At 43.6% G+C, this 141,666-nt stretch overlaps 5 protein-coding genes across 11 annotated transcripts in view; 2 read left to right on the top strand and 3 right to left on the bottom strand.

Moving 5' to 3' along the window:
* Positions 1-17,794, bottom strand: part of NARF (nuclear prelamin A recognition factor) — a 19,372-nt gene extending 1,578 nt beyond the window's left edge. For both annotated transcript variants that reach the window (XR_011338806.1, XM_069872872.1), the window contains exons 1-12: positions 17,689-17,794; positions 16,990-17,053; positions 16,494-16,574; positions 15,411-15,554; positions 13,656-13,788; positions 12,246-12,380; positions 7,922-8,040; positions 7,132-7,261; positions 6,266-6,338; positions 3,407-3,544; positions 2,708-2,865; positions 1-2,027 (exon numbers count right to left, since the gene is read on the bottom strand). The exon at positions 1-2,027 is cut by the window's left edge. Coding sequence is in view for 1 of the 2 variants with exons in the window: in XM_069872872.1 (XP_069728973.1) it covers positions 1,786-2,027; positions 2,708-2,865; positions 3,407-3,544; positions 6,266-6,338; positions 7,132-7,261; positions 7,922-8,040; positions 12,246-12,380; positions 13,656-13,788; positions 15,411-15,554; positions 16,494-16,574; positions 16,990-17,016 (1,380 nt within the window). In the remaining variant the exon portion in view is untranslated. The remainder of the gene's footprint in view (positions 2,028-2,707; positions 2,866-3,406; positions 3,545-6,265; positions 6,339-7,131; positions 7,262-7,921; positions 8,041-12,245; positions 12,381-13,655; positions 13,789-15,410; positions 15,555-16,493; positions 16,575-16,989; positions 17,054-17,688) is intronic.
* Positions 17,795-27,017: 9,223 nt separating this feature from the next.
* CYBC1 (cytochrome b-245 chaperone 1) lies at positions 27,018-36,350 on the top strand. Its single transcript, XM_069872487.1, has 6 exons — positions 27,018-27,154; positions 28,307-28,348; positions 29,673-29,746; positions 30,761-30,857; positions 32,086-32,230; positions 32,804-36,350. Exons 1-6 carry the CDS (start codon positions 27,070-27,072, stop codon positions 32,934-32,936), a joined length of 576 nt encoding a protein of 191 aa, XP_069728588.1. The 5' UTR covers positions 27,018-27,069; the 3' UTR covers positions 32,937-36,350.
* Positions 36,351-37,776: 1,426 nt separating this feature from the next.
* Positions 37,777-46,051, bottom strand: HEXD (hexosaminidase D). 2 transcript variants are annotated; one of them, XM_069872499.1, is made up of 12 exons: positions 45,892-46,006; positions 45,705-45,814; positions 44,143-44,230; positions 43,675-43,839; positions 42,164-42,347; positions 41,780-41,851; positions 40,820-41,015; positions 40,065-40,147; positions 39,702-39,780; positions 39,523-39,624; positions 38,921-39,010; positions 37,777-38,087 (listed from the first exon to the last, which is right to left on the bottom strand). In XM_069872499.1, exons 1-12 carry the CDS (start codon positions 45,967-45,969, stop codon positions 37,919-37,921), a joined length of 1,416 nt encoding a protein of 471 aa, XP_069728600.1. In that variant the 5' UTR covers positions 45,970-46,006; the 3' UTR covers positions 37,777-37,918. The 2 variants fall into 2 exon arrangements, with proteins under 2 accessions (XP_069728600.1, XP_069728601.1); XM_069872500.1 differs by lacking the exons at positions 37,777-38,087; positions 39,523-39,624 and having other exon boundaries at positions 38,929-39,010; positions 39,660-39,780; positions 45,705-46,051.
* Positions 46,052-46,303: 252 nt separating this feature from the next.
* OGFOD3 (2-oxoglutarate and iron dependent oxygenase domain containing 3) lies at positions 46,304-88,774 on the top strand. The gene is made up of 10 exons (XM_069872914.1): positions 46,304-46,428; positions 47,737-47,957; positions 54,285-54,360; positions 55,298-55,340; positions 61,605-61,669; positions 62,232-62,288; positions 68,581-68,734; positions 73,682-73,805; positions 86,668-87,822; positions 87,913-88,774. The coding sequence occupies exons 1-9, from the start codon at positions 46,304-46,306 to the stop codon at positions 86,802-86,804; spliced, it is 1,002 nt and encodes a 333-aa protein (XP_069729015.1). The 3' UTR covers positions 86,805-87,822; positions 87,913-88,774.
* Positions 88,775-93,453: 4,679 nt separating this feature from the next.
* LOC138728911 (urotensin-2 receptor-like) lies at positions 93,454-109,327 on the bottom strand. Of its 5 annotated transcripts, none has more exons than XM_069872621.1 (3): positions 108,187-109,327; positions 107,644-107,730; positions 106,490-107,524 (listed from the first exon to the last, which is right to left on the bottom strand). In XM_069872621.1, the coding sequence occupies exon 1, from the start codon at positions 109,315-109,317 to the stop codon at positions 108,238-108,240; it is 1,080 nt and encodes a 359-aa protein (XP_069728722.1). In that variant the 5' UTR covers positions 109,318-109,327; the 3' UTR covers positions 106,490-107,524; positions 107,644-107,730; positions 108,187-108,237. The 5 variants fall into 5 exon arrangements, with proteins under 5 accessions (XP_069728724.1, XP_069728722.1, XP_069728721.1 ...); XM_069872620.1 differs by having other exon boundaries at positions 107,644-107,679; XM_069872623.1 differs by lacking the exons at positions 106,490-107,524; positions 107,644-107,730 and adding an exon at positions 93,454-93,689.
* Between the last annotated feature and the right edge of the window lie 32,339 nt (positions 109,328-141,666).

The following is a 141,666-nucleotide window of genomic DNA, read 5'->3' as shown; positions in this document are numbered from 1 at the left end:
CACAATTTCCAGACTCCCTTCCTGTACAGAGGTAGATTTCTGTAGATGTTCTGATATTGCACCACTTAAGGATAATGTTTTTATTACAACAAGGTACAACTTAAAGGCTAATTTATGGGTATAATCTCATTGTGTGCATTTAGGTAGCACAGTAATCAAATTCATTTGCACTTGAAAGAAAACACCCCTACAAGTGAAATGTTTTGTAATTTAAGAGGAGGTCAAATTGAAAGCTGCAATTCTATTAACAGCTTCACATTAGAACAATCTCTTGGCATTAGGGTAACACAATTCAGTTTGTCCCTCTCCTCCGAAGGCTCCGTTGTTTGGCCAGCAAGAACTTGCATTGAGTTCTCTGATGCCTTTATCCCATCTACTGTGTTCAAGTTAAATGTGGATTTCAAATAGACACCTTTGCTGTACTGCCTCTTACTCCTATGAGTGGTTGGAATATTTAAAGAAGATTCATTCAAATTGCTTGAAACTATTATGAGTGCTCATCCACAGTTTCAGACTGGAAAAGGTGAAGCTAGCAAGGTTTCAGCTTTAACAGCCATTAATCATCAACAAATCTGATGCTACTAGGAACAATCTGAAATCTGGCAGCAGTTTGGGTTTTTTTGCCCATCACTTTCTTGAACGACCCTCTGGTAACTCATGAAGTTGCAGAACAGCTGGCATAAAAGCACTGCTGTAAGGTGTCTGTCAAATGAAGCCTCTACAGCACATTTAAATAAATAAAAAAAAGAGTACACCAAAATTGGTGATGCCCATGCATAGTAACTTTGAGGAGCTCAAAAGTACGATTCAGTATTTTTTCCAGAGGCACTCCACGAAGTTGTTTTTACAAGTGTCTGTCAACACGGACATAATGAAAGAACGATCTAGATTGTGTCCCAAAATGTGAGAGAATAGAAGTGCTGCAAGTCTGGGTCAGTCGAGCAAAGCTGTGGCGTGCAGGGGCTCACCTGACAGTGCGTGTGCACGTTCCACTGCCATGAAGAAGCCAGAGTAAGCAGCACGGCTCTTCCCACCTGCAAGTTTCTAAGAACGCTTAAAAGTTCTCTTTGTACCAACCAACCTACGTGGAACTACTTTTAATGAAGGATTGCATTATAACCATTTAGCAGGAGGGTCCCAAGTCCAGTTTATACGAAGCATTCTGTTCCTTAGGAACAGTAAGGAATGGTGACTAGTTTGGAACTGGATGATTGTTAAAATATGGGTAGAAGGCATATATGAATTCATTACACCTCTCCATCTACACGCTTGCCCCTGTAAAGGGCTTGTTTGTTAACAAGGGGAGTAAACCCCAACTTACCTCACAACAACTGCAAATATACCGAAATTCATGACTGTTCTCCCACAGCGAAAGGGATTGCACACATAGGAACAGGAGCAAAATTTCCTTGGTTTCCTGGGGAGCCCACTGTGTAACGTGAAAGGAACCCTTCACTTCAGGGAGCAGCTTCAGGAATTATGCTCCCTGCACCTGGCAGAAAGTGCTTACGTACCTTCCAAGATCACGTTTTTGAACAATGAAATCCATTATACACTGGAGATTACACACAGTAAAAGCGAAATGACAATGGCAAGAACTACGGCTTTCAGAATCTTCTCTTTCTGTTTTTGAAGAAGCAATAGTTCTTCACAGATAATAATAATCCACGTTGGGAAGCGTCTCGTTCACACTCTCGGCTAGTGCATAGCGTCTGCGATTGCATAGAGTATTGCCAGTGCTGGAACTGTAACTAACCTACGCAAATCTTCTGCGAGAATCATGGGTTACCATTTGATATCGAGGTTGCTTGCTGTTTGATTTACTGCACTGTATTTGGTGTGCAAAGTGTCCTGGACCTTCTTAGAGTCCACGCCTTCCAGCCAGTCCTGGTACATCCTCTGTACGCGCACGTTGGTTTCTGGAAGCCTGACGGGTATTGCAGCATAAACCTCTTCCATCTGGTTCAGCAGGGCTCTATCTGGTTTGCCATCTTCAGTCTGGGCCTGACCTTTTCCGTTTAGGCACCCTTAGGGGAAAAAGAACAAAGAAAAGAAAAAAAGCCACAAGAGTGATGAAGATCTGATGCAAAAAGAAAGTTTATATTAAATTGGAAGGTTTTTTTTTTTTACTTCTCTAAAGAAAACACATCATCTCTTTAAATAAATTAACCCCCATGCTGCTAGAATTTCTATTTACTTGAAATTTTGATTCCAATATCAACATCTTCACATAAATGAAGTTTCCGTAACTATCCTTCTCTGCCTCCTCCATGGTTTTATGATCCTAATTATCATCCTTCTCTTTTCTTGCCCTTAACAATCACCATCTCAGAGCGCTTACTCTTAGGTTTGCAATAATCCTAAGAGCCAGGCTGTCACTTCTTTATAGGTTAGAAGAGAACAAATGCATGGTTTAATGTTTGATAGGAATGGTTGGCCTCGATGATCCGGTGGGTCTCTTCCAACCTGGTTATTCTATGATTCTATGATAAACAACATTGTGGCTAATTTTAGAAAAATCAATCAATTTCTGAGCCAAACCGCACATGGAATTAGTGTTCCAGACCACGCACTACATAGTCAGCACTTCAGATTACTACGAAGAGAATAAAGAGGGAATGAAATTAAGTGCCTGCCCATCAGACGGCTTTCCTATGAGATTCAAGGTTTGTTCATGTAACAGCTGTGGTTCTGCAGTTATTCTTACCTCCTGGGCAGGCAAGGACTTCTACAAAATGGTATAAAAATTTTCCTTTTTTCAACTTCAGAACCATGTTTTGAATGTTTCTAAAGCCATAAGCTGCTGCAAAACGTAGCACTGTCTCACCATCCTTTTCAAGGGTGACTTCTTGAAAGTCCTTGTTCCTACAAAGATACACAGAAAACATTTCAAATCCCTGTGTTACCAACAGGATGATCCAATCATGCCAGCTTGGATTTAGATGTTCTGAAGAGAACAGAATGAGGGTAACCGTGAGCTTAAGATGAACTCTTCCAGTTTCTAAACCAAATTAAGCAGAATATTTTCAGAGTAGAATTATATTTCTGCTTAGGGATATGATCTAGTAGTAGACAGGTATGGCTGGACTTGATGATCTCAAAGGTCTTTTCCAACCTAGGGATTCTATGATATTTAATTTTTAAGGGGAGGTAAGTCATTGATAGGAATGGTTGGACTTCGATAGGAATGGTTGGACTCGATGATCCGGTGGGTCTCTTCCAACCTGGTTATTCTATGATTCTATGATTAATAAAATTAAAGCTAGCAGGAGGTACTTTGATAACATATTTCCAGGTTTATAGCATGCAATTGCCTATCAGCAAACAAGCCAGGCTACTGCATGAGGGTTCAGTGTAGTATCAACAAGCCCTCCCTACATCACCAGGACACAAAACGCCAGCTTACTTCAATGCTTTGTAGGTTATTTCTTTGACATCCATGCCAAAAAGCTCCTTTGCAGCATGTTTAAAAATGTGCTCCAGGTAACCATCGGATCTCTTCCCATCGTGCCTTACAACCTCTCCCTCCTTTGTTTCATCAAATCTTGGAAAACAACAGAAAGAAACATCAACCCCAAAATTTCATTCTTCCTCTTCAATAACACAGTATGTTTTGCTTCTTTTCCATCTCCCCTCCCCGCCCCCAAAGAGTTTTACAGCAGGGAGTGAGAAAATATTAACATTTATGATAACTTTAAAAATTGAAACTGTTTAGGGACAGTGGAAAACAATATGAGAGGATGCAAGGCATGTTCAGAAAACTTAAGCACAGGAATTTATAAAAATCCACGTTCAGCACAGCCTAACGACTTGGTTAATGGCCATTCACTGCTCAGGAGACATTACTGAGGAAAAAAAAAAAAACCAAAATATTTTTAGCCTGTGAGAATGTAAAAGAAGCTCGGACGTTACAAGCCTTTGCTCACAAATGCTTCTCCCGCTCCAAGAACTGTTTGTCACAGTCTATAACACTGTGCCACTAAAATAACATTGAATCAGTACAACTGCAACCTGGCTAGAGCACCGTCTCTTCAAGAGAAGCGCGACTCTATAGCTCGGGAAAGGGGTCACATCCAGTGGCCACAGCATTCACCTGGAGATGGACCTGTGCCTCACAGTTAAGAGCCGAGCTCTGATGAGCACGAGTGGCTGTAAACTGTACTGGGACACAGGCTGGTGGCCACCAAGGTGCTGCCTGCAGGCTTGTGCTCCTTTCTGACAAAGAAGCAACCAACAGCGGCAGGCAGCAATGCCAGTTTCAGGGCAAAATACTCATCTTCAGATCAACCAACAGACAGGTTACGTCTTTGGCTTTTTACACGTAAAAGCTTCTCTAGATACAGTCCAGTTACCTCTTCCCAAAACACCCAGATGTGACCTTTCCTGGCCTACGCTTCCAGCTCCTGCCTGAGCAGCAGTCCCAGCCCAGCCCAGCCCAGCCATGAAAACAGAATGACAATTATCACAGCAAACACCTTACCAGGAGAAAAAAACATGCTGAACTTGTAATGATGACAGAGAAATATTTTTGCCCAGAGCAATTGTGGCTTCCCAGTCCCTGGAGGTGTTCAAGGCCAAGGTGGATGGGGCTTGGAGCAACCTGACCCAGTGGGAGGTGTCCCTGCCCATGGCAGATGCCGTCAACTGGATGGGCTTTAAGATCCCTTTCAATTCAAACTATTCTATGATTCTATTAGATGAAGCTCACCAGTTTAGCATCTGCCCGCCCTAGGCCATCACACTTACTTAATAGCATAGCGACTTCCCCCTCTTTTAACCTTAGGTGATTTTGCTTCACGTTGTGTCCCCTATATTTATCCCATTGCCATCTGTTGGTGTTCTCTAGCTACAAAAGCAAGCAGAGAGCTCAAACACCAGTTATTGTTCACGCTACTTTTTTAATGCTGAGTACTTTATAAAAAATGCCTTCTGTGCTGGAACTTGCTTTAAGAAGAGGAGTTCAAGCTACATAGATTTCTCTGCAAAATCTACTTTTAAGACTCCAGAAGAGAAAAAACTAGGTCATTTGGTCTCACAGCTTGAACCAGCATTATTGCATCAGTCTGCAGAGAAATAAAAATGGATGCAATAAAATACGGATGCTGAGTAGCAGCTTGTTCTTTCACAGAACAGGCTGATTTCAAAATAAATGACCATGTCTATGTGATTATGCCTTTAAGAAATTTATGTAATTCTCATTCTGTGTAGCAGTCACTAGTGGAAGCAATTGTAGGAGCTATACCACAAAATCAGCTCTGACACTGCTGCTCTGTATCGCTTAAATTTCTCCAGCCAAGGCAAGGTCCAAGCAGGATCTAACCCACAGTGAGTTTTTAAACATTTCCAAAGCATTCCATTTTGTGCAAGAAAGCATGTTTATTGCTCCACTATCACCGTGTTGGAAAGACACCAAGGAACATCTGTCACACTTGAACAGAGATCAGCAAGCAGCACCAGCCTTTGTGACTAAGCCTGAGAATTAAAACAACACGTGTGCTGCTTTCTCAGCCAGCCGTACAGCGAGTAAACAAAATCTCCCTGATGCTTTGTGTGATCGTCACCTAAAGCACGTTTTCAATTTTATCTCATCTTGAAAAAACTAACTGTTGCCTTCAGGATAAAAAATTAATTACCATTCCTGAAAGGGTGATGCTCCTATCGATTCTACACAAAAACATCAGGGCAAAGGGAAATACACTACCAAGATGCTGCTCTGAGAGAGGGAAGCACAGAACAGATGGGCAGCTGCGTGACTGTATCCCAGCATCACTGTGTGAGGCTGGACAGCTTGGGGCAGGCAGGGAGACAGCTTTATGCAAGCTCAAGCACGGCAGAGCTCTAAACAGGGTAAACATCCTGAGACCATCACAATTACTAGCAAGTCATGAACTTGATATAGTCAAATCTAATACAAATGAATTAAAATATAAATGAGGAGCTACACAGATCTTCAAAAATCATAAATTTTAACCAAGTCACTAGATAGGGGTCATTACCTTGATTACCTGCTTTGTACTTAGACAGCATATGCAATTTTAGGTTATCTGCTTCCCATTACCTTTATACATAGCAATGGACACCTAAACCAATACTTTAGGGTTTCTTGGCCACTATTACAAGGGGCGAGGCTCAGGTTTTGATGCAGGCTTTTTTCTTTAAAGAGAAGAAACATTCTTTTAAGTAGTTTTATCTTTATATTGACTGTGCTCAAGGATTTTGTTATTTGTCATCAAAACAAGGAAGCAATTGAAACAAAACTACTTACAAGGTATCTACAGCTACTTCAGCCACATCTTTCAGCGACACATTTTTCTGTTCCATTATTTGGACGATTTCACCTGCAGGAAAACATATGACATTTTACTTTGAACCCAAAGCACATGCTGTGCCTCTGAGATCAAACTCCAAAGTGCACAATGCCATCCTCAGCTTCTCTCAGATAAAATTTCAAAGACATTTCTACACTGCAGGGGAAAAAGGAGGATACGTAGCTTGGACATTACGCCTAAAGACAAGAACCACACCAAAAAGCCACTGGTGCTGATAATGCATTTGGAATGTTCCAACTAATCCCAGTGGAGATTAAGTAGTGATCACAGACAAGCAAGACAATGATTTGCATAATTCTTACCCTTCACAAGGCTGACAAGAACAAACACCTGAATCTTGTTTTCAGACAAGTACCAACTTCCAAGGACAGTATTTTTCACTTTCCCTTCCCCACACAACACCTACACTACCAGAAGCACAAACACCTCTCCAAAAACCTGCCAAAAATTGTGCCAGGGCAGGTTCAGATTACACAGCAGGAAGAATATTTTCACTGAAGGGTTCTCAGGGATTAGAAGTGGCCGCCCAGGGAAATAGCTGAATCCCCTTCCCTGGAGCTGTGTAGAAGATGGGCAGACGAGGTGTTCAGGGATGTGGTTTAGTAGTGAGCAGGCACAGTTGGATTTAATGATCTCCAAGGTCTTTTCCAACCAAGCGATTCTATTATTTTTAAAGCAGAAAAAAGGCACCCCTACAACTGAAGCAGACTCAAAAACAAGCTAGCCCTGGCACAAAGGCTATCCTAACAACAGTGATTCACTTAGATCCTGATAAACAGTAAAAGTTGAAAGAAGATTTAACCTGATGTCAGAACACAATCAACTTCTTGTGAATTATACAAGGCAGTGTAGAAATCTTCCCGCAAGGCTTCCAGCTTCTTGTCATAACAAGGCGCCACAATTACATGGAAAATTTTGTCAGGAGACAAGTTCTGTGGAAGATGGAAAAGAACACATGTGAACTGCATGAAGAGCAAAAGACAGCTTCAAGGATGACAAAGACAAAACCTCTCATCATAAATTCTGTGCATGCTAATACCAGTCATCAACCCCAAGCAATTACTTTCCAAGACTGCTATGTGGATGCAGCAATACATCCTCATATAAAGTGGATGCAGTTAGATTGAAGTGTGCTACAGAAAAAGAGCAGCAATTTTTTCAACATACAAAACTACGAAAAAAAGCTTTGTTTCTAGCATATAATGCTTTTATTGACCCCCAGATACCAAAGAAATTTTTACATTAGCCTCCACCACTCCTGTTTTGGCTGTGCTACACAACTAGACAGACAGAATTTAACAAGAATCTCTTTAGCTACCCTGGACTTAATTTTCATCCCTAAATATCAAAATTCATGTTGCACTGGGAGTGTGAGGACTGCTGCCAGGTCACCTTGCTACTCATGAAACAAGGTTCTTTGTACATTCTTATTACAGGCACTCGTATAGCAGCAGAGCACCATTTATTCTTCAAGTAAAAGACAATTCAGGAAGATTCTTTACCACTTTATAAGACGTTAAGATCAGTATTAAAAACCACTAGCCCATCTTTTGAGATGAGTGTAATGGTTAAAATAAATCAGATTTACTGGCCTGCTGCCTGGCAAAGTAGCCCTTCACCAGGGAGCCCATGATCTGCTGTGGAGACTTTGCAGTGCAAATGTGAGGGGTCACCAGATTGGTAAGCACCCTCTCAGCGTACCGGATCCAACCTGGAACAACAGAAAACTACAGTTTAGAGAACGGGCACAGAAGTGTGAGAAAGTGGCAGCAGTTGCAGATCAGCTCTTAAAAATGAAGACACCTTCATAGCAGGTAGGGCATTTCTGCATATGCTGGAAGCCCAACCTTAGGAATTGCAGGAAACCTCAAGGCTCCGTTAGCAATGCTTTACAGTTGGCTATCAATAATTCACGGTGTCATAAATTCTAAACCTAGAAGCCACCGTGAACTTCATGGCCTACGACATCATTTCTAATGCAGAGATTTAACAAGCAGAAAGTGCAGGACCCCAGCTAACAAGAAGTAAGTTGACTTCCTAGACCTCAGCCCTTGGTCACCAGATACTACAACAAATGTGCTGTTCAACAGCTTAACTGTAACCTCCTGTTTCCCGAGATTTCATATCCATGCACCCAGCTCGCCTCCTTTAGAACAGAAGTCACATGAAAGCATTATCACAAGATGAACGTGGATTAAGCCTCGAAAAAAATGGCTTCTTTTACTATTGTTAGAGCAGCCACACCTTCTTTTGAAAAAACCCACACACAGTAACAGACTGAAATCTCTCTGTAGTCAACACTAGGCCTTAGTTCCTCAAGTTCCTCTCCCTTTCACCAGCCTCCTTCAGCATTCCAGTAGGATTAGTTGCGTACTTTCACAGCACCTCGATACCCAAACCAGTTCCATTATTCCCTTCCTCCCTGAACACGACAAATGAGCAGATTAAGATATTCAGAGTGTGCAATTCTTTCTTAGACACTGTAACTTTAACTGAAAACAGCCTAGAATCTTTCACAGCAAGGATTCAGAATCCTAAACGGTGCAGAAGCACTCGGCCCAGACTTCTGGGGATGTGGGTTGCCTCCGGTGCTAAGAAACAGTGAAAAATATCACACTTAAGTCTTTTACCTTCAAATGGATCAGTGCTTACATAAAAGTGAAAAACTGCTGTGAAGTACGTGCTGCAGGGAAGGTAGAACCTGTAGGTTAATTCTTAAGCTTGAAAATAACAGCTCTGAGTAAACCTGGCAATGTTTAGAACACTGCCATAAAGGCCAACAGCAGCACACCACGGCGATCCAAGCAGTGTTCAGAGCACTTGTCTCTATGGCAGAGAAGTGGTTTTCCCAGTGCAATAGAATTTTTCTGCTGAAAATGAGAAAGTAACGATTTGGGGAACATGAGGATCCTCCAGCTGTTTAAATATTCTCAGTTCCTGTTAAAATACAGTCTTCAAGATTCATAGATAACAGTCTCCATGGAAAATCTCAAAGAATCATAGAATCATCTCCCATAAGCATTCCTTTCTGTTGTAGAAGGAGCAAGGGACTACACATTTACATGTCACAACTGTGCCAAATTGCTGGACTCTAAATAGGAAGTTTGCTTGATGTCCAACTTCAACTGGGACTTTAAGTTCATTATATTACCTGCACCAAAGGACTTCACTCCTTGGTGCTTGGTACAAAGGCTGCATTACCATATTCTGCATGATACAATATCCTGTTTCTTAAACTGCTTTAGTCTCAACTGCTGTCAAAACAGAACAAACACTGTCTCAAACAAAAGGAGGACAGTTTTTAAAACCTTTCTGCCTTGGACCTCAGCAGCATTTCTGCAAAGTATTTCCTTTATGCTGCCATCAGCCACCAAAGCACTCCTGCTGCAAGGCTAAGGTTCAGAATTGCAATGTTTTATGTATTGTAGTCACGAACTACAAGGAAACTTTCCTAAACTCCCAGAGACTTCTGGCAGGTCTTGCCCAGAGCAATGCCTTAAACTGTTTCTTTCCTTGCAGTGGACGGAACAAGTGCCTTGCAGTCCCAGCTCCACAGTGACCACGAGTCACTGTTTAATTATACAAGGAGCCGCGGTGAATAAGCAACATGAGACGTTTATCTGCACTTCATACACACGAGCTGTTTCATCCTGTGCATCAACAGAGCTGAATTGCAGAGCCACAGTTATCGGAAGCCTAGGATACCCCATTCTTGTATCAGTATCATCTGTACCTGTGCAAACCTGTACCCTCCATAAACTCATGCCATTTGTCGGTTTGTGTTAGCATCAAAGAGCAAGAAGTCCTTATAAACCACTCTAAGTTCTTACAGATGTAGTTCATAACGCGCTATTTTTAGTGGTTTATTGTAAGTAGATCATCAAGACGCATGCTGAAAACACCTGCATCAGCATGAAGCACAGAAAGCCTAGAAAAGCTTTTGCTGCTGTAAAATCACATTCCTGTGAAAGGAAATTGGTTTGGTTGACTGGGACAAAAGCATTTGAAAAAATCCTCAGTAATTCTGCTCTCCCCGAGAGGCTGTAAGCCTGTCCTGTTGACCTGTTTTAGGAGTTGAGAGGCTGGCAATGTGTTACAAATGTTGCCTGCTTCCCAGAGCAAGCGCTCCAGCCTGCTTACCCATTCAGCAAATTAAGGAAGAGAAGTGATCACTCTTGAGCTGTTACATATAAACCAGCAGCTACACTGGTGTACTTGCAACAAGAAACAAACCCCAAATAGGTCACCTCTCTTTCTTTTAAGGGAGCAGGAGAAGGAGGTAAAAACAATTAAGATATGGACAAAAAATGGCCTTTTACCGAATTCTGGGACTATGCAGGCCACGATCTTTTGCTCAGGGTAGATTTTACATCACAGACCGCTCCTGCAGAGGGTGATATTGCTGTGGAAAGTTCCACCCAAAGATAAAGGAGAGTACAGCAGTTATACTGGACCACATTGACCTCAATATCTACAGAGCCATATAAAAAAAAAAGTTTGTGATAAACACACCCAGTAAACAACATTTCTGGGAGCAATTTCTGTAACCGGGGGGTAGAGAGAGGAAGGAGAATGGGGAACAGAAAATGCAGCCAGACAATTACAGTTGTGAAACAGGGCACAGCCTTATTTCAAAGATGACTAATGATGATTTTTTTCTATAATTGCTGTCAATGGGTATGAAAAACCTCTACTTTCAAAATGGGTTTACAGCAATATTTTGTTTCAGTTTCCCATAACTGGAAAGCACTCGGGCTCCTGCTAACACTTATCCCACAGCAAATGCTAACACCATAGTGAGCACTGAAAGCAGGAACAACCTTCCACAGGGTAGACGAGGACAAAAAAGTGCCCCATTAACCCTTCTAATGTGTTTCCAATGAAAGCAGCAGGGAATCTGAGCCGTTTTGAGATAAAGAAAATTAAAGTTATCTCAGGAGTAGTACTAAAAGAAATCCTCAAGTGTTGAATTCTAAATGAACCAGGTACAAGACAAAGCTAAGCAACAGGGGCTGCTTCAACTTCACAAGCTTTAGGCGGAAAAAACTTGATATACAATATGTCTGCTCCTGAAGATAAGAGGTAACACCAAAATTGACAGTAACAGAAAAGAGACTTTTCCTCTCACTACATCTATGTTGTTCCTACAGTGTACCACATACTTTCACTGCAGAATACACCAAGCAAACAGAAGTATGATTCAAACAGCAGTATTTGAACTTTAAATCAATGACAACAGCACATTCTGGGGATCATCAAACACAGCTCTAACTCACTCCATTGTCACTATAAAATTTCTTAAAAGAATGCAATCCATTTCAGTTATTTCAAAGCTAGAAAGAATTATTCTTGCATTTTTATTAGAATATGAAAAGCAACACCAAGAATTTTAGGGTGGAGTTTGGCCCCAAAGTCCTTCAAGTTCTCTGTATTATCCAAGGCTGTGAACTTCAAGTAGTCAGGGTTTTCTTTGAACAGCAGCAATACAGTTTACTCTCCTCACCTTTTACAAAGCTCCAATAGAAGAGAATTGTAAGATGTGGATAGGGATTTTATTGCAGCCTTTTTATCTGTCTAAGGCCCTAGACGGAATTAGCCCAGGCCTTACCCAGCATGATCAGACCTCTTCTCTGTCTGCATGGTTCACGTTTATGGCTGTGGCACCTCACTGTATGGGAAAGCTGATGGTGCTTTTTGGAAACAAATTCTGCTCTCCCAACAGACCATAAACACACTAAAGACAAACAGCGTGACTGGTAGCCAGTACTGTGTGATGTACTCTGAATCTCTCAAAAGCAAAGGCAAAATGTTGCAAGTTACGTAAGGTTCCCCAAGGAAACCACTCTTTCCTTAGGTCCTTGGTAGCATCATGAGACTAGGCCCACATGCAGGAAGACTGGAGAAATAGGTTCTCACCAGGACAAGCAGAGGCAAACATTGGTAAGGCATGATCCTCCTGGTTCCTCCGTTGATACCGCTGCACAAATTCCCTCTGGCTCTCCAGGATACTGAAATCAGCAGCTATAGTGGTGTCAAATACATAATGCACCCCTATGAAAGAAAGCAGCAAAAAAAAGTGAATTATTAGAATGCTTTCCATCTCACAGACTTCTTTCCAAGTCCCAGATCTACAGAAAATCATAGAGGATCAACAGGTGTAATCTTTCCCCTCTCCAAATTTTCACTAATAGTGGAGTCAAAAATACAAGTCAGACATTGAAAAGCTATCTTCTAGGTTATGAATTTAAAAGGACCCCAAACTTGCTAACGCTGGCTAGCTACACTCCAAAAAGCTGCCTGCTTCCCAATGAGAAGCCTGCTTTTAGCATGTATTGGCTCTTTGTTTAACCTAATGGGGTTTTGTGATTCCTGGGCTACATGCAGTGACTCTTGTGAAGGAACGCTCCTTTCAAGATGTGCTGAAGTCACATACTGTAATTCACAAAAAAACCCCAAAAACTATCTATGAGGTGCATCTTCTGCTGCTGAAGGTGTCTGCAAAGGCACACGAGCATATCACCAACATCGCAGAGACCTCCTGCCTCCTAACTTAGCAGCACACTCCCTGTGTGCCTACGTAACACAGAGCACATCCCTGCAGCGAGTGAGGCACTGATAATTAATGCATTCTGAGAAAACCGGGGCCCATCAGAACTCAGCACTCCTTTGAGATGAAGGAAATACACTGGGTACAGAGATGCAATAAAAGCAAATGTATATATAGGGAGGAAACAGTATATAGGTTTATTACTGTCCTCTTCCTTCCTTCCTCCCTCCCTCAAGTACATACCCTCCCCCAAACCTACAGGCAAAGCAGTCTACGTTTTTTTAAAACAGAACTTTGTATATATAGCACAAAGACCAAAGCTTTAACATAGAATACGCAGATCCCACAGTTCTTGTATGTTCTGATGACAGAAAACAACAGAATTGAGAGTCTTCTAGAGATCTGTCTCAACAGGACTGGAAGGCATTAAGATAAGAATTCCCTCCTTCTTCAAGTTACAAAATAAGGGGAAATTTTACAGCAGCTCATGACCAAACCCTTCCCCATTTCTTGGCAGTGAAGCTTTTGAAGACAGTTCCAGAACATCTTTCTGTTCCGTGGCCTTTCCTATCAACAGGTAATGCCTCCAGACCATTTCCCAAACTGGTGTCTGCCAGACTGGTGCACGGCTGTTAACATCACCGAGTACATATTTCAGACTCTGAAAGGAGGCTGTGCAGTGGCACTTGATGAATGCATAACAAAGAATCCTGCTGAAGAAGCAAGAATTGAAACAATCTCCCCTTTCTCCTCCACCACCAGAACAGAGCCAAACTTACCAAGACTTTTGAGGAAACCACAGAGTCTCTTGGCTGCATCATTCACAGAGAGACTGAATTTAGCAGCAAAATAAGGCAATGACTGAGGGCATATAGACACTGCCAACACTTTGTGTTTTGAGGTATCACATTTCTGGTAAACAAAACAAAAACAAAAGAAACAAGGAATGTAATTCCAACAGGGTAAGGTTCCATACTTTCCCTCCCTTTTCCACCTCTGGAGTTACTCAGTGTCCTATGCTTCAGTGGGCCATGTGGTTAAAACCCCTATAACACAACTAGCACATTTCCATCTTATCAGATGTTCCTCTGCTTCTGTTTGTGTTCACCTCTCATCTGTAGGTGAAGCTTTTAGAGAACTCAGGAAATCTGTCCCTCCTAGGACAATTCTGTGGCTGATCTCCTAATGGCCTAAGGAAAGTTAAAAGACCTTCAGCACCTATGATGTTCTAGAAATGCAAATATGTATGTTTAAACAGATAAACTGTTACAAATCCAACCCAGCAAATCACAGACTGGATCCTTTGTTAAGGCTCTTATGTCTCTACTATTTCTAACACTGAGGGTATTGGGGGAAAGTGGCAAGATAGGAGCCTCAAAAAAACAGTGCTTGTAGGCACAGAAGAACCCTTTTAGAACACTTAAGACTGTGCAATTCTAAAGCTCTGATGACTGTGACATTTACTTGAAGATGAATCTTTTGTTTTAGCCAGGACATTTTCCACACCAGTGGAACCCTTGGCAGACAAACCACGACCACACCACAAATGAATCTCACCCTAAAAATGTTAGAGACCATAGTTTGTATTTAAGTCACCCTAAATGCTGTACAATGACCCTGAAAGCAGACCTTGTGACTGCCTGGAAAGCATCTCTCTTGCTCACTGTCCTCTTCTGGATCCCTGAAGCTCTGATCAAGGTACCAGGCTGCCTCCCTTTGTGAGCTTCAGGACCCCTGTGATCCGAGAGATCTTTTTCCCCACCTTTTCTTCTCTTCTTCTCAGTACATCATCATCAAACGGCATAGAGAGTTAAACTAGTTCTAAGAAAATTGAATTGCTATGTAACTAATCCTCTTACTGATGACACGTCCAGATCAAGAAAAAGTATCAGTTCTGGTAGGTTTTGCATACCAAGTATGGACACAGAAGCCTGGAGCAGAAATTAAGTAATTCATTCAACATCAAGATCTGAAGATCTGACAACCATACATAGCACCTAGCTTGTAGGAAATGCAGATCTCAGCAGAAATAAAGAAGGCAATAGAACACTTTTGTAAGTTTTGCTAAGAATTTGGACAAAAAAAACCTGTTCCAAACACAGTCAGCTCAAACATATATTAAAATCAATTCTACTTTCAAAACTACGCCTTGATAACTTTGTATTATGTGGACTCATCAGCACCAAAACTATTCAAACAGTCCTAGCAATAAGCACATGACTATTTTATAAACACAAAACCACACAAAAATTTATCACTATAATGAGGTAGTTAAATTTTCCAAGAACTTCACTACTGCAGGTGCAGTAACCCTCCCCCAGCATTTAGGTTAAGTGCCATAGTCTTGCATATCTAGTGCGAAATTATTTTCAGTACTTTAACATTCAGTTTGCCTGCAGTTTTCACTTCCTCTTTGGAAAAGCATATCCTGACAAATCTCCACATTATCTGCCTTGGGAAACCAAGCTGCTTAGTCATACTGTGATTTCCTCCTCCTCATAGAAAACAGCATGTTATTGTTTTTGTCATTTTACCTTATTAAGGTTAAGAACACGAAAAAGCTCCTTCTGATTCTGTTGAAAAACTCTGGCTCCTTCTTCTGATGTCATGCAATTGTCACATGCTAGGCAGTCGCTAAGGAGTATTTTAGCATTAGCCAACGTATGAAACTCATTTTTCTGGGGGGGAGAGAATAAAGGAAACAAACAATGATCAACTGATTCTCAAGACCTCTGCAATGACCCAGCTGAAGAGCAAACCCATTCTTGCTGCTTCATTTAAAACAAGACAATCCATGACACTTGCATAACACCCAAGATTATTTAAAAGTAATCAAAATAGCTTGTTCCATCCTTCTTTGTGGCTCTACTCCTATTATTACTGTGAAATTGCAAACTGTTTAAGCATAAACATCAATCCATGTTTGAGCAACTTGATTTGCATTGCAGATGAGAGCTGATAGTCCCCATCAATTTACCCAGCAACTGAGAGAACTTTTACCTGAGCTATTACACCTCTCTAATAGCTGATGCCTCTGAAATGCCAAAACAGTGGATTCTGACCATGAGGCAAAACAAAGAGAACGCAGCCCTACTGACTAAGAGGTTCACACTCTGGCTACAACACCACTGGCAGCTCAGCTACTGGGAGAAGAAACGCTTGGATGGGAGTGCAGCACAGCCAGACTACTTGCAAAAATCTAAACCAAAATCCTTCCGTTAAGAACCCATTCCCAGGGGAACGGTGATCTTGTCAAGAACAATATGTTTGTCCGATATAAAAAATAAGCTGTGTTGTACACTTGTACTGCCCAAACCCCCCTTTTCTCCTTATGAGCTGTTTCCATTTTGGACATATGATGTAAAATTCCAAAAACATTTCTTTAGAACTTCCATTTCTGTCTTGCATTTGCATCCTGAGGGATTTTTATTTAATTTTTTAAAATATTCTCAATTCTACGTTACGAGATGTCTGAAAGTGCTCATAGTTTCTTACAACTGCTTGACGATTAGTGTTCTATTTAGAGCATGAAAAGTTCTCTGCTTGCAACCTCCTCAGGCAAACACAACAGAAGAAACAAAAATAAGAGTGTAATACAATTTTCAGAGGAACATTACCTCTTCCAAACCATCATTTGAGCTCACTGCATCCACAGATGTACTTTGCGTATCATCATTTTTCTGTTTTTTACTGCACTCCTGAAACAAAACACAAAGCACACGTACTACAAGGAACACGCTCACTGTTCGGTAAGAGCAGGTTTGTACTGTTAACAACTCATCCAGCTCCTTCACGCGTTTTGGCAGTGTTAAACCCTCACGTTCCCATGCAATGCCCTCTTCCCAAGCGCATTTCCCAAGGTGAGGCTGACTCTTTGGACATCCCTTGTCTCCTGGGGCTGCTCTCCAAGCCAAGGAGCAGCGATGTTTGGGATGGTATCACCAGTACCAACGCTGGCAATGGGCATGGGGCTGTGTTCCCACAGCCAAGCAGCTGCTGACCTCGGAGCGGCAGCTGGACACCGCTCTGCACCTCAGGTGAACAGGGATGGGATGGGGGGCGCGGGCACGGCTGAGGGGCTCAAGAAGAACCCACCTGGCTGCCCCCACTCACCTTTTTGGTGCAGTTCTCGCACTTCATTTGCGATCCGGCTGCCGAGTCCTCCTTGTCACTGGGGCTGCGGGACAGAGCAGAGTGGGCAGGCAGGTCAGACCCACTGCCAGCCCTCCTCCTTCTTCCTCCTCCTTCCCTTCTCTCCTTCCTCTTCCTCTCTTCTTCTCCCTTCCCTCTTCCAACTCCTTCTCCCACCTCCTCTTTCTCACATCTCCCTTCTCCTCCTCCTCCTTCTCCCTTCTCCTCCTCCTCCCTTCTCCTCCTCCTCCTTCTCCTCCTCCTCCCTTCACCTTCTCCTCCCTTCTTCTCCTCCTCCTCTTCCTCCCTCCTCCCTATTCCTTCTTCCCCCTCCTCCTCCTCCCTTCACCTTCTCCTCCTTCTCCCTTTTTCTCCTCCTCCTCCCTTCACCTTCTCCTCCTTCTCCCTTCTTCTCCTCCTCCTCTTCCTCCCTCCTCCTTCTCCCTTTTTCTCCTCCTCCTCCCTTCACCTTCTCCTCCTTCTCCCTTCTTCTCCTCCTCCTCTTCCTCCCTCCTCCTCCACCCTTCACCTTCTCCCTCCTCCTTCTCCCTTCTCCCTCCTCTCCTTCTCCCTTCCCTTCTCCGTCCTCCTCTCCTCCTCCTTCCCCCCTTCTCCCCTTCTCCCTCCTTGTCCCATCTCCCCTGCTCCCTCTCGCAGTCCCCGGGCCGCGGTGCCCGTTACCCCGCTGGCTGCGGCGGTGCCGCTGCTCGCCCGGCGGGCGGAGGCGGGCTCGGGGCTCATTGCGGACCTGCGGCTCCGCACGTACCGCGGGGCGGGAGCGGGGCGGCTCCGGCACGGCGGGGACCGCCCTCGGCCCCCCGGTACCTCCCCCGGGTACCTCCCCCCGGTACCGCCCCCGACACCCTCTCCCTCGCTCCTATCACCGCTGGCCTCCCCCCCGGTAACCCGCCCCCGTTACCTCTCACTTTACCCCACATTACACTCCGCGTTACCTCCCTCCCCGTTACACCTCTCATTACTTCCCCCAATTACCCTCCCCGTTATCTGCCCCATTACCTCCATCCCAGTTACCTTCATCCCAGTTATCTCCCTCCCCATTACTGCCCCACCATTACCCTCATTGCTCTCTCCAACTACCTGAAAGGAGGTTGTGGAGAGGAGGGAGCTGGGCTCTTCTCCCAAGTGACAGGGGACAGGACGAGAGGGAATGGCCTCAAGCTCCACCAGGGGAGGTTTAGGCTGGACATTAGGAAAAAAAATTTCACGGAAAGGGTCACTGGGCACTGGCAGAGGCTGCCCAGGGAGGGGGTTGAGCCACCTTCCCTGGAGGGGTTTAAGGGACGGGTGGACAAGGTGGTAAGGGACATGGTTTAGTGTTTGATAGGAATGGTTGGACTCGATGATCCGGTGGGTCTCTTCCAACCTGGTTATTCTATGATTCTATCCCTCCCTGTTATCTCCCCCGCTTACCCTCCCCATTACCTCCCTCCCAGTTACCTCCCTGTTATCTCCCTCCATTGCCCTCCCAGTTATCTCCCCACTACCTCCCTCCTAGTTACCTCCCCATTATCTCCCCCCATTATCTTCCCCGTTTCCTTCCCTGGTTACCTCCCTCCCCATTACTGCCCCCATATTACTCCCCGTTACCTCTCCCTGTTACCCGCCCCATTACCTTCCCTGTAGTTGTACCATATAAAGGTCTTTTTTTTTTCCCCTGCTTTTTGTTTTCTCTCAGCCCCTTTTCAGTTTAAACAGTGTTGAGGAGTTTTTAGATCAAAATGGGCACGTATATTTAGACGTGCACAACCCAGCTTCTGCACCTGAATAAAGTTAGCCTTGTAAAAGAATTAGTCACTGTAGAGGACACGTTGCCTTTAAGGTTTTTCTCTGTATTATTAGAAAGTTGCTCTGCCTTGTACTCCTCTCACTTCTCACGGGAAGCTTTCCTCAGTAGTCCTTGACTTGTTATTTTTCACGGGAAGTTTTCCTCTGTAGTCCTTGACTTGTTATTTTGTAGACCAGAGTGCTCACAGAGCCGTTTCTCATGGGAAAGCATAATACTGTAGGTAAACAATGGTTGTTTACCGCTGAAGGAGAACTGACAAATCAGCTTGTAACACCACGGCTTGCCCCTGCTGAAGAGGGGTATAAATGTAATGTAAAATCTCAATAAAATGACTTCACTTGATCATATTGGTCATGTGTTGTTCCTATCCTCTGCAAAACAGCACCGTGGAAGTCACCACATCCACCACCGTTACCGTTTCATTTAACCAGCGTGCTGTCATCTCCTGTTTCGGTGACAGAATGCAAGTGCCGGTGATGCTGCTCCCATCACAAATCCATCATCCAACAGACACCTCAGCCCCACGGGCCCCCAGGTCCAACTCAGGTACCAACTCAGGTGCTTATGCCACATGTTTGTTGTTGTCTTTCTAAACCTCAGGCTGTAACACTTAAACAGAAAAGTTCAGTCCCCTTTATGCTCCTCTTTTACCCCCATCTGACAGCTACGCAGAGGAGTTCTTCAGGTCTGAAAGGACATTTTAGAAGAGAGACCACAGAACTCCCAATAAATGTGTGATTTCCCAACTGAGCTGCAGCTTCCCTGTGTCAAGAGCCAGGTGAATTCCCACGTGAGGTCTGATGCTTTAATCCTGAGGGGGCTGAGCACACCGCGCATGGCTGTGGGACAACAGGAGACAGTTCTGGCTGCACAACAGTCACCCAAGAGGAGAACTCTAAATAATGTAACTGTTGGTAAAAGACATCTTCGTTCAGGGAAGCAAATGTTTATGGATCTGTGTTAAAGCTCCAACAACCAAATTAATCTGTGTTCTCAAGATCACTCCAGGGCAGGAAGCAAAAATAATGTTCCTCATTTACAAGTTCCTGGTAAGTTATTATTGGGGTCAAGGAAATCAGGAGTTCCTTGCTTTTACCATCATGAAAGCAAACAAACACTTCCTTACTGCCCATTTGAAATAAAACAAGCTGATACTGCTTGACGCTTACCCTGCAAAAGCACCACCAATCCTGGCTGGAGGTAAAAACTGTCATAGCTTCAGTAATCGCTTTCTATGCTTCTGCTATCTTCATTCAAAACGCTTCATAGTAGCATATTAACGGAAATATTTTAAAAGCACTACAATCTCTCTAGAGCAATTCCTCTGTGATTTAGGAACATGCACTTCCTACAGAATAGCTGGAATGCAGCACTAACTGACATCTTGTTTCCTGTTCCTTTGGATGAATATTTTGATACTAAAAAGCTGTGCTAGTCTTGCAGCTTATTCCACAAGGATACAATAGCCAGAGTCACACTGACAGATATAGTGAGAGCACAGATGAGAGCTCTAAATGAAGAACGTGGTGAGATTCACACTTCAAGGCATGGCTAAAATCCTTCTGTTTCACACAGTGATGATTATGCTTACATTTATTATCCAGACTTGATATAGTGATTCTTCAAAAGACATGACAGTTTGGGATATTTCTGTAACTCTGCACAGATCATATTTAAAATATTTTTTTTATTTCTCCCCATATTTCTTTATATCTACACTGCAGAACAGATTACATGAAAATGGAAGTGTGCAGAAACACTGAGAACATCTTAGGACACATCTTAAGTGTACCCACTTCATCCATGGCTTAGGAATAATTAGACTGAATTTCAATTTAAGAATTCAAACAAAAAAAAGAGCAAAAACTAAAGAGCATGCAAAGAGTCAATGTTTCAACGCACAGCGTAAGATTAGACTTGTATAATCATTAAATAAGTGATGTCCCATTTATTTTACTGCCAAGAGCAGCATTTCCCCCCCGAACATCTGATCAGTTACCATCAGCACAAGTCTGAGTGAAAAAAGCACCATCCTGTTTTAATCCCTCTCCAGGGAAGCCACTGTTACTGCCTTTGCCTGGCAACACAAAAGCTTCCCTGTGTCAGCAGCAAGCAGTGCTGGAGGCTGTTCATGGCCTCTCTTGATGTGTTTGGCCTCCATTGCTACACTTAACATTTATACCTGCACCAAAAGCATTTACACCAAGAATGAAATACAAAACTACCTATTTCTCTATGAAAACAGTACACTGCAAACGACCTCAGGAAGCTTTAAAGGCTATCTGTAAGTGCTGCAAGGCGCTGCAAGCTGTAAATGCCTCCTCAAGTTAGCGACACCATATGCCACTCAACGGTTGTCAGAAACAGGCAATAGATCTTGGCTACAGCTGCTAAGCCTGTATTCCATGGAATTGGCACTCCTCAGGCTCTATACGTGCGGTTCCCATAGAGGTCAGTGGGATGATTTCATTTATAACGGGGATTTACAGCCAATTGAGTCCAGCTGCAAAACAACACCGCTTTGGGGTCTGTTTCCAACCAACTGGTTAAAAGCAAGCACACTGGGAATTTTATCCTGGAATGTTAGTAAGATCACATGCTCATTGCATTGCTGGATTTCAAAGTTTAAGACCTCTGGAAGAAAAAAAAAAATCAAGTAGAAAAGAGTATTTAGAAAAGAGTCTGATATTAAGAAAAAGCACCAGAAGTATAGGAAGTGTCAAAATAATGCAAAATAAAGGCCAGTTCTGTTACATCTGCATGTCCTTGTTTTTAGATCCATGACTTACAAGTGAATTTACCACATAAAGCCTTACAAAAATCTGTTTTTATATTGTCAAGCAAGTCTATAGTCAACCACATATTTCTGAATGTTTCTTCTGGCAAATCACTTTTCTTTCCGCAGCAACATGTTTTGGAATTCATGCTATTCTTTAAGTTCAAGACTGGGCTGTTTCTTCTTCCTTTTCCATTGCTAGGCATAATGCCACTTACCTACCTAAAAGTGCTGGTGTAAAATCCCGAGGTGATTGCAGAATATATCTTGTAAGAATCGTTCAGCAACAGCAGAAGCTTACACAGATCCTTGCCATATGCCTGTTTGGACAAGTGCTCGATTGCTGTATGTACGTGGTACTTCTCATAGTAGAAAGAATTTCTACCTTCATAATTAAATTAAGTCATATCAGGCTATTCTACCATGATCTTTGCAGAACTGGAGACTATATAGTTGCTAATATTTTTGTGGAATACTAAGATGGAGCAATACGCTGTGTGGTTTATATTGACTGTAGGGGACAGATGAGTTTCTTACTTATTTCATTCTACTTTATACACAATCAATCTTTAGCCTCATATCACTCAAAATAGGTTAACGTTTGGTTTCTGGAGAAACTGGTTGCTTATAAAAGCTGACTGACAACTGCTTATGCAAAAATTTCTCCTCAGAAGACGCAGCCAGCTGCTTGTTTGGGTTAGGAACACGTGATACTTATTACATCCTATTTTTCCTCCAAATCCAGCAGCTGGTACCTCATGACTTGCAAGCATGCCAGTTCATCTGTGCAGTTCCTCATAGCCTTTTCCCTTTAAGGCAGTTACACAAAACCTGGAGCTCAGTTTGCGTTTTCTACTACTTACAGTTAGTTAAATCTCTTGGCATCTGTCTTGAGGAGACTTTGTGATGCTGACAGATCACTGACAACGTCACCTACTGCAGCCTCTATCTATGCAGCACAGATGTGAGGTACCAGCCCTGAGCGCAGGGTGCCAACGGCTTCCATCGAGAGCTCAGAGGGCACCAGGGCTGGTCAGGAACAGAGGCAGCGGGGAGCAATCCCCGTAACAGAAGGGGCTCCCTGTTACAGAAAGGCTCCCCCTTACAGTGACATAAGAAGTAGTTAAAAAAAGTGGGAAATTTTCATTTAAGCTACAGTATCTTCTAAGTAATGGTAGTTTATTTTTTTTTTAAAGTGAGACAGAATGTCCCTCTGAGAGCATGTTTTGTTTCAGTTCTTCGGAGAGAAGAATTCTTTGTTCATTCTTTGGAGAGGATAACACCTTGTGTTCAGTGTGATCTGTGCCCAGCAGCTGGGTCTTCTTCTCTAATCACCTCTGTTTGCAGCCTTTCCCCATCTCAAAGGCAAGGCCAGACAGGGCAGAAGCCACCTCCAAATTAACAAGAGTTTTAACTGTTGTGAAGCTCACAATAACATGAAAATGAGTCCTTGGAACGTAACAGAATATGCATGACATTTCTTGGAAAAATTATCCACGTGCCTGTAAGCGTGAAACACCTCCCATCCAGCTCCTGCCTGGCTGCACACAGTGGATGGATGGGAATCACTCCTTGTGCTGCCCAGCCCTGATAAAGGCTGCTCGCTTGCTAAAATTCCAAAGCGAGAGTTTATTTGCCGGCATTTTCGGTATGAACAAGGGGCTCCCCCGCCCTCTCAGGCCCTGCTGTGCCGGGCCCACCGCCTCACGCAGAGGGGCTCCAGCACCCAGCCGAGCTCCTCCACGCGCCCAGCCTCGACCTGCAGCCTTTCATCTCCTCCTCTGCCGACACGTGAGGTTTATTTCCTTTTTTTATAATGCAGTTTAAGCCATACGACCTATAGAAACATCGACCCTCTTACTTGAACAGCAAGCACAGCGACAAGCGCCATCTTAACTGCGGGCACGCGCCGCCATCTTTGGCGAGGCTCCCGAAGGCCCGGAGGGGCGGGTTGTTTACCCGCTTCCTTGCCCTCACTCAAAATGGCCGCTTCCGCGCCGTCCTGAGGGCGTGCGGCGCGTCGGCGCTCCCTGGCGGCCGCTCTGCCCGCGCTCTATGGTTCGGGGCGGGGGGCGGGGGCTCCCGGAAGCGGCGGCGCGCGGGAGGGCCGTCCCGTTCAAAGAGAGTCCGTGCGCCGGGAAGGTACCGGGGTGGGGATGGGGCTTTGGGGATATGGGGCTTTGGGGATGGGGATATGGGGCTGGAGGAGAGAGAGAGAGAAGGGATCGAGGATGAGGGAGAGAGAGAAGGGATCGAGGATGAGGGGGAGAAAGAGAGAAGGGATCGAGGATGAGGAGAGAGAGAGAAGGGATAGAGGATGAGGGGGAGAGAGAAGGGATCGGGGATGAGGGAGAGAGAGAGAAGGGATCGAGGATGAGGGGAGAGAGAGAGAAGGGATCGGGGATGAGGGGAGAGAGAGAAGGGATCGGGGATGAGGAGAGAGAGAGAAGGGATAGAGGATGAGGGGAGAGAAAGAAGGGATCGGGGATGAGGGGGAGAGGAAGAAGGGATCGAGAATGAGGGGGAGAGAGAGAAGGGATCGGGGATGAGGGGGAGAGAGAGAGAAGGGATCGGGGATGAGGGGGAGAGAGAGAAGGGATCGGGGATGAGGGGGAGAGAAGGGATCGGGGATGGGGTTGAGAGAGAGAAGGGATTGGGGATGGGAGAGAGGGGATGAGGTTGGGGAGAGGGAAGAGGGGATTGGGGAGAAGGGGAGGACTGGGATGTGGTGAGATCTGGTGTGGTGAGAGAGTGGGTATAGGGGAGTGAGGGGGAGAGGATGGGGGGGTGAGAGGGTGGGGGCCCAAGAGTGAGTTTAGGGGGTGAGGGTGAGAAGGTTGGGGGAGAGAGTGGGGTGAGAGGGAGGATGTGAGAGTGAGGGGGGTGGGAGGGTGGGAGTGAGAGGGTTGGGATGGAGGTTGAGAAGGTGGTTGAGAAGGTGGCGGGGGATGAGTGTGAAGATGGGGGTTAAATGGGAAGGTGAGAGGAGCACCCACCCGCTGCTGGGTCTGGGGGTAAGGAAATAGAGCCAGTGCGTGGTCCTGCCCTGAGAGGTGGGTGTCATGGAGCTGTCACGGTGCCCGTTTGGGTAGCTTTGGTGGCTCACCCCTAGCTGGGAGCTTGGAGGAAGGGCGTAGATGTTTGCCTTGGTGCTGGAGATCAGTTTAGTGTCAAACCCAACAAATTCCAAGTGAAATCAGCAGCCCAGAAATTCCTCCCTGTCTATCTGTAATCGTAAAGTTGTCGTAGTAACACTTCTGTGTGCACTTAAAGGCAGGAGGGGAGACCTTGTCGCTCTCTACAGCTCCCTGAACGGAGGTTGTAGCAAGGCAGGTGTTGGGTCTCGTCTCCCAGGGAACGAGTGATAGGATGGGAGAAAATGGCCTCAAGTTGCCCCAGGGGCGGTCTAGACTGGATATGAAGAAAAATTTCTTCAATGAAAGAGTGGTAAAGCGTTGGAATAGGCTGCCCAGGGAATTGGCGGAGTCCTCATCCCTGGAGGGGTTAATAAAATGTGTAGATGTGGTACTTAAAGATGACATGGTTTAGTAAGCGTGGTGGTGTTGCGCTGATGGTTGGTCTTGATCTTAGAGTTTTGTTTTCAACCTTTATGAGTCTATGTTTTATGACTAATTTTATGTGTAACTTTAAGAAGCTGCTTTGTTGCTCTTTATTCTGAGACACCAATATTTTGAGAAGCTGCCTGTGATGCACTGACTTTGAGTGTCCACCTTTAAGGTGACACTGGGATTTGCATGATTTGACTTCACTGAATGAATATGGGGTGGGAGATATGGGAGTTAGCATTGATGGATTTCAGAGAATCATAGAACGGTTTGGATTGGAAAGGGCCTTAGGGATCATCCAGTTCCAACCCCACTGCCAAGGGCAGGGACATCTCCCACTAGAAGGTTAAATGTACAGTTTGACTGGTACATGTGTGAATTTTGTTTCAAGCAGGGTGTGTTGTTTGTGAAATACAGCTGGATTTCTGCAGTGAGCTTCGTCTTTGATAACTTGTTGGTATTTTTTAGCTTGCAGGCAGGAGGAGGCTTTGTACGTGCAGAAATGTTTTCCGGTATTTGAGAAGAGCTTGCAGGAGGTGTTTGAAAATTAAAATTTGATACTTGACATCGGGAAGAGCCTGAGCGTGCCTTGTGTATAAGTGGTTTTCTCTCTTTCACTTTCAGGTTCACTCAGATGCCGTGCTGAGAGATTAAAATCGAAGTTATATGTGCTTTTTATCTAACTGAAAAGACTTGGCTAGATCTGCTTTATTAAATGGGGGAAAAAAAAATTCCCCTGGGTTTTTTTTTTTTTCTGGTATCTAAACCAGCCAGTTGGTGCAGAATTACAGGGCTGTTGTGTAGTGTCTGAGAACAGCAAGATGCCTAAAGGACTAAAAATTGCATACTTGCTTTCTTTGTCTTCTGTGAGAACCTGGCTGCACTCGGGCCTCCTCTCTGAGTTTTTTTTCCTGGTTATTCTAAAACCTGTTGAATATTGGCATTCTTTGGGAAACCTGTGACCATGGGCAGCTGACAGCAGCTTAGGGGCTGGTTCTGTGGGAGTAGAGTCAGCTATTTAATGATTAAAGAACCAAGTCATTAGAAGGAGTCGATGTTCATTGTCTTCAACAGCAAATTAGCTGTTTTAATGCTTGTACAATTCCCAGAATGCTTCATCACAGCCATTGGAAACATAAATACCCTTTTAAGAGATCCCTTTGGGGAAGTCTGCTCAACCCTCCTATCTTAAGTGGGGTGGAGGTTGTAACACAGAGATGAAGGCTAATGCACACATTGCTAACACGATGACACACTAGCACATTTTTTCATTTCCTTTTTCTGGTCTTCATAATAATAGAAAGCATCTCTCCCGGTTTGTGCAAGAGAAGCCGTTTGTCCAATAGAAGAGGCAAGGAGCCTGTCTGGTCTCTAGGGACAATCCTGAACAGATCAGTTAGATCCTCATGCACCTCTCATGTCTCATGCAAATCCCGTCTTTGCACTTGTGCTGATGTTTGCAGTCAGCTGGAGAAACGCTGTCAAAGAACTTCTCACTGCCCTTGCTGTTCTCTTTGTGTGGAAAGTGCTGCGTGAATTAGCAACAGCATCGTTCTAGGTTCTTGTTTATGACATTTTCTTCTGGAATCTGGTTGTAACAGAAAGGAAGAGACTTTTTCCCCCAAAATGAGAAGTTGTTTGAAGAGTTTGCGTTCCTGTTGTTGTTGTGCAAGTCTCCACATGGCAGTTTTTCCGTGCAGTTTTTTAAGTGTGCATAATTGTTCTCCTATGAGGAAGGGACTTGTTCTTACCCTGGACAGCTTTTATAGTCTGGATTATCACTTAATAAGTCCTGACAAATGCCAGGAAGGAAGAGTGTTGGAATCAGCAATGATGTGAAATTCTTACTTATCTTTTCTGTGTCCAGTGAGGTTTCATGAGTCAGACTGGGCTGTTGGGAGCTTCTCCTGAAGATGTACATGCTGGTGGAAAATCGCACGAGTTCCCACCTTCATCTGAAGAGGTCACCTGGCATCCGATCTTGGTCTCTCTGTGTTGGTAAGAGCACAACACTTGGCTTATTTCAGAGCTGGCTTTATGGAAAGGAGCTCATAGAATGAATTCCTGAAAGAGCCTCTAAGGAGTGATGCCTGTCTTCCAGATTTCTCTTTCAAGGAGAGGAATCATCATGCTTTGAACTTCTCCATTTAGCATGGCCACTAAATTAGCCTGAAGTCTACTGCCCAGTGTGATAATGTCACTGTCAGACTGATGATTTTTCAGTCTGTCATCTGCAGAACCTCATAGGCTCAGGGACAGAATGTTAAGGGATTCCTAAAAGACCAAGAAAAGGAAGTTTATTATATGCCATTTGAAGCTTCTGATGGAGGTGCATACTGACATTGAAAACCTGGGTTTTCAGAAATGGAAAAACCTGCAGCGGAGTGATGTGGGGGTTAGATCTGGCATGTGGTTGACAGTGAGCTCTTAACGGCTCTGGTGTGTGAAATAGGAAGTCATACAGGATATTCTGGAAAGTATCTGTTTGCAAACCCAACTGAATATGCAGGAAAAAAAACCTGAAGTGGTACTTCTTAGGACCACACTGAGAGAGCTGGTGGAGAAAATGTGGCATATCCTGTTTCCCAGCTGAGTAGATCCCATTGCAGTAACACTACAGCATTTTCTTTGCTTTCAGCAGTGTTGTTTTGTCAAACTCGCCGAGATGGGATCTTCTGCAGTTGCAGCACTGTTCTGGGGCAAGAGGCACTTTTCCACTGCTTCCTTCTCAACAGGAGAAAGGAGCTGGCAGCTTCTGACACAGCTTTGTTGCAGGAGTTTTCTTTTGGCTCCACAGACCACTTGGAGGGAAAAGTAACTCTTGTAGTGTTTGTGTTAGCACGCTCCAAGCTGTGCTGCGCTTGGGGACGCGTGGTGTAATGTTTAGATGGGGAGTCCCTCTGGAGATCCATCCCCCATTCTGCAACAATCTCTTGTTTCTGATCTCAGCCATAAGCACTTTCGTGCCTTTGCAGAAAAGGGGTGGTTTATACCAAGTTCAGAGAAAAAGAACCGATTCTTATAGTGATCAACATTGCAATCACATTTGTCCCTTTTTAAAAGTGATGATCTTGTGAATGTTCTGCTGTTTTTCACCTGGGAATGGTTTGTGCTGCTTGTTTGTCCTAATTTTCTCCCTTTTTCTCCTAGGAATAGCCTCCGTAGGTTTGGCTGCTGCTTATTATAGTGCAGGTAACGGCCTATCATTTTTTTTTTTTTTTGAAGAATGGTTTATTTTCTTCTGATCTGGTTTTCATGCTGACTCCTTTCTGCAGCTCTGTCTGGCCTTACGAGGGCAGTGTGAGTGTGGGTACCTTCATGGTGTGGATATTCAAATCCAATAATAATTGGTGCCTGTGTATGACTTACCGTGCTTTAATGCTCCGTTTCTTACTTGGCTTCCCTTTCCATTTGCAAGGGTATTTTTAATAATGATATTTAGTGCTCTGTGGCATTTTGTACTTTTGGTGTGTTTTGTAAATCTGATTAGCTGGTCCTCACAGCTCTCCTGGGAAGGCATAGAATGATTGTTTGCCACCACAATGAAATTATTACTTTGCCTTTGATGGAAGTGCTTTGTTTCTCTGGAAACTGTTAAATCATCACTGGCAGAGATTACTCATAAAACCATCTTTGGAGAACTGACAGCTACTGCTGCTTCCCATCGCCCCTGCAATAGAGCAAAAGGTACCAAATGGCAGGTATCCTTCCGTCGATGGCATTTATCCCACAAGCTTGTCCTGTAATTCTCTTGCTGCATCCTATTAACATCAGATTTTAGAACTTAATATTTGATGGTAGGAATTGATCATCTTAGAGGTCTTTTCCAACCTCAAAAATTCTGTGGTTCTATGAATATACTACCAATGTAATCAATATTTTTATGTTGAGAGCGAGTTCCAGTGAAATATGCTTGAGACACCAGTTTTATCAGCCTTTTTTCTCTTAAGACACAGCAACGGAGCTTTCTGAAATGCTACCAAGTGCAGCTCTACTCTGCTGTCAGTAAAAGTCTGAGTAAGCAAATTGCTTAGGCTGCTGTATGTAAACGTTTCCAGGATGTAAAATGCAAATGTTTGTTTGTCAAGAGGCTGCCTTTTCTGAAGAAACTTATTTGCTTCAGTGAATTTCCATTGTCCCTTACCCTGTCCTCTGCAGCACAACTATTTGGTGGCTGAGAGTTTTGTGGATTTCTTTTAGATGCCTTTGCTTATAGGGAAGAAAAGGGGGTGTAGTGCTGTTACAGCCTTGGCGATAATAAATGTGCTTATAGTTCTATGTGGTTTGGAGCCCAGTGTAGATGGAGTCTTTGAAAAATATGGGAAGTTTCTCTATTTTTATCCTGGGAGAGGGCTGTAAAATAGTTAACATTACAATTAAAGGCTAGATTGTTGCATTGGAGAAACCTTATTTCCTTTTGTTGCCTTTCAAGGGAGCTTGTTGCTTTTAAAACTAACTGAATACCAGAGAAGGTGAAAAAAAACCAAACCCCTAAATTTGTGTTTTTTGTGTTCAGACAGCCTGGCATGGAAGCTCTTCTACGTGGCTGGGTGTTTCTTTGTGGCAGCACAGAATCTGGAGCAGTGGGAGGTAAGATGCTGAACTTGGGAAGTGAGGTCATGCTAATTGAGCAGCAGTTGGCAGATGTGGATTCTAGCAGCACATGCACTTGCTCAGTCTGAACAGCCAAGTTAGGCTCTTGGGTTTGAGGAAGCCCCTTGGGGCTGCTGTACTCGGACTGGAATTAGGGCAGTAATTCTTTCACTACACAAGCATGAAAATGTGAAGCTAAAGATAACAATGTTTTAAAGGGGAGATTTACCCCAAGCTGTTTTGTGGCCTTTTCTTCCTTTTATGTAAAAGAGGGAGAAAGAATAGCATGTTCAGCTGCTGCACGATGATTTCATACTCGCTGTGCCAGCCAATGACAGAACAACCATTAAATAGAGTAGCTCGAACCTTTCAGGCTGTTTTCCACGGGGAAAAGTGGGGTTTGTAAGCTGGTTTGTAACCGTGTGGATGTTGATTTGTTGGGAGTTGGACTGAGAATAGTAAACTGCTATATAGGCTGGTCACTTCATTAACCTGTGCTGTTGTTGGTGAAAACAGCCCACGCATAGGAAACATCCTCTTATCATGGACTGTCTGGGGTGTTTTAAATCCATTGTAAGCCTGGCCCGTGTAGTGCAGGGTTTCAGTTCTGGTGGAGTTGATGACTGCTAGCCAAGAGTATAACTAGAACTGATGTGTGCTGCACAGTTATACTGAGGGTAAAGGCATGCATCAAAAGGGAGAATTACAGGAGCTTCAGGTTGATATTCAAATTTCATTCCAGGCAATGTATTTATTACATAAAGAATGTGGCAAGAGGGGCAGTGAAACCAGCTTTAAGACCCTTCTAGAGTGTGTTGAAGTCTCAGTTAAAGCTGGAAGCAAGATTGGGATATTCACTGTCTAATAATAGAGGGATGTCTCTGAAATAGCTATGTGTTTTTCTGTGTTACCAGGATTATTTTTCCATATAACTATTTTTATTTTACGTTGAAGGTTAGCTACTGATGGTGTTTTTAAGGAAATCTTGATTTCTCTTTTTCCCTTTTACAGGAAGCTGTGTTTGACAAGAACAAGGGAACAGTCTGCTTAAAAACATTCAATCTTTACAAGAAAATGCTGACCTTCTCCAAAGGAGGCAATGAACAGGGTGAGAAAGTATCTGTGGTGGGAAATCCGGTGGGCAGAAAGGAGAACTGCATGCAAGCCCATTTAATCAAAGTCCCTGGAGTTGTGTACTCAAATTGGTCACATCTGCTTCCAGATTTGTTTTATCCCCAGGCAGGAGATGTAATAACCTGCCTCTTGGGACACAAATGCCTCTTCAGGTTAGGGTGCTGAATGCGCCTTGTTAGTTATTTTAATCCAAGGTAACTAGGCTTGCTTGTTGCTTTCTGTAATAGTCCTAGACATTCCTTTGGGACGGTGATGTGCAAGTTTGTGTTTCCTTTGGCTGGCCTGCTTTGCAGGTGGGGCTGGTGGAGAAACTTATGTTTTGGATCCAGGAGTTGAGATTTCCCTAATCTGATCTGCTTCTGGTAGCAGACAGATCTCCAGATATCATATAGAAGCAGGCATGTTACATCTTGCAGATACATCATAGGCTCTTTTAAGTGTTTTCAGTAGACTTGGCTTAATGCAGGATCTCATTTCTTTTGTTAGAGTAATTGAAATTGAAGCACAGTCTGTGACTCCATTGAGTCACTGTGGGGCAGGAGCTCTGTCACACACTACGAATCTCTTTGATGTCAAGATATTTTTATTGTACTTGCTAGTCTAAATTAAACCGACTCTCAATACGCTTGGAATACTGGCAAAATTTGTAATGTTCTTAAGTTTAATTGGCTTTTTTTTAACAGTTCATTTTGGAGATGGAAGATAAGAGATGTAGGGAGAAGGTTGACTAATGTTTCTGAGCTTTTCTGTAGGGTATGTTTATATGTTGGGGAGCTGAGCATATCATATCCCTTCCTGAGAGGTTATTTGGTAATACCCATTTCAAGTACTGGTCATGTGGGGATGCAGAGAGCAGCAGATGCTCTGAACAGTTAAATCTTTCTGTATTTGTTCCATCTCAGTAAACTTGACATCTGATAAGTATTTTTCAGTACAGAGTAATTAAAGTAAGCGGGAAATGTAAGTTAAAACTTAATGGACCCCAGTTCCCAGGAGGGAGGCTGTATCCTAGTCTTTGTTTTGCCTGAAAAGCTCAGCAGTTGTTTGCTGTTGCAGGACTGCTGCAGTTGTGTGGGATCAGTAATGGTACTGGAAAGCAGAGAGTCCCAGTCAGCAAGAGACCAGTCAGCAAGAGACCAGTCGTGTGTGGAACCTTTACTGTAATGCTAACAAACTGCTTTGCTTTCCACCTCTGTTTACAGTAGTGGCTCTGCTGAATGAGATCCGAGATGTAAACGTGGAAGAGGAGACTGTGCGATATTTTGGGAAGGGTTACGTGGTTGTGCTACGATTTGTCACTGGATTTTCCCACCCGCTGACTCAGAGCGCAGTGCTGGGCTGTAGAAGGTGCGGTGGGGGCTTTGGGTAATGGGAACGTGTAAGGTGGGCAATAAAATCTCACGGGTCACTAGTTGTCAGCTGTTGAGACTCAGCTGCATTTTCATACTTGCTGATACGATCTTGTGTTACTCAGTTTACCTTCTTTGAAGCTGTTAATGCTTTCGGTCGCCGACATTTGGCTAACACAGTCTCCCATCATAGGACTGATCATATTTAGATATCTAAGATCCTTTTAAGGCTGCACACCTTTTCTTCCTTCATTGGCTCAGCTGTGCCATGGCAGATGAGATTAATGCTTGTTTGCAAATGTGCAGTGTGTTTATCAGTTAATGAGATTTATTTTAAGCATCAATAATAAGGAATCTTGCAGCAGGAACTGTGGGAAAGGGATTGATTTGTTCTGTTGTGGAAGTAATGGTTTAGCTTAAACACCTTCACGAGTGGGATGCTGTTGGGCACACTCTGTGCTGTGTATTGACTGTCCCTTCAGGAATTCATTCTCAGGAATTAGCATGCCTGTTCTTGTCTTGTCGATACCGCAGTTCCACTGACTCTTACATTGTTTTTTCTTTTTCGCAGTGATGTGGAAGCAATTGCCAGACTCATTACTAGTTTTCTGGAACTGGATAGAGTAGAGACCCAACAAGATCTCTCTCAGAGCAGTGAAACAGAGGCTAGCGATGCAGATGAACCACTGGATAAATATGAATAGTCATTATTATCTGAATAAAGCAGAGGCTTCAAACATCTGGAAAATACACTGATTGTTCTTCAGGAAAAGAAATCCCTTGGTTTTGTCCTGGGGATTTCTCTACATGTGTGAGGAGTCTGTCACAGGGCACCTTTTTAAGCCAAACTGCTTCAGGATCCATGCTCGCAGTATTGCATTGTAGAGTCCAAAGCCAACTCTGGTTTATTTGCTCCTTCAACTTATTTACTGCATGTGGACATTGCTGGCTTTTGAACTTTGTCAGCTCATCAAACTTCTGTAGGAATAGTTATCTGTGAACAAATTGTTTTGAAATTTTTCATCACTTTCCCATTGATGGGGTGGAGATACAGATGTAAACTTCCACCTACTGCAAACATCTGCTGCAGGAACAGTATATGAAACGTTGAAGAGCTCAGTTTGTAACTCATAACCTGATGCTTTGAAGTTTTTCCTGAAATGTTAGAAATGACTGAATATACTGCTAAACTGGTTTTAAGCAGCTTAAGATATGCAATTAGGTGATACAGGTTAGTGGCACTTTTATCTGCTCCACAACTGACTTGCCTACAGATAACCAGTCAAAATTAGAGTTGGAGTGACTGCCCTGGAATCAGAAACCTCAGGCTGACCAACTTGTTCCACTGCCTTACTTCTCTTGGACTTATCAAGGAGCTGCAAACAAAAAGTGATCATGTTGATGATGATTGAGTGTCTTTGGGATGTTCTAGTTTAATCCTGTTCTAACCTCTGTGCAGAGAAGACAGAATAACCTTTTTCTATACCTCAACATTTACTGTTTTAACTGTGTACTTAGGAAGAAAAGCACACCTGTAACTTTAGGTAGGGAGAAGACTGATTTCAAACAGCATGGCAGCCTGGTTTTGTTTAGGAATTCCTCACTTGAAATCATGCCCAAGTGCTAAATAATAACTTAATTTTTTTTTTCAGGTAGCTGGGATTAGATCCCATGTTTGACTTGCACCCGTGTCATACTCTGTGTGTGTGTGTGTATAGTGTCGTCTGTTCTGACCAATGGTTTCACAAATAGTTCAAATATGAATTTTCTGTGATATTTTTTTGAAGTAAAAGCTACCTCTGTTAGCACATTGTCTAGAACTAAAACTTCACCATGCCTATATTGACACTTCAGTACAAGAAAAAAAGCTGTAAAGAGCTGGAAGTTTCTTCAACATGCTAAAACTGCTTGTTCATGGCTTTCTTAGGAATTGTATGGCTGTAAGGCCTGAACTAGGAAATACTTACAGTTATTTCTAGCAGATCCGAATGGGGGACAAGGTAACTGTGTGGGCTGCTTTCATGTTTGGCCAGCACCAGTCATCTTCTGGCTGCAGTTCCTTCAGGACTTAAAAGAACCTGCATTCTTCTTTTAAAGTGTCCACCTCTGCAGAAGAGAAAGCTCTGACAAGATTTCAGAAGAAGCCGTGTCCTGTTGTGCATTCCAGCTCTATCTGAAACGACGCGCACGCCCTCGTGACGAAAAAACAGGTTGTACCAAGATTTCACTTCCAGCTGTTCAGGCTCAGTGTGAACTGTGAGAAAGATGCTCCGACTGTCGGTTTGAGAGGGTGATGAAATCCTGACAGCAAGAGAGCTGCTGGTGCAGCTTGGCTGCAGCTCAGAAGTGGCTCTGTTACTGTTGAACAAGACAAGAAACTTGTAATCACCTCAGGTATCAAAGTGGACCTCTGCCAACAGACATCCTTGTGCAGTTCTCTGGTTTGGTGGGCCAATCACGCAGCTTTTCGTTGCTGCTCCACATCGCTGGAACTAGGAAGCTGCTGCATATGAAGGTGAAAAGTTAGGTTGCAGGAAATGAGCTAAATTTGGCCTTTATTCTGAAGCAGAGCCGTAAGCTAAGAATCATGGCCAAACCAACTTAAAAAATAGTGCAGATGGAGTACTTTGGCTACATCGTCATTTAAATCCACTCTGATCCGTACCCTCTGTGATGCTTATTTTGGAGACTGGAGGATGAGATTGGGAACTGGGAAAACTCTTAACCCTTTCTCCCTGTGTAAAATGAGAACATCAAGTGTTCTCAGGACTTCCAGTAAGGAATACTGAAAAAAACCTGGAGTGTTTAATGATGTGATGTAAGCACAGGGGCTCAGCTTGCAGGTAACAGCTGCTCTGTGGCGAGGACATCCAGAGGAACTGTGTGGTGTGCATGTACATTGTATTTGATATTCTTAGCCCACAGATTTGACCATGGATGAACCAGGCAAAAGCGCCTACATTCCTTCGTGGCTGTTCCGGGTTTCTCTTGTGTTTCCATGAGAGCTAACATTCCCTGGAAGATACAAACCATGCTGTAGTTTTCCAGTTAAAAATCAGCTGTAGAAAGGTACGTCTGTTGATCTGACCCTGCACTGCATCGTGTGCCCTGCTGCTGCATCTGTGGTGCTTCACTGTACATTCCTGATGTAAGTGATGTAGGTACCCATAGACTATGCAGTATTGTTACACAAAGACTGAAACTGCATAAGGAAAATCGATCTCTAGAAAGGGGAATAATCTATAGCAAGACATGTCATAGCTTGAAATATGTCTTGTGGAGTAAATTGCGTTTTCATAGAATCATAGAATCACCAGGTTGGCAGAGACCCACCGGATCATCGAGTTTAACCATTTTGAGTTGATGTCCAATAATCACATCTTTAAAGATATTGCGTAGAGCCCCTCCTTGCCCCTTGGCATCCTGGTGATGACAGGGGAAAAAGAGAGAACTGGTGCCTTGCACTGCAACGTGTAGTAATTGGACTCTTTCAGTTGGTGTGATCTGCTCTGGTATCGTGTCCGGTTTGCATCTCGCAGCTCTGTTGCCACACAACAGTTTCAAATGGGAACCCGAGCTCCATTGGCAGAGCTGATGGGAAGGGAACTGAGTTCTCCAGGTGCTGTGGGTTCTGCCTGCAGGCTGTGTGTCAGGTACAGCCGGGAGCTTATTGTACTCACCTACGGCACAGGTGTTGCAGCGTGGCTGTACCTCAATGTCTGTTGCAGACTGATGTGCATTTCTCTTGATCCAGGTTTTGAGCTTCCTGTATTCAGAAACTTTGCCTTTTGTACTGGGAAGACATATCCACTTTTTCACATTTTACAGTAACTGTGTATGGGAAGTTAACTTGCAGATTGCTGTTAACATGGATTTGGTTATGGCAATGTCTTTGATGTGATGGTGCTTGAAGGAACTGTGTAAAGCAGCAGGTCTTAAGTCAGGACAGAGCCTGGTCTTCCCTCTTCCCACTAGTCTTCTCCCTGATCCTTGTCTCTTGCTGCTTTGCACTGTTTTGCTGAGGGCTTTTTTTGTGTAGTTATCCTCATTTCTCTTGGGCCTTGTGTATAAAAGATGCAGTAGAGCGTAACCTTGTGTGTGCCTGATGTAAAGGGACTTGTACTAAAAAGGAATGATGTGAGAAACTGGTTTTGCTTAGGCAAGCAGATACTCCTGGAAGACTATCGCAGGAGATGGATTTGTTGAAGATTTTGCCTCTTGGGCTATCCAGAACTTGAGACTGGACAGAGCAGCTTGATTTACAAGTGATTTGAGAACCAGGCTAGATCTGAAGCTGGATACAGCCCCACTGCCACCTGGCAGGTGCTTCAGCCACAACTCGAGTGGCACGTTTGGAGTTGGCTTGATGGGATCCCAGCCTCGGCTGTCATCCTGAACAAAAGCATGACCACATGTTGTACGGAGAGAGTTAATGTCACCTAAGCTATAATCTAATATTCCGATTGCTCACAAAATGAGGTATTCCAGTAACGGATCAATTGCGCAAGTCTTGAAGAAAACCTAAATGTTTATACCACGTGGCTGAGATCTGACTCTTCATGCTGGATTTGTGAAGTTACAGATATCAAAAGCTACGCTGGCGTACATAGCAAAGAGCTCTAGGTGTGATGCTGCGGGAGATTGCTGAGAGGCAGAAACACTTCTGGAAAATGTTTATAAATTGCCTTTCTACTTCAAAATTGGAAGTAGAATTTCTGCAAGGGCTTCTATACTGTCTTTTAAGAAAAAAAAAAGATAAAATCAACTTGGACAACTTGTTCTGTGTCACTGTAGTGGTTTTTTTTTATTGGTTTTAATTAAAATATATTAAAATAGTGATGGCAATCTCTGTTACCACTTGGCACAGACCTGCTGATGGAGTGAATAGTGGGGCAGACAGAGCAGAGGAAGCCCAAATACTCAGCCTTAATGCCCGACAGCAGCCACTTCCCTGCAGCTCCCTCCTGGTCTTTCACACACCTGCTGTGACCTAGTGAGTGTTGACAGCAGCACCTCGCTGGGGCTGCTGCAAACAGCTGGGTGTTCATTTCCTGCTCTCAATCAAAGCTTTAAGATCCATGTGCTAATGTATTTTAAAGACGGGTAAAGTCCAGTGCAAAATCTGGAACAAAGCAGCTGCTCTGGGCTGGGAAAGGACTTGTGACGGAAGGGCAGGACACAGCCCTGCATGCAGCTGGCAGAGTCCCAGCACAGAGCAGGAGGACCTGAGGCACATTTAAACTACTCTGAATCCTTTTTATGGGAATTGCTAAGGAAGGATGCGTTTGCTACTAACTAGAGCAGGACCTGCGGAACTTTCCCAGGTCACTGTTGTGCACAGAAATCTGTTACTACACATACTGAATGTGGAAGAAACTGGGATTTTCTCCTGCCTTGTAATACAGCCAAGTTCTGACTCACTCCTGTGTTCTGTTCTGTTACTTAAGGGGAGCAAACCTGACTTACAGGGCAGGTGATTTAAGGCTCAGCAACGTGTTAAGACAGCAAAGTTAAAAGAGAGTTGAAGCCTATTACACTAAACAATTTCCTTATGTCTTCAGGTCACTTTTGTTTAATCACAGCTCTTGCTCCAGCTGTAACATCACAAGCTCTCGCCATGTGACCAGCTGCAGATTTCCACAAACCATGTTTTCCCACAGAATAAGACAGACTAATTGAAATGCCCCTAATTTTGTGCTTTTATTGCTTCATCTAAATCATCCACCACTTGCTGCAGCTTCTGCAGGCTGGGGTGGACGTTCTCCTCCATCCACTCCTCTACAGTACACTCGTGGAAAACTTGCTCCATGGCTGCTTGCAGGTCTTGCACCACAGCATTCCACTTGGAGAGAAGGCTGAGGAGAAACCAGAAGGAAGAAACAATCACATTTGCAGCTGAGCTCTCCTCTGGGCCAGCTTCCTGAGCCCTTGGAAGGGAGCACTGTCCTTAAAATGACTTTACAGGAAAAGCAGCATCTATTACAAGAGCTCAAAGGACTTGATTTTGTGCAGATGGGAAGAGGTTGATGCTGTTTGTGTTTCAGTACCAGTAATCTTGGCACTTTTCTTATGCAACGACTTTTTTAAAGTACAGAAATGTGAGCCCGAGAAACCACTATACTCATTGCGAGTGTAACTGAAACCCGCTGCGAGACTCGCTGGGAATTCAATTCTAGCTTTTATCAGGAAGCGTGGAGGCTGTTGGATATTCACCTTATAACAGAAAAAAAAGCCCCAAAAGTATAACTTGGCCATTTAGCAGGAATCTACCTCAACTCTAAAAGTAGTTTTGAAAAGCACACAGTGATGGAGCAGGGGAAAGGGGTGCACAAGGGTGCAGTTTGCTAGAGGCCAATTTTGTACTTTTAGTCAAAGAATTTGTTCCACGGAAGGCAAAGATAAACACGCTCTTCTGTTTAAAACCATACTATGGTTGGATGGGGCCTTGGGCAGCCTGATCTAGTGGGACGTGGCCCTGCCCAGTGCAGGGGGGTTGGAACTCAATGATCTTTAAGGTCCCTTCCAACCCAACTATTCCATGATTCTATGACTGCTTCATATTGTTTGAGTCCCACTGATACTTGTGAAATAATTACAGAAAGAAGGAAGGACTCAAAACTTGAGTCACCTGAATGCCCCAAATACCACAGACTTTATTTCCCCTATAACACAAAATAGGCAGTGTTACCTTACTGCATCTGGCTGGAAGTGATGCATTATTATAGGATGAATAATCTTCCTTTTCCTGTGGTAGGGGCTGAACCAGCCAGTGACGTATCTGAAAATGAACATTCATAGAGCAGGTTTTGAACTGGCAGTGCCATACGTGTTAGGAACCCAACGGGAAGCTGAGAGGGCTTTACCTGAACTTCTCCTACACAGAGATAATGCTTAAGCTGTAAGTAAATTTAAGTCTACCTATCTCTGAAACTAGCTTGGAAAAGACTGTTCCTGGCAGATGAGAATAACTGATGATCTGTTGCAATCTGAGTTTATTTCAAGCTCCTTATTTGGTAACCGTACCATTGAAAAAAATTCATTTTTACTTTAAATAACAGGAAGATTTAATTCAGGAAAGACTTTGATTCTTGAAATAAGGCAGCACGCAGCATTTAGGAAATCCTGCTGAAATAATATTTAGATGCAAAATGGAAGTAAGTTCTCCTGAAGTGTCAGTATATGGGGATGTGATGCCTGAAGTATGGAGCTTGATGTTTAAATCACTGTTTTGAGATGAGGCAGCTCCTGCATGCCTGCAGACAGCCAGAGAATCAGCAGAAGCCCTATTACCTGTTCCTTTCCAGCAGCTCATCCACTGATGACTTGAGGTAGAAACTAACTTGTGTCACAAGGGCAAGGATGTTGCTCCCAGGAAATGTCCCCAGACTCGTGCTGCCCAAAAAGCATCCGTTAGTTTCTGAACTTACCATGCAATGAGAAGCATCTGAATCTCACAGCTGGAATTGTACCTCATGAAAGTTTCTGTTTCCAGGTTGGACATTCCCAGGAGCTTTTCCACATTTTCTTTAACCTTTTCAGAATAGCCACCTGGCAGAAGACAGTGGAAATAAGTAAAATGAGCCCGAGTAACCAAAATGTTCATAAAGAGGCTTTTTCTGGAGCACTCAGCACTGGCTTAGCAGTTCTGCTTGGGTGTAGATTTTTTAAAAGGTAAAATGGAAACAAAACAAGGAAAAAAGCTTGGGGAGTGGGAAGAGCATGATCCTATATCGCAACCATGAAATATGTGTAATTTACTGTCCATAACTCAGCCCACGATCAGAAATGGTTACAAACAGGCATTAGCTGAGAGAATAAAGCCACCACTGTACCGTTCTTTAGTGCCTGCAGACACACAGCCAGGGAGGGCATCGCCACGGGGAGAAGCTCACACAACACAGAGAAGTGATCATACCTAAATAGAAAAACATTCATGAACTAGACTTTTTACTGTTAGAACCTAGGTAACACGTGAGTATTGTTAATATTTCAATCACTACAATTCAAAGAGCTTTAGAAACATCAGTGTCTGTCTCAGAGAAGGGACCTTCTGTTTCTGAAAGGCTAAGTATTCCTGTTTTGCTAAAAAGAAACAAATCAAATTACATTCTCAAGCCAAAGTGGGGTTAGAAACTGGAATTCAGCTCTCATATTCTCTTAGATCTCCTGACTGTTGCATGAAACCCTTTTACTCCTCCATTCCATTAACAAACTCTTGTCTCTTACTACTTCTCTTCATTCTATTTGAATTCACATCAGCCACTCGGATGCACATCATGCATTAACTACACTGTCTACAGGCAGTTCATGGTGGCACAAAATACATTCAAGCCTTCAAATCCAACCTGCTATCGTTGGTGGCTGCCAAAGCCATTGCTCCTGCTGCTCGGCGCTGTAGCAGTTGACTGGAACTCGAATCCATCCTTCGCAGTCAGCTGGGCAAAGCCGAGCAGCGACCAACAGGAAGGACTGCAGGGTTGCAGAGTTCCCTTCTAAGCCCCCAGCCTGCTCGTACCTCTTAGGGAGCTTTTGGGTGGAATTTTTCTTCCACGTGATCCTTGAAACCATTTAAAAAGATGTTCCTTACCTCTGCCAGCCGGTCAGTGCGATACCTTCAAGGACATCAGCAGGGCTATTCCTTGCCACTTCCAGCCACTGAAGATGGTTTTTCAAGTGGTGTCCAATAAGTGTCAGAGACTGATTTGCTCCTGTAGCGCCTTTAAAAGCACTAGCAAACCACACCTTGGAGAAACCGCATCTACGATACTTCTCTATGAGACGCACTGAAATCAGAAACAGAAGAATGCTTACCTGCTGAGTTTTACTCCATTTTCAGCCTTGACTGTAACGCTCCCATGAGCAGAACCCTGGTGCAGCACAACACAGCTGAGCCACGTCTGTGAAGGTTAGAGCATCAGCAAGAACGGGAGATGAGACACCCTCTCTGAGCAGCCTATTTCAGTGCTTGTCTGGCCTTCCATTTTCATGTGCCCAGTTATTATATTCCATTCCCTTGAACTGCTGAATTGCCTCAGTGCTAAGAACCATGTTACGAGCATGTGCAACCTCTGACAACTGGTTCTTTCAACAAAGAAATACTTGTGTGCATGTCAGATGCCTGACTGGAGCTTTTAGAAGTTTTTCCTTTGAATTCTACAGATGTATGAAACCTTGCAGCATTTTTTGCAGAGTTGTTCAATGCAGAGCTCTCTGTTCCCACAGGTTTTAATGCAAGGAGAGTTAAAGAACAGCGCTTGTGAAAAACCCCTCGCTGACTCCATAGCCTTGTTGAAAAGAATTAAGCAGCAGACAACACAAAGCCTACACAATAGCATAACTAGAAAAAGAAAACAAAGAACAGCAACTATTATGTGAAATCAACAAGGCCTGTGTTTATGATACTAAAGCAATAAAAAGCAATTTAACAAAAATAGAACTTCTTGGTGTCCAGCTAAGGAATGTTTTAATCATGCCATTTCGGTTTGGCTCTTTTACTTAACCAAACCAGTAAGAGCAATTTGCTTCCAAGCAGCTTGGCAGTACAAACCTTTGCTCTCCACATCGAAGTCTGCTGCGTAGTCCCAGATCATCGGCTGCACAAGCTGTGGGACCCCAGACTCTAAAAGGAACAGAATTCTTCTAAGCAACGGAAAACAGACAGTTAAAAGTGAGAACAAGGTACATGTTATTATGTGACTAGAATTAACTATGGCTCCTTACTAGAATTCTACACATATGGTGGAAGCACCCATGTGTATTGTCAGCCTGGCTGGGATGAAGTACCTCCACTCTCTAGTCTAATGGATCATATCTCAACTGTTCTCAGGTTTTTTTTCATTATTTTCATTTGCCAATTAATGTGTTTTAACTGGCTGTGTACACTTCTTTTGTATGCCTCAAACCACAACCCGCTCCATCCTCGGCTGCACACCTGCCAGCGTTTCCTCACTCATCCCTCGGAGCATATCGTCCCACACAATGGGCGTCACGGTGGGGTAAGATGAGACCAGACAGCTTGCAACTGCTTTTATGTGGGATAAGCACAGCTTCTCTGGAGTGTTGCCTTGCTGCTGCAGCCACTGCTTTGACTCCTCTCCTTCGCCAAGGTAGTAGACCTGAACATCAAGCAATAATTAAGCTGAAAGAGGGCAGATTTAGATGAGATATTGGGAAGAAATGTTTTCCTTTGAGGGTGGGGAGGCCCTGGCACAGGTTGTCCAGAGAAGTTGTGGCTGCTGCATCCCTGGAGGTGTTCAAGGCCAGGTTGGATGAGACTTTGAGCAAGCGGACCCAGTGGGAGGTGTCCCTGCCCATGGCAGGGTGTTGGAACTGGATGGGCTTTGAGGTCCCTTCCACCCTAAACCATTTTGTAATTCTATAATCCTGACTTCTCATAGAGGAACAGGAGGAACAAGTTTGATGCAGCTCATGAAATCAGACGGTATTCAAAGCCTATTGCACAAGCGTGACAGGAGTGGACATAGGTAAAAGCACCTCTTGGTGTTCAAGCATTTCTATCAGCCTGCAAGAGACTGTGGCCAGGACTAAATGCATCACGTAAGGGAGTTTTCCTATGGAAACTAAAACATTTATAAAGAATAATTAATGCACGCTGTATTTGTCTTTGGAAAGTTTGCCCTTGGAAGTAGCTCTCATCAGATTTACTGAGTTTGAATCTATTAAGCCATAAGGTTCCTTTCTTGGTGAAGGAGATCGTCTGTACATGGATCTAGAAGTGACTTGAGGCCACGTCCAAGAATGGCCCCAGTACACTTAGTCCCACGCAGAGAGTGGATTTGAGCTGGATATGCATTTAAACTCTTGGCCACTCTACAGCAGGTTTTATCTAAAACACATTTATTCTACATAAACAGTATTTTGTGTTATAAAACCCTGCAGGCCCGTACCTAACCTTAGTCCCTACCTAACCATTAGATCCCACACAACAGGATACAAAACACTAAGCTAATACCAGCACAGGAAAGGTGCAGGGATCTGCATGTGACAGGGACAGTTCTAAGAAACTTAAGGTTCTCCTCCTCAAGGAGACAAACTACCAAGATAAAACCCCCAACACTTCCCACTGCAAAAGGGCTTATTTTGAATAAGCTGGCCAGAACGATGAGCCAACATCTTACACCCAAACTCACACAATTCTCAATCAATGCCTCCATTTGATATCTCACTTTCAATATTCATTTGGCCTAAACCCAAACACTGAGTTAGCTTTAAGAACCTGTATTCAAAACTCAGATCAACAGAAATGACATCTTGTGCTAGTGGAATAATTAATTGTTGAAACCACTTTTCTACACTGGGTTCAGTTGGTGTTTTCTGCCCTGAAATCCTACTCAAACGTGGCATGGGCACCCCCAAATTACAGAAGCCTTGGCCTTTACCATTCCCCACAAAAAAAAATTCCTGGCTCAAGAGAAGTCCCACCTCATCACATCCGATGTGAAACCACTTCAAGTCTTCGTGCAATGCCATGACCTGGTCAATCATGGCTTTGACCAGTGCCCGTGACTCCTCCTTGTGCGGGTTGAGAGCATTGGGGAACTCCTTCACCTCCCGGAGATGAGCGAACTCCTTGTGCTTGAGCACAAACTGCAAGAGAAAGGGAGAGCGTGGGGAGCACCCACAGTGCAGAGGGGACAGCAGTGTCCACTAGCATCATCACGTGTCCTACTGGAGCTGGGATGGGGGTGTGTGTGGGTACAGGACCCTGCATGGGGGGCACAGGCAGGAGGGACTTGGCTGCTGCGGGAGTCCCCGGCCACTGAGCCCCAAACAGGTTGTAGGAACAGTGTGGTGCCAGCCCAGTGCCTGAGCCTAGCTGGAGCTGAATAACGGAGGTGACAGTGGGTCTTCCCCCTGCAGAGCTGCCCAGCTCCAGTCCCTACTGCTCACCTCCATGTGCCCGAAGGTCTGCACCAGTGGCACCACCTCCAGCCCCTGTGCCCTGGCCTGGCTCAGCAGGGCACGCAGCTCAGCGGGGCTGTGGGGACACAGGCAGTCAGGGTGGGTGACCCCATGCCCATCTCCATCCTGATCCTCATCCCTGTCCTTGTTTCTTCCCATTCCCATCCCCATCCCTTCCCATCCCCATGTCCATTCCCATTCCCACGTCCATTCCCATCTCCAACCTTTCTCATCCTGTCCCCATGTCCATCCCCATTTGCATTCCCATCCCTTCCCATCCCATGACTACTGACGTCCCCATCTGTTCTCATCCCCATTCTTTCCAATCTCTTCCTATCCCCATCCCTTCCCATCTCCATTTCTTCCCATCCCCATCTTTTCCCATGCCCATCCCTTCCCTTTCCCATCCCCATCCCTTCTCACCCCCATTCCCACGCCTATTAACATCCCCACATCCATTCCCATCCCCATCCATCCCCTCCCATCCCCATTCCCATGCCTATTGACATCCCCACATCCACCCCCCTCCTTTCCCATCCTCATCTTTTCCCATCCCAAACCTTTTCCATCCCCACTCTCATTCTATCCTATCACAATCATTTTCCATCGCCATCCCCTGTCCCATCTTTTCCCATCCCAATCCTTTTCCATCCCCATTCCCATCCCCTCTCCCATCCTTTCCCATCCCCATTCCAATCCTTTTCCATCCCTTCCCTTTTCCACCGCCATCCCATGTCCCATGTTTTCCCATCCCAAACCTTTTCCATCCCCATTCCCATCCCAATCCTTTTCCATCGCCATCCCCTCTCCCATCCCCTCCATCCTAATCCTTTTCCATCCCCATTCCCATCCCCTCTCTCATCCTTTCCCATCCCAATCCTTTTCCATCCCCTCTCCCATCCCAATCCTTTTCCATCGCCATCCCCTCTCCCATCCCTTCCATCCTAATCCTTTTCCATCCCCATTCCCATCCCCTCTCCCATCCTCTCCCATCCCAATCCTTTTCCATCCCCATTCCCATCCCCTCTCCCATCCTCTCCCATCCCAATCCTTTTCCATCCCCATTCCCATCCCCTCTCCCATCCTTTCCCATCCCAATCCTTTTCCATCCCCATTCCCATCCCCTCTCCCATCCTTTCCCATCCCAATCCTTTTCCATCCCCATTCCCATCCCAATCCTTTTCCATCGCCATCCCCTCTCCCATCCCTTCCATCCTAATCCTTTTCCATCCCCATTCCCATCCCCTCTCCCATCCTCTCCCATCCCAATCCTTTTCCATCCCTTCCCTTTTCCATCGCCATCCCCTGTCCCATCTTTTCCCATCCTAATCCTTTTCCATCCCCATTCCCATCCCCTCTCCCAACCTTTCCCATCCCAATCCTTTTCCATCCCCTCTCCCATTCCAATCCTTTTCCCTCCCTTCCCTTTTCCATCGCCATCCCCTGTCCCATCTTTTCTCATCCCCACTCCTATCTTTTCCCATCCCCATCCCCTCCCTTTCCCATCCCCACCCCCATCCCATTCCCCCCCTCTCCCCCGGGGCCGGTACCCGTACGCAGGCCGCGCCCGCAGCGCCCGCAGGGCCCCCGCGTAGGGGAAGGCATCCTCGTACTCGAGCAGCAGCCCGGTGGCGCCCAGCGCTCCCAGCAGCGGCAGCACCTGCGGGGCGGGACGGGACAGCGGCTGGGGCCGGGCCGGGCCTCGCCGCCGCGGCGCCCGGGCCCTTCCCCCGGTACCTCGGCCAGGAACGGGGCGCGGGGCGGCGCGCCCTTCAGGTCCAGGTGCACCAGGCGCCGCCGCGGCCCCGCCGCCATCACCGCCGCTCCGGCAGCGATTGCTCGCGCCTGGCCGCATCCAGCGCCGCTGAGCCGAGCCCGCGCTCCGCTCGACGCATCGATTGCTTTGGGCTGACACCGCCCGCGGGCACCAGCGGGCCTTGGGGAGGGGGCTTCTCCTCCTCCTCTTCTCCTCCTCCTCTTCTCCTCCTCCTCTTCTCCTCCTCCTCTTCTTTTTCTCCTTCCTCCCCTTCCTCTCCTCTTCTTCCTCCTCTCCCCCGCCCCACCTTCTGAGCTCAGACTCGCCGCTGCTCGGCGCTCCATTGCTTTCCCCTGGCAGGCGGGGGCCGCGCGCCGAGCGCATCGCTCGGTGATGGCGGCGCAGCGGCGGGCGGCGGTGGCGGCTGCGGGCGGCCCCGAGCGCGGCGGGGCGGCGGCTGGGCCGGGGGCCGGGCCCGGAGGGGCTGGGCCGGGCCGCGGGGGCCGCCGCCGCAGCAGGTACCGCCGGGGGCCGCGGGCAGCGCCTGGCCAGGCCGCGAGGCCTACCCGGGGCGGTGGGACCCGGGCCCGCAGCGGTGGGGCCTGCAGGGGGGGTGGGTTTGTAAACAAGGGATGAGGGGTACGAGAGGGCCAGTTGGGGGGGGCGATAAAGTTAAGATAAGGGATACGGGGTACAGTGGGGGGTTGATAAACGATAGGGGTTACGGGGGTGTTAGTGGGGGGTCGATAAAGAAACGATAAGGGTTATGGGGAGGTCATTGAGGGGGTTGATAAACGATAAGGGGCATGAGGGGGGTAGTGGGGGGTCGATAAAGAAACGATAAGGGGTATCGGGAGGTCATTGAGGGGGTTGATAAACGATAAGGGGCATGGGGGGGTAATGGGGGGTCGATAAAGAAACGATAAGGGGTATCGGGAGGTCGTTGGGAGGTTTATAAACGATAGATGGTATGGGGGGGTAGTGGGGGGTCGATAAAGAAACGATAAGGGGTGTGGGGAGGTCATTGGGGGATTGATAACGATAGGGGCTATTGGGGGGTAGTGGGGGGTCGATAAAGAAACGGTAAGGGGTATGGGGAGGTCGTTGTGAGGTTTATAAACGATAGAGGTTATGGGGGAGGTACGGGGAGGTCATTGGGGGGTTAATAAACGATAGGAGGTACGGGGGGGTAGTGGGGGGTCGATAAAGAAACGATAAGGGGTATGGGGAAGTCATTGGGGGGGTTGATAAATGATAAGGGGCACGGGGGGTCAGTGGGGTGTGTCAGTATAAGTAAAGGACAAGGGTACAGGGTGGAATCTGGGGGTGGGTTTATAAACAAAGGGTAAGGGGTATGAGAGGGTCAGTGGGAGTGGGTTGGTAAAGAAAGCTTGAGGTATACGGGGGGTCACTGGGGGTGGGTTTGTAAATAAAGAATAAGGGGTATGTGGGGTCAGCGTCGTGGGTTTTAAACACAGGCTGAGGTGTATGGGGTGGGGTATCAGTGGGGGTGAGTTTGTGAACAAAGGATAAAAGGTAGGGGGAGTTGGTGGGGGTGGGTTTGTAAACCAGAAGTAGGGGGGTGGGGGGTCAGTATGGGTGGGTTTTAAACAAAGGATAAGGGCTACGGGGCTGTCAGTGGGGGTGGGTTGATAAAGAAAGGATAAGGGGTATGGGGGGTCATTAGATTTGTAAACCAAGGGTAAGGTACATGAAGGGGCCGTGTGGGTGACGGCCTTGGGCAGGGCCCCCCAGGTGCTGGGCAAGGTGGCAGGAGTGGTTCCTTACCTGCTGTTTACGAGGCTGTTGCTGTCCTCTCTACTCAGCGCCAAGAGGAGCCGGGGCCAGCAGGAGTCACGGTGGAGGTGTCTGAAGGTGGTGTTCATCCTCTCCTCCGCTGCTGCTGTCAGCGGCCTCCTGGGCTGGAGCTGCCTTAGCAGCGAGGATGGGCACACAGAGGTCCTGGCTTATCGCAGTGAGATCCTGCAGGATAAATTCATCGAGGTCCCCTGCTCCGAGGACTACAACAGCTACAAAAGATTTGAAGGTATTTGGATAGAGTTGTCGGAAGTGGGATGAAGTGGTGAGGCTGCACCTTGAATCCTGTGTTCAGTTTTGTGTGCCTAACTGCAAGCAGAACATTGAGGGGCTGAAGCGCATCCAGGGAAGGGGAGCGGAGTTGGGGAAGGGACTGGAGCCCAGGGGTTATGGAGAGCACCTGAGGGAAGTGGAGTTGTTTAGCCTGGAGAAAAGAAGGGTGAGGGGAGACCTTATTACTGTGTACAGCTCCCTGAAAGGAGGTTGTAGTGAGGTGAGTGTTGGTCTCTGTTCCCAAGGAAAAGGAGATAGGATGGGAGTTGTGCCAGCAGAGGTTTAGATGGGATATCAGGAAAAATTTCTTCACTTGAAAGGATTCTCAGGCATTGGAAGAGGCTGCCCAGGGAGGTGGTGGAGTCACCATCCCTGGAGGCATTTAAAAGGTGTGTAAATGATACGGTTTAGAAGTGGACAGGTAGAGTTAGACTCAATGAACTCCAAGGTCTTTTTCAACCAAATGATTCTATGAAACAGGATAATAACGGGCTTGCTGCTGGCAAAGTCTGTACCGAATGTGTCCTGTATTCCAAGCAAACGCCAGCTTCCTGGGTGTGTTGTCGAAACCCCCAAACATTTGTGGCTCCTAGGCCAGCCCAGAAGCTGTTGTGTCTGAGAGATTTTTCTGTCATTCCTACATAATTCTCTTCTGAACCCGCTTTGCTTAGGTTGTGCAAAATAAACCTGTTGCTAAATCTGTTTCTAGTGTCTTTTGATGCTCTGTTGATTCCTGTAATAGTCTTGTGGGGGGGTTTGTTACTGGTAAGTACCATCCAGGGTAGGGAAGGGAACTGGTTTAGGATGTTGTCTGTGCTGCTAGTACACAGTAACTGCATGAATGCCAGCTTCTGATACACTTGTTTTGAGGTGCCCAAAAGATGTGGAGGTAACTGCCCATCCTCTTCAGGTGGTCAGTCCTGGTGCTGTTGGTCAAAAGGCTTGTAACATAAAACACGTTTTTGTTGTCTGTGATCAGAGAGTTTTTCCTCAGTAGGGTTTTGGAGGGTTAATCCAAAGTGTTATTGAGGCAGAGAAACTATTGGGAAGCCGCTGGCAAGAAAACTTCCTCAGTAGAGTTGTTTTTCTCTTTGACTGAGTGCATAAGAACATATGTTCTGTTTTAACTTTCATAGTTACTATAAGGAGAAACTGCTTCTGGCTTTATTTGTATAGTGCCAAGGCCAGAGAAAACTGCACCTGGTGTTCCCGCAGGTTTGGGAGTTATGACTGAGCTAAGGCTATAAAACTGTGTTCTGCTACAAGGGCTTTTCCTTATCAAAAGAAACCCCCCACACCACCAAAGCTGCCTTTCCGTTCCCTGGTTTGCAAGAGGAATTTTCTGAGCTGTGGACTTGTGGTCTCGGCAGTGCCATCAGTTTTTCTTTCCGAAGGCAGGAACCTGAAGGCAGTGTCTGCCCGGGAAGAAGAATGAATGTGTTCTCTATCCTTGATGTGTGGAGGTGCAAACTCTGCGGATGCTAATGGCAGGGTGAGCTGTGACTTCTCTTGGCTTTAGATTAAAACTGACGTGGTTGGCATCAGCCTGGGAGAACAAGGAGGACTCCTTAGTTTGTATTCTAGCTTTCTAATGAGGTGTTTGCTTGCTGCTGCTTCTTGTGTGATTGATTTTGGTTTTTAGCAGGTGTTTGTAGGTGTGCTCCCCTGTGTGCTTTCAGGAGGAGACCAGTGGCATTAAAAATGTGTGAGCATCTGTGTTGTGAGGTGGTGAACTGAAGCCGAGCTGTGAAAATGAGCTTGGCTCTTGTTTTTTTACCTCGTCTCCTGCTTGGTGCCCACGAGAGGGTGGTGGTGAGCTGCTGAGCCTGCTGTCCCCAAAGCTTCTGTGTCACTGCCGGCTCAGTGAGGCATTTGCTGCAGATTGTGGTTCTCTGCCAAACTGGACTGTGGTCTGGAGCTTTAGTCACTTTGTTGGAAATCGCCTTCAATCACTCAATAGCTTTGCGTTCTCTGTCTCTGCTCTGGCTCAACATCTCCAGCTGCTGGCTGCGTGTCAGATAGAGGCACATTCCTGTCATCACTTAATGTCTGATGCTCAGCTGTGAAGTTTCCACGGCTGAGATGAGCTTTTTGTTTATGCACCTGTCCCCGCTTCAAACTGAACCAAGTGCAACTGAGCTTCTAATTTGCTTATAATGATACAGCAGTTGGTGTCACAGAGTAGTGGTTTTATTTCCTCAGTGCTGCCTGCTTATAGCCCTGCTTCATGCAGAAATAAAATGTTATTTTTCAGAGACTGAGCACTTAACTTATTATATTTGCAGAAGAGAGAGTGTTCTGTGAGCATAGTCTCATCTGTGTTCTAAACCCTGGGGCCAGGTCTTGGCTCTTTGTGCTTTCTTGAGATGTGGTTAAGTGCTTAAAACTGCTGTGGCTACTAGTGTGTCTGATGAAACTCCTGCATAGTCTCTTGTGTGTGTTGCCATATTGTCTCGGACTACAAAGCATCCACGATCTCTGTCCAGGAGACAGCTTTAAGATGCTTTTCCAGAGACTGGATCAGTGGGTGTGGTAAGCAAAAAAGTCTGAGCAGTGGAGGAGAAGGCCTAGCACCTCAGCTCGTGTGGATATGGGGATGGTGTCTAATAACTCTTGGCCTCCTCTTGGCCTGCTTTGAGATGGGTTGTGTTAGGGGAGCATCATGATGGGGGTTTTTTCCTCGTGTGAATCATCCTGGCCTTGGCAGTGTATGGTGCTCAGGCAGTCACCACTTTGTGTAGAAGACAAAGCTGCAGTTTATGCACTCGGAGCGTTGTGTTATGTTCTGTTTTCTGTTCACTGAACAGGAACAGGGGCCGTAGGGTGTACTTGTGTTTTTGCATGCTTTGGAATGCTCCTCCTTTACCTTGATTGAGAAAACTCTTGGATCCAAAGCAGGATCCAAAGCAGGGTGCCTGGTTGGATAAGTGAGTGATTTTGTCTGCCTGGTATGAATTTGAAGAAGCTACTGGGTGCTTTGTAATATTAAACTGAATTTCTCCTGCTTGCAGATTGTCCCAGTGTGCTTTGAAAGCACTTCAGTGCTCCCTTGTACCATGGTCTCTTAGACAAAAATGACACATTTCTTAATGCTAAAATTGTTTCAAACAGACAGACTGTTCTGACTTCTCTTCAGCATTAATCCAGTGTTTGTGCCTTGCTTTTGGTACCTGACTGATTTTTACACTGTGCTATCTTTTTCCTGATTTTCTTCTCAGTTTGGAAAAGCTCTGCTGTTGCCTTCAGGACGCTCCTGCTTCCAGTACTGCCTTTGCCAGCTCTTTATCAGAGACGCTACACATGTAGCAATCATCCCAGGTAACACTGTGGTGTTTGCCAAATCTGGGCTCTCCAGCACCAGCCTTTCCCAAAGGGTAAGGTCTGTGCCTTTTGCAGTGGGAAATGGAGAGCACAAATCTCTTCTGAAATCAGAAGTCTTTGTTAGTGTCCTTTGTGCAGAATGCCTTACAAAGAAAGCTCTTCAGACAGGTTTGTGCTGGAGTATTGAAATTCTCCTTTGAATTTACTCTTTCACACCTCTCCTCTCTTTGAGCATCAGCTTTCCCTCATCTCTAAGGGAATTTTCTTTGCCTTTCAGGTATTAGAGACCTTTTAAGTGGCAGAAGGAAAGTCATTCCCCTCTTCTTGTCCATATTAGCCAAGAAAGCTTCTTTGTCTGTGTTCAGCTTTCTTCTGAACTCCTTAAAATCTCATTTTACTATCAGCGTGTTTTAATCTTGTTTTGTAACAGGACTGTAAAGTGTACTGCCAGCATCCAAACTCGTGCTTTATAAAACTGTTGACATCTTTATACCCAGTGGATAATTGGATACAGCGTGCAGTGTGTTTTATCGGATTTATGATAGATACTGTTCCACAAATCTTTGAGTTGATCTTATGGTTACGAAATAAAGGTTTGCTAAGGTGTTTTCCTGTTCTGGGAACCCGAATTAGTTCCTCTTTGGCTGTTTTTTTACATGCATCTACGTTTAAAACTGGATGCTGGAGGCTGCTAGTGCCTCAGCCATCTGTCTCACTCTTTGGGTGGGTATTTGCTAGCCTGGAGGCAGAAGATGTCTTGTCCCTGTCAATTGGATGCTTTTCAGCCTGGCATACAAAAGTGAGTAAGTATTTGAATCTGCCACTGCTGACAGTGTGATGGGAGTCTTTAAGGCACAGCAACATAAAATGTGTACATTTTTGTTAGGTCAGGTAAGAAATAGTTTGTAGCTTTGCTAGCAGCTACTTGTTGCTTTTCAGAACTGGTAGGTGTGCTCCAGAGGAATATGGCATTTCCAATGCTTGCATTTTTAATGCAAGATCGTTGGTGTTTCACTTGCAAATTGTTGCTTCCTATAACGGAAATGCAAGAATTCCCACAAACACTGTGCCAAGCCATTCTGGTTGCAATGAGGGTATTTACAATGTGACTGAAACACGACACAGAAGCTCACCTCCCTTCATTATCTCCCCTTCAAATCTGTAACTTAAAACAACTTTCCATCTCTAAAGCCCTTGTGGGTTTTTGTTGGTTTGAATCCTGTACCTTTGCAGCTGGTACTGTATTGCAAAGTGTTGCTCTTCCATATGCAAAGCACCTTTGGGTTGCTTCCAGAAGTTTGAGTTGTTCTGGTGTTTTTTTTTATATCAAGACACTATAGATTGTGATGAATGGTATGTTTGGATTCTCCTCATTTAGCTCATAGGATCAAGAGGAGAGAAGTGAGCTGGGGGAGCAGTGGTTTTGATTTGTTTTTGTTGAAGTGCTACAGTGCTGGGTTCTGTGCTGGCATTGATAAAGTGGTTGCTTTAGAACGTAATCTCCAGTGTTATTTTAGTCTGCTCGTTTCCTAGGTCATCTTTGAATAGCTTAGTGTGCGCTCCCCGGAATCTGAATCTTGAGCTGACGTCAGTGAATTCTTGCTGGGTAGTCAGAGAGCACAATGAATTATCTGGGTTGTAATCCAGTTGATTTCCTGACTTTGGTCTGTGTTTATACAGTCTGCTCGTTGTGAGTGCCTTTAACTTCAATTTAAACATACGTCAAACAAGGGACTTCCCTTTTGCCAAGCAAGGGAACAGTGTGTGAGTTGGTATATTGCTCTCAGTGCTCAGCCTGTTCACCTACGCGTCTCTCTCTTATTGCTCCTCTCCCTTGTCAAAACGCTGGTGTCATTGGAGGGCTTTGCAGTGCGCCTGAGACGCAGCCAGAGTGTCTCCAGTAAGATGGAGTGGAAATTCCTGCAAAGCACTCGTGCTAGGGCAGAATTTCTGTCAGTCTCTGTTCAGGGGTATCATTCATTGGTTGCTTTTGATGGCAGAAGACTGCAGCTTTTGACTTGCGTGGGGGAATTGATTGATTTCTTTCCAGGAGCTTCCCTATGACCCCTCTTCTTTTATGATGAGCAAATAATCCTTGAAGAAGCACTCGGGTCAGCAACAGTAAAGTGTACTGGCAAATGCCAGAAAACACGCTCATCCCAGATTTTCTGTGGCTTTACATCTATATATGGATCCTCCCCAGTAAAGTGCCAAGTGTGACATCCCGAGGTCTCTGGTGACTCGGAATTGATCTTATTTCTTCTTGCCTGAGGACTGTTGTTGGCCAGACTTCTAATTTTCTAAGAACTTTCATATATTCTTCACCTGGAACTATTGCTGCTGGCTTTTTTTTCCTAAGCTTTTAAAATTTAATGTTAGATTTCTTAGAAATGCATTCTACTAGACTTCTTTAATCAGATGTCTAAGCTGTGGGCTTCAAGACACTTTTGTGCAAAGTCTCATTTAAATAACTGCCCTTCAAGGTGTATTTGTGCAGACACGTCACACAGAATGTTACTTGCTTCTTTTTGACTCATCTTTGGAGAGAGAGGGAGTTGAGCAAATCTGAAATACGCTGCTGTTATTCTCCTGGCAATATGGCTGGGATGTGCACATCATTGCTTTTTTTCTGTTACTCTTGCTTTTCCAGTGGACAAATGCAGGGGTTCTCGGTGCTTGACTACAGGAATCTGTTAATAAACTGCATGATTAGGGTTGAGTACCAAAATATAAGTTAAGAGGAACTGGCTGACTTGTGTCCTCTCTGATTGCAATGCAAAACACATGAAATTGGAGATGTCACTGTGTTGTAGTTTAAGTGATATAATATATTCTGAGATTGCAGATATCCCTTGTTGTGCGTCTGAAAGAGTAGGAAAATAATAGCAGAGAATAATAAGAGATTTGTTTTGAACCACTTTGAAGGATCATCTTATCTTTTTTCTCTTCCTCTGTCTTCCAGGGTGCACTCCTAGGAAGTGTGGAAGAGGTGTAACTGATGCGGTCATCACAAGGGAAGAAGCTGAAAGAATCCGTAGGTAACTTTTCTTTTAGCTCTTTTAACTTTTCTGAGCACTTTAATGACAGTGTGCCAGTGTTCAAGGCGTAGCACAAAGCTCAGTAGCTGAAGGAGGATGAGTTAAGCTGGTTAACACATTAGCTGGGTTTTTTTAAAAGGTATTTTCCATTTTTGCTGTAGTAGAGGCCATTTTTTCATAGTCTGCCTAGTGCTGTGGGGCATGAGTGTTGTAGAGAAAAAAAGGAGGATGAATTAAGTAAGTTTTAAAGGATTTATTTTCACTTGGCCTTCTGTTCCATTTGGCCTTTAAAACCAGAACAAAACCAACACAAGCCTCCTTTCAGCTGAGCATTTCTGGGTAATTGTGAGCTGTATGTCCCTGTAGTCCTCTATGAACACTAAGTAGAGAGTTTTAATCTAATAGGAGGGGATGCTGTCAAATGATGCAGTTAGAGAAGATATCAGCCTCTTTGAGCATGATTTGCACTTAAAAATCGTGTAAGTGGAGAACGTCACCGTAATGCTCCATGTGCAGCTGGTACGAGTACTTTGTTTACTAGTCAGGCTGGCTGCTCCGTGATTTCACATTCAGCTGGGCTCCCAGTTTTGATGCACTGTCTCTGCATTGTACAGGTTTATTTGTACTGCCTTTAAGAACCAGATCTGTTTATTTTTTTAATGTTTAATCTTGTATTTTTTAGACAGTGGGTTTTTTTGGGGGTGTTTTGGGAATTTATGGAAGGGGGCTACAAGCTCAGAAACGTTCTGCAATGTAGTTTATTTTCATGACAGGCTGAAAGATTTAAATAAATGAAGCTTCTCTTCTCAATTCAATACTATGAGTTTTATTTGGTGCATCACATCGCACCTACTGAAGAGTAAATGTTGTAAATAATGACGTGAAAGGACAAACTAATTGGACCAGTTCTCATTTGAGGTTATTGTTTTGCCTGCAGAATAGCAGAGAGGGGACTGTCCTTGGGAGGATCTGATGGAGGGGTGAGCAGCGTCCTGTTACTTTTTACATTCTTTACCACCAAGGCAATATTATAAATACATTTCTGGGGCTTGAGAAAAGGAGATGGCGATTTTTTCCTTCCATTCAGACTTGGAAAAAAATTTCTTTGGAAAGTTACTTTATCTCCCCTTAATACTTCTGCTAGCGGTAAAATTGGTGACTTCTGCCATACATTTGACATTTCCTGTTAATCAGTTTGATTTTTTCTGTCACCTCTCTTGAACTGATTTTGTCTTCTCCATCTGGAAAGTTACTGTAGCAGAACTCCACAAATTTGACTGCTGAAACTAGATTACAGTTGTTCACAGTATCATGTAGAGGTTGGATTTGTGTAGGGACAAAAAAATACCGTGTAATGTCTTAATAATAATATTCTTTAATAATAAGAATGATATTCTTTAAAAGTGCAAACAGAACCACTTCTCTTTAACAAGCACCTTTATTTTAATTTCTTTCTCTCCTGTATCTGTTGTCAGGATGTTTATGTATGAATGGAGAGTGTTTCTTGAGTGTTTGTAAATACAGCCACTTCTTTAGCCCTTTGTTGAATTAGGGCGTATGTTGGAAGAAGCAGCAAAGGGTTTCAATGAAAAACTAAGACATTATTGTCTTTGTGGTTGCTTAGAAAGACCTGCAAAAAATATATCCTGAGAAACTCAAGCAGTGCTGCCCATCTGAAACAATATATTTACAAGATTTAACAGTCTCTGTTCAGCTCTGTCAGGGTCCCTCGGATTTTTTTTCAGTTGTGTGGTTGCAGAATTTTTCCCAAGCCTGGATTGCTCTGCCTGCTGGGGCCTCTGGCTCAACTCCTGTCCTTGGTGCTGTCAAGTGGAGTGGTTTTCCTGTCCTGTTCTTTTGGGATCTGGATGTGATTTTTCATTAGGCTCTCACAAAGACTGATGAGAAGGACAGGGTGTAACAGAGAACTGCATGGATTTGGGCCTCAGAAAGCTTCTGTCCTGCAGCAGGTCAGGGAACTGGGGAAACTGAGACAAGAAAACTTGAGACATGAGGGGACGTGACCTTGCTGCCGGGTGCACAGAGCTGGACAGGCATCCTGGGCTGGTTTACTTGGTCAGTAAGCCAGAGTGTCAGGCAAATATAAATCCATAATTCACGTAATTTTGGAAGTATCATTGTGTTTGTGGTTTTTTTTTTTTTTTCTTTCAAAATGAGAGGGCAACAGAGGGGAAAAAGAAGATTCTATTGTTGCAATAAGTCTATTAAGAAGTCTGATGTCTGTTGAGAGGTCTGGGCTCTGATCCAAGCCTTCTCGCATTCCTCGTAAGCTGTAAACGTGAGAAAGTTATTGCATGCTGCTCCTCCTTAGGGAAAGGCGCAAGAAGGAAGTTGTGTGGTATTGCATTGAGGCCTTATCCCAAATAACACTGAAAGATGCTAAAAACACAAGCTTAGCAGTGTTTCTGGGAGATCATGTTTAGGAGAAGCCTTTAGATAGTTTCTCTACCAAGTTTCTTTTCTGCCTCTTTCTCCCCGGGCTGCTGTTTTCCTCTCTTTTTCGATTTGCATGCTTGCTATGGAGTGAGCTTTTTCCCAGTAGTGCTATCTTGGCTCCCAAAGATCATCAAATACTGACGTGTGTGTGGTGATGACGCATAGATGAAACTGTTTTCATTTGAGCCTTTTATCCTCTTTTCAAACTTCCCATCTACATAGCATACACAATGTGTCATGTCTTCCTTCATCTAAGGACTTTGCCCACCTGCCTCCCCAGCTTCAAAGCCTGTTGGATTAGATCTGGCTTGTTGCTTTACATTTCTTAAGCTTTAGATGTTTGGATAATTCAGTCCAATTATGTCTGTTGTTCTAGGACCGATTTTTTTTTTCCTTTAAAATGCCTTAAATAACTCCTTGTTTCTGTTTAATCATTTTTAATCCTTTCTTCAGCCACTTTGTGTTCTCCACTATTCCAAATAAAACTTCATATTTCTACTGGAGTGCAGGCAGCATTTTCATGTTCACCAGTTTCCTCTTAACCCCTTTTCAAGCAACGTGTCTGATTGTCTGTCATATGGCTTACATTTTTGAATTCACAGCAGTGGATCTGGGTCTGGGTGTTGTGATATAATTGAAAGACCTAAACTTGCCGTTTGTGACGCTGCCAATTCTCTCCTCCCTTTGTTTGCTGCCCTTTCCTCTTTCTTGGAGGGCTGAAGTACAGCACGAAAACTTGTTTCCCTTTCTGTTCTTCTGTGTTGGGAAAGTGCTGGCAAATGTTTGAATTATTGAACTCTCCCAGGAGTCATGCCCCAGTTGTCGTGCCCCAGTTGTTCTGCTGAGTTTTCTTTATTATCTTCCTTTGTCATTTTTTCCTAGATTTTCTCTGTACAAACACACACGCGCACACACACACACTCTGAAGCCAGAAGAGGCTATTGTAATATTCTAGTCTGACTTTCACCAGTATCCAGAGGAACATCATCTCCTCCCGTATGCTGCTTTCCCTTGTACGCCTCTGTAAAAAGTTTATACTCTGTTCCGCATTCACAGAATGTGAATCACATTAGTTCTCTCGATGTTTGCCTCAGCTTAGTTTTTTTTTCTTCATTATAAAAATAATGACCTTTCTTTTTCTTCCCTACCTTTTGTTTTGTTGCACACTATCTGTGCTTGCAGTACCACTTCAGTCATGACTCATTCATTCATGTCTTTGTAGGTGCTGCTGTCATAACATCTCTCCAGTGTAAATGAAACAACTCATTTCCTATCAGGTCTACTGGCATTTATTAAGAAGCCCCAAAAAAGAAATCCCAGTCAGCTGCAGTCTGTTCTCTGTGTTGCAGGAGTAGCTACCTGGACCTCCTTTTTGCAGGGAAAATTAAATTCTTGTCACTGGGAGAAGCAAACAATTTGGGTAGCTGTGGTGCCAAACGGGTTTCTGATGTGGGCCCACCAGCTTATGCACAGAGCAGTATTTCTGCAGACCATATCCCTCCTTGTTTCTGATTTCAGCCCTCCCAACTAGATTTTCAAGTCCTCAAAGCACTGTCAGCTCTGTGTTTTCTAGAGAGAAGGTAAAGTCTCTGTGTAATACTTGTCCTACCTCATGCCTCTACTACAGCCTGCACATTTCTCTTCTTGATTCTGTGCTGGTAGGACTTAGGAAACTCACATGTGTGAGGACTGAAAGGCTGACCTGGCAGTTTGTCTTTCACTGTAATTATAGCTGTGTGTCCGTGTGATCGGCTGGACTGGACTCCAGGAAGCTGGGGAGGAGCTGGTTGTGTTTAATCTCTATCTGGGGTAAACTTGCACTGGACACCAGAGCCAAATATTGCATTAGAGTCCCACAGCAATAACCTGTCCCTCCAGCAATGGGAATGGTGTGTAAATTAGTTTGGTAACACTCATGTCTCATCCTTAATCAGTGTAACTTTTAAGAGGCGTTACCCAACGAACACAATCCTTGTCTGTCTGCTCTCCAGATTCAAGTATGGGGTGGTATTTAAAGACTCTTGTGTTCTGAGACTCCCTGTAAGCCTGTCTGCAGGGACAGCCAGGGGGATGCTGCCCAGGAATTGACTGTGTAGAACCTCTATTGCTCTTCCCTCTACTCAGCTTGAGTGTGCGAGCATTCCCATAGAGGGAGTGGGGAAGGCTTTTTGAGCTCTACCAGCTTCTCTGTAGACAAGCAGAAATAAATTCTGTTTCTCTTTCTTGGGCAGTGTTTCTCCTGTTTTCTTTAAAATCTCAACTAGAACTTCAAGGGGTGGAGGATGAAGGGAGTTGCTGTATATGTGTCTATTTAATGACTGACTATCCCTTTGAGTGAGGATCAAAGGCAGGGCCTTTGCTTTGCAAGGTGGGGAAATCGTTCCTTTTTACTCTGTGTGAGAAATTATGTTCCCTTATGAATTATGAATCCTTTTAGCAGTGAGAGAGTGGAGAATGTGGGGCTAAAAGTACTGAAGGTCCAGAAGAACATATGTTTGTGCTTTAATTTTTTTTAAAGGAAGTTCTGTTTCCTTTCTAGAGAAGTTCAGTAAACCAGGATATTGGGGTAGTTGTGTTAAACAATCTTTTGGAAATAGGTGTGTGGGTAGGTGTTGACTGTGTTCCTGCCCTCTTTAGGTAAACTTTGAGGAGCATTCAGCCTGGGAACACTGACCTGAATTGCAGGCTGACCCTTGATCAGACAGCTGAACTTGAAGCAGCGGTGTTGACACAGGTTCCCACCGAGGTGTTCTTCTCAGCGTAGGACAGGAGGCTGGAAATGTTTAATATTCTGAAATGGCAGAGGCCAAATGAAATGTGTTTCAGTTTCTTTCCATTAAACGTGAGCTGTGCTCATGTGCAACAAAGCCCCTGCCTACATTTGGTGTTCAGTTGTCTGAAACAATCCTGAATATTCTCTCTTTTTCAGATTCCCTTTTCAGTTGTCTTTGCCTGGCTTTTCTTTATATTGTAGCTATTATCTTTTCAGCTATGAATACCTATGGTTCTTGGGGCTACTTTTTATTGATTCATTCAGTCATTTTGGATCTTCCCATCCGTAATCATCTGGAGTTTAAAGAGTGGGAAGCACGTACCTTTGAAAAGCATATTGAAAGTATTTGAAAAATTAATCTTTTCAGACATGTCCTGCTACTTCTCCTTATAATGTGCTTTAGCGTGATCACAAGCATACATTTGAAGCTACACAGGAGCTGTTTTACTTCTAACTCTAGCTTAGATTATTGTACAGAAGCAAAATCCAATACATGAAAATATTTTGCTTCTGAAACTTGAGTAAAGCTGATTATGAGAACTGCTTTTGCATGAGTGTGAGTGACAGTCTACTGAGGCTTCTGGAGAACTGTGGGAAGGGGAGATCTAAAAACCTCCTGCTATGTCCACTGGAATAGCTCGATACTCTGCATGTTTTTAAAGGGGTAAATAAATTAATCTGGTTTATTAATAATAATTTCAGTTTATTATATAATAGGTTTATTAAAAGAAGGTTGTTACTGTCCCTTTTAAGACAAGGCTTTAGTGGAGTTGCCCTGATTCAGCTCTGAAGCTCATGGCAATTGTCTTGCAGTGATTTTCTTTGGCTGAGAGATTGTCATGGGTATTTTCCTCCAATGTGATGCAGAAGATGGAGAAAAATGGTTTGAAACTAGAGGAGAAAGTTGGCAAATGTATTTCTGGCCGTGTGCTGCAGCTCCCATATATCTGTGCACTGATGCTTTGCTGCTGCTCGTTTACCAGCCTGTCTGCATGTGGATCACCTAGGAGTATTATTATTGTCTGGAATTACTAATGTGCATGGTGTGTGCTGCATCCAGAAATGCCAAATTTGAAGATGAGTTTTTGCCCAAACACTGTGTATTGAAGGTGTCGTTATTTTGATGCTGTTAAGATTAATTATCTGTTGCTACCTGTTATTTCCAGTATATATGTGTGTGTATATGTGTATATAAAGACTGCAATTAAGCAGTCATATTTTTAATCACTATAATTGATGCAAAACAAACATGTATTTTATGGACAGCAAGGGACATACAAGGTGAGCTTTTATTCCATTTAAAGAAATAATTTAGAGTCCTGAGAGGTAGCTTTCTGCCTTGGCAAATCTGAATGTTAATCTTTTTAGCCTGGTCTGGAGCTCAGCAGAAGTGTTTGGCTTGAGTCAGATGAAGAAATGGATTGGATTTTCATATGTAAAGTCTTTCCACTATCTGCTTTTCTTTTACAGTGGCTTAGAGATTGGAGAAAAGAAAGTTTGGCTCTACTAAGCCTCAGAATTATAATTGTTCTTTTAAACAGAGTTTTATGTCCATATTAAATATGAGAAGTATACATGAACTCATGGCGAAGGAGAAGTTTTAATAACAAATGCCGGGCAAGATAAATATTAGTGCTGCTATTTGAGCGCTTCACAAATATTGGAAAATTAGTCATCTGTGTGCAGAAGGGATCCAGGGACGCAGTGTCTTGCTCCTGGCCCATGGAGGAAGACCCCGGCGATGCTGTATGTCAGAATTGAATCTCGGGAACAGCAGTCCTATGCTTTATTTGTTGAACCTGAATATTTTGTGCATTTATACAGCAAACGGAGGGAGGTTTGTAGTTGTAAAGTAAGTGTTAGTATTGTGAACCCAAATGCTAGAAACTAATATTTTTACTTGGAAGGCTGTGGGAAGTGGGAGCCAAACTGGGACAGGTATTAAATATCCTAGCTAAATAATGATAAAACCTTTTCCATGCTTGTTTTTCCTACTTTTTGTTTCGTTTCCCAGGCATCAATTTTGGACTTGCACTCCGGAGCTCTTTCACTGGGGAAGCATTTTGTTAATCTCTACAGGTAAAATGAGGCTATGACTTGCCTCTCTTCTCCTACACTCACGGTGCTCATGGGCATTTCAGAGTTCTCTAGCCTTGTGGGCTGGGGTTAGTACTGACAAACTGTAGAATTTGGATAGATTCTCCACAGTTCCATGACCAGTTAAAAAGCTTTTGTGGCATGGTAACTGATCTTTTGTTGAACTGGGCTCTTTGTAAAGCTACCAGTACTTTTGTTTTCAGAGTTCTTGCACCAATAAATAACAGTATTTTTTCAGAGTATAAGTTTGTCAGCAGTGGAGAAAAATCAAGTGGTCTGAACTCTTTAAGACATGAATCTATGTACTTATTTCATGATACAGGAGGGGACTTTCTCCGTGCCTGGGGAATTCCGTTATTGGTTGCTGCATCTTGATCCCTTAATCTTTTAATCTATATAATCTGTGAGCAGTGCTTTGGGAACATCACACATTTGTAGGATTTTTTTGTATTGTATTTTCATTTATTGGTTGTGGGGATGAGAATGCGTCTCTATGCAAGCTGATTCAGCAACTCCTCGCTTAGACTGTTGTGTATTTTTTCAGGTACTTTGGGGACAAAATTCAAGACATCTTCACAGAAGAGGATTTTGCCTTATATCGGTAAAGACTTTCAATAACTGCTGAATGAACCACAAAACCTAACTTCACAGTTTGTTGTAGCGTGCAGGTTGGGGAGGGGCTGTCCTTTGGAATAGTAATTTCTGGGAGAATTAAGATGCCCTGAGGAAAATAAGTAAAAGGACCTTTTGGTGACTGCCTGATAAAAAACTTCTGCTGCTTTTAACTTGGCTGCATTACTGGTCTCAAGACAGAACTGAGGTGTCAGTGTAATCGAGCTGATGGCAGCACCACACATCTCTCCCTCTGCACGAGGGGTTCTTGCCAGCCCTGTGCATCTGCAAGCAAGGAGAGCTGCTTCATCTGAGTTCCATAGTTATTTGCTGGAACGTGATAGCTGGAATGTAAAATCCTTTAGCATTATCTCCTGTTTCACGCACATTATCCAAGAGGTGTTGCCTTAGATGGTAAAGACAATCCTGTGCTGTTATTACATTAGGAACTTGAGTGTAGCAAAACATTAACAATGGTGAAGCAGGAAGTGGAAGGATTTCAAATTACGAATGTTTTGGCCAGAGAAGCAGAGCATACTTTCCCCCTAAGAAGTCATAATGTGAAGTAGCTCTGCAGTGTAATAGCTTTGGCATCCAATGCTTTTAGCTTTCTTGTTGACCTGCTCATATACTTAGTGAAGACACAACCATAACGAGTTCCATGTGTCTGAAGGTGTGTGGCCAGAGTTTAGGAACAAGCATTCTTTGTTGACTAGACACAATAAATCTGTAGTTATGCGTTTCAGTTGCTTTCTCGTAATTTAAAATCTACCTGGCTTGAACACTTTTAACTCTTTTTATTGTTTTTTTGTTGCCTTTGTGAAGGAATATGACCTCCCTCTAGTGGTCGAAACAGCATTAGGTAGCCAAATAGGTTGTAGTTTTATTAATATAGTAAATCTTTGTCTTAGTATATAAACCACTTAAAGCTTATTTCTACCTGACAACTATTTTTAGATAATGTTGTCTTTATAGAGGAACTTTTAAAAAAATGTGTTTACTTCTGCCCTTGCAATTGCAAAAATGAAGTGCTTCTTTGATTCCTGTTGAACTTTGAATGTATGAAGAAAACATTGTCTTTCCCTCGCCAAGGTAGGGGAGACTATCTTGAAAATAGTCTTTGATCTTCTACAAAATGAAAAGCAAATCAAAGAATCTGTAGAAATAATATGTGTGTGGAGGAGGTGTCTTACTAAAGAAGATTTGTCCCACATGAATAGAAATGAATGAAATTATTGAAAAATCGCACATTTCTGCTCCTTATGCTGAGATGAGGCAGCTGCTAGGAAATATCAATGTTCCGTTGGTATTTGCATGCCAATGTAGGGGGTGTTTCAGTCTGCTGGATGTGAATCTGATAGAATCTATGCTATTGAATGCTTCTGTTCATATTAATGACAGTGCGTTAACGTGGACTATAGTACCCCATGTCCTTAATGAATGATTTTATGCTGTTCTTGGGAGCGTTTATCTTCACTACTTTTGCTTACCTACCAAGGTCAGTTTAAAAATACACTCTTGAGGGAAATAACTAACTGTAATTCATGTGTAAGTATTACTGACTGCGACGATAACAAATCTGAGTAGGTGTTCTGGGCCAGGAGGCTGGTTTCTAAACTATGTCTGTCAAAATTATGTTGCTTCAGAGTCAATTATGGTTTCTAGGCTGATGCTTTAACCACCATCTGCCAAGCATATTGCAGTGATTCCTTTTGTTTCACATAACAGATGTGTCTTATCCAGAGGAGAGACCTTTAAATCTGGATGCTTGGCTTAAGGGTTGTGCTTGGCTTAAGGGTTGTGACTTCAGCAGAAAATGGCATTATCAAAGGTTTATTCCAAAAGTTGTACAGCTTATTAGCGTAGAGGCATAGAGCAGAGGAAAAGCCAATAGCTTGGTTTCTCCCTGTATTCATTCTGCACGTGTGTTTCTGTTAAAACGTTCTGGCTGTGGAAGAGCATCGCTTTGTCTGGTACTGCTGCCTGTGGTGCTTTTCACTGGGAACGGCGCGAGTGGTGCTGACAAGTGGGTGGGAGCTGTGGAGCTCTGCAGACCTTTGAGTGTTCCTGTCACTGTACTGAATCGCACTTTGCAGTGATTCCTAGCGGTGCATCTTTGGCAGAGCTTGTGTCTTACAGAAACTTTTCTGTGGCACTTTTAGTTCTTTTACTCAGTCCTTTATGCTGCTGCTGATACATTTAGCTGGAAACTTTGTGATCTAATGAACATTGTTTCTCTTAAGTTGTGTGTGTATGTTTTCCTTGGACTTGTTTCTACTTCACTGGCTTTTTCTTCCTCACCGCCCCGATTCCAAACCCAATTCCAGTAACTGTTTCTGTAGAAGGTGATCATAGCTTCTTTCAGTGAGTTCTACTCTGCTCCTCCCCTAGTCTGGCCTGTGCGTCGTGATATTAGCCAGGGACTCAGTGCAAATGTACAAGGTCTGCTGCTAACAAATTCTGGGAGAGATTCTTCTGTCACTTCATGTTGTCTGGCTGCTGTACTCGTGCATTTATTGCCTTGGCAGAGCTCTGTGCAGTGCAGATTGTCGGAGCTAGGGTACACCCGGAGCAGTCTGAATGGTGGAATAGTTGCTGTGTTTATGAAAAGGAATGCTTAGATTCTTGAGCATAAAGAAATATTTTCCTTGTAGCTATAGTACATCAGAGTTCTCTCAACAGTTTTTGATGTATGGGGAACATGAAGAAAGAGTGCAAAGAATAAGTGGGCCAGGGTCAAGAAGGGAGGGGAGACTTCTGCATGAGGCTTTTATTGCTTCTGTGTGCATATAAGAAGTGGGTGAGGGAACCACGTGGCTTTTGCTGTATGATACTCAAGGTAACCACAATTAGGCTCACTTGTTTCCTCTTTGATAGCACTTTCTAAGCTAAAATTTGACTTGTCACATGATTTATACGTGAAGTACAATGTGCTTGTCCTTAAGTATTTTACCAGAACCCTAAATAGGCTGCATCTGGAGTAGCAGGGAAGGGAATGGACAGAAAAACTTGTGGTCATGGTATTGATAAATATTGAAATGCCCAGGTCAGTGGAAAGCAGACTGTTTTTATAGGCTAAAATGTGATTTTTATACTGTTTTTGAGGATGGGTACATGCTGTATTTGGCATACACTGGGGACAGTACAAGCTGAAGTACACAGATGCATGTGCTCCCATATGTGCTTTATAGGATTCTAGACAAGTTAACCCCTCTTGCTCATTGAGCTCTGATGCCAATAGTCAGTATTCTTTTGCCTGGTGACCTCTTGAAGGAAGATTTGCAATAGACTTGCTCCTTGGACATGTGACATCATGGTATGTCTATATTATGTGTTAGCACGTTGTAAGGGAGTGGGTAAATACCCATTTTAGGAACCTGATCCAAGATCTGTTACAATCAGTGAGGCTCTTTGATACTTATTGAACAGCAAATTATTCATGTGCATAAAATTCATGTGCAATAACTGTCTCGATCGAGTCTTTGAGTGATGCTGTGATCTGTAGCATGACAGCTCACAGGGGAGCAGCAGCAGCACACAAGTCAACTGAAGAAATGCAAGGCTGGCACCTCTTGTCACCTCGTGTGCTTAAAGAAGCTGTGTGATTAAATGTAGTACTTGAAGCTAGTAGTACACAGGGAAATGAGGCCAGCAGGATGCTTACTCAACCAAAACTCGGCTCCCTGGGTCAGCTGAAGGCAGCTGCTTCCATGAGACCAGGATTGCACCTAATATCACGCTTTTAGACCTGTCACCTCTACCGTTTCGTTGCTCTGTCTTCCTATTCGCCGCTTCTGCTGCCTACTTGATTTATAAACAGGAGAAATCAAAGTTGCTTTTTGAAAAATTATCCTTGTTTTCTCTTTGCAGCAAACTTAAACTATTGAGTTTATTTCCCTTGTCTTTTGATAGCCCACTGGCTGGTCCAAACCAGGTAGATTTTTGATTGCTGTTGTTGTCTGTTGAGGAGAGTTGAGTAGGGCTTCTCTTCCTGCTTGGCTTGTAAAACATGCAGTCTTGCCCAAAGCTATTGGATGTAAGTCTCGAAGAGAAGCTTTAACGGAGCTTTATGAACACCAGACGGCATAACTTAGTAGAAATCTTTAAAAGTGGAAAAGGAATCAGCCTGAAAGAGGAAGCATTACTGCTTAGAGAGCAATACAACTACTGAAGATTTAGAGTTATGTCAAGACTGTGGCCTCACTACTTTGGAGCAGATATATTCCAGCTGGCTGATTCAAGTGGCCACCCGCTGCCAGGGCCAGGGAATATGCTGCTTTAGGATTTGTGGGTTAGGCTATTAATTCTTGGGCTGGGTGGTTCGAAGTGCCAGCTGCCCTCAATTCATGATGAAGTGAAATGAGTAATTACATTTACTGCTTTTTGAGAAACATAAGGCAGCCTCTGCTGAAGTCCTGTTTCTTGGAAACAAAACAGTTGGAAGGATCAGGATCCCACAGCCATAAAATGAAGGACCTGTAGATCCTTTCCTGATACGAGTTTTACGAGCTTTGCCACTCAGCTTGAAACCTCAGTTTATGCAGCCTTGTAAATACCTAGAGATCTTGGTTCTAACTTCATTTAGCGGTTTTGATATTTTACTTGTTGTACAATAGCTTGAATTGACCCCTAAAGCTTAGACCCCTAAAAATGTCAAGTGTGAGAGGTTAAAAATCAAGTCTGTATGTGATATTTTTATTTTTGGTGAGGGACAGGATGTGAACAGCATGAATATTTTGCATTTTTTTAGCACTTCTGCAAACAGTTTTTAAGAGGTGACTTTCACAGCCTAACACTGCAAGTCTGGTTTTAGCTCTGTCACTTCTTTTCAGTCACTGTATAAGTTCCTTAGAGAAATATGTGGGGAAAACTTTCTTGAAAATTGTACTGAAGTTCAGTGCTACAATGCAAAACTACTCACGTGTTCAATGCACGCAAGTGTGTTTGCTCAGTGTGTCTTGTTTGTGTGCTGCTTTTGAAGCAGTTAGGAAGGAAGGAAGAAAAGGAAGACTTAATACAGTAGCTATGAATGTGTTTAAAATTGGGAGAAGACAGTATAAAGATTTTAAGAAGCATAAAAGATTATGTCTTAAAATGAAAACATCGGGGTTTCTGTCCCATTGTGTTATTCTGTTCTTTGCTGTTTTTTATATCTTTGAAGTGAAATACAGGCTGTAGATGTTTACTAAGGGGATTTGCCAGTGTTATTTCTGATTCATCACAAATCTCTTCTCAAGTGGCATTGGCCGAACTAAGGCTGGCACTTCTAGATGGCCTCGTTCTAGCCTTGCATGCAGTGACATCTCTTCTGAAAGACTGATGCTGCTATATATGCAGTTCTGTATAGGAATGGATGCATAATTATTAGTCTTCTAGTTTCAAACTCATAGAACAGTTTGGGTTGGAGGGGACCAGTTCCAACCTCTGCCATGGGCAGGGACACCTCCCACTGGATCAGGTTGCTCCAAGCCCCATCCAACCTGGTCTTGAACATCTCCAGGGATGCTACGATTTCCCTGGGCAACCTGTTCCAGTGCCTCACCGCTCTCATGGTGAAGAAATTCCTCCTTATGTCTAGTCTAAATCTGCCTCTCTCCAGTTTATAGCCACTGCCCCTCATCCTAATAATCTGAAACAACAAAAATCCTGGTCTTTTCTCCCAAAAACCACAGAAATAGCTGAGGTAGAAACAGTTTGACTGAATCTTTGAAAATAGTTGAGAAAGTCATCTTGCATTCGTTTTAGAGAAAAATCTAGTTGTGACACCAATACATAAACTGTCCAGGATACTTGAGTTTCATGTTGCTGGAGACTTCGTGATTTAGTTTAAAATCGTGTAAAAAAATTCGAAGTCTCTTCAGAGGCAACGCTTCATGAAGATGCAACTTTCTAGTTATCTGCCTTGGATTAAAAATTTATATGTGAAAGACTTTAATCTTTTCAGTAGTTAATAGACAGTGAGATACACATGGAATTTTTCAGGAATACATAACTGTTTACACAAAGAAACTTTCAAACCTAGGCCACAGGAGACAAATGGTTTCTTTTTTGTTGCTATGCCGAGAATTAAAAAAACAACAAAGCAACAAGCCCCAACCACAGGGTGTTCTCTTTTCTGATGTAGTTGATCTCTTTTATTTAAGGCAAAATAAGAGAGAAGGTATGGTTTTGTTTTCCCCCCATGATTTCTTAGCACTGAAGAAGCAATAGCAGTGGATGAAGGAGAATCCAGAAGAAGCAGGGGATGTGTCACTTTGCATGTTGTGTTGTGTTCTTTGCAGTGATGTGAGACAGAGAATTCAACAAAGGATTGCTCAGGCTTTTGGCATCAGCTCTGCTTCCATGTACCTGACAAAGCCAACTTTCTTCTCAAGAATAAACAACACAGAAGCCAAGACAACACACGACGAATACTGGCACCCACACGTCGACAAGGTGAGTAGGAGGCGGATGGGATAGAAACGTTTCCTGTTATAATTAGATCGCTTTATAGTCACTTTACATTAAAAAAACCCAGATTTTGAACCAGTCTAATGATGCTTTAAATAGGGCTTGACAGAGCTTGACAGATCCTTGATCCTGTTCAACTGATGTCCATCATGAAAAGTCCAAGTTACGTCATCATGTGTCATTACTACTAGACGCTGGCTGCCTTCGCTCCTGGTACATCATTCGCTTGAATTGGCACCAGAGGATTAATTTGAATCCTTTCCTTCCTGCACAAACAAGCCTCTTAATTCCTCTCTCCTCTATGTTTGCCTGTCAGAAGGTTTGTATCTTCCCCTTACGTGCAGTTTGAGCAGAGCTGTCTGTGGATGTAGTGTTTACATACAGTATGTGCACAGTATATATTTGCATATAATTTTAATGTACTATCAGTGTAGATCATGTATATCTGCATTTATATTATGTGCTTAAAAAGAGGTAAAAAATAAGTTTTTATAGCTGATGAGGCAATGCAGGAGACTGAATTCAAAGAGGAGGTCAGGCAGGTCAGAAAATATTTTGGAGAAGGCTAAACAGGATAGACAGGTCACAGAGCTTCACAGATTGTCTTCAGCGCAATCGGCCTGCCTTGTATTTTAATTTTGCCAACAAAGTAAGTTTTATGTACTGCTTCCAGACTGCAATTGAAAGCAAGAGAAAAAACTGAGTTGCTCTTGATCTGAAGTAGCAAAGACTTCCCAGTTAAGAGCAGAACCATTCTTATGTGGCCTCCAAAACAAGTGTAAATATCAGGGAGTTGCAGAAAGATCAGAGAAACTCAGCACGTTAAATATTTGGCCAGTTTCTTGGATGCTTTGTGTTGTATCATTATTTATGCTTTCCCCTTGGAATTAAACAAACTGCTTTACGTATTTCTGCATAATCATTAAACGCTGAAGGTGGCTCCTAGAAGACTTCAGTTTTTTTTTTTTCCCTGCCCCTCTCCAAAATGAAGCCTTTGAAGAATGAATCTGACGCATTCTTTGTTTCAAAGTCTGACACTGTTCAAAGATGTAGGCTTCTTGGAACGCATTAATACCCCTCTTGCTTTTTACCCTGTATTACTGTCTGTTTCTCAATATGAATATCCTTCCTTTGGAGTACTTTAACTACATAATGGGGTAGCACAGTTCTGTTGTGTCTGTGTGAGGCTTTGGTTTTTCCCTAAAATTTATGTGATTTTTATTTACTTAGGAGTAGAAACCATGAAATTGCCCAAATGACTCATTTAATCTTGTTGAATTTATAAGCATCTAAACCAAATAAAGGGAGTGTTGGCTTAAGATGTGGACTTTCATCTTGGATGGAATTTGTTTGGAACCGAGCCTTTCAAATGTCAAATGTCTCATTTATAATGGAATTGCTGTTGTATGCTTGCTTCTGACAGCAGTATACTCTTATAATATTCTCTAATAGAAACAGTGTGGGACTTAAAGATTTCTGCAGTCCTGTGCCTGGGTGAGGAACTTGTCATCCTTCACAGGATTGCCAGGCTCCACAGTAATACCAGTTTTGGTTTGTTTTCATTGAATTTCTTCTATCAAGGCTATTCCAGGCCTTCAGTGCACATTGTCTTGGGTTTTTTTTTAGCCTAACTTCATGATCAGTTTGTAGCTGGCTTTTTCCCTCCTGCCATCCCCATGTATTTTTAGGGTCTTACTCCTTTTCAGCCTTTCTTTCTCTAAGCTGAGCCAGTCAGACCTTCAAGTCTCTTTACCTGTGATATGATCTCCATCTCCCCGTCCCTCTCTCCTCTGGCTGTTGAGGCTGTTGCTGATAGCAGCTGCTATCTATTCTGGCAGACTTTTCACTCTTGTTTTTCTCCTCCTCATCTTGTTAGACATTCAGGGAAACACATCAAAAGATCTTGCTTCTGCCTTAGGACAGCACTGTCTTTGAAATCTGAGGAAGGTTATTCTTGTTTGCTCAGACTTGGTACCTCAGCTCACCTGCACTCCCTGTGATTCAGAGACGTGCTCTTGGGTGTCTTATGCTGCCTACTAAATAGGCAGAACCATTGGAAGCAGCTGTCAAGGCCATTTTTGTGACTAGCTGCACAAAGACGTAGGTAGAATTTTGACTCTTCTTTCTGCAAGACGTCATGCTAGACTTGTGCTGTTTGGAAACTGCATATGTGTTTGTATTTTCTTCTGCAATGGGAAGCAGAGGGTGCTGTCCTGAGTATCTTTCTTAGTAACTGCAGGCCTGTTGCACATTCCTGTAGATATAGTTGTGTATAAACACGTGTCCCTTAAAAAACCCAAGCATGTCACACTGTAAAATGTGGCTGGCAAATTCATAGAATGATGGAGTTGGTTTGAGTTGGAAGGGACCTTAAAGGCCATCTAAGTTCTAACTCCCTGCCATAGGCAGGGATACTTTCCACTGGATCAGGCTGCTCAAAGCCCCATCCAACCTGGCCTCAAACACCTCCAGGGAGGGGGCAGCCACCACTTCTCTGGGCAGCCTGTGTTGGTGCCTCACCGTCCTCCCAGTAAAACATTTCTTCCTGATATATAATCAAGATCTCCCCTCTTTCAGTTTAAAACCATTCCCTCTTGTCCCATCGCTGCACTCCCTAATCAAGAGCTCCTCCCCATCTTAATTCTAACTATTACTTGTATTTATAGTAACAGCCTTTAAACATGTATGATATAAATACCATTTGGAGCATCTGCCATTTAACATTAGCTGTCTTTGACTTGTTTTGGTAGAGGATGCTCAAAAAGAGCTTACTGCCTGTATGAAGTCTCAGACTGAATGGATACGCCTGCATTTTTTCTGTTCAATCATTCTTAAGGAGCTATAGAAATCTGACTTGTTGCAGTGTGCCTCTATGGCTTTATCACCTTGTTTTAGTGACAGCTTTTCTTACATAGTATGAACCTCTGGTTCAGTTATTAACCTTTCTGGCACTGGAAATCATTACCAGAGTAATAAATACTTTTAATACACATGGGGGACTTTGAGCATTTTGAATAACTGACTATGTTTTAGTGCCTGGTTGCCACAGCATTGTGTTTCTTAGGCCTGACTGCCTTCTTGGGGTTAGTAATGAACAAGAACAGGAGCAGAAAATCCATTTTCTATTGCATGTTTAGTTCCCGATACTAGTCACCTATAGAAATCTGATGTGCTTGGTTAGACTAAAATGGTTTGTAGTGAGCTCTGAGAAGTTCAGAGTTAGTAAAGCCACCTTGGGGAGGATGGAGATCGCACTGATGGGGCAGAGATTGCTGCACCACTGAAGATAAGAACATGTAAGGACAATTTTAATGCATTATATTTGAAAGTATCAGTTGAATGAGCTTCTCCACTTGCCAATGCTTTTGCTAGCTGGAAGACCTCTGAAACTGGCTGGAAGTTTTATCACCAAATCAATGAAGGTGAAAGTAGCTTTACAAAGCTGATTGCCCAAGGAGGGCTGTAGAGTGGCTGCTTTGAGGTGCTGCAGTCCCCTGTGCTCATGGATTCTCATTTATCACCTTGTGTTGCTACTAAGGTTTGGGTAGATATGGAGAAAAAGGGGATCACCAGATCGTTTCTCTCATTCCTGTGATGTGAACACGTAGTGCAGCGTTATCACTGGATTTTTGCTTTTTTCCTTTAATCCCTTAGAGTCAAAATAATAAAACGAGTAAGAATAACTAAGTCTTCCCTGTGCTGCTCTATTCTCTTCAGTCACTGCCCTTACAGAATAATACGTACAGCTGCTGTTGAGCCAAAATCTAACTGGCATTAATGAATGTAACTTAAAACTGAAAATATTTAGAAAACTTCTGAGTTTAGAAGAGCACCTACCTCTAACAGTCACTGGGTCAGGCAAAACACTGCAAATGCTGTGTGCTTATGTGGTATTACTGTACTGCAAATCTCACTGTTTGGCAGGGTTATGCAGAACTTGAGTTGTGATATACTGCAAAGAAACCGGAGAATATAGCCAGTGATTTTAAGTGTATTTTTAATTGTTGATGACATGTAGATACGAAAGGGAAATATTTTCAAAATCGGCTAAACTCAGTGTTAAATGTTTAGATAGCTTCCCTCTGAGCGTTAATATATAGTATTTATTGTCTCCATCTTCAACATACATATCAAGCAAAAATAATCCTTTAAAAGGAAGGAAATTCACCTTGTTATACCTAAAAATGGGATGTTTGGTCTGTAGGCTGGGAAGAAGAAGAGACTTTGAAAGTCATGTTTGAAGGTTTTTAAACAAAACCTCTATGGAGAAGTGTGGAAGTTCCAACAAATGTGTGTTTACTTGGAAGGTCTGACTCACCGCTGCCATGGAGCACCTGCTGGTAGCTGGTGAAAGCGTAAAAGGTGAGGTTTCCTGAAGCCTATAACCACAGTTAGATAATGGGGGGAATAATTAGTCAAAGGCTGCTTTTGGGTCTCATTATGATGAAATTTTATCTTTAAATAGTGTAAATAGATCTAACAGGTCTGAGTACTTCTCTGTTTTCAGTACAAGGCAGAGGTGTGACTTCTGACATGATGATTTTTTTGCTAGCTGTTTAGTAAACTGAGGATGATTAATATATAGAAGCACTTCTTAAATTATGGAAACTGTAATAATATACATAACATGCTAGTCTTGTATTTAGTGTGTGTTTAAACAGAATAGAATAGAGTAATAAAAATAATTTCTAGGAAAGAATGCTCTTAGCTTTCAGAGGCCACTGTATTAAATACACGAAAACTGGGAAATTGGAAAAACTCATCATAGAATCATAGAATCACCAGGTTGGAAGAGACCCACCGGATCATCGAGTCCAACCATTCCTATCAGACACTAAACCATGCCCCTCAGCGCCTCATTATCTGTGCTCTGCAGAGATGAAAACAGAGTTTGGCACTTTTTGGTAATGTTGTTCTAATGTTGTCTCCTAGGTGACCTATGGCTCTTTTGACTACACTTCCCTGCTCTACCTCTCTGACTACACTGAAGACTTCGGAGGTGGACGGTTCATCTTCATGGATGCAGGTTCCAACAAGACAATAGAGCCTCGAGCAGGTAAGAGGCTTGGTTTGCTGCATTGAGGCAGACCAGGCTGTGTTGTTTGTTCATCGGGTAGGCTGGCAAAAGTCCTGGGAGTGTTTTGTGTCAGCAGTAACCGTGGAATAATGTAGTGTTTTCTCTTCAGGTTGATGACATAAGAATTAAAGATTAAAAAAAGTTAAACTGTGGCTGCAGTTTGAGATACCTGGAGTTACACCACACCAAGTGACTTCCTTGGAAACTGCAGGGCTTAGAAATGCAATCCAGTTACCATAGCTTAGAGGGTTACTGCATCAAGAGCAAAGCTGACTGTGTGCTACAGCAAATCCAAAGTAAAGCAATTTATTTTGAACTGTCTGGCCTGAAATTCCATTGCTGTTCAAAGTGGGGCTTAATACCCTACAGCTGCTGTGGTTGGGTGTGGAGTTGAACACAATGAACCACAGTCACTTAGTTGTAAATCTGTACCTGCTGTCAGTAGACCTGACAGGGAGGAGCATTCTGATGGCTGTTACATTATAAAGAAGCACCTTTGTTGGTTTAAGATTTTTCTAATAAGTGGATCACTTGAAATGAGAATTCCTTTGGGACACTATGCCTGGGAAGAAAGAGTGTGGCCTCAACTCCTGTACCTGGCAGGTGAGTACTGAGCTTACAGCAGAGTAGGTTTTTATGATGCAAGACCAGGTGTACTTTTGCAGGAAAAAAAAAAAATCAAGGACATCTTCATATTCCTACTGTGTTCCATCCGTTTTTTTCCCCCAAGAGAGAATAGATGGAAATTTACTCATTTACAGACAGCTTCAGGAATTGTCTGCTGGTAGTTATTACCCCAAGCAGAACTGACTTCTGAGTATTGCTGCCTGCAAATGGGGATAGATGTGGGTTTTTTTAACTTACAAATCTTAGTGATCCACTCGCCAGCAGTAATGCTGGCTTAAATAAACCCTGAGATTGTTTGCATTCTGGGTTTGGTATCAAGAATTGTACATTTGATTATTTTGGCTTTAGTGGTTGGAAATAAACCTTAAACTGGAAGTATCATCTTTTGCAAAATGCTGCCACTGGTATTTTAAAAGGGAACACATTAAACTATTTCATTTCCAGATGCAGTTCTAAGATTAATGTGTTTTTATAGCTGTAGAAATGATGATCGAAGCCTAGGTGGCTGGGAGAATGGCTGCCTCCTGGCCCAGTACAGGGGCCCTCAGTCCAGTTGCTGCATGCAATTTGCCCTGCCTTAACTTCAGAAAGTCTGCAACTGGGAAATTGCTTCCGTTCAGCCCCTTGCGGTTAATTTTCAGGCTTTGCTGCAAGGTGTTTGCTTTCTGTCTCGTTTTTGGAGGGGAAGGGAGAGCAGATGAAGCACAGGAAGGTTTTTAATGGACCTGGTTTTGGTCATACCCTTTCACAGGTGGTTGTGTTGACAGCGTGGGTGCCACAGAGCTGGTCCAGTCCACCTCTTGAACAACACAATGCAGAGCTTGTAGGGAACGGCCTTCTTTGAAGGATCAAATGTGCTATGTGTGTACAACAGAGAGTTCACTTTAATGCCACTTACATCTTTCTGACAAACTCCTCTTTCTAACACGGGTGTCGGGTCACTACCTATGCTGCAATCTAAATCACTACGAACACCCTGTGAACCAAGGAGAAGAGCTTTAAAGGTGAAGCACAATGTGAAGGCAATTGCACTTAGTTTTCCTCTTGCTGATAAAATGTGGCTTGTGAGAGAATGTGAACAAGGGAATGACCCCAGGGTGTTTGTGCTGCTGGTACAAGTTGATGTGTTTTTCATGTTCAGAATGTTCCTTAGCGGTGTTTTTCCCTCTCGATCTCTCTTTGTGATTTTTTTTGTTGGTGTTGTTTTATGCTTCTTTTGATCCTTTGTACTTGTCACTCAAACCCAACTTTTAAAACCATGTGTTGATAAGCTTTTATCCTTCTCATTGTAGAGATTCAGGGTTTTTTAGGGATGACTGTTGGAATGGCTGGTGTGGTTTTAGTGCTTGACAGCTCATTTACTTTCTCCATATTGCTAATGCCATTTCAGTTCTGAAACCTGGCACTTCTTGTTCTCTCAAAGCTATTCTGCAGTTTGGGAACCTGGTGCCTTCTGCCAAAATGAGCACATTCCTTTTTCCGTGAGCAGTAATTTGTTAGTGTCAGGCTTTACAGTAGGGAACAGAAAGGCATTGTTACTCATGCAGCAGAGTATCAGGGGAAAGAAAGAAAAGCAAAGCAGTAATTCAAAACACAAACCCCCCACAATTAAGAATAAAACCAGGTGGGATTTCCTGTGTTTGGGAGTGCGGCCTGGGCAAGTCCTGCTGCTGCTTCAGATGCTTTCGTGGCACTTGGCATTCAAGGATCAGTCTGAGCCAGGTGGCTGGGGAGGGGGAGAACTGTTTTTTTAGAAGTGAAGCCTCATTTAAAGCACTTGTAACTTCTCTTTATTCATCAGTTGTGGATTGTGTAAAAGGTCTGTAAGTCCCGATTCTCTCATATTTGAGTGAAATACTCATAATTTGTAGCATGGTCTATAACATTGCCTAGTTTAATTATTAACAAATACCTCTGGCTTTAAGAAGGAATGATAATTTATTAAAGTAATTATAATTTATTAACCTAGAGGCACTTGAATTTTTTTTTTCCTTTTAACAGACATGCATAAGTCACTACTGTGTTGTTAGTTTGCATGTACAGACCTTTGGCTAATTCATCACCAAATGTGGCACTAAGGAACACATCTTTCTTGTGCCCTGACGGGCTTCAGAAGTATATTTGTGTCTTTTGACTTACGTCTGCTGCGAGAAACTCACTGTACCACGAGTAAGAGAATTCTTAGGGTGAAATACTGCTTTGACAAGAAAACATTTTTTGGATGAAGAAACAGTTCTAAAGTAGTATCTGTTGTTTTTAAATGTATATGGAAATTCTGTTTCCAAACTTGACTCATTGGCGTTTTTTTGCCATCCTTTGTGCCAGGGGTAGCTCTGTTCAAGATGCTGTGGAAGAAGTAGATCAATATTTAGAACGACGTCCTTCAACAAGAAACCCATGCCCCTTTCAGCATTAACTTCCCTTGGCTGGCCTGAGACCTCTTTAGGGATCTTCAGTAGATACGGAAGGATTAAGACATCAAGGCATTCCTTTTTCAGTGATAAAATTGATGTACTTTCTGCTGCTACTAAATTTTTCAGTGTAAACAGTAGTTAAAATTTCATTATTCTTGAGAGTGTTGTGGGAATTTGGGCACTGGCAGCATCAAACAGGTCACGGACTTCACCTTATGATAAAGTACAGATGAAACGGTGCAGTTGGAATGAAATCTCAGTACCAGTTGCGTTTGTGTGTACATTTCCTGGTTTTAAGGTCAGTTTTGCTGCACTTCTCAACTCAAAGGGAGTTTGGTCATCACACCAGTTGTTTACTATGGCAGGGTAGAAGGAAAGGTCACAATCACTTTGTGTGGATGAAAATATTGTATGGTGCAAAAAGAAACCTGTGCATTGCGGATTGAAGTGTGACTCTTACTTGAATATCAAACTTAGCATATTTTCATAGCTGTCAGAAGTGTGTGTTCCTGGAAGTGTAAAAATATTTAAGAGCATGAGCTACTTGGGAACTTGTGAAGTTGGATTATTCTTCGTTTAGAATGGAAAACGGTGCATGCTCAAAGCTTGAGCTATGAGGTTTTCTGTTCAGGTAGAGAAAAGCATACATTTCAGAGTGCGTATGTAGCTTTCTCACAGAGCAGGAATGGGCTTTAGGGTGTCTGTGTGTGCTTTTACTGAGGTTAGCGTAGCTTTATTGCAGTGGTTAGATATAACATGGCTCTTAAATACTGTAGTTACGAGAATAAGTGCAGTACTTCAAGTTAAGCGGTGGGAATTTGTCATATCTTTATTTTATTGCACTCTTTAAAAAAATCAGTTTGGAGGAATTAGCTAGTAAAGGCTGAGGGAAGCGACTGAAGGTGCAGTGATGTGAAAGGTAAGATTTCTGGATTCAGTCGAGGTCATTATAATCCGGCATTCCTAGCTCTAGTTTTGCTCCAGTCAGTAAAACGGGAGCATGTCTTGGTGTTAAACCAGTAACAACTGAAAGTGGAGAATGATCTTAAAACCCTTCAGAAGCAGCTGTCAGTTGTCGAGAAGAATGACCGGAGCCGGCGTTGGCAGCTGCAGTGTCGCTACTGGCTGTGCTGAGTTCCTGGCTTGCAGTACGAATCACAAACTGTACCTGGGACTGGTGAGGTGATTGCAAAGAGAGATGGTAGAAAAAGGAGGATCAGTTGCAATTGTGACAAGAATATGTAGAAAATAGCTCAATAGCTCCTCTTTTCCTTGTAGAACCTTGAAGATTTGCTTTTGCTTTCGGTTTTGTTTTCTATGGAAGGAGAACTGTCTTCCAGGCTCTACTATTGTATTCCTATGATGCTTGATGATGACTTTATGGTAGCATTAAATGAACTAATATTTTAATTGGGCCTATAATGCAGTTGGTACCTTGAAACACAGGTCAGACCTGCACCTTATATGCTGCTTATGTGAATTACTTCATACAAAATACACGGTTTTGTTGAGAGCATCCGTTACTGAGGGTAGCAACGGTCACTTTACAGCAGCGGGTCCACTGGAAAGATTAAGGGGTTTTTGGGGGATGAGGGAAGCAAGCAGATGTCGTGTTACAGCGCTCCACAGAGCTCTGCCAAGCACTGTTGGTGTCAAGAATTGGCCTCAGAGGCTTTTTTCTCTTTTTATACTTATATATCAATGGACATGGGTAGCGTGCAACTTCTGTGCTTGCTGCACATAACTGTTTTACGTCTTGCACGTACAGGCGGTGTTTAATGATTCCATTTTGTGTTGATAGATAAATATGCAGCAAAGCTGAAGGCATAAAGAGGGAGCAGAGGAAGATCAGCTCCAATTTGATGAAATTAAGGTGATGTAAAGGGTGAAGTAAAACAAAATACCAATTGATGTTTCATTTCTTGGCTCCTAAGCTTTGTGAGTGTTAATGTCACACACTGTAGGTGCTATCATGAAGTCATTTTGTTTAAAGGCCATTTTTTGAATAGGAAACGAGCAGCAGAAGTTAAGCCTGTGTTTATACTTCAGTGATTTGCTTAAGGTAAGGATGAATTTCTTCTCTGTCTGAAGTCCAAAGCCTAGAACTCAGGCATTCATGTGGTTTGACCACAGCTCTATTAGACATGCCATGTTTAGCAAGGCCAAGAAAAGTAAAATAGATTATCTAGAGATACTTCATGTGATTGAAATTGTTCTCAGAGGCTTCTTGGTGAGAAGTTTTTGTAAGAGGCCAATTTAGAAACCTTCTAGAAGTGCCTGGAGTGCTCTAACATAGGAGACCAGAGCAGACCTGGCAGTATGGGTTGAGTGAGAGTGAGTAGTGAAGGAGAGAAGGCAGAGCAGACGTGATATCCCTGCTCTTCTCCTGGCTGCAGGGAGAAGCGATGGAGCCGAAAAGCCTCAGACTCAGTGATTTGGAGAAAGCACAGCTATGCATTTTTCACTTCTAAATACTTCACTAGGCTGTCACACCTACAGATCTAATGTACTGAGCAGAAACTCCTGTTATTTTGAGCAACCAACTGTGCTGAGAGGAGAGAGGCAGGCAGGGATTCTGTTGGAATCTAAAAACGCTCATGTACTTTTAGAAGGAAATAATTAAGTTCACTTTCTTTAAAAACTGTAATTTGGAATTTTTCAATGCAGGCATTTCCGAATTTAAAATAGGAGCAAGTACTTTTAAAAGTAGCGATAACACTTTTAAGAGTTACAAGCAGTCTGTGGGAGAGTTTACTATATGAATCAGTGATTTTATAACAGTAATTTCTTTGTCTGGTAGTTAAATCTGGGACAAGTTTGTAACTAGGCTTCATTAGATACTTGTTGCAGTTATTTTTTTTAGGCTGTAGGCTTCTTTATGCTTCTATGCTTGGCATGTATGTGGCATAACTGTTTAGAGAAGCTCGTGCTCTCTCCTCACCTGGATCGGGGCACTTGCAGATGCTGTAACCCCATTTTACTTCTGTGCAGTTTAGGTAAGGACTTGCTTAAAGCTCTCCCCATTCAACATTTATTTGTAAGTAATTGAATAATTATATCTGTTAAATTTTATTGTGTGATGACAGAAAAGATAATTGTCAGGTTATTTGCCTAATGATATGGTGTTTTTTCTTGGACGCTTTACGTGAGAATGAATCAGCAATTAATCCTAAACAGACAACGAGGATGGGAACACGATTGTGTTTAGGCAGTTTTCCCGACAATGCTTCTGTCCTGGTAGCGCTCAGCCCACAAGATGCAGTTTTTCCTTCTTTCCTGAGTAATATCTGGAGCTGGTAAATGTTAAGCAGACAATTGAAGCTGTCAGTGCATAAGATGAAAGATGCTGAATAGATCTGTAGTGTCAAATAAACTGTTCCTGCTTCCCTTTAATCAGGCAGATGAGTTGCTTCTTTTCTAAGCAGCAGCTTAGCCTTTTCGGTGCCCCCAGCCAGCTGCTGTGGACAGTGGGTGGAGGTGAGACCTCTTGCATTCTCCAGCCTTGCTTTGCATCCCTTCTGGGCTGCTGGCACCGGGCAGGGGTGGCCTCTGCCCTTCCCTGGTGTCCAGCCACAGTTTAAACAGACCAAGGAGAAGGGAGGGGATGGTTATCATTCCTTTACCTTCTTGCCTGATTGTGTTGGGTGAGACAATCTAACACGGAACTTGCAGTTTCTCCTTGATGTTCTCATGACCCAAGGAGTTTACAAGGGAGTTTGGCAGTAAATTAAGCTAGAGGGGCCAGGAGGATGCTGCCAAGAAAGCAGAAATGGTAGTCTCGTGTGAAGTACGGGAGCGTAAAGGGGCTTGGAATCCAGTGGCAAAACAGGCGTGCTGCAAATAGAAAGTGATTGCTGGAGTTGATGTTAATATGAATGGCCTGTTCCATGTATAATCAGAATAATTGAGGTTGGAAGGGACCTCTAGAGGTCGTTTACCCCATGTTCCCTGCTCAAAAGTCAAACACAGGAGAAGACTTGAGGGCAGTAAAATATGCCTGCCCAAGCCATACCTGGGAGACGTCAGTATTAGAATTATGTCGCGTGTGCTAATGATGTGACCCTGAGCAACCCGGTGGAACTCGAAAATTGGATATAGCTTAGCAGTTGGCCTGCATTTGAGAAAGGGAATTGGACCAGATGACCTCCCAAGGTCTCTTCCAACCTACGTGATGCAATGAATTTATAATAATAGAGGCACAGCAATCTTGCAGTAGCTCTTCTGAGCATTGTGCTATGTTAATACTTGTCTAAGTCCTTTCATATATTCTCTATATCTTGTTATAATTTAATCTGGGATGCCTTACTACTTTTTCTCTTGCCAGAATACGAACAACAGGTTATTTTTATAATACTTGTAAAACAGAACATATGTTAATTGCAGAGTATTTGTCCCATCGCAGTCCTTGATGATATTGTAGTGGTGTTTACTAATTAATTTTCACAGAAACCCTGTTACAACAGGTCAGTACTAGCATCATTTTAGAGAGAAGGAAACAAATGAAAGAGTAAGTGGTTTTGTTGAAGTTGCAGTTACATGGTAAGGGCATAGTTGTCACGGAAAGTTGTTGCCTTTGTGTATTCCTCCTATCTATATTGGCTCACGATACAGAGTCTGGGTAGCGAATCGTAGGCAGCTTGTTTATGGAAGTGCAACCGAACGTTAAAATTCAACAGAGAAAATCTCCTGAGAGCAAGGCTTGTGGGAATACTGGTATTTTTACTGTGATACATAGCTGAATGCATAATTCTTTCCCACTTGTATGCTGCTTCACGCAGTGGTTATATTTTCTGAGTGCATCTAAAAAGAATTCATTGCTCAGAGGCAATTATGAATGTGATTAAAAACTGGGAAAGCAAAAGCAGGGCAAAGCAAAAACTCGTAGTTAATACTTATATTCCTCTAGTGGCTTTGTTTGAGTAATTAAATGGGACGTAACTGCTGCATAGTGAAATATCCGTTGCTTTTGCTGCTTGTTAAGTATTATTGCTGAAAATAACAGTGTTGCTTCATCTAAATTAGGATCACATAAAATTCATAGCAGTGGAGCTTGTGACTGGCACTTGAATGTCTTCATAAATAACGATTCGTGTGGATTGGTGCAGAAATTGATTCTCAAAACACCAGGAGAAAAAGCGGTTACCTCTAATACGATTAATATCTCTAATAAGATAATTGCTCTTACAGGGAGCAAGACCTTCCCTGTTTTTCACGTCATGAGCTTTTCTCAGCCTAACAGCATTTAAAAGCTTGACTTGTGTCAGTGGCACCAAAGACCAGGGCTGGTTCGGAAGGATGCTCTGGTGCTGAGATTGTTAGCAATTCCTTGTCCTAAGCAGTGTGAGTCGTGTATTTAAATGAGTTTGCACCTGAGTTTTCCATGACAGTAGTTCTTTCATCTCCTGTACGATTCATCCTATGTTTACTTTTAAGTTTTTAAAAATTATGTGGATGCCTAAGGGCCACAGAAGGAAGGGACTGAGAAGCAGCTTCACCTGTGGATTAAATTCTTGACTAATTAGTACAGAAGCAGAGCTGGAGGTGTATCTGTGAGCTAGAAGAGAGCATGACTGCATCACAACAGTGCTTTCTGCAATCTGCAAGGGACAGAAGCTCATCAGCTAAGCTTTTATTGGACCATATATGAAATACTTGCTAGCACGTAATGCTGGCAGGTACAGAAAACATGGAAATGATAAGAATACCTGAATCTGTGTACAGCTTGTTTTGTTGTCGAATGGAGATCAAAGGCAAGGATTGATTACTTCTGTTCCTGTAGAGATATGCAGGCAAGCTAATGATTTAGAAACAGGCAGGTCTTGAGATTACAATAAATCTTTCCAGTTCTTTGGTTTTTTGCTGTGCTAATAAGAATGGTGAAAACAAGTGCATTTGCATTAGAGGAACTTCCTCCAGTCTGTTGGTGCAATCTTCCATGGGAACTAGGCAGGAGTACAACTCGCTCCCTCATTACTAGACAGCCTGATGGAAATTTTGAAGCCATGTGGGAACAGCTGTAAAACAATTTTATGTATGTTTAGGCAGAAAAGAGGAAAAAGCATGCATAAAAGTGCCTACAAGATGTATTTTTATCTAATACGAGAGCCGTATGTCCAAGTGTTAAAAGCACCGAATGCTCTGTTGTGCTAACTAACTGCTGTGGGATGTTCTGCTGGCTTGACTTCTTGTGGAATGCAAAGTGGAGGTGAGGAGGTGACAGATGTGAGCGGACAGCCCACGGCTCCTTGTAACTTATGGATCTAAAACTCTTCCCTGAAGTTGAAGTACTGGTCAAAGCATCATGAAAATAAATAAGCAATGGAATTTTTGGCATCTTGCGGTGCCTGGGAAAAATGAGTCTAATGTTCACAAGTGTGATGAAATACTTTTCAGAATATAGATTTATCTCAGTGGAAAAAACCAAATCCTTTGGGTTTTTACCCTTGGCATCACTTCTAACCCCAGGACACCTCCATTCCAATCTTCATCATTCAGAACACAGCTCAGAGATTGGCCTCTTTCTGAAAGCTGAGAAGCAAGGACCTCAAAACAGGAGGTGATTCCTTTGCTGTTTCTTCCTCTCATGAAGTTCATAGCTTAAGGACCAGGGGTTAAACACTTTATCTTTTTTGGTTAGATGATATACTGTAAATTGGATCGAGCAGTAGCTTGCCATTTCAAAAAAGCTTATACTTTTAACAGTAAGTGTTCATAAATCAAACTGAATTTATGTGCCAGGAGGTAATAGTCAAGATTCCTTTAGTGGAGTAGAAAAGGATGTTGGAAAGAAATCTGTGAAGGCAGGTCAGAGGGGAGAAGAAAATGAAAAGACTGATTTGAGGCCATTTTAAATAATGAAAGGAAAGGACAAAGGAAGTGGGGTTAGAATTTTACATACTTTCTCTTCAGCTTTTGACGCTCAAAAATGTTTCATTGGAAATTTTAAGTACATATGTACTTTTATTTGTGATGAATAACTGCGTAGCCATTCTTTAGCGTTTGTAGTACAATCCGTTACGAAGCTCGGCATTCACTCTATCAATATTTTGTAGACTAGAGAACTTAGTGGAGCTGCCCTATATGTGTCTTCCTCACCATTCACAACGGGCAAAGCTCTATCACAGCTGCATCGCTTGTGGCAGTGTTGTAACACTTAAAAAAAGGTGCAGTTTACATACTTGGAATGTAGTCTTACAGCTAAAACCAGACCCATATTGCATATGATCCTACTAACCTGCTAATGTAGTTCATGATTTGGAACTTTAGCATTTAAAATCTTGACTCAAAATTGATGAAAGAATAGCTAGAAGGACAGGTTATAAACTACAAGTAGGTCCATGCTCTCGTAAGGACCCGCTTTAGTCCTGACCTGCTTGCTTTCTTGTGGTGATTTAATTTTTGAGGTGGTTTCCATGTACTGTGTATTGAAGCAAGAGTAATAAGGGTCCAGTATTGGTGTGTTTTAAAGTCCTAGAATTCATCCTATCCTGTAATAGTACAGCTTTATTTTTACCTTGTGTCTTTCCCCAGCAGTCCCCAGATAATGATATTGCCATATATTCCATCCGGGCTTTGTCAGATGGCATGGGAATTGACATTCTTTACTCTCTTTTTGAATGTTTATGCCGCTAGAAGTAGTGTGTGATGGAGACAGTGTGCTTTTGCTTTGAAATTTTGCAATGGAAGTTAGTTTAAAAGAAATTCTTCTAAAGTGAGGAAAAAGTATCTTTGAAAACTGCCTGTAGGCTGGTTCAGTGACTCGGAGACCCAGGTTGGCAGATATGGAGCCAGATGCACAAGGAGCTGCAAGATACCATATATATGAAGACATATTTATTAAAGAAATTAGAAGACATTCTGTATAGCCAAAAAAATCCAGTTTAACTGGCTTAAACAATACACTGAAACTTGTCTAACTCCAAATTGCTACTACTTCTAACAAGACATCAAACAAAAAAGCTTGAAAATCGGTTTAAGGCAAAGCTTTGGGTGCGTAGGTGAGGGACTGATTGTAAAGTACTTGAATGATGTTGAAATAAGGTTTAAAAGAAAAAAAAATTATTGACACTGGGAATTTGTATGAAATCTTTGAGGGTAGTGCTGTTCACTGCAGCACTCGCAGGACAGGAGGACATCGCTTTCATTTGGTCTGTCATCCCAAAAAGCAAGACACCAAGGTGTAAATGAGCTGTGCACATGAATGAATCTATTTTTTATATATATATATAGCTTTACTAATTATTGATGTTCAGCCACAGGCAGAGAGCAGTGTGATATGACTTCTGCTTGGCATTTGCGAAAGACTGAACTATGAAAGACTAAATGTGAAATGCAGCTGCACATGCAAGGGACACAGAGGCTACTCAAACAGACTTCAGGGGGTGGTGGGTAAACCAAACTCTATGAGGCCAGGAGAGTTTTGTACAAATCTCCCGTGTCTGCTGCTTAGGAGGATGCGTGCATGCTAACTTCTGGATCTTTTGGGTCACTTTTAGTTGTGACCCACTTTTTGGATCATTTTTTATGTTGTTTGGGGCCCGTTTTTACAGAGGAGGTTGTAAAATGGTTGGAATAGTTTATCTTGTACAAATTTTAAGTAGGCATATAAGTATTTCATTTTGCCTGAATGTGAATGAGTCCCGGGTAGAGTTAGATTGTCAATTTGAGTTTCATAGAATCACAGAATCACTAGGTTGGAAAGGACCCGCTGGATCATTGAGTCCAACCATTACTATTAATCATGATCCTTACCCGAATACGCGATTTGAAAAGGCTTATCCTACGATAAGCTTTTAAATAATCTTTAATCTAATTTGAACGGTGGGAAAAAAGCCCGAGTAGGAAACCCACATACTATTGGGATAAAACAGCTGTGTATGAGTGTTAGGAGCTTTCTTGGGAGAACATAAGCAGCCCGACAGAGTTGTGTCAGTTCTGAGCTATTTGATAAACATCAAACTTTTTGTGTTCTCAGAACAGTTTAATAATGCAAAAGTGCAGAGGGCTCCATTCTGCTGTTCCATCAAGAGGGATGCTAACGTACCTCTGCTGTCGTTATCACAGTAACTACATTTCACCTTCATGCCACTTAAGGCCTGGAGAACCCCAAGGCAAGGTGGTGGTCAAAGCTTGGACAGGATAAAGCGCAGGAGGAAGCACTTGCAGCTATCAAACAATTTCTGAGCCAGTGCATTGATGGAGTGGCTCGTTGTAAGGAAAATTAATTTGTATATGACTGATACATGAATTTCTAATCTGGCTGAACGGTGAGTGATGAGACTGTGCACAAAAAGCGACAGCAAATACTTGATACCATGCTGAGAAGCTGCCACAGCTGCTTTGTAAACCTGCTGAGCACTTTTTCACTGAAGACTTTTTGCCACCTTTGTCGTATTTCCTCCTCCTTTGGTCTAAAATTAGAGCCCAGACGAGAAGGGGAGCAGAGAGGAGATCAATACACTTTGACAGTCACTGGAGTTGCTTACTTTTGTTTTTTTGGAGGCAACTAAGAACTGGCTTCAGTTCTTAGATCAGAACTTGGCCTCCTCCTGCCTTTTATAAACTATGAGATACGGTGGAATTACATCTCCAGCTTTGTAGCGCAAAGGATTAATGTACATTTTAAACAGTACATAAAGCTGTCAGAATGCAGCATAAGCTCATAACAGTTTGTCTTTGTGATGACCTCGGGGCTCTCAGGTAGCTAGGGAACAGTTGGACTGAGACAACAGCAAAGCTGTAGAGAGCTGACAGCTGAGTGGCAAATTCCATGTCACTGATTAAATGCTTTGTCTTTACAGGCCGCGTTTCCTTTTTCACCTCTGGATCGGAGAACCTTCATCACGTGGAAAAGGTTCACTGGGGCACTCGCTATGCCATCACCATCTCCTTCACCTGCAACCCAGACCACGGCATTGGGGATCCAATCTTGATGTAATTCCTCCAGGGATGGAACATGAGATCAAACGTAATGAGAGAAGCCCTGCAAGAGGAGAGGAAAGAGGGAGATAACAGCATCTCTCGTGACCTCACATTCAATTAGAACTTCCCAACTGTATTAATATGTTGTAATATATTTTGTTTTCACATGTCCTTTTCCGTAAATGTTGCAATCGGTGCCTTAAAGATCATCTTGAATTTGGTATATTCTGAAAAATGATTTGTTTTCATGTCCCAAAGGGATAGGCTCCAGAAGAATCTGGGAGTGGGCTCTCTTTTTTAAAAATTATTTTTGTTTAATTCTCTAGTTTAAAAGAGACAACCAATCCTTTGGACCATGTCTTGCTATGACTCCCCCAGGCTGCTGTTACCTGTTGTTCATTAGTCAGTCTCCTTGGTTACTGAGGGGATGTAGAAAGCTTGACCCAAGTTAATGGAGCAAGAGGAATGTTTTTTTCTATTGAACATACTTTCTGGTGAGAGGAATGGATTCTCCTTTCCGTGGGCATTGGTGGAGAATGCACTTGTGGTTTGACTACTGGGACTTACTTGAATTTTTTTTTTTTATTGAATTACTACAGATGCTTTCTGCTACAAACTGGGACCAGTTAATACAAAGTTAGAAACACCATTCTCTGGTTAGCCAGAAAACACACTGCTTTTGGGTTACCAATGCTTTGGTGTGCTAGGGGATGCCAAGGTACTGGATCCCTCTGATGCTGATCCCTCAGCATTCCCAACTTGCCTTATTTTCTCTGAGTCATAGTGAAAATAAGTCTTCCTGTTGTTAACGTCCTGCTGGAAGTTAACACTTTCCCCAGTATTAAGGTTAAGAGCTCTCTATGGAGTTGGCTTGATTGTTTAGCCCTGGACATTAAGTGAATACTAAAAAGGAGAGCTGGGCAGAGATAACCAGACAGGTCTCTGGATTCATCGGAGCATTCATCAATTCCTAATTCCCAGGTAGGGCAGTAGGATCTTGGAGGGGAACAGCTGAGGAAAAACAAAGCTTTTTTGTTGTGGTTCTCTGTATGCCAGTTCTGAGCTCCTTAAAAGCTGGGAAACCTTGGCTTGCTGTTGGAAGGCTGGCTAACAAACCCCTACAGACCAGTGGACTATGGGATGTGGGGCTAGAGAGGAACTGCTGTCCACCTGTATTTTAAATTGATGCGATCTTGAGCTGGAGCTTGATAATAGAACACTCCTAGGCCAAATAAATACATGTTTTCAATGTACTCTTAAAAGTAAGGTGAAGAAAGCTGGTTTTTTTTTTTTTAATTGTTGATGCAATTACAAATCTTGAGTTGTGAAATACTGTGTTTTCTCTTGCCTAAACCAATGTTTTGTCTGTTTCAAAAAGTTCTGGACTTCTCTTTTTCAGTTTAGTATGAAGATCTTTTCTTTTTATTAACTAAGACCATTAGTCTGTGGTGTTCCTTGAATACTGGATTGCAAGGACTTGAGAGAAGAGGGGATAATTGCAGAGCAGTGCAGACAGTAACACACAGATGTACAATCTTGCTGGCTGCTTTCTTACTACAATCGAATTTTTGCAGGTCAGCACATTGATAGGTAAATGGTAGGAAAATCTTTTTTCTCAATCAAGTTCTAAAGCAAAAATATTGATTTGTTTTAGTAATAGTCTGTATCATTTCTGTGAAACATTTTGAAAATCTAAGTGAGCTTTGATTTTTATTTTATGTGTACAAGTTTACTTTTGTGTAAATTTACATTTTAATGGGAATAATAAATATTAGGGGGAATTACAGTGAAAATCAATATAAAAAGGAATGATGGCAGGACACTTGGACTTGTTCTACTGGGGGATTTCTCATTTGGCACACCAGCAAGATTAGTCTTCTGTAGTTTCTCTTTGTTCTCAAACTTGATAAAGGCTTGCTAAAGGAAGAATTGTTAAACTGGCTGGATAGTAGGAAATAATAAAATCAGTTGAGTTTCATATCTAAATGCTTGTTTTGAAGCCTGTTAATTCCAGGAATATGCATTACGCCCAAGTCTGTGTGAAGGCAGACCAAGACCACCAGCAACTGCTTTACCAGCTTCAAAATCGATTCCTAATGTTACCTTGAGATTTAAATGTATGGCCTTTTCTACAAAACACCTGCTAGCTGTGGAATCGGAGTATGAGTGGAGCGGTGTGGATTTGGGTTGGGACTCTGCAGGTTGAGATCCTGTGTTCCAAAATTCCTATCAGCAACATACATCCTATTGCTGCTCTTCAACACTGTCGTAAATAGCTTTGCCACTTTTAAAAGTGTTTGTTACTTCTGTCTGTCCTGCAGGCTTTGAGTTGCACTAAATTAAAAGGGCGCTTTGAGAGCTGCCCCCTGAAATGCTGCTCAACACCTTTGCGCTGGACGGTGGAGGAATCTCGGGGAATCTCCTCTTGGATGTTCATCTTTGGAAGATGCTGAGTAGTGTAATATCTCCTGAACGCAGTGCATCTCTTAGGCTATGAATTGACTGATTCAGAAATAAAATTGACTTGATCTTTGTCTTTGGGAGGTTTTATGCTTCAGGAATGTGGTCAATATGATGACCAAACCTGTCAAATATAATTTGGGGAAAAACGCGTGCTCTGCTTGGTAAGAGAATTAATCTTTTGAACGAAGGATATAATTCACTATGCTGTGTTCCAGTACCAGCTGAGGTTTTTCTGTTTGAAGCTTCAATATCCAGACTACTAAAAGCAATACCTAGATCTATGCAGGAATTAAACAGCAAATGAGGAAGTACAGTGCAATTTAAATGACTTGAATGTAGCCTCCAGCAGGGAAACAATAATTGCAGAAGGGCTGGTGTTCTGGGGGTAGAGTGGGATTTGCAGAATTCATTGCTCACTAGAAATAAACTTGGCTTAGTTTATTTTAGTTTGCTTAAATAGCCTGAATAACTTTTTATTAAGGGTATCTCTTCCCAGGTCTTGACAGATAATTCTGAATTAGAAATTCTTTAATTATTGCCTGTCCTTTTTCAGGTTCAGACTGCCTGTGGGAGATGCAGTGCTCTGTTTCTTGGAATTCTGATTATGCCAAGGACAGGATTTGTTCTGTTAAACTAGCATAAACCTGATGCCAAGCTGCTGCAGACAAAGTGCTCTTAATTGAACGCAGGGTGATGGCAGAACCTGGTTTCCCAGTTGGGTGAGAACCTTTGTAAAGAGCCCTGATGGTTCAAACAAAGCTAAGAAAGGTCAGTACATACATTCAGTGTGTGTTGGGATTAAGTCCTGACACAGAATGTACGGTCTTGCACCTGAAAGCACACTTGGTACAAGTATGCAGGAGCGTTGAGTTTTGTTTTGAAAGAAAAACATTTGTGAGGAAAGGTAAATGCTGCTTATGTGCTAAGTCCCAGGGTGAAACAGAAAATAAGGCAGGCGAGCAAGCCAAGGTTTGAATCCCTGCTAAGTGCTTGAAGCTTCCCAAGGACTTCTGTGAAACTGCAGCTTTTAAAAACTCTCCATTCAAAGCTTTCTGGGAATATCAGCAACTTTTGTAAAATTAAGAGGTATGTGATCAGATTGGGTTTTTGGTGTAAACTTGCCTTTCAGTACCATAGCATACACTTTACTTCAATCTTTTATCCCCTATGTTGTGATTCTAGGTGCTCTGAGTGCATTTCTCCTTGGTGTTTCTCATATATAAAATTTTCGCTGTGTAAGCAGCTGTGGAATCACTGTGGGTTTTAATCCCTGTAAATCAACTGAATGTTTGGAAAAGGTACATTTATATTGAGATTTTCCTCAATGCGCATTATCCACCTGAAATCTCTGAAGCTCCATCTCGATGAATTTCAGGTCCAGAAATGTTTACCAGGATACTCGAATTACTAAAAAAGGATTTTAATTTGGATTTAAAGCAGAAATTTAGCTTAATGTCTTATTTTTGTTTCTAAGGTCAACATCTCAATAGGGTACTTTGTAGCACATCAGATGCCCACATTAAAATACTAGTGTAGTACAAATGACATTGGTGTCAGGAAAATCTGTTTTTTTTCTCCTTCAATTGCAATTCTTAGTACATTTGAATTTCTCCTCTATAGCTTTTTTTTCCCCAGGAAATGAAGATGGCCTTGTTTTTAATATGGAGTTCCTCGCATCCCTTCTACATCCAGATATCCTTACACAGTGTTTCCCTGTGAATTGGACCTCTCTAACGTGCTCATGTGTAGCTTTGTGCAGTATTTTTCTCTAAATTGTAGGAATAAACCCAGGAGATGTTGCTAGAGGTCTGGGCTCTTTGGTGAGGGTGGGGGGTGGCTACAACCACCTATCCTCCTCCTCTTCCCTTTCCCAAGCAACAAAACCCCAACTCCTCTTTTTCCTTTTTCTTTTGTGTGGAAATCCATCCAAACCTTCTAAGAGCAGCAGAGCAGTCGTTTCCTTTCTGGACCATGGGTGGCTCTGCTGTGCATTGATCACCTTAACCTCATTCAGAAAGGTGTTTTCCCAGGAAATCCAGCTGAAAGCACTGTCAAAGGGTTGAGTGTTTCTCCTTGTAAAACATCACAAAGAACGATAGTGCACTCTGCCTCATCCCTGGCTTTGTAAACCTTCTTAGGAAGCTGGAATGTCACATCGTCATTGCTGAAACCTGCTGGTCAACTCTCTCTTTACAACAGTCCAGCTATCCCTGGAGTATCTGTGCAGGTACTTTTTATGTTCCACAGCAGCGGTGGTAGCTTGTACTAAAGCTTTTCAGGATGGACTGTCCAAGGAAAAGAACTGTCTTGTTTCCACATGCACATCTTTCTTTGATTCTGTCCATCACCTCCCCTCAAATCACTTATTTCACCTCTCAATTCTGTCCCAGTGTGCTTAAGCTTTTACCTGTAGCATATATTGAATATGGTGTAGAAGCTCAGTCCATTATTTATACCTTGACTGGCTTGCTAGAACTGAAAAGGAACTTCCTTTTTCCCTATAATCCTTTTAGCCCATCCAGTGTATTAATCTTTAATAAGAATTTCTGATGGTAGTGCAACTGTCAAGTATTGCTCTCTTTCTGAGATATTTTCATTCTTCAGCTTTTATTTTCCCCAAATGCTCTTACTTTTCTTCCATTTGTCCATACTTGAAGCAGCACCCTTTATTGCAGATATTTATTTCCACTTTGCCTGTTTTCCTATACAGCTGAAATGATGGCAAGATAGGGATTAACATTACCTTGCTGCTCAAAATATTGGGGTTTACTGCTGGATAACGCCAAGGAATCTGGATGGGTTGAATCCATAAGCTGCCAGGTCAGATATATTATTAATAATGCACTAAGACTTCAAGCTGAAGACTCAGTGGTGCAAAGTGCAGAAGGAGCATGTGCCTGCAACTATAGTACCTCTCTTAGCAGGAAATACTTCATTTATAGAAAGAAGCTGAGATTCATGGAGTGTTCACGTTACTTGTTTCTGGAAGTCTTTTGTAATAGCCCTCCAGCGTTCAAAGAGCTCATTTTAGAAATGGATACCCTTCCTATACTTTTAACAACAAAAGAATGATTTTAAGCTGAAAGAGGGGAGATAGAGGTGAGATCTTAGGAAGAAATGTTTTCCTGTGAGGGTGGGGATGCCCTGGCCCAGGTTGCCCCATCCCTGGAGGTGTTCAAGGCCAGGTTGGATGGGCCTTGGAGCCCCTGATCCAGTGGGAGGTGTCCCTTGGAACTGGATGGGCATTAAGGTCCCTTCCAACCCAAAACATTCCATGATTCTATGAAAAAGTAAAGGCAACTAGGTTACTGAAGCATGATTTTTCTGGACAGACACCTTGAGATCTTGCCTCTTCGCCTTTCCTCAGTTTATATAATTATATTGAGCTGTTTATGGAGATGCCAGGACATTTTGCTGCTGACTCCACAGGAAAAAATCTTGCTGTCTGCTTTTGAGACTGCTTTCCACTGCCAGTGTAAGGTCTCTGGGTGGATTCACACCTTGGAGGTGACCTCCTCCACAAATTAACTTGCCAGCTAGACCATTAAATCTGGCAGGAATAAACAATGGCAGGTCCTAATGGAGCAATTCTGCATGTGTTGTCTCTGGATGGTAGTTTCTTCCATTCCCTTTAGCAGACAAATGTTTTCATTTCTGATTTATGTTACCGAAGAGGAGGTGTGTTCTGGGACTCCTCTCTGCATATTAGGGCTTTAAATGTGGTTCACTGAATAACCTCATAAAAAGATGGTCACATTTTACCAGGTGAGTCAAAAAAACCCATGAAACCAGGCAAACTCTAAGGCCATTTAGTGCTTGTGCTCTGTGGGCCATAAATTTGTTTTTCTTATTTGTTTCTTTATTTTTAAAGGTATATAGAAATTAATGAGGAGGCCTTCCTTTCCGTAGGGAGGAATAGGATTAAAATAAACTGCCTTTCACTAGTATGAAGAAAGAAATAGAACAGAAGTCAGTCAAGCAGAGGAGTAAGTTAAATTTAAGACGATGTCAGGCAGAAAGCAGCTGTGGGAGATTTCTCCCACATTGAAATGTCTGTATCGGTGTTGAACTGAGGTTTCCCCTCTCTCTTCAGTCTGTTTTGTTGTTTTATTAGAAGATCAGACAAAGAACAGGAAACTGCAAGCTCTCAGGCAGCAAAGCTCTTGCTGTTAAAACCCTTTATAAAACTTTCAATAGGACCTCTTCCTCAATATCATGTACCTAAGCTGTTTATCCTGTCCATGTTCTGTTTGAATTAATAGTGAATGCTGAGTATGCTAAAATAAATTAATTCACACTGCATCCTTCTATTTAAAAAATAATCAATTAAGCTTTCTTCTGCATGTATCTTGTGTATCAACTGGGGCTTTTTTAGTTGATGGTGTCTTCCATGTACAGCATCTATCGTACCTTCTCTGGAACTGGGCAGAATTTAGACCTGTAAATAAGAAGCAATCCAAGAAGAAATAAGGACTCAATTCATAAATACACAGAGCATACAGAAATTTTCCCCTTGGAAAGAAAAGGAAATGGTTTGGAAATTTTGGGGTATTTGGAACCAGAAGAAAGGACAAAGCTGATTCATTTCATAATCCTTTCGTTGAGGTGCAGTGGATGTGCACCTGCTCTTCAGTGCTCTCCTCTGAGGTTCTACTCTCCTTTTTCATGCTTGCACGATATCTGGAGATCCAGTCCTCTCCCTGCTCACTTTCCCTTTCCAGATGTACACGTGCTGTTGGAGATCCTCTTCCATTCAGACCAAATGCAGGCAGGAAGAATCTTTGTTTCTCTGCCTCAGCACAGGCACCAAATAAACGTGTCTTTCTCTTGAAGGATATTCTCTCAAAGAGCTCAGGGGATGATGAAGGCACTCACTCATGTTACATTTATTAGTACCAAGAGTCTTAAAGTCTTCTGTCTTCACAGCTGACTGCCAGCTAACTTTGAGTCTTGCTATTTTCACCTCAACAACTGGAATTTCAGACCTCTTAATCTTGTTTTCTAAATGCTTTTAGCACCTCCAGATGGCTTGTGAGTCAGTGAATTCCAGCATGCTGCAGAAATTATCACTTTCAATACAAGTTAAGTACGTTTTGACTCAATAGGTAAGACTTTTGTCCAGGCTTTGGAGCAGACCATTAAAGCCTGTCCTCTTCCTCATCCTTCTGCTTAAATTAAATATTTCAGCCATAAAGCATGCCCGGATGGGCAGTGATCAAAAGCTTTTCTTTAGCTGCATTGTACAGGGAGATACTTTTGATACGTTCAGGTCTAAATTAATTATCCTGTGCTCTCATCAGGACGGCTTTGTGACTTGCAGGGTCCTGAGCTGGGGAGCAGAGAAGCTGTTTGACAGCAGCTGTGCTCTTCATCTCACTCCTCTGGAGTGGGAGGTGTAACAGTACAGTTCTAAGGGCTTAAATATTAAAGTTACAAACATGCCAAGGGTCATAAGGAACAGTAATCTCCTCTTATTAGACCATTTGGCAGAACTGGAAAAAAAACAAACCAGAAAGCTTTGAGCCTTAAAGTTTTGTTTTTAATGAATGAAATGGAGCGAATGAGTAAGTGGATCAAATAACTTAAGAAGTCAATGTCATTGTTTTCCTCCGCTGAACAGGGTTATTGAACCTTAGTTTTCTTTCCTTCCAGTTGTGGACAGATGTGCAGCAAGGAAGAAGCCTTGGCTTGGTTATTAACCTGCAGTCACCACTTGCTCTAGATACCCAAGTGCTGATGAGGACTTACTTGTAATGTGGAGAAGAAAAATGTGGGAGCAGGACTAGGACACTGCAAAAATATTTTTAAATGAGTAAGATTTTAGTTCTCTAATAGTGATGGCGTGCTTGGTGAATGCATTCTGAACGGTCCAGCTGCCCTGAAAGGTGAGAACAGCAGGTGTACATCTAAGGCAGCTTTATCCACGGAGCATGCCAGGGGTTCAGGTTCGCATCGCTGTGATGAGTAAAATCTGTCTCTGAATTAGCTGCCTTGAAATTGAGAGATAAAATTTTGTGGGGAAGAATGCAGATGTGGAAAAAATGCTTGACTTAATGAGCCTATCTAATCTCATTTTCCTTCAACAGTACAAGCCTGACCATAAATATTAAAGTAAGTTCTTTTTAGAGAGAATAGCCAAGAATGCTGCCTAACCACATAAGGATTTACCATTCCTAAACAGCTAAAAAGCTGAAGCTATTCTGAAATATGAAAACTCCATAAACCTGAGCATTTTGCAACAATTGTATTGTGGCTAAAAGCCAACCTCTGTATTTGGGCACAGGCTTAAAGCAGCCCTCAGGAGGAATTTTTCTAAGTGACTCAGGTGAAGATTGCTACTCCTCTGTATTTCTGCAAAATAAGTTTGAGTGTTGTTCTGGTACCTGAATTAACAGCCCTGGCTTTTCTAGCCTTAATCCTCCTTACAGACTGTTCCTGTTTGGGTCTGATAGCAGGAGAAGGTTTCTGCTGGGGTAGTGCTGCCAGCCCACAGGCACGTCCTGTACTCCGTGGTAGCTCCCCAGCAGCAAGGGTGACCGCTCAGCTGCAGGTTTCTCCTTTTGGAGGACACTTATTTTCAACAACGGAGATGGTGTTTATCCTCGGGGCTAGGTCTCTGTCAACCTGTCCAGTTTGTTAAGAGGCAGTAAAACTGATGCTTACAAGAATTCTGATTGCACACACTCCCACAGAGGAAGCCCAGAAAGCCCTTGTGTCCCTTGGCCACAAACACCAAAAACCCACCCCTAAATCAACAGAATATTTAAAATCAACTAGATTCCTACCAGGAGCTTTCTCATCCCCTCAGCAGCCCAGACTCAGCATGGACAAGGTCCACTAATTTGGAGCAGTTTGGCAAAACATTCAGTTAAGGACCCAGTGGAGCCCTCGACTGCTTATCATTGCAGATCATTTGTTCTGCCTCTTTGAGAGTTACAACCCTTGACAGGTTTGGATTGCATTTCATTCAACAATTTTGTAATCACGAGTAACTGCAGAAATGACGTGGCTTTATGCTGCTGCAAGAAGGCTGTCAAAGTTGTCAGGTTTTAAGTTCAACCTACTTTGATGGCTCTTCTGTTTTGCAGAATTTGCCTTGCAGAGTTTGCTCTGAAAAAAACTGTTTAAAAATTATTTTCCTTTTTTTTTTTTGCAGCATTTAAAGTAAGCAGAACACAAGAAGTTCATGGAGGCCTTTGTTAAAGACTGGTTTGTCTCCAGACATACAAGATCTGGCTTATTCCCTCATCTTCTCCCTAACATAAAAAATGAGTTGACTTCATTTTGAAGTGTACTGTTAAAGGTAAGGTTCAGTTTGGACACTTCCTTCTCTTCAATTTGTGTATCCTCTGAGTGATAGACTTGCTTCCTAAGACTTAAATTATCAAAAACCTCAAACAGAAGAAACACATGCCCAGGAACTTTTACTTTAGCAACAACAGAAAATGACAAGGGCGTAGAAGCTTTTCTTTTGATTGCTCTCAATGAGCTCTATTAAATGCTTGCACTTTGCTACTCTGTCTGTAACATCATTTTTTTTTCATTGGAGGCATATTTGGTCACTAAAGCTCCAGAAAGCTCTTAATGCTCATGAGGCCAAATGTGGGAGGGTTGGAGCTAGTAGGGAATCAGGAGCAAACCCACAACACTCTAAGGCAAAGAACAAGTGCCATCTCGATGACTGATGTCAAAGACTAGAGGAAAAGTGTTCCTGCTTTCCCTGGCAGTGCAGGTAAGCAAAGGTTTTCAAATCCATGAAGGGCTAAATTTAGCAGTGATTAAACGAGCTCTTAATTGACCAAATATTCCCCCTGCTTGCCTTTCCAAATTATTCAATAACTGAACAATTATAATGAGCTCAGTGAGTAATTACTATCCATTCCAGTTCCTGCCCTCACCACCAGCAGCCTTCAAAACCACCAGCTGTTAATGTGCCGGGAAATGAAACCCATGAAGTGTGAGTCAAGTAATTGAAAACTGAACAGAAAAAAAAACCCCAGAGGTTCAGAGGCAACGTAAGGAAACCTTCTCCCCCATGCAGTCCTGCAGTGTGTAGTCCCTCTAAGACTGAGGATCCAGCATCAAAGTTATTAGTGTGGATTGAAGTAGCAATACTGTGTTTTCATGGGTGCTCTGGCAAAGGTACAACGATGCTTGAAGTTTATTCTGCCTCACAGGGCTTTAGAAAGCCTCCCTGGGGGCTAATGTGCATCTCTAGAGAGGGAAGCCATGGCCCTACTCACTGATCAGAAAGAAGAAAACAGAAGGTAAAGCCCCACTCTTCTGAGAACACAAGTCTTGCAGATATTTGTAGTTGCAGCGGGATGAAAGTTGTTGGATTGTGGATTCAGCCATTTACTGGGCTGAGCAATATGTTAAACTAGAACAATCTCAAGGTCCTTGAAGCTTTTCACCCATAATTTTTAAAACCAATCTGAAGGTGTCGTTTTACAAGCCCTTTTTTCCATGGCTCATCAGTTGTATTGGTTTAGCTGCCTAGGGGTGGACAGTGAAGCTGATCGTGACAAGAAATAATTATTTTTGGCTTGATTGGACCCCACCCAACACTATAAAGAAAAATAACTTAATCCTTTAAAACCATAAGGCTGCAAAGCTGATGTTCCAGCCTAAATGAGGGGACAGAGGAAACCGAAGCTGAGGTAACAGGAAAGGAAAACCCTTTCAAATTATGCTCCTGGCTATGTAGATGTAACTTCTCTAATATAGTTGGATTTGCTTATATCAATTGCACTTGCAGAAACATGCCTGCTTTCTGATTACGCTGAGGGAATCAATACGCTTCTGCCTTCTCTGCGGGCAACCTGAAATGACACATTTGATATTCAAGAGGTGTGAAATTCTCCCAAAGCCTTGACACTCTCACTGGGGTGTTAGAGTGTGAGGAGTGGTGTTTTAGCTCTGGAGCAAAGCAAAGGTGGAAGCAGAGTCCCTGGGAGAGGCTGTAACTTGGTGCTGAGAAGGAAACGGTGCACAAAGAAAGGGCAGAACATGCAGAGACAGGAAAAAAAAGGGTAAGATTAAAATAAGAACACCAAAGACAGCAACACGCTAAAGGCAAGCACATATTTCTGTGGCACAAATAAGCTAAATGTTTGATTTGTGATCTTTCCGTAAAAGCTCTTTTCAAAGCGGACAGGAGATTTGTCTGTGGAGAGTGATGAGAAAGCACAGTCATTAGGCAGGTCCTGCGATGAAGTCTGTATTTAAACGTAGAGCCTCCACAGCCGGAGGCTGAAACGCATGCCTCGGAACTCTTGGAGACAAACGTTTACTGAAGAAGGTGACAGAAGACAAAAATGCCTATTGAGATGATGCTTTAATAGGGTTTTTTTGAGATCTAAGCTAATGTGCTCATGCTGGCAAGCTTTTCTGCTTCTTTTTATGCCCTGACACTCTCAGAGCAGCAGACATCCCACTAGTGCTGCCCCACACTGTCTCTGTAGTTTGGAACCCTGCTCTGTGAGGGCTTACTGCTCATAGCAGAGTTTAGAGGCTCCTGTACTGGGTTTGCTTGCGAGCATAGTAAATAGGACAAGAAGAGAGGAGGACTTGCAAGGGACATAGATGTGTCTCGAGGTGGGGATGTGGCTGTCAGATCAGATGCTGGTTCTGCACAGAGATCCTGACAAGAGGTGAGATTCCAAGAAGCCTCAAGTTTCCAGCAGCTGCCTGGGCATGTGCTCTCCTCTGCAGCTCCTCAGGGTGCCCATCTCTTCCTTGTCCTACTTCCGTGCCAGGTGTAAAGCCTTGTGACTGGAGGCAGCATGATGCTGATGCAGGATTGTCTTCCTAAGCCTTCTCTCAGCCTACAGGAATTCCTCTGTGATCTCATTAAGATGAGCGAGTAATTCCGTGTGACACGTGAACTTTTGCATCCGGCAGGTAGTGTTGTTGCCTAAGCCCTTCTCCCCACACCTGAGACCCTCTCGTCCCTGTTTCCCTGAGCCCCCATCCTGGGCTGTGAACAAGAGGACCCAAGTTAAGGGGAACACAAGCAGTTTCCCAAGGCTGTGAAGTTTTAAAGGTTTTTTTCTTGTCTTTTATTCGGTTAAACCCAAGTCTTCTTACAGTTTGTTTTTTTTTTTCTTTTTAATAACAATGATAGATACTGAATATCCAGGGCACACAATGCCTGGTAAAGAAAATATTAACTTATGATGGATGGAGGTAAGAGATCAAGCGATGCTCCAGCTCTGTCCCCAGTGGTCCATCCCCGTCCATTGATACTGGATCTGACAGGAGCTTTCCCCTTAACCTGGGGTACCAGAGGCTGTGCACCTTCATCATCCTGTCTACAAGAAGCTGCTGAAAGGTAGCACTTTGATGTTTGAGAGATATTTGCCATAATAAATTTGCCTTTGTATTAAAGCAAACAAATGCAAACAGTCAAGCAAAGTTACTTGCTTGCTATTTCCCCAGCTTCCGTTGTTGGGAATTCCTGGTGCTGTGCCTCAGGCAGGTGGAAGTTCCTCGACAGATTTAATCGTTCTAAAAAACATACCAACAGAATGACAGGTGAGCTCTTTTGTGTTTAGCAACTAGTGATGAACATTGGGTGATTCTTTCTATTCAGCCTCTTCTGCACCAAGATCCTGCCAGGAGCCACGCGTGGGCTCTGCCTGGGAAGAATGCCCTGCCTTTACCTCTTCTGACCCCAGCATTCCCAACCCGTAATGTGGGGAAGAAGAGGCTCCCAGGAGGTAAAGAATGATTTTCCTTCCCTGCTGTGTTGTTTCTTACGTGAGGGGGCTTTAGAAATGCTATTGATGCACTGAAATTAAGATGTTTCTATCAGGAGACTCATTTCAGCCACATTCCCAGCAAAGCCAGCTGAGAATAGCTGCCATTAATCAAAGCTATTAATAGATAACCTCAATCCTAAGTTATCTCCAAAAGGAAATCTTTTCCCTACTGTAGATAGCACCTTTTGGATAAGAGAACTCTTCTTAATGCACCACAGGATACCCTTGGCCTTCTTGGCCTTCTACCTGAAAGGAGGTTGTAGAGAGGAGGGTGCTGGCCTCTTCTTCCAAGTGGCAGGGGACAGGACAAGAGGGAATGGCCTCAAGCTCCGCCAGGGGAGGTTTAGGCTAGACGTTAGGAAAAAATTCTTTACAGAAAGGGTCATTGGGCACTGGAACAGGCTGCCCAGGGAGGGGGTTGAGTCACCTTCCCTGGAGGTGTTTAAGGGATGGGTGGATGAGGTGCTGAGGGATATGGTTTAGTGTTTGATAGGAATGGTTGGACTCAATGATCCGGTGGGTCTCTTCCAACCTGGTTATTCTGTGATTCAGTGATTGGCCACCAGGGCACGTTGCTGGCTCATGGTTAACTTGTCCACCAGCAGTCCTAGGTCCTTCTCCACAGACCTTCTTTCCAGCAGGTCAGCCCCTCACCTGTACTGGTGCAGGAGGTTGTTCCTCCTGAGGTGCAGGTCTCTGCATTTGCCATTGTTGAACTTCATGAGGTTCCTCTCTACCCAGCTCTCCAGCCTGTCCAGGTCTTGCTGACTGGCAGCACCTTCTAGCGTATCAGCTGCTCCTCACAGTTTGCGTCATCAGGAAACTTGCTGAGGGTGCACTCTGTGTCCTCATCCAGGTCATTGATGATGCTGAACAAGACTGGGCCCAGTACCGACCCGTGGAGAACACCACTGGCCACAGGGTTTCAACAAGATGCTGTGCAGCTGATCGCAACCCCCTGAGCTCTGCCATCCAGTGAGTTCTCCACCTCACTGTCCGCTCCAAGCCGCGCTCCCTACTCTTCCCTAGGAAGATGTTATGGAGACGGTGCCTGGCTGACCTTGAGGTAAGCACATCCACTGCTTTCCCCTCAGCTACCCAGCTAGTCGTGCCTTCAGAGAAGGCGATCAGATTGGTCAAGCATGATGTGAAGGAAGAGAAATAAATGCACTTGAGTGGGCTCAGATAACCGCTGCTCCTGCGAGGCACGGGGCATGTCATTCTGCTTTCAAAATGCAGTGGCCAGAGGTAACGAGGGCTCCAGCTGATTTAATAATAAGAAGATATTCCCTTCTACAGCATTAAATGAAAGAAAAAGTATCTGGTATAAAGAAAAAAGCAAAAACTCAATTTAAATCAGCAGGGTTACTGGGTTTTTGAGTACTGTAATGCTGAGAGCTGGCTGTCAGGTCATGCTTCCCAAAGGGAGGATGCTGCGGGAGCTCAGTATAGGAGGTGGTACTGTCTACTGCCATGGTCTGGTGGGACCAACATGTCCCTGAAGGTTTGGATGTCCCCTCTCTGTGTGTGCCTCTCTTCTTTTAGCATTAGGAATGGTTGGACTCAATGATCCAATGGGTCTTTTCCAACCTGGTGGTTCTATGATTCTATGATTAGTCTGTGACAGTGAATTTACTTTTTCTATCCTTCCATATTTTGGAAAGGTAAGCTCAATGTAGGCTGAGAAGCAATTGCTACACGCTGCCTTTTCCTGGGAGGCTTCTTGCAAGAGCCATCCTTGTGGTTCTCAAATGTCAAGCTGGTATTTTAAACAACTAAAAGGTGTAGAAATGTTGTGAATTTGATGGAAGTCCCCAGTGAGGTTTGCAGGAGGGCATATATGAAGCCAGAACTGTCTCCAAAAAGGCTGTGTTTATGGACACACCACATTTAGCTTCAGGAATCTCTCTTGCTTTGTTTGGATGAAATGATGTTTGGTTTTAGTTAAGAATTCAGGAGCTGAATTCAAGATCCTAACGGGAATACGCAAGGAAAGGCAAATGACATCTCGGAGACGCTGGCCTAAACAAGCTGAAACAAACTTAGCAGACTTCACTTCTCCAGCATTAGCATTGCTTTGGCTTTAGAACTGTATTCTCTGACAAGCATGGCTAATGTTGCTGGATAGTTTGGTTTTGCACAAACCGATTAACTAATTGCCCTTCAGGTATCTTGATGGAGGGGTTTGGGTGGGTTCTTCTGTGAGAAGTTCAGTCTTCTCTAACAAATTCAGTGAATGCTTCTTAACTCTTCACCATGTTGCTCATTGCACTGTATTCTCAGTGTTTACAATAATGTTTAATTTAAATTAAAATTTAAATTATAAACGGAGAGAACAGAGAAGTAGAGCCCAAATGCCAGAAGAATTCTTCAGGATTCATTTCTCCCTTTCCTCTTTTAATTGTCCCTTTCTTGGCTGGGGAAAAAAGGGAAAATACAGAAGCAATGTTGCTTTGGTATATCCCTTTGGGAACCTTTTCTTTGGGGAAAGGGAGCCTCTAGTTGGGACTGCAGACCCCAAAGCTCAGTTTTGACCGTTCGAAACCTGCTAGGATGCAGTTAATCTTGCTCAAAGGTGATACATGATCATTAGAGAAACAATGTCTGTTAAGAAAGATGGATTCCTGAGCAGAAATGTTAATAATTTTAAATAACTTAATGTTTGTTCCGTTTTGGTTTTAATATGCCTCAATAATGTCTTTCAATGCTGGGTGTCTGACAGGAGCTTGGTGCATCCTAAAGGTTTGGCTGAGTGAACCCTCAGCGAGCTCCTCCATCTGCTTTCACAAAACTCAACCTGGGTCATCCAAAACCCCGGATACTTTGCTCCCAACTGATGTGTCCTTTCTCTCCGCTGTGTTTTACATACATTCCCAAACAAGGGCAGAAAACTTTGTATAACAATAATAACAATAACTTTAAAGGGTACTTATGTCCTGTGAAGCTGCTGTTACAGTTTTGAGAACAGAGCAATATATTTCTTATAAGCCACAGCAATTAACTCCCTGTCTATCCAACTTCCAAGAAAAATTTGGTAGTAACAGTAACAACCAACATTACAAGGCAAAAAAAAACCCCAGCTGGGATAAACTGTAGTTAGTCACTGGCTCTGGGTGTTTCTGTGGGTGCTGGAAGTAAGGATGCTGTGCAAAATTGCAGGAATAAAGGTAGTCTGGGTTCAGCGTAGAAAGAAATGTGGGAGAGGAAAGTTAGCACTTGGAAGGAGGATTTCTTTTCACAACAGGCTTTTCTTGTTTAGAAGTTGTAGTATCTTTACTTTAAAGTATACTTGAAAGACATTAAATGCTATCATATAGTCAGGTTGTGCCCTGATTGTGTGAAACTGCTATAAAACATATAAATATATAAAGCCTAAAATTAAAAAGCGCATTTTCTTTCCGAGGCCTCAGGATGAAAGATTGCTGCAGCCACCAGAGGGACTCAGAAATACGAAGGTGAGAGCCGAGTGTTCCTGAAACAGCCAAACTTCCCAGTGAAGATCTCTGACTTTTTGGGGCTGCCTTCAGGGTTTCTCAGGTGCTGCATTATCCGCTCCTGTGGTTTGAGGGCTGAGCTCACATTTGAGGTTTATGCTCTTTCTCCTTTCATCTTGCTGATGGGGAATGGATTATGAACTTAGTCATCAGCCTGTTCTCCTGGCTTAACGCAACTGGGCAGCAAGCCATGCATTTGGTACTGTGCAAGGTACAAAGCACTCATAAAATCACCTCTATTGCGCTGGCTTCACAGGTATTCAATCACACACTAAGCACCAAAAATGACTGCTAAAATAGGGATTAAAACATTAATGACTTGCTTGCACTGATGATTAAATTGTGATGTGGGGCTTTTGAGCATTTATTGCAAATTTGGTTGAGAAAAGTGGGGAGGAAAATGGTAAAACAATGTGTGATTGAAGGTGAAGCCTGCAAAAATTCAGTCAGGTTCAGGTTCAGCTGTGTCTGCTGAGAACCATTCTGACTTGTCCCATAAAGGACTGGCATTTTCTGTATTCAAGTGAAAGTGGAAAATTTGCCATTGCCACAGCAGATGCTACCTAAGATTAAAGGAAGGAGAGAGCACTCAGGATGGAACTGCATTTCTTTACAGTCTGGGTTGCTTATTCTGTTTTTTGTGTGTCATAAAGCCCTGTACCCTAAGGGGCGTTTGAAGAGTTTTTTTAGTGATTAAACTATTCTCCTTCTTGTAAAGCATGTATGGAATTTTGCAGTGACAACCACTGACCCAGCAAGAAAAATGCTGCTCCCTTTCCTAAAGTTACTGTTTCCCATTTTGCTGTGTTGCTAAACCTGCAGCAAAATGTCATTTATAATTAACAAAAACCACATTAAAACGCACAGGATTACAGTGATTTGGGTATGATAAATGCTCCCAGGGTACATAGTGCTTGCCTTCTTGGAATGTAGGAGAATAGCCAAAGTACAATTGTTTCCAAGGAAATCACCACATTTCACTCCGTTACAGCTCGACTGACTTTCCTGTTGTTCCTTCAGCCCCGTCCTGAGATGCTTCAGATTTACCAGCAGTGACAAGATAACCAGAGTTTGCAAAGTCTTATCATCCAGATTCTGGTTCAGTGCACCTCAATTTTCATACGCTTTCGTAACCTCTGTGGTTATGGAATCAAGAGGTGTTTTTATTCTCATGGATTTGGGAGTCCTGACTCATTCTTTTTAGTGCTGAGGACAGGTAATACCTCTCAGTCACACAGAAAACAGCCTGAGCTGCTCTACAACAGTTTTGTGTGGCCTGCACAGAGGGAGATGCACTTATGAATACTGAGATCCTACCAACCCAAACCAGCACCCTCCCCAAAATAGCCGGGGTCACAGGCAAAGCTACCCTTTCCGGGTAATTTAAAGGATGTGTCAACCCCAGAGAGGCCTCTATGCTATAGACAGGCAGCAGCAATCACCTTCCAAAGCTAATGATTGGATTCATTTGTTTTGTTGCTCAAGGAAGATACATGAAATCTGCCTCCAAACCATGAGCACACCCAGAAGAGTCAAGGCTTGCCCAATTACAGACACAATGAAGTCAGTTAAAACATCTGCTCTTGCAGTTTATTTACAAAGTGGGTCAAACCTACTGACTTTTGGCAGTTTAACTGGTCTGATGGGACAATAAGAGGGATGTTGTTTATATAATTTGTCTTTTAAATTGAGCTCTGTTCCCCAGGAGTCCAAAAGGCTCCTGAGGAGTCGTGTTTGCAAGGTCTGCACCGTGTCACGCTTGCTGTGCTGCTGACGAGCTGTCATTCATCACACACAGCAGCATCTTCTGATTGTCGGCCAGTTTTGTGTGTTAAACAGGCTCTTCTCTGCTCCAATGACATGCTTTGTAGGTGCCATCAAATTTACTGGTTCCATCACTAGAGTAACCTTGTATGAGTTTATCTGAGGCTGATGGGAGAGATGAGAGCGCTGGGATGGGACCAGGCTGAAGCACACATTGGTTGAAAAATCTGGTGAGTGACAAATACCCAACCTTTTGCTTTTCATCTAGATTCTCCTCCATCAACCCTTTGATATTTGATGCTTTGCCAATGTGACACAGAAAGCACATCCCCTGTGCACTGTTCGTGATGCTCAGCGAAGTAGCAGAATCCCTTTTGGTGGCTGATGGGCCACCTTGGGAAGCGTACCCCAAATCAAACCCTTCTGTTTGCTATCCCCACATTAGTTTACAAGTGTAGATCTTGTTTGCTCTCCATTTGCATCCTTTGTTTTCTAGGCATGACTCCTTTTCAGCTTCCTCTTCTTGTTAATAACTATGTTTTTAGAATATTTGGCTTCAGATGTTTTAATGTAGTTTTTTTTAAGAAAGAAAGTGTATTACCTAATACTCTTTTTGACACCTATACAGCTCTTCCATCATCTGTTATTTCATACACGGTAATCATCCATCCTAGAGCAGCCTTGTGACACTGTGGTGGGTATGTGGCCTTCTAAGGCCCTTCTCCTCAGGCCAATCAATGGAAATTAAGACACATCAGGACAGTGTCAGGTCATGATCCGAATCTGCATCAGTTTTTCTTTCTACAGGCATAAGTAAATACTATTTTTTTCCTCAGAGGTGGGGAAAGGGCAAGTGCAACGCCAGGAAGGGACGCAGCCATGCTGGGCTCTGCCAGGCTGGATGTCCAGCTGCACAGTTACACTCCCTGAGAACGGGACAGCACAGCACACCTCACAGATGACACTACAGTCCAGCCTTTCCACACTGTCTTTTGAATTAAGACTTATCATCTTTGTTATTCTTATATAGCAGTGACTTCCAGCCTCAGAAATGGGAAGCAAAGGAAAACTAACAATGGCTTCAGAATTAATAATTAAAAAATTAATTAGTTCCTGAAAAGTTGTTCGTAAAACCTGCCAAAGCCCGCTCTCCCTGCCAAATTCCCAACGTGAACCATGTGTCAGTCTCCACGTTTCATAAGGAAGTGGGCACTGTTAGGTGTATTTACACTGCCCCGCGTGGCAGTCTACACAATAATGGAACATGACAAACTGGTCACCAGTGTTTTGAAGACACTCCCATGTTTAAAAGGAATACAAGAAATTCTAAGGTGAGTTACCTATTTTCCCCTCCCTGAAAACCACCCTAACAACTGTATCTGTAAGAAGAATGCCTGAGTCCCAGCACAGGAACGTGCTTCCCTGGTTTTCATCCAACGTGTGCCCTGAGGGGTTTATTTTTCTGTGCTTAGTTCAGTGCATAAAATCCAGCGTGTTGCTGTGCTGTGTTCTCTGCTCCCAGTCCTTGGCTGTGGTGTCAGGACTTTGTGTCTCTGCTTTAGCACAAATGTACCCTAAAGTTTGGCGTGCACCACCAGAAGATCACCCAAGGACACAGGAACCTGGTAACGCTCACAGGGCTGCAGCGGGACTCCTCGGGCAGAGGGGGGTTGGAGTACACTGTATGATAATGGAAATGACTGTTCCTTAAGCAACTGCCAGCTGTTTCAGAGGTCCCTGGGCATCACTAGCTGATGACAAGTGTTTATGCGACTCGTACCATGCTTTGCTTATCCCCAGAGCAGGGAAAGAGGAATGTTGAGCCCAACTTCATCTCCATATACATGAGCTCTTCAGAGAAGAGCTGGGTACGGCAGCCTCTCCCCTGGTAAATACACTCCCCCCTGAGCTGGGTGAAGAGACCGTGCCAGGGGAAGCCTGATCATAGCCCACTTTTTAATGAACATTTATTTTATAAACCGAATTTTTACAATTGTTTAGATGCTTACAGACAGCTTTAGTACCTGTGGCGAAGGTTTGCTATGAGACACAAAGTGGGGGAAAATGAGCAGAATACCTTGAGGCAGAATACTTTTGATGAAATGTCATGAATAAATTTATCCCTTTTATGATGAGTCTCATGACACAGGATTCAATCACTTTTCTTAAAGTCTCAAATCTTTGAGTGGCAGGATTTTAAGGTATTTTTCTTTCTTCCCCAGGTAAATATTCAGTTTTCCAAGCCCTGTTGACTGTTGAGAAAGGGACCAACTTTAAAAAACCACCAGTGGCAAATTCAAACAATCCTAGGTAGAAACCTAAAAAAATTACAAGTTTTTTTTAGGTAATCCTGTGGTTCCTGACAGCTTACCTTGTGGTTTTTGAATGCTTGGAGTTTGAAGTGCTGCTGCAATGAATTTTAAAACAGAGACTTTCAGCTTGATGAAAGTGCAGTGCACTCTAATGTAATAGGAAATGGGAAAAGGGGCTTAAAGGTCCCTTTACACACTTTACAAACAGACAGCGGTACTATGTAAGGCAAACCTAAGGCTTGCAGTGAAATTAAGCAATACCAGGCCACTTCCAGCCTTGAGCGGATCTGACCCAGCTGTAGCCTGAGGACAGCACTAAGAAACCACACAGGAGAAACGGTGCAGAGACGGAGCAAAACCCAGCAAAGTGTGAAAAGAGTTTGCGCAGAACTGAACAAAGTATTCACTTCATCTTCTGCACCCAAAACCCAGAAGGACTTGTCCTGGCTGGCTGCTGGCAGGACTCCCCTGACAGCCCTAAGACGGAAATTCAAGTGCATCTCACGGTACTTGAGTTCACGCAACTTCTTGCCCCTAATTACAGCGACCTCCAGAAATGAGTTTTTAGGACACTGCGGGGCTAAGGGGTTCCCAAGCCCTACCTTGGCCAGATGCTCTGCTGGTCCTGGTGCCTCCGGAGCGCCTCCTCGTCCTCACTTGTCCTTCAGCGTGGCCATGCCCAGCGCCTCCGAGCTGTAGTCGTACTGGTTGCTGGAGGACATGGACCGTCCCCAGGAGCACTGCAGGTTGGAGCCTCTCTTGCGAAAGGAAGATGTGAACCTGTAGAAGTTGCGGTGCCTGTTGCGCAGGTATTCCCGGTAGTTTTTGGTGAGCAGGGTGTAGAGGAAAGGGTTGATGCAGCTGTTGCTGTAGGTCAGGCAGGTCACCAGGTAGTTAATGCACTTCTGGGTTTGGGTGGTGAGCTGCAGGGAGCTGCTGTAGAGTCGCACCAGCTGCCAGATCCAAAAGGGCAGGAAGCAGGCCCAGAAGACCAGCACGATGCTGAAAATCATGATGAGGACCTTCTGCCGGGGGGATCTCTTGCTCTTCTCCTTGTGGGGGGGATTCCTCTGGGACTCCAGGTAGGTCCTGGCCAGGCGCGTGTAGAGGAAGCCGATGATGATCCCCGGGGCCATGATGCTGGTGCTGAAAAGCACCGTCAGGTAGGTCCGGTAGGCGTCCACGCTCCAGGTGGGCGCGCACATCCTCTTCACCTTGCCCTCCGCCTTGCCCCCCTCGGTCAGCGTGACCATCAGCATCATGGGCAAGGTCAGGAGCAGCGACACCGACCAGACGGCCCCGGCCGTCGCCTTGCGGTACCCACGCGAGCGTTTCAGGGTGTCCAAGGGCCGGGTGACGGCCAGGTACCGCTCGGTGCACATGAGGGTGAGGGTGAAGATGCTGGCGTGCATGGTGAGCAGGTCCAAGCTGAGCAGGATGCGGCACCCCAGGTCCCCGAAGTACCAGTCCTGGGCCAGGTAGGTGCAGACGATGAAGGGGATGGTGGAGAGGTAGAGCAGGTCGGCCAGGGCCAGGCTGACGATGGAGCTGTACATGGGGGCGGCGCAGCGCGCCGAGTGGCACATCACCACCAGCGTGTAAACGTTCCCGGCCACCCCGGCCACGTACATCACCGACAGCACCGTCCCGAAGGCCGAGGGGATGAGCAGGGGGCCCCCTCCGCCGCCCGACGACCCGTTCCCCCCCGCCGCCGCCGTCCCGTTCGGCTCCATGGGCGGCGGCGGCGGCGGCCCCGGCCCCGCTCCTCGCCCGCCGCTCCCGGTCCCGCTCCGCCCCCCGCGGGACGCAGGGCGGGCCCGGGGCTGCCCCGGGGGGAGGCGGGGGGGGGGGGGCAGGGCTGAGGGGGACCCCCCTCCCCGCTCCTTCCCGACCCCCCGGCTCCCAGAGGGATCCCCGCTTCCCTCCCGCCCCGACGGGCCTCTGAGGGGACCCTGCGGTTCGGCCCCGACGCGGCTCCCAGGCGGCCCCCCCCGCGCTTCCCTCACGCCCCGACGGAGCTCCGAAGGGTCCCCCCTCTTCCCCCCTTCCCTGCCGGGGCTCCGAAGGGTCCCTCCTCTTCCTCCCTTCCCCGACGGAGCTCCGAAGGGTCCCCCTTCTTCCCCCCTGCCCTGCCGGGGCTCCAAGGAGTACCCCCCCTCCCGCCTCACCGGCGCTACAAGGGGTCCCCCCCGCTTCCCTCCCGCCCCGACGGGGCTCCGAGGGGTCTCCCCTGCTTCCCTCCGGCCCCACCAAGTCTCCAAAGAGTCCACCCAGTTCCCTCCCGCCCTACGAGGTCCCCCCCCACCCCGGTTCTCCCCCTACCCCGCCGGGGCTGCGAGGCGGCCCTCCCGTCCCACCAGGTGTCCTGGCCGGGGCTCCAAGGAGACCCCCTGGCTTCCCTCCTGCCCCGCCGAGGTTCCAAGGATTCCCCCCCGGCTCCCCCTCACCCTACCGCGGCTGCGAGGGGTCCCACCCGCTTCCCTCCCTCACGGCTGGAGCTCCCAAGGCTCCCCCCGATTCCCTCCTGCCCCACGGGGGCTCCAAGGAACCAACACCCCCCCCCCCCCCCAGTTCCTTCCCGTCCCACCAGGTGTCCAAGGGGTCCCTCGCCGGGGCTTCAAGGAGACCCCCTGGCTTCCCTCCTGCCCCTCTGAAGCTCCAAGGCTCCTCTTCTCCTCCCTCCTGCCCTTCCGAAGCTCCAAGTCTCTCCTTCTCCTCCCTCCTGCCCCTGCGGGTCTCCCCTTCTCCTCCCTCTTGCCCCTCCAAGTCTCCCCTTCTCCTCCCTCCTGCCCCTCCAAGTCTCCCCTTCTCCTCCCTCCTGCTCCTCCAAGTCTCCCCTTCTCCTCCCTCCTGCCCCTCCAAGTCTCCCCTTCTCCTCCCTCCTGCTCCTCCAAGTCTCCCCTTCTCCTCCCTCCTGCTCCTCCAAGTCTCCCCTTCTCCTCCCTCCTGCCCCTCCAAGTCTCCCCTTCTCCTTCCTCCTGCCCCTCCAAGTCTCCCCTTCTCCTCCCTCCTGCTCCTCCAAGTCTCCCCTTCTCCTTCCTGCCCCTCCGGGTCTCCCCTTCTCCTCCCTCCTGCCCCTCTGGGTCTCCCCTTCTCCTCCCTCCTGCCCCTCTGGGTCTCCCCTTCTCCTTCCTCCTGCCCCTCCGAGGCTCCCCTTTCCTTTCCTCCCCCCTCGGGAGGGCAGCGGGGGTCCCCGAGCCGCGTGGAGGCTGCAGAGCTCCCGCAAAGCTCCCGCAGAGCTCCCGGCGCCGCCGCTGGGTTTGCTCTTGGGGCTCAAGGACGCGGGTCTTGGCTTCAAAATCCTCGGGGAAAGAGCTGTGGGCAGGAGGGAGAGCTGCGAGCTGCTCAGGGAGACGGCGCTTGGGTTACGGATGGATTTAGGGATGGGATTGGATGGAAGGGGATGCAAACCCGGGGCTGAAATAGCCTCTGATTTCACAGAAATAGCTTGGATGTTGAATTTTACTCTGAACAGCGCGGCGATGCTAGGGGAAGGTTTAAATCCGAGCCTCAGCGGCTGCTAATTCGCCTGAAGAGAGTGATGCTCGGAGTGCGTTGAGTGAGGTTTGCGGAGGCAACTTTTCCGAACGGTGAGGCAGGAAATATGGGGACAGTTGCAAAATCAATGACAGCCTCGCATTTCAATCTTCTTTTAGAGATGAGAGCAGCCCACAGTCGAAGGACAGCATTCCAGGGGTATGAGAGCCGTATCTCCTCAGCTCCCATTGATTTTTTAGCAGGAATTAGCTGGCTTTTATGCCTTCAGTCATTTCTGCTTGCATCCAGAGCGCTAAAATGACTGCTATGTATTTATTTGCTTGGTTTAATCCCCCCCTCAAAGTGCTTTTGTGCAAACTGTCATCTCGTTGTCTGTGACATGCTATGAAGTGGTGAAACTCTTGTTGGCTTGTAGAAGCAGGATTCAGCCCTATGAAAATATCGCGTGGAATACTCAGCTCTAATTTGCTGCAAAGTTAATATGCACACGTGTAACTCTGCTCTTCTACCCTACTGCTCATGAACGCGCGTATCGCTTTCCAAAGCTCTCCAAATGCTTAAAGCTACACTCAGGAAAGGAGCTGGTTCAATCAAAGCTGGTGGGGGAGAAGAATCTAAATTGAATTATTGTCAGGCAGGTTTTGCTTTATCAGATGCAGCTCTCGCCTTGCAAAGTTGAAATCCAGGCACTGAGATGGAGAGGTTTTTTTTTCTTCACTGGAAGTTGGGACTCCATCCCACGCCAGCGCCCTCAGCCGCCCTGCATTCCTCCGGGGCAGCTGGACCCAGCAGCTGGGAATGCAGGCGGATATTTTATCGGGGCCAAATCCTGCCTGCATGGCAGCGAAGGGGATTGACTGCCACGGGATCCGAGTGAGATCCGGGTTTGGCATCAATAGATCAACTCTGAAAATTAGGTTGCACGCAACTTTTGCAGTCCTGTCTCCTTTTTGTTTTGAAGCTGCTCTCTGCGCTGTTTCATTTTTTTTTGGCCAGGATAGAAGGCCAAAAGAGAGCAGAACAGATATTTTGTTCTCTGCCATGTCACCTGATTTGTTTTGGTGATCATATGAAATAAGTAGAGATAGGCAGAGTGATGCATTAAACACAGAAGTACTTAATCTGTTTAGTAAATACCCAATTTCAACTTCTTTTTTTATTCCTTCCAGTAGAAGAATATTTAATTGAGCAATGCTAAGCATTAGTGAGTCCGCGAGACACTTGTTTTCTTGAATGTGTAGGATACTTGAATGTATCCATGGGAACTTGCTCCTATTAAAATCTTAAAAAATAGTTTGCTGCCTGCAAACATTCTGCAGCAGAGCAAAGCCTGCTCTCCGAGCAAGAGGCACTTCTCCTCTATGATGCTCTGCTCTTCAAATGCTCCGAGCCTCTTCTGTACATCTAAAAAGAATTGACACAGCGCTTGATGCCTGGCAGAATCAGTTCTGGAGCGTAGGACCACTGTGATCAATCAGAAGTAGGAAGGGGATGACGCAGGAGTCTGAAATACTGATGTTTCCTGTTTGTACACAAAATATACATATTTTCAGCAGCGTGGGTGACAAGCTACCAGAAGAAGTGGCGAATTTTCCATTTCTCCAGATGTCTGAGTAAGGACTGCAAGTGCCTTTCTGGAAGTTGTATTTTAATCCAACAGAAATATGGAGCTCAGCGCAGAATTACTGTCAGAGTAAATCCTCGGGGACATACTGCACACAAAGCCAAGTCATCAAGGATCAAATTGTCTTTTATGAACCTCAAAATCAGTTAATCCTCATGTGGTTTTTTTTTCCTTATAATATCTAAAAAGTATTGGTATGAAAGTGATTAATAATGAACTTCATGTGCAAAACTTCCCCTCTAGAGGCATTTGTGCTAGTGCACAAAAACATACCCAGCCGGCTTAAATTATAGCTCCATTTGGCTCTTTATTGTCTGTTTCAAATAGAAATATTTTTCAGGTGCTTGGTGCCTAATTTTAGAATTTCCTAACAAAACTGTCTGCTTATTAGGAAGTGGATAATTGCAGTCTACATGATGAGGGCTGTTTGAGTAGCCACTATTTTATAACCCCCTTGGTTTACTCATGAATAGCTGGTGCTCCTTTGTGTGGTTTTGAAGGTCAGAGAATATGTGGTGGGCAGCTGAAAGGCATAGCCTTGGCAAATTGAAAGGCGGCTCTCATCGCTCCATTCAGCTTTGATGGGCTTCAAAACTAAGTGCTGGCCAGGTAAAAGGGAGGCAGGGAGTGTTTGGAAGCAGAAGCTCCCCATTAGGGACTGTCATGGTAAGCACTGTCCTGGTGGAATTTTATTGTTGAGAGTGATTTTTGAAGTTCAGGGAAGGGAATATGTGAAATGCTGCCTTTTCCTCCTTTTCAGCATCCATCACCTCTGAGTGTATGGATAAGCCAGCCTTTGGATGGGATTGCTTTTAATTGTACTAATTCTGTCTGGCCAGGCGAGCTCTGCTGTTCCTCTCAATGCCTTATGCCCCGTAACCATGTGGCCACTGATCTTCCCATTGGATTCCTACTCAGCAGGACGTGAAAAGACTTAACTAATCACTTGGCAAAACATTAGGAAAGTATTTAGTTTTTGCCAGATTCAGAGAGGTCTTGATACAGCATCCATGTGGGAAAAGCTGAGATGGAGACAGCTCTAGAGAAGCGCAAGGGTGAGGTTTGTTAGATCCCAAACATGTGCTGTCAGATGAGACCCATACATTCATATCTTAATCCTAAACTTGGAGGCTCAAAGTTATCATCTGTTAGTTTAGAGCCCGTAAATGGAATGTAATGTTGTAGTGGAAGTGAATGACAGAGATGTTGAAAGCAACTGCAGCATAATATCCCATGGGGTAGCCAGAGACTGATTTGGATGTGTTGCTTAACTTGACAGCGTACGCCATACAGAACCTTTTCTCAAGTTGCTGATACATGAATATATAATCTCTGTAGCTTAGCAATCGAATCTCATTGAAACAATCTTTATCTTTTTTGCGATAATATGCATAGGTCTTCATCTCTGTTTGAAATTGGTTTTGAACCAGAATTGTGACTCAGATGCAAAGGGTTCTTTAAAACTGGGGACCATGCATAGCTAACCCACTGATCTTGGTGGCACCACTCCTGATCCGCAAAGCTAGAATCGTAAGCAAATTTGATCCACCGCTTCAGAAAGCTTATCATTAATACTTACTTTTACAGCTGTCTCATACAGTTGAACGTGCCCTTAAATTTAAATTTACAGGTATACTTTAATTTAAAGTTAGAGCTCTCTCTTCCCACTCAGATGTTTAAGAGGCAAATGTCCTAGAACTGGAGGAGTCACTGGAGAGAACTGGAACCCTCTCCAAAATCGCTGAAGATGACTGCGTAACAGGTTTCAGGCAGCATTATTTCAGGGATGTGATTGAGTGGGTTTTAAAAAGCCCTTCCAGATATAAAGAATTTAACAGGGACTTGCTTTTGTACCTCTTAATCACAGCTCTCGTAAGCAAATGCATCGCTCTCTCCTTCCTGCTGCCACGTGTGAAAAGTAGCATCACCAGCAGCTTAAGGTGTCACATGGATTCGCAGCCATGGAGAATCTGCCTGGTGATGCTCGCTACCTTTGGGGCACGCTGCAGGCTCTCTACAGGAAGGCACAATCAAGGTTGCTGAGTCCTAGTCCGTATAATTGTAAGCAACCATGTAATAGATTTGAATCCAGAAAATCAGCTCCTTACCTCTTGTACATCCAAAACTATCAAAACTTCTTCAGAGTGCTGCCTTGAGCCCGAGATCTTCAGTACTGAAGATTATACTCAGCATGGATTACAGAAAAGAAGGGAAAGCAAAGGCTTTGTCCTTGATTTTTGCAGAAGAGGAAGGGTCTAAGTGGTGTGCTACTATTGTGACTTTGAGCTGTAAGGGCTCTGGCAGGATTTTTAGGTTACTTTTGTGTTAGAGTATTTGAGAAGAGATCATTTTACGATGGAAATAATACTTGTTAATAACCCCAAGTCATTTTCCGTGGAAACACCAGCCACTGATCCTCTTAGATTTGAACTCTTTCTCTCCCACAAAAAGACAGAATTGTACAGTGAAAAAAATATCATCCTTCTTCACCATGCATGTGAGTACAAAGGAGACAGCACTGGCTCCAGGGAGTTTTACTGTTATTATACAACAGAGCATCTGCACAGCCCTGTGCACTGCAGAGATGGTGCCAAACAGCTGGCAGAGATCGGAGCTGAAGAGCACGGGGTATTGCAGGGCCCGCAGCAGCTTGGGTTCAGCCATCTGAGTTACCTTTTATGTAGCTGAGGGAGCTCTGGGAGTCGCATGATTAGTGCAACGTCGCTTTTGGTACTTGATTTGTTCAAGGCTGTAAGGCTTTCGGTCGCGTTAAGTGCCCCATTCTACTGATGGTGAAATCACAGTGTTCGTATGTGCAAGTTTCTCCCCCAAAGAAGGGGCGTCTCTTCCTGTACTCTGAACTCCACTGCAAAACCTGTGGCCAGCTTCCATTACCACAACTCAACCGTTTGTTAATATAGGGCTTCAGGTGCTGGAAACTCTCTTTTACTTCCTGACTTTTGTAATATTTCTTTGTCCTCACAGAGAAATTACCGTCAGGTGAATAGTCTGAATTTCATAAAAGCAACTACAAGAGGAGCTGATGGGGAGCAGCCGGCTGCGGTGAAGAGGAAGGACCCTGCATGGTGGAGAGGAAAACTTCCATCCTGTTTTGGAGGAAGGGTTGATAGGAAAATAGACCTTTTTTCTTCTTGGTTTTATAAGAATTATATAAAACCTCTTGACAGATGTGGGAAAAGGATGGAAACCCAAGGAACCTCCTTTTGCCAAAGAAACAATTCCCAGTCAAGCCTTGTGCTCAGTGTCTGGGTCAAAGCTCATTTGAGTCAGCGGGAGCTTTTCCCCGGATTTCGGTGGGTTTTGGAGGAAGCCAGTGATTAAAAATCAAACAAGAATTTGTATCCCTTGCTCTGAACAGAGATTCAGACCAGAGCTGGATCCAGTTTTGGGGATGTTTGAACTGAGTGGTGATTCTGCCTTGGAGGCTGGCAGCACAGCATCCTTTTTAAAGTGGATTATTTAAACCTCTTCCAGCAGTAACCACACTCGGAGCATCACAGAGCGGTGCCGAGAGCTGTTGAGTAGCGCTTTGTCTCCTCGCAGAGTTCTCAGGGTGCGGGTGATAGCCGCGTGTGTGACTCAAACCCACTCGCCTCCGCTTTCTCTCATTATGTTCCTCCCCCTCTAGACTTCTTCCTCCTAAACTCCTCAGGGAGACACTGTGCAGGTGTGTGTGTTGTGCAGAAAAGGAGACTACGCAGCAGCCTGGCAGCACTAGGCGAGACTGTTACTGCTGCCAGTTTTATCCGTAAGCTGACTTTTGCCTCCAGATTTTCGTGCCTCTGGGGAAGCTGAGACCCATTGGTTATATTTTCATTCTAATGTTTCTCTGGCTTAATTATTTGAGGGTAACTGTCGGAGTCTATCACTGTCAGATGTTGCTGCTGAAAGGGGCTTTCAGCCAGTGAAAACTCCAGCTGGGTGGGTACTTACATAGGCTTTAGCAAAAGCAATGAAGTCCTCTTTGTTTCAGTTTTTCCATTGCCTTTGGATCAGACTTTGTCTCTCTTTAGGTCTGCATTAAAATTGATTTTAAAAAAGCCTGGATGAAATGGAGCAGTGGATTTACTCTGGGTGCACTTCTTCCAGTCCTGAAATTATCTTTCCACCCAGGGCTAGTGCAGGGATATGCTGTCTGGGCTCCCTGGGCAGAGGGGTTTGTTCAGACCATCCCTGGAGAAGCCACACAATTCCATGGCTTTGTGCCACCAGCTGCTGCCAGCTCCTTGGTCACACTGACCCGGAGAGGTTTGTTCCACAGGGACTCTGTCCTGCATATCTCCACGCTGGCTGGTGGGTGATGAGAATAAAAAGGAGCACTGGAGAGGAACAGTGATAAAGGAACTATAGGGATCTGCTTTTTTTTTTGTGTATTGGAAGGGGATTTGGACCCATTTTTTAGTTTCATGGCAACTTGTAGACAATCAGAAAATCAGTGTTTGGAAACTCAAAGACTTAAGAACTAACCACAAGGAGCATTTTCCCTGCAGGATGCAGATAGCCAGGTACATTTACAGTACTTTACTCAATCAGCCTGGGACTAGACCAGCATATTTATGTAAAAACACTAATACTTTTATTACTGAAGACAGCCCAGAGCTCGGGCCCTTACAGTTTGCCTAGAAAATGGAATATTTGATTTTCTCCCAATAATAGTATGTTTTTCTTGTCTCCTGGCAGTTTGCACAGAAGCTCTGAAGTACGTGACATACGGCAAAGGAAACATCAAAATCTGCTGTGCCATATGATCAGCTCACATTGCAGTAAGCATGTTCCCAACTCCACAAAGCTTCACAGCAGTGAAACTATTTCTTTCTTCCTGATGGGAATTCATGCCGTTGCTTTAACTCTCTGCAATAATTCATGTGTATTTGCTCTCAAACCATGCAATGTTAACACTTCTTTTAAATATAGAACGTATCTAGGGTTGGCAAAGGGGTGGGAGGGGTTTGAAAATCCTGAGTGCTGCTATTTAGGCATCTCCAGAGGAGACACTTTGTCGATGCATGTGTCCCCTAGCAGTGGGTTTGATGTGAAGAACATATCTCCAAGGATAAGCTGGTATTTGCAGGGTTAGTTACATTCATACGGACGTGCCAAAAGAAGGTAACACCTCTGTGTTCCCCTTTGAGCGCTGGGTACGTTGCTAATGTGGGACCCAGAAAGAGCTCTCCTACCTTCTGTCATCCATCCCTTGGTAAATTTGCTGTTGCTTGTGATGATCAGGTATTTATTTGGTAATGACTGTCAGGACGACTCCGGCAGGGATGATACAGAAATGTGTGGCTGCGCTGAACAAGCACAATCAAACGGTTGTTTTGAGCAATAACTGATAGAAGCCACTTCAGTAACCTCTACAAGAGAAAGATCAAGGCATGACAAGAAGAGAGACCAGATGATACAAGCTCAATTGTTTATAAACCAAAGGCTTTATTATTCGCCAGGAGTGATCAGCAAATCTTCAACTGAAACCTACTTCCATTAAAATCTAACGTTTTTAAAAAAGGGATTTATCTTCAGTAGGATTTTCCCGCAGTGGGCTCAACAGGAGAAATGAAAGATAAACATCTCACAGGCAGAGACCGTGGAGGGAAAGGCTGGTCAGTGCAGCTGAATAGCTTCAGGCTTTTTGTTCCTGTTGGTGGGAAGCAGAAAGATCCGATAAAGGGCTGCAGGAGTGTTGCTGGGGCAGGAGGAAGCTCTGCATGAGGAGCCATTGAACTCAGAGAAAGTGCTGCATCTTGAAGTTGTTTTTGTCAGCCTGACAAATGCAGCCTTCCCCCTACCATCACCTGCAGCTGTAGGATGCTCTGAGATGCAGTTAGGCCAGTGGCCCCGCTACCCTCTTCCTCTCAGCGAGCTGCAGGCTCACACCTAACAGCAGGGAGGTTGAAAGGAGGCTGTATGGCACAGAAATTTGTTTTTCTAGGCTTCTGATTAGAGATACAGAGAATGTATTAATCTTCTTAAGAGTCTTACCTGGATTTGGAAGCAGGACTGTTGTTTAATCCTATAAAGTCTTGCAGGAGTTCCTGTACCCTGAGCAGAAATACAAATATTTCTAGCACAGTAAAAAAGGGCTAGAAGTGTGTGTATGTGAGGTGTGGGGCTGTGGAAAGAAAGGATGGGAGGTGGTGTTGGAGTAGAGAACCTGATGATTTTTCTTCACAGCCACCAATTAGGGGGTGGATATTTTTTTCTGAAGTGCAGAAAAGGGGCTGGGATTTCTCTGCCTTTCTCAGTGCTCAGAGGGAGGATGTGTGGGGACACTAGCAGTTTTACCTGTCAGCATCAGAGATCTGACTGCTGAAAAAGAGCCTCACATTGTACCCTAGATAGCTTGGATTGGAGGCAAAAGATAGATATTCTCTGCTGGGGGAGATAATAAATTTTCAGGATCCAGGCTGGTGAGCTGTGGGCTGGAGCATCTTCCCTAAGTGGGAGAACCAGCAGATGTGGTTTTTTTCACTTCCCAAAGAGCTCCCTGTTTCTCCCTCCCTCCCTTCCTAACCTTTTAAAAAATGCCTCCCTGTAGGTAGCACAGAGTTGAAAGAAGGTAGGAGAGAATCTGACAGAACCGCTGGGATTTGAGGTGGATTTTAGAAGCCTTTCTTAGATATTGGTAAAACGATGAATGCTAGCGCTGAGTATTATTACTTGATCTGCCTGGTCTTCATGCTGCTGATGGCCCCAGGGTTGTTCTCTGCTTTGCCACTTTGAATTAGCACATCACCAAAGGGCAGGAGACTTTAACGTTGTTTTTCTCCCAGAGAAGTGCTGAGATGTTGGCTCATATTTGGCAGTTGTCCTAGCACATTGTTTGCAGGTGCTACCTCTGCTCCATCCTTGAGCTGTCACAGCACTGCTACTCGGCTGAGATTCAAACATGGATCTGTAGAACCTCACGTATCAATTGAGCTTTTGCAAGGAGTAGCTGCTTTACAACTAGTGTATTACAGGCATATCACAGTGAAGGGAAGAGCCTCCTCCAGCTCCTGCGACAATCCTCAGATAGGCAATTTCATTACTCCTGGAAAGGGTGCCAACATAAAGGTCTTTCCAAGCTGCCTAACACGGTTTTAAAAGACTATATCCTGTTTGGGTTTTTTTAGAGATGTAGGATCATACATGCGATTCAAAGTCAGTGGGATTTAAGCACTGAAACAGCTTTGAGAGCCCAAGCTGTAAAACAAATGCAGAGCACAACCTTCCAGTGTCCATGTCCAACTCGTTTTTCAGTGCTCGGGCTCATCAGACAACATCCGCATGGGTGGAGGTTTATGTACGTATTGCAGAAAGGGGATGAAAAAGGAGCTGCTGACGACAGGGCTCGAAAGGGGTTGAACATTATTGTGGTAATCTTGTCAGTGATAAGTCCTGACTTGTGACACTTCCCTCTGCTCAGGCTAGCGAGCTGTGAAACCCCTTGCACAGCTGTAAATATCCTTGTTATTGGCTGTAAAATTAAGATCTGCCTTGGATATCCCACCTCTTATTTTCCCATTGCCATTATGAAGACCCAGAGGGGAGCGAGCAGAATTTGCAAACTGGCTGAGGAAACATTTGAGCCGTGTGGGCTGGATGGTCTGACCTGCCCTGGGGCTGCACGCACACACCTGGAAATCGCTGACAGAAATCCTCGGATGAGGAATCCCTGCTTGGATCCTGGTGGGATCAGCTTGGCCTCCCATGTGCCAATCAGCTAGAACAAAAGTGCTTGTGGGGTTGGGTAGCAGGGTTTGAGAACGGCAATGGCACCTTAATTTTGCACACAAGGACTAGAAAGCCTAAAAATTCTTGATTTAGACCCAAGTCCATTTTGAAAAGAGGATTTAAGGCTTTTCCAAGTGTTACTCTGTATGTATTATGTGCTGCTTTTCTCTGGCAAGGGGAGCTGTCTGCACTGCATTATCTATTATGCTCTTGAAAGTGTAACTAATTATGCAATTATTAGAATTATATTTGCGTTTGCCAACTAGGAGGTATATAACTATTATGGTAATGCATGCTAATTAAATACTAATTAATAATGTAAAAAAAAAGAGGTTTGGATCTATCCAGCTATCACAGCTGTAGTAAATACCCATTGTTTATGAAGAATAAATCATGAATGTTTTAATATGCAACCCTAGTGCTATATAAACACATAGTGCCAATTATTTAGAACATATTTAATGTATTTCTTATTCCTATTACACAGCTACTGCTGTCTGAGTGGCAGTCATTATAAAATATTTGAGTGCTTTTACATTATTGCACATTAATTCTTCCAGCTGTTCACACTGGGCTGGCTCGTGTGAATTCATTAAGTTTTACCTTGCAAGTCAGAGGGCTTTACTCATGCTTAATCCATCCAGGCAATCCAGGCTGCTGAAAACCAGTCATCTTTCTTTGTAGAGTTTGAAGCTTTATGGCTCTGGCAGGATATCTTGCATCGCTTTATCTGCAGGCTTCAGAGAATCAAAGTCCACATAAAGCTGAAAACATTTGATGCTTCTTATTTAAGAAACATTCGATGTTGCTGCTGCCAGAGAGGGTATAAGTTTGTGCTGCAAGTTTAGATTTGTATTATGGGCCTGGGGGGGCAAGTCTGAGCTAAATTAGCTGAACACACTGCCTGCTGCCTCCTGTAAACTGATAACAAGCAGCTCAAAGGCTTGAAGTGTGTGGACAAGCAGAGCACAGAAGTGAGGATGCCACTGGTCACCCTTACAGCAGACAGGCTCGCTCTCCGAGAACAGCCTGCAACTCCTCCCGTGCTGAAGGATGTTTAGGGTAGTAAAGGGCAGCAGCATGGAAAAGTTGTGGAAGTGGAGAAGCAGAGAGGAGCTTAACTACAGGTGGAGGCGAGATGGTTGAGGTGGCTCAACACTTCCTATGAGTTCTGGCTTTTGGCTTGTGGGAGTGTTTTCCAGACTTTTGCTATGCCGTGTGCTTGCTTTTGATTGCATTTTGTCTGGAAGCTTTTTCCTTATGAAAAACCAGACTAATTAAAGAGTTTCTTTGGCTGTGCAGGATTTGGCCAAGATAACCTGTGGTGTGGGAGGTGCATCCCTTTTCCTGCATCCTCTTACTCACTCTGACCCCCACCACGCTGGACACCCCCATCAAAGGTTTTGCTAAGGCTGAGATATCTGCCTGGGAATTCCTCAAATCACCCCACCTCATTCCCCAGAAGCATCAATACTGCTGGGTTCCTAATGCTCCTCTACCCTCCCCAAGAGAAAGGAGGATGAACCCAGGTCAGGTACTGAACATCAGGGCATAAGGACAATGAGCTGGAGGGAGGAGGGAAGTATTAATTAACAACTGGCATGCTCTGCAATTAGGAATAGGGTAATGAGGTCTGAGGGAGCATTAATACCTACCCCAACAGCTCCCAAAAAGGGTCTGTGGCTCCTGAGGCTCATTTACCCGCAGTGGCTGGTTCCTAATTCAGGACACCTGGGTACCTGGCTTTGACATTTGTCCATGAACAGCTGCAAACCCTTCTGGAGAGGAGCCTCCCCCACTCCCCTTGGCTGCCTGGTGCCTGGGAGGGTGACAGCTGGTGGCTTCTGTTAGAGAGCTGGTTAAATCTGGGCTCCCTGTGCTTTAATAAGAGCTGCCCTGGTGGGTCCTGCAGGTGTCGATATGGCTGTCTCTGTGGCAGATTGCCTAAGGATTGTCTGTTTCATTTTTTCTTTCTTTTTTTTCCTTTTAAAATTAAGAAATAATGTAGCAAAAATCTGTTGTATGTGCATACTAGGAGTTCCCAAGTCAAAACTTAGGTAGAGACATAATTAAAGGCTTTCGAGAAGCCTCTCTTGTGTATGTGGACAATTTTTCCATACTTGTTTCATGCAGTTTCAGTAGTTACTAAGGCCTGATGCATTTGCTCTCACTAGAAATGTCCCCAAACTCCATGCAACCCAGAACTGGGCTGAAACTTATTAAGAAAATGTGCTTTGCTAAACTATCACCCTTTAAAAGTGCTTGTAACTTTCTCTTTGTTGTGTCACGTAAGGGTTCCAGCATCAGGATAGTTAAAAGTTTTACTTCCCATTCTTCTGCTAACTTTCTTTATCTTCACTTTTAGGAATTAGGATCTTTACCTTTAATTTCTGGAGCTGGCAAGCCCTTAACCGGATGGTTTTGACTCAGGTGGTTTCATTCAGAAACCAATCAACCCAAATCATCTTCAGTGAGAAGTAATGAAACTACGTTCAAGTACTTCTCGAAGTGTTTTTCGAAGGTGCTTGTCTGAGCTCAAGCCGTACTGCATTTATAGGACATTTCAAATCTGAAGCTCACTTGAGTCTTCATCAACAAGGTAAGAGAGTGCTAGAAATTATTCTAATTATTCAAATCAAGAGGTTGGTTTGCTAAAATGGCTCTGTGCTTCCTTTGAAGTTACTGCCCCCTTCTTTTTTTTTTCTTTCCCTAATATCTATGAATATGAAGGCTAGATATTCAGTTTGGTGTTATTTTTCCTCTTAATCGTGTTATTTCTCAACAGTGAAACATTCATTTCCCATTCCTAACAGGAAGACTTATTGCTATATATTAACAAGCCAAAATGCTGTGTTACTAAGGGTTCTGTTTAGGTAGCCCTGAATAAAACCCACTCTGAATGGCAGACTTGGGAGTAGCAGCAACTGTAATATTCACCTGAGTAATGTAAATGCAAAAATGATGGGGCTGTTAATAGGTGGCTGCTGCAAAAGCTCGACATAAATCTGCATCCTCAATACGTTTTTGGTTTAGAGACGTCTGGATGGTTGTGTTCTTCCAGACTTGGAGAATGTAATGATGATATAGTAAAACAGCAATATTTCTATCTGCTCTGAGCAGGCAAGTCTCTCCCTGACAGTCTCTCCAACTGAAATGTAATTCTGGCATGTACCTGTAGCGGGTTCTTCCAGCTTGTAACACATATTAATCACTGCAAATTAATTTAAGGCAGTCCCTGCTTGACTAGATCAAGGGAACTGATGTAAAGCCTTTAACCTCTGAATCACTTGCTCATTTGTGAATGCAGCTTATGTTAAGTCTGAGTTAATTGCTGTCCCCTGGCTCTCGGGTGCAATCTTAGTGGATCTCAAACTGCTGCCCCAGTGAACAACTGAGGACAACGTAAACCCACCGAAGTCAAAGCTCGTGGTGCTGGCCTGGGATTATATTTGTCATAGAAAGCAAACTTGAAGCAAATATCTAAGTGAGTATAGGGAATATAGTTATGCTGTTTCTTTTCAAAAGATAAATGGATGATGTTAAATGTTATCACAGGCTCCTCTCATTAGGCTAAATTCACTTGAGAGTGCTTTTCTGTTCAGAACATCATGTAGAATACAAAGTGCTCAGCCACAAAATGAGCTATTAAAAGCTTAATGATTTTAAGGCTAAGTTAGATATAAGCACCAATAACATTACAAGCTGTGTCATTCCATTTGTTGTGGCAGGGTACATCCGTTTCTCTCATTTAAAAGCAAGTTTTTGTCTCATAAAAGAGTTTTGAGTTTGAAAGCAGAGTAGATAACTGTACTTTTCTGGCATTTTTAAGACCTGCATTCTGGTACTAGCATTTAGACACTTAAGCTTTTACCTTCTAGCTTTGTTTTAGCAGTAATGAGTAACTTCAACAATTCCTGTGTGGAATTAAGCAAGTACTTCTGACACAATGAAAAAGAAAAATATCCAAACCAAAACAACCTCCCCCGAATAAAAATCCTGTGTCTGTCCCTTTCAGAGGTGGGTGTTCAAAATGCTTTTAAAACTCTTTTTATAGTGGGTTCAATACTTCTTAGTCGCTGTCTCTCAACTGAGGCAATGATAAGTTGGACACTGAAAAGAGTAGGTGCTGCTGCAGTCTCCTGCCTGATGAGCTGCTGGGAGAGAAAGGAAAAAAAAAAATCAAGAAACTCTGCATTAATTCTGTCCAGCAGCCTCTTTCACGGGGATTTTTATTATATCTGGTTTGTATAGAGAGAAGTAGGGCACAGGAAAAGCAAACTACTTTGTCACAGTTGTAAAGAACCCCAAATTTAGGCTGGAGATTGACCTCTAAACACAGCTCCACGTGAAATGGGACACGTGCCGAGCATTTTTCTTGTTGCCCGTTGGGATGAGCTGTGTCAGGAAGGGTGGTTCCATCAACCAGGATTCTGATGCATGTTCAAGGCTCCCAAGAAAAGGTGGTGTGGTGGAGTTGGATGATGGTTGAGCCAGGACTGAGGCTGTTCTGGTGGTTGGTGGCATTTTCTGGAGTAGGGGGTGCTCCGAGGAGGAAAGAGGAGTTTGCTGAGAATAAATTCGACATAGTGGAACAAAGTGTTTCCCTTAAATGTGTTCTACATCCAGAATAGCAGTGACATTTCTGCCAAGTAAGGGGCCTGCTGCAGGAACAGTTTGGCAAGGGGAGAAATATAGCCAAATTTGTGCTAAGCAGCCTGGTAGTGGGTGGCTGGAGGATGCACTGATATTCAAAATCAGTCATCTCTTGCAAAGTGTCTCTGAATGAAAGGGATTGGTAGAGCAGATACCTCTCTTTATTTTGTTGTCTTTCCCCTGTCCTTTTCAGAAGTTGTGCGTTTAAACACCTCCATTCAAGTTTTAGAACTTGACAAGTAAGACCAGGAGGACAGAGCTTGTAATGAAACCCTCATCAGGAACCTGAAGACAGGGCTGGAAATTCATAGAATCATAGAATAACCAGGTTGGAAGAGACCCACCGGGTCATTGAGTCCAACCATTCCTATCAAACACTAAACCATGCCCCTTAGCACCTCAAAAATGAGCTTTTGCAATGTCAGAAAGTCCCGGGCTTGCTGAAACTCAGTCCTGGAAGGGATGAGCCAGAAAGAATTTGTAAGTAAATAGGAAAAATACAATATCCTTTCACTTCACCACGATTTTTTGTAAGTGTAGTCATTTCTGGGAGAAGTATCAAGACTTACAGCTATTCTCAATGCTGCCATGTGGAATGAATGGAAGAGTCATCACGATGTAGAAGTTGATGTGATTTTGCCTTGGAAAGAGTGATTGCAGTTCACCAGTTGTGCTCTCCTGCTTCTACTGTTTTGCCATGTATTATCAAAACCCACCTTCTAATTGCCTGGCTTGCAAATTAAGGAAGTTTTGCTGATTTATTCTCACCAGGAACAACAACATCACAAGGTTGAATTTTAATGTTAGTTAAGGTGTTGTTAAGAATGCATCTGTCATGTCTCTCTTGTGGTTTTATTCTAGGAGTAAGGGAGGACTGAGCTTGGGTTACAGACGCTGCCGAGATGATGGAGCTGAAAGTAAAAGGTTGTTGCTTGTAACGCTCTCTCTTGTTGACTTACCAGTATGTTCTGGAGCCCATGTGAGATGATAAACAAAGGCAGTCCATGAGGATATTTTGCATTCTGGTGCTTTTCAAAGTACATCCCTACTTTCGAGAGGGTTGTTCCCACGAACAGTCTTCAAAATCCAGTCTAGTGTGGAGCCAGAGCCTTGACTCTCCGTGAGCCAAGCTCGGTAATGATATCCAGCACAAATGAACCCTCAAATGAACACATAAAAAGAAATTGCAGCCCAGTTCTGAATATTTTTTGTGTTGCTACCTCTGAGCATTAAGGAGTCAGTGGACTACACGACAGTATCTGTGCGCTTCATCCCCTTGCCTTTCATTTTGGGGTTTAAAACCACCTTGAATTTTCTCTCCCAGCTTGCGCAGGTGAGTGAGTGTTTTCAGCTGGGGGAGTGTGCGTGATACCACTACTACATCAGAGTCTGTGACTACAAGTTTTGACGTTACACAGTCCAGCACAGAGTGAGAGAAATCACTTTTGGCTCCAAACCTGAGCTGTTCTGAGGCTGATTCCTTCTGGTGGCTGTTGCCAGTGAGAGGGAGCTATAAATGGTTGGAGCTGAGCATTCCTGGGTTTTCATCCTCTGACTTACTGTGTAAACTTGGACCAACCACTTCCACTTTGTGTGCTTCCCAGAGCAGTTCCTAAACAAAAGCATGCTTGCTATTAATTTCCAGTGCCACTTCGGCAACGCAATAATTGAGTTTTCCATTTTCCTTCTCTGGAGTTTGTTTCCTTTCACCTTTTAAGTTTCTTCCCTTCTACCCAAGGGAGTGCTTACATTCTCAGATTAAAACCAGAAGTTTGTTCAGTTTTCCATGAAAGTTAATTTATTAAAAATATAGCTTTAGTATCCTTTCAAAAGTTATTTTCCATACAAAAACATTGATTCTACTAAAATCACAGCTTTCTGATGGAAAAATGTCTGGGCATAAGAAAAAATTCAACCAATGTCTAGCTTTATAAAATCATAGCTGTACCATAGAAACAATTCTATACTGTTGTAAAGCAATTAGACATAACCAGCTAAGTCCTTCATTTTAATTAAAATTAATTAATTACAAGATTATTTTCTCTTTAGCTGAGCTATGAAGGCTTTATGCACCAGAGCCTTACTGTGGCTTTATGAATCCTAGAAATGTTAATGTTTAAACTGTAAAACAGAGTTATTCTCAGGGTTTTTTCACTTGCAGTAAAGGAGTGGTGGAAGCTACTAAGGTTTTGTGGCTAACTCACCTAGGCAGCTAAGCTGTACTTTATAGTTGCTTGTTATTAGATAATGCAGCTCTGTGGTGGTCTGAAATGGAGAATTTTAGACCTTGGATCTCATGAGCCAATCTCTCAGTCACTGCAGCTTTCCAGGACACTAGCTGGAAACAGGCATGGAAGTTTTCAGCTTTTCAGCAAAATCCTGAACCCAGCCTGTTGGGTTGTGGTGTCTTTTGACCCTCCAAGTGCTTTGTGCAAGAATTTTATTTTGGAAGGAAAAAAAAAATCTTACTCTTTGAAATTGCTTTTTGTTGTTTTGTGTTGAAGACAAGAGAGGGAGATGTGTTGTTAAGAGGATATAAAAATCTTGCCTCTCTTGGAGTCCAGTCTGATGGCCAAATCCAGTCTGAGCTGATAGCAGGTGCTTTTATTACAGGGTTAGCAGTGTTTTAACTTCCCTCTCCTGGAAGAGTAGTTGAAAAGTGTCCCTTGATTAAATTAAGCTACTTAATCCCCTAGTTCTCTCCAACAAGGTTCCTTGTTTTAGGCATCTATTAGAAGCCAGGCAACCCATTAAAAGCCATATTATAGGGAGAGAAGGATAAGAAAGTAAAAGAAGTGAGAACAGTAAGACTTAAGGAAACACCTCTTCTCTCTTGGTGGCTTCTTCCAGCACTTCCCATGTCTTCCTGCTTTTTAGGGCACAAAATCCTCTGTGCCTTTCTCCTTACAACACTACTGTGAATGCAAAGTGGTACTCACCTTCTCTTTTGCTACTAGTTCTTTTCCCTTACAGGCATTTGCTGAACACAAAGAATATATTTATGCAACGCAGTGCTCAGTAGCTAGCGTGTTCCTATGCGAGTGCGTATCAGCTCCAGTTCTGTGTCAAACCCTAGCATGACTGTGATGTGGAGAGGTGGTGGAATCTTTCAGGTGAATAATAATTCTGGACCTAGTCTGGTGGGAGCTCATTAAATGATCCTTAAGTGCTGCATCTTTGCAGTTTTAAACAGCAGTACAGGTGAATAAGCTGATTCCCAAATAACTGGATTATCTAACCTACCTGAACAAGCATCATGCATTCCTTCCAGTACTTACAGGGTGCTACAGGAGAGCTGGGGAGGGGAGAGTGCAGGGATTGCACGAGGGGTAATTGCTTTAAGCTGAAAGAGGGGAAGATATAGATATTAGGAAGGACTTGCAATACTGTTTCACCAGTGGATGCAGCAGTTTCATAAGCATCCTGAGCATCTTCTGGATTCGTGTGTCTTCTGTCTGCTATATACCTTAAAGAGAGCATTAAAATGGAATTGGTAATATCACTGGTTTAGATTTTGCCTAATTTTCAGTGCGATGAAACTAAGAACTTAACTCAGGGAGGTTGCTTTATTCATGGCTCTTGAAAGCAGAGAGTCTGGACTAATTATTTGATTGAAATGTAAGCTTATGACACTTCACGTGTTGCATTGGTAGACAAGTTGTGGGCTTGGAACAAGGCCATGTGTTTGCACTGGCAGGAAATTAAACTTGCCAACTACAGGCTGATACTATGAGCGGGTGAGTCAAAATGTGATGACAATAGAAGCAGCGTTTCAGAAACAAAATGTTAGCACTGATTATGTTTTTCCCTCTCAGCAAGAGAGGGTGCCAGTTGCTGAGAAATGTGATCCATTTTAGGTTACATCCTCTTCTGAATTTTTTTAAAGCAATGCGATCCACCTTTTCATGGGTGAGAACACATGAGGGGCTGCAGAGGGCTCTTCACTATCGTTGCACAGCGGTGCTTGTAGGCGGATGAACTAGTGTCCTGCATGGTCACCACCACTGGTATATCTGAAAGTGTCATGATCTTAAATTTGATTAGAATTTTTTTTTGTTTTGGTTCTTTGTCCTTGACATCTGTGTCCATCTGTGTGTGCGCCGTGCTTGGAGTTTAAACAGATGCTTTGGAAGTGCATACTTCTAGACATCAGTGTAAAGAAATGTTATGTAAGCATCAAAGTGGGGATATTTTGGAGGAGGAGATGTTGTGGTGGAGCAGAAACACTTGTTTTTAATCTTTCTACTCTAGCAGTTATCACAGTAATTGGGAAAACCAACAAAACTGCTCAATTTCCCATCAACCTTTGTCTTCTTTTTATTGTTGTGGAGTAATGGGAGAATCTGCTTGAGAACGGTCACCATCAGCATCTATAGCAATTCGCAAAGTTGGGGTTCTCTCTGGGTTTATTTACTGAGGGCAAGCAGAGTTCTAGATGGAAATGCTGATGGTAGAGTTGTTCTGGTAGAAATCCTCGAAGAGAGGGGAAGGGTTATGCGAGGAGCATTTACTTATTTTTACTTTACAGTTTACTTTTACTTTACTAGGAGCGGAGTTTGTTGGTGTACATACATCTGTTAAGAGCTGGAAGAGCAGAGGATCTTGGTACCAGCTGAGGGTTAGGAAACCCACCCTGTGCCTGTGGCTGCGGTGGCAAAAATAATTTTGTGAGCGTGACAGATTTTATTTGGCACCCTAGTATAAGTCATCACTTACTGCCATATGCTGTCACTGCAGGGTGAGAGATTGCTGTATAAAGCAGCAGTAGGAAAGCTCTTCTAATGCAGATGAAGCCAAGAACCATATTTCCAGCTTTGGGCTGGATTGGGCCAGGTCCTTGAATCTCCTGAGGACATAAAGTGGGCTTGGGGCGAGGTGGCATCTCTATGGAGACCATGGTGGTTTACACTCTCTGTTCCTTCACTAGGATGTGCTATAGAGCAACTTTCCTCAGCATGAAATTTGCTATAGGAATAATTTAAATTGCATATACAGTTCTCATTATTAATTTATTTAAAGTACTCTTTATTGTAGTGGAATGCTACAAATATAATATGCCAATACGCTGCTAATGTCTTAAATCCAATACTCCCTCTGACCTAATGAACCATTTTTGATGGGCATGTCCTCTTTTAATAGCTGAAGGAATCAAAATGACTTCTTGTATTTCCATTCTAGACAGTAAGATTCCTGGAAAATGTGTTAAATGTGTTAAATTGTCTCTTTACTGATCAGAAAGAGGGTGAATGAAGAAAAATTGTTCTGCAACATCGTTGTTTTTAACCTGATTTTAGTATCCAGAGGAATAGATTTAACAGTGTTGGTCTTGTGAGAAATCTTGTTCAGTTTACTTTTAATTCACATTTCAGACCTGCTTGGATTATTCTTTTCACTGCTTTTAGTATAGTGACAGGATCAATAAGGGAAGAATGTTTGGTATATGCCCCTGCTTGCATCAATGCCTGAATGAAAAAAAGCCTCTAGAGATTTTGTGTTCTTATTTAGAGGTGGCAGATTTGAAAGATTTTGGGAAATATGATTGGAAATTCCCTGAAGAAACCACTTTCTTTCTGGAAATGCTTGCTCAGAAAAACCCAGGTATTCTGTGGTAACACAAATTACTGTCAGAGCTTTCTGTGAGAATTTTTCAGAGTAATTGGTTTAGAGTATATCGTTTTGATCTGATGTCCTAGCAGGAAAATTGAAAGTAAATCTTTCTTCAGGAAAGCTAAAATATTGTGAGAAATTTTAGCTTTGTTTTGTTGTCTTTTCTTTTTTTCTTTTGCCACTTCGGAAGAATGAATAGAAGTTGATTTAAGCCTGAATGTCTGTATTTTGACTGGACTTTAAATCCAAGTTTAAAAGATTGTCCTCAGAAAATGTGCAACGCTAACAATTATAAATTCCTCTTTTTCACAGGCATTTCAGAGAAGTCATCAGAAACCTAAGGCATATAGTGAGGATTGTGAAATGGTGAAAAACGACTGTTTTCATTCACTACATTAGATTGTCACTGAATATCAGTGGGTTTCTGTGTTGCCGTTTGAGGAGCTCCGATAGGATACCATTAAGGCAAGACTCTCTGCCTGGCCAGAGAAAAGAACTATAAATACCAAAGCCAATAAGCACATATTTTGCTGAAACTGCTTTTCTGAATGCTTTAAGATTTGGGCGAAGAGCCTGTGGAATTTTCACTGGGCCAGCTCTGCCTTTCATACCCAAAGATGCTGGGGTTGCCTTCGTCTACCAGAGCTCACTGTCCATTCCCTTATCCCTTCCTTCCTCTGGAGTGTAGGGTGTGTGTCTTAGGTTCTTTTTATTTTCATTTATTTCATATTCATCTTCTTCTCACTCTTCCGCTAGTTTTTGACTCCTGTTAGGGGAACAAAATGTCTTTGAAAAATTCATTTGTTCTGGAGTGATCTGGCAGTGAAGCCAGGAGGAGTTACCCAGCTTAGTTCTTCACTCTTGCATTAAAATTCACTCTGGAGCTGGAGGAAATGTATTCCACCCCTTTTTCTGTGCAGAAAGCCCAGAATCTGTGTGCTGATGTAGTGCCAATGCTTTTCTCCTGGGAAACTTCAGTACTCTGGATAAAGACTAAGGCAGCCTGCTTTAGATTAGGACAAAACCAACCAGCAGCACTGGGATGTGGAAATAACACCTGCCCAACTATATAAAGTGCCCTGCAATCCCTCTGCATATTCCTCATCTAGTAAGACATCAGTTTTTGCAGAAATTGATCATTCTCCTCAGCTCCCCTTGTGCCTACAGACACAGATTCATATAAGGTGCTATAGAAATGTTCATTTATTCATAATAAATGAGGCAACAAACTGTCACGCTTCCCTGGTGCCTGAGTTTCTTTTAGTATAATATTTATTCTTACGATGTTCTAGTACCAAAATATCTCACTAGAGGGGATGGGGAGGTCTCGGTCGTATTTTTTTGGTTCATTTAAGTTTGAAGATGGTTCAACAAACGTAGCTTGTGTTTCGCTACTGCTGATAGTCCCACTGTAACTACCTCAAAGTTACAGCTGGAATGGGGGTGGAAGACTTTTCAGAGAAAATGGTGTGAGATAGTGATTAGTGTATTCTGGAAGAAGTGCAGGGATTGTGATTCCTAAATTCCTTTGGCAGCAGATGCTCCCTGGCTGCTGGCAGAGGCAGGAGACAGGCCACCAAGGACAGATTACTCATTATCACAGCGTTCACTTTCTCTGTCTGAAGCTATCCAGACTTCTAGCCCAGAAGGAAGAGAACCAGAATGTAGAATATTGAAGCGTGCTGATCGTTAATTGTGCATCTCCTTGAAATGACACATTTTCACAACTGTCAGAAAAAAGGCAGGGTTTAGACTCTTCTCCCTAGAAAAGGAATGATTTATGATCAATGCTTTGCATGCATCAAACAATTTATGATCAATGCTTTGCATGCATCAGCATTTCTGACAATTGTCCCTAGAACTTTTAAGTGCCTTAGGCAATTTCAGCTAAAGGGAACAAAAATTTTGGAAATGCAAGAATTTTCTCCTGATGTTAGGACTGCATTGCTTTCTTAGTCATTCACTTATGCTGCTCCCACTACCTGTTCAGCACTCTAACTGAATTTCTTCCCATGCTGTTGTTTGGATCTTCTGTGTCAGCCTGTATCCAAGCTCCAGTAGTCTGTAACCAGAGAACTGTGAGCGTGTAAATATGATTAAAGATGTGTTCTAGCTCCTGATGATAGTTGAACAGGTTTGCCCACATGCATTCCTGCTGCTTATACCATATTTGTTATAGCTGTGCACAGGACAGCTTGGCAGCACCTTTTTCTCTGTGATTGCAAGCTGATTTGAACCATGTTACCTCTAGATGTAGTCTTCAATTCTTGCCCTGATTCTTGTGTGAAAGGAAAGAAAAACCACTAACATGAAACAAACAATAAAGAATGAAAATTGGGACATCTTGTGTTCATAAAGTTCATGCTGCTCCTGGACTTGCTGCTATAGGATCTTGAGGAAACTGCGTCAAGTTGATAATGATGTCCTTGTATGCATCTTTAAGAGTACAAGAGAAAAAAAATCACTGCACTCGGTGATCATCAGAAAGGGGGAGATGTGGACGTGGGCCGTGTTGGTTCCTTACTGGCTCTTGGCCATATCAAGCCGGGACAGACTGTTCCCCACTTTAATTGCACAATTGTGGGTAGAAAGTATTTTCACATTTTGTTTAAAAGCTGCCACTCTTTAGTTTTACTAGTTTTCTTACGATTTTCTCTGGTTTGTGAAGTGCAGGAAACTGAGTAGTTAGACAAGACAGCAGTTTGTTTAAAACCACTTCTTCTATTGACATGAAGTTGTCCCATCCTTACCCTTCACCTATCAGCTTTAAAAGGTGAGAGCACACAGTCCTTAATGGAATAAGTGCTACTTGGCACCTTTATAGCTCAGAAATGAATGTAAAGTTCTGCTGGTAGCAGATAGGCAACCACCAGCCTATTTGCTGACAGCAATTTTCAGATTTGGGTGGCTTTAGCCTGCTGTCAGGCTGTCAGAAAAGATTTGTGTCTCATCACCTACATAGCAACTTCTTCCCTCTGAGTGCTGGGTGGGATGCAGGGGCAGCAGCAGCCGGGGCTGGTTTCCTGGCACTCCTACTCTGTGCTGTGCAACAGGATTTTTGCAATCTGTTTCCTTTCCATGCTGCTCTTTGGGGAATATTCTGCCTTCCTCCGGGCATGCAGTTTTGTGAAATGTAGCAAGGGAATATCTCTTCCCAGATGCTGTGTTTGTGTTCCATAGAAACCATACTAGCATTCTCTTGCTGCATTTGCAAAACACCCACAATTCATAAGAAACGTGAATTTTATTCTAATAATAAGGCAGAATGATTAATAATGTTCATACTGCTGCTGGTTCACAAGCATGGAGCTCAATTGCCTCAGCTCTTGAAGTCCAGTGAAATTTCTGTGATCTTCAGTGGAAAAAAATAGGACATTGAAATGTTTTTCTGACCTCAGTAAGTCATTCATTTTCTAATTGAAGCCTTAATCAAAGAAAAATGAGGAAACTTCAATTCACTTTTCACCCTCACAACAAATAAGGATGCTAACTGCCAGAAAAATGTTCTAATAATTGTATTGTGTTAGTCTTAAGAGTGGTTTAAATGTATTCATGGTAATGATGTGATCATAGTCTGGGCCGGCTTAATGAGTTTAGCAGCTGTTGCAATATTAAATACTTTGCACTTCAGAAAAATACCTCTTGTTCCATTCAAAAAAAAACAACTGATAGAGCTTTTGCTCTTGTGCTGGATCCATGTAGTTCTGTGCATTGCCAAAATAACTGCTAGTTTGGATTCCTGCGTCCTCTGTGGACTCTGCTTCAACATAAACACAAGAACAGGCTGTTGGAGGCTGTACAGTGAACTGATTTTATAAATTTATGTGGAAGTTTGACATATCGGGGTGGGGAAGTGGTTGGAGTGTGCATTATATGTATGTGTGTGTATAGAAAAAAATGAGTGTGTCAGGAAAGAGGGTTCTGTGTCAGTTTTAGACCAATAATCTGGGCGTTGGAGGGTGTTGCAAAGAGAACAACAAGGTGCAATGTGTAGGGGAGAAGCAAGGAGGCTCCATACAAGACCCTGTCCCTGGTCTGGTTCTGTTAAGCCATCTCCAGTTGCTCAGTCAGATGGCAGAGGTGGCTCCAAGGACACTGCCACCAGTGGTGTTAGTTTGCCTCCTCTTGGTGGGGGCTTGAGAACTCTGGAAATAACTGTGTCTTGGCTGGTATCCTGCAAAGGTCAGGGAAGGGCAAATGGCAGTGGCAATGGATGATTTGCACGGCTTTGCTGGAAAGCTCTTCTTGACCAGTCTCAGTCCAACTGAGCATCACAGGCTCTGCTGGAAATGTTAGGTGAGGGGCAGAAAATGCATGCAAGAGAGGTCCAGTTTTAATGGTTTCTTGTTTTGAAAACCGAATAGTTATGTAACAGGACTGTGGAAAGACTTCTTGACACAAATACTTATAAACTAAAATTGAGGGGTCTCTCAGTTACATGAATTGTTACTGACGTCGGGGCTCAGCTATGTGATATCCAGCAGTATGAGGTGTCTCTCATTGTTGTGCCCTGTTTTGAGTGGATGTGTTCAATTCACATAGAATCACAGAATCACCAGGTTGGAAGAGACCCACTGGATCATCGAGTCCAACCATTCCCATCAATCACTAAACCATGTCCCTCAGCACCTCGTCCACCTGTCCCTTAAACCCCTCCAGGGAAGGTGACTCAACCCCCTCCCTGGGCAGCCTCTGCCAGTGCCCAATGATCCCTTCCGTGAAAAATTTTTTCCTAATATTCAGCCTAAACCTCCCCTGGTGGAGTTTGAGGCCATTCCCTCTCATCCTGTCCCCTGTCACTTGGGAGAGGAGCCCAGCTCCCTCCTCTCCACAACCTCCTTTCAGGTAGTTGGAGAGAGCAATGAGGTCTCCCCTCAGCCTCCTCTTCTCCAGGCTAAACACCCCCAGCTCTCTCAGCCGTTCCATGCCTGATGACTTGGGACTTCTCTTCAGCACTAATTTCACTTTAAAAGTGCATAATGTAGATGCTCTCTCTTGTTTCAGTGTAAAGGAGCCAGGTTGGGACCGAGGATAGCATCTTAGAGAATTAACATTTTTGTACCGGAAACCTGAAATGATTTTCCAGGCTGTTGAAGTTTAATTAGTTTTACTGCTTAATAACAATGCTTTATATTGTCTGTTAATCCCTGGCAAAAATGAATTCAAACATCTGTGACTTCTGATGTATGTAAATAAGAGCTACTTAGAGTTTCTGGATAAGGTAAGAGAGGCAGTCGTTTTGACCTCATAATTGGAAACTCATTCACAGTCTCTGAAAAGTTTGAATTAAAGACAATTTAAGAGCTTTGCTAGAGCATTAAGGATATGTGGACTGTTAATACAGTGATATGCTTTGTGCTGTGCTCTGCACGACAAAGATATTAAAAGGTTAATGAGTATGAGAGAGGTCAAAGATATGCAATAGGTCGTAAATCAGTTTGGAGCGTACCAACGAGTCAAGTGACAGTGGTTTGACCCATGGCAGCTGTCTAGGCATGATCTCTTCTTTTTACACCAGGAAAAATATCTGGTTTCATTGGTACCTGGGTAGAGATCCAGACATCGAAACTGTAACTCCTTTGCAGAGTTTTGGCATAAGGGTTTTGTCAATGTGTTCAGGTATTTATCCTTGTCTTTATGCATGTCCTTTGAAATGTGGAAGAAGATACAGCAAATATAAATTCAGTTGCTACATGGGGCAAACCTTCTGCTTCTTTCATTTAGTCAATTAAGACATTGTTTGTAAGTACAAAATGTTTGTTCTAGACAATTTGATATATAAAGTCGAGCTGGGGGTGCATTTTCCAGGAACACACAGTCCTGTGGAATCCGTGCTCATCGTTTGGAGATGGGAGAAATGTCAAATGCAAGTAGAGATTTTGCTAAAGTCTCTCCACTTTCTCGGTGTGAATATCAATGATGCTGGTTTGTTTTTCATGATAAACTCATTCAGCTATTAAATTACTGGAAAGAAATCTGCCACTTCAACAAGGATGCCTGAATGAGTCATGTGCATTTATAAATATAAAGGATGTCACGATGATTGGTTTCTGACCCTAAAAAAAAAGCCACTTCACCATTTTGTTCTGGTTTTAATTTAAGAAACTTACAGCACTTCTTTAACACTGGTATTAAAATTCTGCACATGCAACTCAGAACCTCTCTCCCATGTCTTAATGTAAAATTCTGTATTAACTTTTTTTTGTGAGCTTTTTAGCATATAGAGGTGCTGAGGCATGTGTGTTTGTGCGTATTTATCTCTGAATCTGATAGTCTGTATGAGGTAACTGTGCTTCTGCCTACGTAGGACAATATTGTACACGGTACCTTTCGTTTTCACCTGTACATACAACTGTGGAGAAGCTGATCCTATGTAGCTTCTGAAATTATTTAAAGGCTTAATAGAAATACACCTATAAAAACATCTTATTGGGAAGATAGGGAAAAATAAAAATCAGATGGCTTTGGTTTTTTGCTGGGTTCTTCACCAGCTGGTGGAAACCGAGTGTCCTTTCATGTGGTGGGTTAAAGGACGTTCACCCTGGCTGGTTCCTGGTCTGTTCCTGCTTACCCAGACAGACTGCAGATTTCCTTCTTCAGATTCACAGCCCCAATTAAAACCTGCTAACTTCCAGCTGTGGAGGCATATCCTTAAGCTGTAAGTGCTCTAGTAGCTCATTTTTGAGTTCTCTAGCCAGGACATGATTAAAAAAATCCTGACTTTTTCCTCTCTTCCATCAGCTTTTTGAAGATCAGTTTTAAATGCTGCTTTTTGAAACTCTCCAGGGGAATGCAAAAAAGAATGCTTAATCAGGATGAATAAAACATCCTTTTCCAAAGGAAAATGGCTTGCAAAAATGTGCTTTTCAGACTAGCAAAGGGATGGTTCCTGACAATTTCCACCTGGAGTGATTCCTGATGAGCTCCTTGGCTTGGGTAACACTGGGAGCCAAAGCATGAGAGCACAACAGTCCATTGTCCCTTATCATCGGTGAAGGCAGAAGCAGTTTTGGCCCTGTTATGTGACATTTATGAGGCATGACACTGTCATCTGCTGCTGATCTTGCCTGGAGGCAATTGAGGGGTTAGGTGTCCTGGCTTCTGAGACTGATTTGTTTTGGTTTTGGATGAATGCGAAATAATTTTTCATCACAGCATTTAGCCTTTGCAGGTTCTTCCTCAAATGACTGATGTTGGTTTGTAAACACAGGGCTGGCCTAGGCTTGCTACTGACTTGCAGGTGTCTCTGAACCCAGCCCTTGGACAGCCAAGAGCAGGGCAGAATTGTGAGGCAGAAGCGTGACCCTTGCTTATCCCTTTCCAGCTGGTGGTCGAGAAAAGGGCTGCAAATTTGCATTATCTTAGTAACGTATCTCTATATTGCATGAGAGTTATGGTGTGTAGTGAGAAAACTGGATGGGGAGAGGTCTAAGACTGAAGAGAGACCACTTTTTGCAGAGACCGCATACCCCATCGATGTTAAAACTGAAGTTCTTGGCCAGATATGCAGCTACAACTGTCCTAATCACATAAGTTAGTTTTATTAGCGTGTGTTTCATAAGCTGTGAATTCATTTGAAAGCAAGTTGTTTGCAAATTCAGTCCATTGTTAACAACAAAAAGACTTTGTGGGATGGTTTGGTCAGATGCTCTGGGAGTGAGCACTGATGTACTGACAGCCAGGAGCAGTTTTCCTGAGAGATGCTGTGGGTGTTGTCAGCCTGAGGTGCTACACTGGCTTTCTGCTTGTCTGAATAAATGAAATGACAAATAAAAAAAGGTGGTGAGGGGACATCACGTGGCTGGCCCTGCAGCAGGTGCTGGATTGCTGCAGTTTTCAGCTCTTAGTATTACTTAACAAAATAAACTTCATATATATATGACAAAGACAGTGAACAGGAACATGACAGCTGATTTCTTTTTAATTTTGACACAGCAATGAAATCATATGTCAACGCGGCATGAAATTACATTTCAAGTTTTTTAAGCAAAACACAACAGTGCTACGCTAAAATCCCAGGGAACCTTCAAGGTAGTGAGGGAAGGAATGGAAATATGAAGTGCCCCGTAGCCTGGAAGTTTATGAGGCATTAAAGTAGTGCCTGGAGCGCTTTGGTGCCATATAAACTGTTCTGTTACATAAGCACGTCGTCTTATGGCTTAACTTGTGGATATAAATCCCCTCCAGGCTGATAACTGGACCATGCCTCAGCCTAGAGATGTCTGCTATTTATTTACTTTACAGGTCTAGGGGCAGTGAGAAACCTCAGCCTTGTTTAACTCTTTCTGGACTCCATGGTTCTTCCATTTGTATTGGCCATAAAACTGTGTTGATGTTTGCTTCCGTACTGAGTCTTTCCTTGAATTGCATTTGTAGCATCAAATTGCTGCAATCCCGCTAAGGATTTTCCTACAAACGAAGTTGGCACAAAGTTTGTATGATAGGGCAAGGATGTCCGGGAATGATCAGCCTAGGTCTGGACCTGACAAAATTGCAGGGATGTTGCCAATGAGAAAGCAGAGCTGGGAAAAGGTTTTTGGCAGCTGGCTGCACTGCTGAAATTGTGTCAGCCTGGACCTCATCTTTAGTGTCCAGTCGGCTTCGCTGTCTGAGTGAAATAATGATCTAGGCAGTTGTTACAGCTGGAACCATTTGTGTGAACAGCTTTCTGCCTTCAATGGGCTTAAAACAGTTTCATCAACATGATCCCAAGGAAAAAGTAAAATGATACTTTTATGAAGCTTCCTCTGTGCTTCTAGGCGTGAAAGCGGTCTTGGACAGTTCAGAAGTGTCTTGAAATCGTGTTCATATCTAGCCAGTTCACATATTCTGGCACACTCTGTGGTGATGGTGTTGGAGCAGCAAAATCTCAGCGATGCCCAGGAGATGAGTCACTTGTTTGTCAGAGTCTTGATGTTTCTGCCTCCTCGGCGACACTGGCTGGCAGCACATCACCCATGTGCCTTGGGGTGCTTTGAGCAACTAGTATTTTGGGTTGGCATAAGCTCACAGTGCTCTGCACTGCAAAACAAAGAGCTTTTAATACTTAGAGGGTCTTGTGAATACACATCTATATTTAAATGTCCAAGTGGTTGCATATTTGCACTGAAAAGAGAAACTTAAGGATGCTTGTGGAGAAGTAGTCAGACAAGTTTCTTCAGAAACCTGTGGATGTGCTCTGGACTTGAGACATTTCGTGTCCTGCCTAGATATGGTGTGACTTACTGCCAGGGCCATCTCCAGCTCATCTTTGTCCCTCTGTGTTTCCCAGTACATTGCTGTGGGGTGGCAGCGTGTGGCTCTTGCTCATCTGAATTAGGGCTGTTGATCCGTAGTGATGGAATTGTTTAGTGTTTGATAGGAATGGTTGGACTCGATGATCCAGTGGATCTCTTCCAACATGGTGATTCTATGATTCTATGAATGTTGGATTTTTTTATTTTTAAAAATAATCCATATCCCCAGACCCTTCTTGCTTTTTCTCAGACAACTGGGAGAAAGCTATTCTTGGCCAAAACTGAAGTTTTATAGGGTTGGGCTGAAAAGTATCTGTTTTCAGTGCTTAATTTCCAAAAGTAACTTTGGCTGACAGAAGCCAGAAAAATAAGATTTATTTCATCTATAGTGATGAAGTTAATCATATGAAAAGGTTACCTGCTGGTTCCATTATGAACACTTTTAGGACCTGGAGATTTGATAAATAGTTGCCCAGTTCTCTGTCTCAACAGGGATGATTTTGAGAGGTGTATTTATTGTCTTGGTATTATTATCACACAGGGAAATACACAGAGATATGGCACAGAACTCTCCCCAGTAAAGCTGCAATGCTTACAGTGTCAATGTCTGTGTCAGTGTGACAGTTTAGATAACTTGCATTGAAAATGAGGGCAGAGAAAAAGGCACTTTTTGGATATGATTCATCTCATTCTGAATAGATCTGATGACGATGTATGTACTGCAATTATTTAAAGCTAGTAGAATCGAATGTCATGCAGGGTGGCTGAAAAATGCAGATCTCTTGTTGCTCTTCTTTCCCTCTGTTTCAGTTTTCCTACTCACCTGTCAGTTATTCGATGTCCTCAGATGACGCAGAGCTGGGTGTGGAACAGTAAAGCGGCTGCTGGGCGGTTGGTGCGATTCCTGATGCTGTTACTAGTTTGTTGGATCTGGGTTAAATTCTTTGCTGTGCTTCAGTCTCTCCGCTGTAAACAGATTATAATGTTTACTGCTGTTGTGAAGTGCTTTGATTTCTGCAGGTGAAATGCTAGGAATAAATTTTTTAATCACGCTGTTACGCATTATGCTTTTCTTACCTCTTCAGCATCTGCAGTTCCTATTTTGATGATCTCCATACTCTGCTTGTCCTTTATTTTCATTTAGATGCAGTGCAAGATCCAAAGGTGCGGTTTACAAAGAGAATTCAGAAGGGAGCAGGTTAAACTGTTATATTTTCAGGGCATAACCTGGGCCTTTGAAAGGATGGGAAAGGAGAAAATTTCCCACCATGTCTGGGTTGCACGACTTCGTGGGGTGTCTGGACTTCGGATAACAGCTCCGTTGCACATCAGGGCTGGTGGAGGAAGAGAGCAGGAGATTTGGAAGCGTTCCTGCTTCTCTTGTTCAGAAAGAAACTTTTTTTTTTTTCATTGTAATCACCTGGCCAAGCTGTAGGTTCTCCTAGATCTGACACTATGTCTTATCAGCCAGCCAGGCATTATTATTTCAAGACACTGTGGAAGAACCTGCCCTGGCAGCCTTTGGGTGCAGGCTGCACTGTGGGTTGCACTTCAACTCTATGGGAACTCCTTGCTGTTGTGGTTATTTTCTTTACAAAACCTCATGAGATACCTGTACCAGAGCCTTCCGAGCTTCAGTCAGCCATTTGCTGGGTTATCTAAGTAAAGCAAAGCCTGAGTGACAAGTTCAACCTCTGACTGACCTTCACGTGTTTTTCAACAGCCTCCTA

Source organism: Phaenicophaeus curvirostris, chromosome 19 (genome assembly GCF_032191515.1).
Source record: "Phaenicophaeus curvirostris isolate KB17595 chromosome 19, BPBGC_Pcur_1.0, whole genome shotgun sequence".
NCBI lineage: Eukaryota > Metazoa > Chordata > Aves > Cuculiformes > Cuculidae > Phaenicophaeus > Phaenicophaeus curvirostris.
Note: the sequence above shows the minus strand (reverse complement) of the source record. Positions and strands in the feature narration are given on the sequence as shown.

Excerpts from the sequence above, each read along its gene's own strand:
- CYBC1 (XM_069872487.1), top strand. The coding sequence starts at position 27,070 with ATGTACATGCTGGTGGAAAATCGCACGAGTTCCCACCTTCATCTGAAG. Across the intron at positions 27,155-28,306 it reads ATCTTGGTCTCTCTGTGTTG|GAATAGCCTCCGTAGGTTTG; the intron begins GTAAGAGCACAA and ends TTTTTCTCCTAG. Across the intron at positions 30,858-32,085 it reads CAAAGGAGGCAATGAACAGG|TAGTGGCTCTGCTGAATGAG; the intron begins GTGAGAAAGTAT and ends CTCTGTTTACAG.
- HEXD (XM_069872499.1), bottom strand. The coding sequence starts at position 45,969 with ATGGCGGCGGGGCCGCGGCGGCGCCTGGTGCACCTGGACCTGAAGGGC. Across the intron at positions 41,852-42,163 it reads GAGTGAGGAAACGCTGGCAG|AGTCTGGGGTCCCACAGCTT; the intron begins GTGTGCAGCCGA and ends TGTTCCTTTTAG. Across the intron at positions 39,781-40,064 it reads TCTGCAGGCACTAAAGAACG|GTGGCTATTCTGAAAAGGTT; the intron begins GTACAGTGGTGG and ends GTCTTCTGCCAG.
- OGFOD3 (XM_069872914.1), top strand. The coding sequence starts at position 46,304 with ATGGCGGCGCAGCGGCGGGCGGCGGTGGCGGCTGCGGGCGGCCCCGAG. Across the intron at positions 46,429-47,736 it reads GGGGGCCGCCGCCGCAGCAG|CGCCAAGAGGAGCCGGGGCC; the intron begins GTACCGCCGGGG and ends CTCTCTACTCAG. Across the intron at positions 55,341-61,604 it reads TGGGAGGATCTGATGGAGGG|GCATCAATTTTGGACTTGCA; the intron begins GTGAGCAGCGTC and ends TTCGTTTCCCAG.
- LOC138728911 (XM_069872623.1), bottom strand. The coding sequence starts at position 109,317 with ATGGAGCCGAACGGGACGGCGGCGGCGGGGGGGAACGGGTCGTCGGGC.